General features: G+C 38.9%; 1 protein-coding gene across 1 annotated transcript; it reads right to left on the reverse strand.

Annotated features, from left to right (window-relative positions):
* Positions 1 to 8,794: 8,794 nt before the first annotated feature.
* Positions 8,795 to 93,905, reverse strand: LOC110158052 (metabotropic glutamate receptor 7-like). The gene is made up of 9 exons (XM_055165953.1): positions 93,659 to 93,905; positions 72,099 to 72,234; positions 70,278 to 70,432; positions 61,967 to 62,104; positions 58,427 to 58,627; positions 47,634 to 47,773; positions 40,518 to 41,453; positions 24,893 to 25,145; positions 8,795 to 9,142 (listed from the first exon to the last, which is right to left on the reverse strand). Exons 1-9 carry the CDS (start codon positions 93,879 to 93,881, stop codon positions 9,093 to 9,095), a joined length of 2,232 nt encoding a protein of 743 aa, XP_055021928.1. The 5' UTR covers positions 93,882 to 93,905; the 3' UTR covers positions 8,795 to 9,092.
* Positions 93,906 to 144,179: the final 50,274 nt, after the last annotated feature.

The following is a 144,179-nucleotide window of genomic DNA, read 5'->3' on the forward strand; positions in this document are numbered from 1 at the left end:
TTTAACACACAAACCTTGCATATTTAGGTTAGAGTTCTTATTTCAAATGAAAAAAAGATACTTATAATACATTACACTTTTATAGAGCTTTTTTGGACACTCAAAGATGCTTTACAAATAGGAAGCAACACTGTAGAAAACGAGGGGGAATCATGGGGGGAATGCCAGCTTGAACAGGTGAGTTTTTAGTCGTGATCTGAAGTGCTGTAGTGAGTCCGAGTTCCTGATGGATGTGGGAGTGAGTTCCAGAGGGAGGGGGCGGTGGAAGCAAATGCTCGGTCCCACAAGGTCCAGTGCTTTGTTCTGATGAAGGGAGTGTGGAGGTTGGTGTCGGCTGATCTGAGGCGGCGGGTGGGACGGCGCTGACAGAGGAGAGGATGTTAGTGAGATAGGGAGGGGCCAGGTTGTAGGTGATGATGAGGACCTTGTATTGAATGCAGTGTTGTACAGGGAGCCATTGGAGCGGGTGTGGGTGAAGAGGCGGGCAGCGGATTTCTGGATGTATTGCAGATTTTGGAGGTGGGTGGAGGGGAGACTGTACCGAAGGCTATTGCAGTAGTCGAGTCTGGAAGAGATAAAGGCATGAATGAGGATTTCTGCAGTGGGTTGAGAGAGGGAGGGACGGAGACAAGCGGTGTTGCGGAGATAGAAAAAATGTTTTGGTAATGTGGCTGATGTGGGCTCTGAATGAAAGAGTAGGGTCCATGATGATACCAAGGTTGCGCACAGAGAGAGAGGGGGTAACGGTGTGGCCATCGATGAATATGTTTGGAGCAGAGGGGAGGAGAGCTTTGTGTCTGGTGATGAGCAGCTCTGTTTTGTTGCTGTTAAGTTTGAGGAAGTTTGGTGGAGATGTAAATCTGAGTGTCATTGACGTAACAGTAGAAATAGAGTCCATGGTGTGGCCAAGCGGAAGCATGTAGATGATGAAGAGGAGGGGATCAAGCACCGAACCTTGGGGAACACCAGTGGTGATGGGAGGAGTGAGATTTGGAGTTAACCAGGATCACTTAAACATGTGTGAATGAAACAAAACACAACTCCATGTACCATACTTTTTGGACTATAAGTCACCAAAACATGTGTAATGAAAAAGAATAAAACATATATAATTCACAACAAACTATAAGCCACACTTTTGGAGTATATAGTAATAACAAGAGAATAGAGAACAACAGGTTGTTCAAGTAACATATGAACAGTTCTTCAGATATCTATAGCATAAACACCAGAACATAACAAGTTTACCAAACTCTCCATCTCACTCCAAATCAGGAAATCCACTGAATTCTTCACTCTCGATGTCACTTCTGAGCAACTCTGTGACCTCTGGAGGTAAAGGGAGCGCTGCTTCCTCTTCTGTATGGCTGTCATTAGACTCAGCATCAGTTCCAGTTAGGATTATTCTGGCCTTTCTGAACACTGACAGGATGGTTTCGGTTTTCTCTGAAGTCCAGGCTTTGTCGATCCAGCCAATGACTTCCTGGAAAGTTGCATGGTGCACCCTCCCGGTTGTCACAAGTTTCTCCCTCACTCCAAACTTTCTTTCTGCTACTCGGCTGCAGATTTCTCTACTTTCATCTTGTAATCTGCAAAATGTGATTTTCTTTTTGGTTGCATTTGCGTTCAGTCTTCTGTTTGTTTAGATTAATATATTTATTTTTAAATTTTAAAAGTAATGGTGCGATCGACTAACATGATACAAATAGGACAGTGGCTCTTTCTGAAGGAGACATGTGCAATAGAGAGAAGTGACAGGGGTACAGGAGTAATAGGAGAAGCAGATACTGGCACACAAGCCTAGAGCGCCCTCTCGTGGATGTCAATGTGAAAAATTTTATATATTAGACACACTGGAGTAAAAGGCACAGAACAACCCAAACCATGAAAAAAGTGCAACTTATACTCTTATGCTTGTGATGAGATAACTCATCTAACATGACTAAAAGGTCACAATGATCCACTTTGTGTAATATAGGACCTCCACCTAGGCCATCTGTTTGTCTTAAAGCTTTACCTGGAAAGTTCCACTGCATGTTAATAAACCTGGCTTAGTGATGTAGATAGATAAGTTAGAATCCATATTGTGGAACATTCCAGGCAAAACAATCTCCATGGAGACACACACTCCATCGGAACAGTTAGCACACTTACAAATTGCCATAGTAGTGAGCAGGAGTTTGTGAGGCAGTACTCTTTATACTACATTAAAAGTCTAGTCGCACTCTGTCTCCTTTTTGATTCTTCTGTCAAGTTTTTGAAATGTCACTTAAAGCGTTCAGATTGATATTCCTGGCGTCTCCTTTAATGTAGTGAGACTTTAGTTTGAAATATTGAGTGGTCCTGCAGGAGGAGTGGGGTACTGCGGTCTTGTGTGATTAGTTGGCTCCCTTTGAAGTGCGTATCTGCTCCTCTGAGGACAGGAGCTGAACAGGTGCAGGCCGAGCAGGTGGCCCTTACGCAGAAGCACCGACGGCGGCAGCATACTTTCATATTTTTAGGAGAGAGACACTGCCTGCAAACTTATTACTGAGGCTTGTTTGATAGATAGGGCTTGTTTGTGCCGTACACCAGACGGACATTTGGGGATTATAAATTTCGTTTTGCAGTGATGGAAAAGTCTAACTCAGGAAAAAGTACACTTGAATAAGTTATAAAAAATATTCCAGTTTTTGAAAGGGTATAGCTGATTTGTAATTTGTAGTACTACTTGCAATACTACAACTACATTACTAATTATGCCACTTGTACTACTACCCCTATTCACCATAACTACAAATATAACTAGTAATAAATATAATACTTTCATACATTTCCCTATATGTAGAATAATTATTTTAAAGATTCACTGTGTAATTTTTGTAATTGCACCACCAGCTTGTCTCCATGAAGGTGTTATTGCTTTTCCTTAGGATGTTCCACGGTATGGCTTTAAACTTCTCAGTTGCGACAAGTCAAGTCATGATGCAAGTCATGTCACCAGGCCAAGATACAGGTTGGATCTGTGGAGAGGCAACATTGCTCAGGGTAAAAATGCATTTACTTTTACAAATACAAACATCTGTAATTAGAGGTGTACAAAAATATCAAAATATTGATATATTGTATCGTTTAATGTGATGATATAGTATTGATATCGTTGGCTGTTGTATCGATATATCGCCAAGAGTATTTTTTTGGTATATTTTACTAAATTATTTTGTTACAGCGCTACAGTTTTGTTGTTTGTCCAAAGGAAGGAAACTCATTTATGTGACACATTTGACATATTTACTGTTTTGACAATTAAAATTTTTGTGTTTCATAAGAACTTTGCACATGAAGTGGTTAAACAAACACTTTTAGTATCACAGCCATGATTTAGCCTTGATTTTTAATTTAACAGTATCAAACTGATTTGAAATATATCGTACTGAATCGAAAGTGCACTGTATTGAGATATGTATGGTATCGTGGCCTATGTATCGAGGTATCGTATCAGCAACTTCTTAATGATACTCAGCCCTATCTGTAATTGAAAAAATTGAAAGGTAGAAAAGTTTAATGCCATACTGTGGAACATAAAATCATTATGGCGATAAGCAGGCGGTGTATCCTCAACCACAAAAGTTACATAGTGCATCTTTAACTATTACTGCCAATACAAATATCACCTATCAGAATTTTACGTAATCTACCTGAATTGTAAAAATCCCAGTAAAATCACAACAAGGAGTGATTTTACTGTGATTACTTAAAATGCCTTTCTTGTATCGCCTTAGCAACCAGTTTCAGATTCAAATCAGAAAATGTCTTATCACAGTGTTCCCATAGATTCATATCTTTAATGAAGCTGCATATTTTTTAGAGATGAATTCTTATACAAGACATTATTATGTGATTACACTGGCATCTTGCAACCCAAGACAAATAACTCTTTTGGTTCCAGTTTTGCTGAAATTTGTATTGCAGTGCACAGAAAGGCTCAGAAATGTCTCTTTACATCCATCCAAAATGGTATTACTGAGGCATTTGTTCACTTTTTGCTGAGCTGCAGTTCTCCCCTCTCTGATTACTTGCACACAATCACTGACATAGACCATTAATTAAGTTGAGGAAGAGGAGTTGGTTTTAATTGGGAATAAGTTGGATTTTCTTGGCTGTGAAGCAACAGAAGATGACAGACTGTGTGTACGAGAGTAAAGCCCAGCTGGTCCCTGAGGAGCTGAGCCAGAGCCAGACGAATGGATAGAGAAGCGACCGAAAACCTGGTCAAATGGAGGATTTCACGCACAGCACAAACACACGAGTCAGTGTCTTCAGGTCAGATAGAATAATAAGCGACTGAATGGACTCAAACCCTACACACAACACACAAAACACAACAGTCACTATAAGGCCAGTACAAGTTAGCTTTATGAAGGAATGCACTGGGGATGCTAACTGTAGGCACCTCTCTATTTGAGGTTTGTTAAACCTGAGCTTTATTTTTTCTGACTTAGTTGGAATTACATCAGGTGAGATGAGTTGTACTATTAAACAAGTCCATATCAAATAATATTATAGTTACAAGGTAAGGTAGCTGTAGTCTTAGACAGTTTTTCAGTTTATTACTCTCACATTTTTGTTGAAAATCAAATCAAGCCATCAGTTTGTCTCGACTACTTCCTGTATCCTTCTTCAGGAGCTTCATATGATGGTTTTGTGGGGATCGGGCCCAAGTTCCCTCAGCCCCATGTTCCCTTATTTGTACTTTTGGGTTTTTTTTCTCTCTAAAATTAGGCCCTGCATGCCCACATTTCCTTTATCAAAACAATTGGCATCAGAATTTATCCCCATTTCTCCCAGTCTGGTTGTCACACCCAACCTGTTACCAAGCAGCAACTGATGAAAGATGTAATGTAGAGGTCATGGTGCAAAGGATCCTAGGTTGAAATGATTCTGAATCATCCCTTTAAATGTTATATATAAGCTCCGTCATCTCAATGGATGCTCCTTGAACGTTGCCCATGGATATAGATGGCCTCTCTGATATAAGATAAAATAACCTTTATCTGTGCCACAATGAGAAAAATCGAGTGTTGAAACAGTTCAGGAAGAGAGTAGAAATATGAACTCCAGCACAGATGACCCTGGCATTGACATGTTAACACTGTCAAACTGAAGACAGGATGAACAGTGCAAAAAGCAGTATGTAGGTTCAGTATCTAAGTCAAAATGACTTGAATTAAGAACATTTAACTTTATTTGAGTAGATTCAAATTGAAAAGTAAAATGATTGACCAATAGAATAAGTGTGTTTTTCTTAATTCAAGCAATATTAGATTTTGTTTTTTATTTTAAGTGCAAAGAGTTGTTGTTTTCCTTCTCTTAAGTGTAGCAAAAAGTCTTATTCCATTCGTAGATGACTGTTCTTACTACTCAAATCATGAAAAACCTTTCTTAATTTATCTTGACTTGGCTAGATTTGAACTTGATTGTTATTATGCAGACTTACACTCAAGACAAAAGACCACTCATTTATCTAGAACAGTGTGTCCCATGTGTTTTTTTTTTTCTTACAATACAAATACTACTTTTGTTTACAATGACACTTGAGTAAAAAAATGTGTACGCCTCTGAATTTAATCGAGTCCTGTACATGTCACACAGGAGGACGGCCTCTGCTCCCTCAAGCATGCTGTCATTATTTCTCATTGTTTCTTACGCAATAATCAATGGCAGAAATAGCTACATTACGCTCACAGGCACGCACACGCATCAGGACTTGTTCTTTCACAAATTGAAAATCAGAGTTTTTCAGAAAGCTTACGTCCGTCATTTTCTGTAAGAAGCTGTGAGGAGCTGTGCTGTTTTAGCTGTGCTGTACATTACACCGGAAATTGTTGTGGAAGTTTTTATTATTCAATATATAGTTTTTATTGCCACTAATACCTTGTTTTATACCATGGTATTATCGTCTACAACTACATAATGGATAGCATGGGCTTTTTTCTTGCTTACCTTAATGCTTATTCTATGGTGGTCATTAAAGCTCTGTACTTTATGAATTGGCAAAGAAGTTAGCACCATTAGAGGTATCCCTATGTCACTGTAAAATAAAATAGAAGAAAAAATAATATAATTTTCGGCTTTAAAAAAGTCATTTACAGATGTATGGCAGTAATTATGTTGTAACAAGTATATTAAACTCAGCTCAAGAGAAAAGTCCAGTGGAGCAGAGAGGGTGAAGGCAGCAGTGGGTAGTGAGCATGTGGTGGTCTCAGGGGGTCCGGACTCGTATGCATGAGAGCTCCACGCACTGAGCCTCATAATGTGGCCTGTCACGAGCAGGAGACATAGTTCACCCCTCCCCCATAGACCCATGGACAATAAATCTTTTCATTATAGGGCTAATCCAGGTTTGTGATGGGACTACAGTGGAACCTAGATGGGAAAAGCAAAGAATAAAAAAAAAATATATAAATTATAATAAAAAATAAAATAAAACTATATATATATATATATATATATATATATATATATATATATATATATATATATATATATATATATATATATATATATATATAATATATAATAAAAATAAATAACAATAACATTTTTTTATAAAAATAAAACATAAAAATAAAAACAATAATAAAATTAAATAAATGAGGTACACCTTGTAACTTTTCTGGCGAAGAGTCTGTCATCTGCATGGAGATGTTAGTGTTCACCTGGAAGGGATACTGGATGAAAGGGTAAAAGGGAAAACCTTTCTATCTCCGTGATGATGAGCAGGTGACACTACCAGGCCAAGTGAAAGGCCAGGTCTGTGGAAAGGAGAGTTCACAGTAAGAATGCATGATTTTACGGTATTTTGGAGAAATAAAAACACCTCTAACCGAATAATTGCAAAGAGGGTTAAGTTTATTGCCATACTAAGGAACATTCATGGCAAAGCAATAACATCTCCGTGGAGACAAACCAATGGCTAACCCTTCATCAGAAAAGTTACATGTACACCTTTAACATGACCAGTGACAAGCCAGAACTAAAACTGTCAGTAACTTTGACTGCACAAATACAAAGCCTGAACTAAACTTGTTATGAACTAAAACTAAATTTGCCTGAGCCCTGGCTTAAAGGTCCAATATTGCACAAAATTGACTCCTGTGATCTTTAGGTCATGTTAGAATGTTCTTATCTCATCAAAAACATACGTGAAGTTATATTTTTTTTCATAAGTGTTTGAGTAATCCTCCCTTACGAAGCTGGTTACAGCTCCAAAGCCCAAAATGCTCTGTTCCACCTTGCGATGTCATTAAGTGTGAGGCTGGGTATCATTAAGAACTTGCTGATACGATACATACCTTGATACGATACGTTTTTCGATACAGTGCACTTTTGATTCAATATGATTAGATATGATATATTTCAAATCGATTCCATACGGTTCATTGAAAAAAGGCTGAATCATGGCTGTGATACTAAAAGTCTGCTAAAGCCACTAAGTTTGTGCAAAGTTAATATGAAAATCACCCATTTTACTTATCGAAACAGTGAAAATGTCAACACAATTATAGCTCTTACACAAAATTATTTAGTAAAAGCCCACGATATCAATACTGTATCATGAAACAATACAGTATATAGTTATTTCAATATTTTTGCTCACCCCTTATCAAGCAGTAGTGTTCATGCTGCCTTTTACCTTTTGCTCAGTAGAGATCGGAGATTGTAGGGCTGAAATCATCCAAATGTTTATAGTGATGGGGTATAGAGCTGAAAAACCACAGCGGAGCACTTCTTGTATTACCCCATGACATCACAAGGTGGAGCAGGGTGTTTTCTGTTTGAGAACTCAGGTATGTTTGTGATGAGGAAACAACATAGCAACGTAGATCAGAAAATAGCATAATACAGGCTCTTTAATGACTGTGCAGGACCTCCATTTTTATTATTATACCAGAACTGTACCCACCCCACAGTTTGAGAACCACTATCGTTGATCACAGAGATAAAACCTGATGAAACACAGATAGGGACAGCCCACTCACTCATTGACACACACACACACACACACACACACACACCCCTTCGCACATAGACACACTTTCGCACATAGACACACAGTAATAATGATGTGCTGCCTGCGCTGGTTGTATAAAAGATAACAAAATGATTTTATTACATGTTCATCATTTGACAGACATCACAACAAACTTGCATGATTGCTCTGATATGAACTCGTCCAACACCATAATTAGGAGGCATATTATTATACCCAGTACCAAACTATAAAAACAAACATGCTGCAGATACAAGGACTCAGTTGGAACACATGGTTTAAAGCCGTATTCAGTCATTTTCTACAACCACAATTCAGGAAACTTTAAGAAGAACATGATCTTCAAGTTTTATAAAAATCATTATCTTTTTACCAATTTCTTTGAAGTATGGTGCAATTTTTCACAATGTTCCCATATTTTCTCTGAATTAGGGTTGTGATTCTTGTAAAGGAACTGCGGAGGGATACTGAAGCTCAAGATCATCTCAGATTTTATTTCTCCATTTTTTGTAACATCGAGTAGAACAGACATACATTGGCACATGCAAAGTGAACACTTTGTGGTGCTGTCATTGACCATCCAAATCCAGCCTAACAATAGCTGGATATTTTTGTACTCCAAACATGAAAATACTCTCAAATATTTACAAAAAATATATAATACTTGTCCTTTAAAAGTAATCGACAATTTGGAGATTGATTTGTAAAAGAAAAAAATAAACTGTCATTATGTGGCAGAAGATGCTGTTAAATGAGGCACAGAATAAAGCACACATTTACAAACAAAAGAGGAGGATGGGGGCCCCAAGATAATATGGCTTCAATAATGATGTTTTAAATAAAGAAAATCATAATTTGGAGTTGATTTGCTGTCTCTTTTTTGCAGCCATGAGAGTGCCCCTGGGGAAGGTCAGAGGGTCTGCGTCTGGTCCACAAGTTGAAACTGTTAGATCCAAAACCACATGAGTCTGTAGTCCAGCCCAGTGTGGAGCAGTGTGGAGCAGAGGTGCCTAAAATGAGACATCACCAACACTCCTCCTCCCATTGTCATTGGAGCAGGTCAGATCCTGAGGTTATTGTAGCTCACATATGTCTTTTTGGTTGCTTGACCTGTAAAGACAGAAAGGAGATTGGTGAGATTGTAAGGTCTAAGTTCTACAAAAGTTCTATATTAAGTAAATTAGAAAATTAGTGAGCTTAAAGCCATGTAGCCTCTTCAAAAACAAACCTGGAGTTGTGCTTTATTTCATTCACACATGTATGAGTAACTCTTTATTATTAGTCTACATCTCCAAAGCTCAAAATGCTCTGTTCCACACAGTGATGTCATGCAGTTGTAGTTTCCAAGTTAACAGCTACCTGTTATCTTTAGTTCAGAAGAAATGGACAATTCTAGGGCTGAAAATGATTACAAATGATTCTAGTGAAGTTGTATGGAGTATAAAAACACAGTGGAGCACTTCCTGTATTACCACATGACATCACAAGGTGGAAAAGAGTGTTTTTCGTTTGAGAGAACAGCACAGCTTAAATATGCAGGGCCTCTGTGTTAAACATTAATAAATTAAACAAAACACATCTGCAGGTATGTTTTGATACGGAAACAGCATAGATAAGAAAATTGTGTAATATGTAAATAAAAAAAATCACTGTCCCCTATATTTCTTCCTTTTTCTCTTATCTTCTGTGCTGTATTTGTTTCTGTTTATTATGTGGAGCATTACCTGGTGATACATAGTTACTGGTGATGGGATAATTCAACTGTATTTATAAACTCAACTTTATTTATATAGTGCATTTAAAGCAGTTTCAGCTGACCAGGGTGCTTCACATAGTCGACAAAAAAGAAATTGCAATGGGTTACAAAACAAGGATTTGTGCAGTTTGAAATGTGTTGAAAATAGGTCGATTTTGGGGAAGTGTTTTTTGTTTTTTCAAAAAGCCTAATGAAATGATAAAATATGTATTAGGAATATCGTTTTTTTTTTTTTTTTTTTTAACTAGTTTTACTCTGTTTTAACAAAATGCAAAGGGAGATGAGGAAAAACTCTATTATTTTTATAGTGTTATGGAAACTGTCTCATTGACTCTTGAAAGCACATAAGTCTTTCTACAACCTGTCACTTTTCCAACTAACTTTGCAAATAAACAATATGAATCTTTCAGAGTCCTCCAATCAAATAAACATGAAGCGTTTTGGCGAACCTTCCCGCTGTGCCATGCTTTCTTAACACCAGCTGTGTGCAATCAGAAGCAATAACTCAGACCTGTGGATCATCTCAGGCACAACGCACTGGTGAAAGGCGCTTCTATTTTCAGATGTTAACTAGTGATAAAACATAAACAGCTCACAAGTGGGCACTGAGCGAACGCCCGGCATGATTCTCATCCAGTCTACATTACCATGGAAACCTATCACAGAGGGACTGGAGTCTGTTCCTGCACTGGTATCGTTGTATATGAGACACTAGTATGGGGAGGACTGTAAGAATGCAATGCTAGTCAACCAAAAGTGTGGAAAGGTTTATTAAAGCTGCATTGTGTAACCTTTCTGGTGGAGCGTCTGTCCAAGGAGATGCTATTACTTTATTTGGAGTGTTTCAGAGTATGGCATTAAATCTTTTCTATCTATTTATGAAGGAAGCCCCTTGAGATATAACATCTCATTTGCGAGGGGGTCTTAAATTCATTAACAAAAATAGCATTTACAGAAAAGAAAGAACAAATCAAAACAAAACAAAAGACAAACACAACACAAAGACAACATTCACACAACACAGACAATATTCACACTATACATACAGGATCCTAAGATAGACATCTCTGATTTTATCATCCTCACACCTTAATTTGTAAATTATTGAAGAAAAAAGCAACTCTGTGTACAACAGAAAGTACATAGAACAAAAAAGTATTTTTATGGAAAACAGGAGCAGGATGTTTGTAAGAATCTGAAGACTGATGCCTTAAACAGGTGGACTCAGGGGTCATCAAACTAAGACCTGCGGGCTGACTCTGGCCCCCCACCACTTGAACTGGCCCTATTAAGCAATCCTCAAAAGTTGTCATGGCCTATTTTTTTTTATTATTTTTTCGCAAATAATAACACATCTGCATCTTGTATTTTGTTGAGTTTTTCAATTAAAAGAATATACTTATATGAAGTATTTATATTTAAATAACAGTGACAGTCAAGGCACACGCAAAGTTCTGTAGTGCAGTAAAGGACAGCAAAATGGCGAGTGTTAAAGTAGGAAAACTTGACAGAGAGTGCAGTTTTCAAAGAACAGTGGACTACAAATTATTTTTTTGTTCAGTGTAAGGACCGTGCAGTTTGTCTGTTATGTAAAGAATGTGTAGCGGTTTTCAAAGAATATATTGTGTTGTCAGGGTCATACAATTCTTTTATATGGCCTCCCCGCCCCCAGCCCCCCATCACAGTCAGGAGCGATAATGTGGCCCCCAGAGAAAAAAGTTGGGTGATCCCCGATATAACTGATCGGAAAGAGGAGGGCAAGTTGTTCCATTCATTTGGGGCATTGAAGTTAAATGCTCTACGGCCAATTTCTTGACACTGAAAAACATAAAAAAATTGTTGTCCAGTGTGACATCTATTCTAATCTAAATGGAATCAGAAACTCTTTTAAGAACTTTGAGTAATAATATTTAAACACACATTGTAAAAAGTGTAGCTGTCTTCTGGGGACCAAACCAGACCAAGCTACAGGTGAGAGCTGTGGTCGGGCAATCCCACTCACAGTTCGAATGCCTGTTTTTCTAGGTATTTTTAGACAATTAAACCACCTGTATTTGAATAAATGTAAGATAGACCTGTTTAATGTCATACTGTGGAACATTCCAGGCAGAGCTATGGCGTATTCATAGAAACAAGGACGTGAAGGACCCCAAACCAAAAGGTTACATAGTACACCTACAAATAGGTCAATGTTTGTGCAAATGTCAGCGATGCAGTTAGAGTTGATAGCTTTGTTAGTAATTAGACAGTGAGGCAGTAAGAGGAGCAGATGGAGGGGCTGGTAAGGCTAGTGATGCTGATGCTGTGGCTGGAGGCACAAAGCTTAAATTGGATGAGTTTGTGAAGACTTTAATTGACTGACAGGTGAATGGTAGTGGGGGTTTTGCTGGTGTTTCCTTTAAATTTTGATTATGATGTCAATCTGAGGAACTTTATTGTCAATAGCACAAATCAGGGCCTGAATATATACAGTGTATACAGTGTGCATGCACAACTGTGACCATGAACGATAACTCCTTGTTCTCTATAAGTTTCCAATTACAGAAATGGATAATATAGTCATAATTTATCTATTTTCTAGTACTGGTAAATATTATAATTACTCTTATAGCATGTGCATGTATGATTTTTCTTTCACTAATTAGCAGGAATGAAACAAAAACAATAACCAAAATATTGTGATATTGTATCATCAAAAGTCTCACAATAGTATCATGGACTGTCACAATATATCAAATTACAAATTCCTTTGCTAAATGTATTGTTTTAGAGTAGCAACAGCTTATAAACAAAGGGAACTACATATCCCATGATTCATTTCAGCGCAGACATGAAAAGATATGGTTTTACTAGAATTTTTGGGATTATGAGGAAAATAATTCACACCAAAATCTTGTCAAGGTATTTTAAAAGCAAAAAAATGTCTGCAATCATCTGCAATAAATCATATCTACAATTATATTAACCTCTCCAAAATATCGCAATAAATATCGTACTGTGAGATGCATATCGTGATAATATCGTACCGAGAGATTTGGATATCGTTACATCCCTACTAATTAGTCATAAAAAATATGACAATAACAAACAGTAAACATGAAGCTGTTTTTTGGGTTGCATCTTTACTCTATAATTTAAAAGCAACTCAAAAAAGTATTTTAATTATTCAAAATACAGTACTCTGATTGGACCATGAATCAAAATATGTTACCAAAAACATTTTAATATGGGTATTCACTATTCTGTAACTACAAAGATTTTCAAAGTAATCTTCCCATCACTGACTTAAGGAGCCAAAAGTGTAGGTGAGGTTGAAAAACAGAGACTTGTTCAAGAGCTCATTGTTGTATAAGAATGCTTCAGGTTTATTTCTATCCAGTATCTTCCGCATAAGGTCATTGTACATCTCCTCTATCATGGACACTGCAAACAAATTCCTCTCCTCCTTCTGCTTCGCGGTTGCTGTGGAAACCGGCTCCCAGGGGCCATGCAATTAAAGTGGCACCATTTCTTTACAGCTGTATTCTGTAGTCATGCCCAGCCACTGTGATGAATAAATTATTAGTAAATGTTCGACTGATTCCCGCTGTAAAGCACAAACAAGTCCTCTGAAGACTGTAAGGATATGCTTTTAAAGGGAATGTGTTTACTTTTGTGGAATACACCAACACTTTCCAATGATTTTTAAACTGTGCTGCATGGCTTCCTCAGTTATTTAATTATAGATGAGGGGTTTCCTTAGATATTGGTATAGATCTGATATTGGGACCGAGATGTTTTTCCTGCCCTAGTTTATAATTGCCCATCTGTCAGTTTGTCCTCAGATTTGTCTTTTTGAACAGACTAATGAGCCAAAATGGAAACAGAAGCACATTTAGACTATAAATATGGCTGTATGTTTACACAAGAATGCAACAGATGATTTTACCCCAGATTAATACATTTTTAAGACATTATTTTTACAAAAGTGAAAAATTTATTTGTGAATGTAATACATACATGGTGAGAGACCTGTCCCCGACCCGAAGGCGCAGGGACGCGACCCTCTCGTTCACCGGGGTGAACTCCAACACACAGCGGCTGAGCTGTGGGGCAATGAGCAGGCCCACACCAGCCCGCCGCCGCTCCCCGCGGCCAACGCCAGAGAAATGGAGAGTCCAGCCCCTCTCAAGGAGTTGGGTTCCAGAGCCCAAACTGTGCGTGGAGGTGAGGCCGACTATATCTAGTCGGTAACGCTCAACCTCCCGCACAAGCTCAGGCTCCTTCCCCCCAGCGAGGTGACATGACATTCCATGTCCCCAGAGCTAGTCTCCATGTCCGGAGATCCGGTCGCCGAGGCCCCCGCCGTCGACTGCTGCCCAGATCTCTCTGCACCGGCCCCATATGGATCCTCCTGCGGGTGGTGGGCCCACGTGAGGACGGCCCCACGTCGCTCCTTCGGGCTGAGCCCGGCCGAGCCCCGTGGGGGGAGGCTCGGCCACCAGGCGCTCGCTGTGTGGTGTCGGCCTACGGGCCGAACAGCAGTGCTGAGTACCCGGCCTTCTTGGAGTCCTTGGGAGGGGTACTAGACAGTGCACCGACCGGGGACTCCGTTGTTCTCCCTGGGGGACTTCAACGCCCACGTGGGCAACGACAGTGACACTTGGAGAGGGGTGATTGGGAGGAACGGCCTCCCCGATCTGAACCCGAGTGGTGTTTTGTTATTGGACTTCTGTGCTAGTCACAGTTTGTCCATAACAAACACCATGTTCGAGCACAAGGGTGTCCATAAGTGCACGTGGCACCAGGACACCCTAGGCCGGAGGTCGATGATGATCGACTTTGTCGTCGTGTCATCTGATCTCCGGCCGCGTGTCTTGGACACTCGGGTGAAGAGAGGGGCTGAGCTGTCAACTGATCACCACCTGGTTGTGAGTTGGGTTCGCTGGCGGAGGAGGAAGCCGGAAAGACCTGGCAGGCCCAAGCGTGTAGTGAGGGTCTGTTGGGAACGTCTGGCGGAGCCCTCTGTCAGAGGGACCTTCAACTCGCACCTCCGGGAGGACTTCTCCCGGATTCCGGGGGAGGCTGGAGATATGGAGTCCGAGTGGGCTTCATTCTCGGCCTCTATTGTCAATGCAGCTGCTCGGAGCTGTGGGCGTAAGGTCTGTGGTGCCTGTCGCGGCGGCAACCCCAGAACCCGGTGGTGGACACCGGAAGTAAGGGATGCTGTCAAGCTGAAGAAGGAGTCCTATCGGGCCTTGCTGGCTCGGGGGACTCCTGAGGCAGCTGACAGGTACCGGCGGGCCAAGCGTGCTGCAGCCCGTGTGGTCGCGGAGGCAAAAACTCGGAGCTGGGAGGAGTTCGGGGAGGCCATGGAGAAGGACTATCGGACGGCCTCAAAGAGATTCTGGCAAACCGTCCGGCGCCTCAGGAGGGGAAAGCAGTTCTTCACCAACACTGTGCGGGGGGAGAGCTGTTGACCTCGACTGGGGACGTTGTCCGGCGGTGGAAGGAATACTTTGAGGATCTCCTCAATCCCACCGTCACGTCCTCCGAGGAGGAGGCCGAGGCTGGGGACTCGGAGGCGGACTCATCCATCACCCTGGCCGAAGTCACTGAGGTGGTTGGAAAGCTCCTTGGTGGCAAGGTTCCGGGGTTGGATGAGATCCGTCCTGAGTACCTGAAGTCTCTGGATGTTGTGGGGCTGTCTTGGCTGACACGCCTCTTCAACATCGCGTGGCGGTCGGGGACAGTACCTCTGGACTGGCAAACCGGGGTGGTGGTCCCTCTGTATATGAAGGGGGACCGGAGGGTGTGTTCCAACTATAGGGGGATCACACTTCTCAGCCTTCCCGGTAAGGTCTATGCCAGGGTACTGGAGAGGAGAATCCGGCCGATAGTCGAACCTCGAATTCAGGAGGAGCAGTGTGGTTTTCGTCCTGGCCGTGGAACACTGGACCAGCTCTACACTCTCCATAGGGTGCTCGAGGGTTCATGGGAGTTTGCCCAACCAGTCCACATGTGTTTTGTGGATCTGGAGAAGGCATTCGACCGTGTCCCTCGTGGTGTCCTGTGGGGGGTGCTCTGGGAGTATGGGGTCCGGGGCCCTTTGCTAAGGACTGTCCGGTCCCTGTATGACCGGAGCAGGAGCTGTGTTCGCATTGCCGGCAGTAAGTCAGACCTGTTCCCGGTGCATGTTGGACTCCGCCAGGGCTGCCCTTTGTCACCGGTTCTGTTCATTGTATTTATGGACAGAATTTCTAGGCGCAGTCAGGGGCCGGAGGGGGTCCGGTTTGGGGACCACAGGATTTCATCTCTGCTGTTTGCGGACGATGTTGTCCTGTTGGCTTCATCGAACCAGGACCTGCAATGTGCACTGGGGCGGTTTGCAGCCGAGTGTGAAGCGGCTGGGATGAAGATCAGCTCTTCCAAGTCCGAGGCCATGGTTCTCGACCGGAAAAAGGTGGCTTGCCCTCTCCGGGTGGGTGGGGAGTCTTTGCCTCAAGTGGAGGAGTTCAAGTATCTCGGGGTCTTGTTCACGAGTGAGGGAAGGACGGAACGTGAGATTGACAGGCGGATCGGTGCAGCTTCGGCAGTGATGCGGTCGCTGTATCGGACCGTTGTGGTGAAGAGGGAGCTGAGTCGAAAGGCGAAGCTCTCGATTTACCGGTCAGTCTTCGTTCCTACTCTCACCTATGGTCATGAGCTCTGGGTAGTGACCGAAAGGACGAGATCGCGGATACAAGCGCTCGAAATGAGTTTCCTCCGCAGGGTGGCTGGGCGCTCCCTTAGAGATAGGGTGAGGAGCTCAGTCACACGGGAGGAGCTCGGAGTAGAGCCGCTGCTCCTCCACGTCGAGAGGAGCCAGTTGAGGTGGCTCGGGCATCTGTTCCGGATGCCTCCTGGGCGCCTCCCTTGGGGAGGTTCCGGGCATGTCCCGCCGGGAGGAGGCCCCGGGGAAGACCCAGGACACGCTGGAGGGACTATGTCTCTCGGCTGGCCTGGGAACGCCTCGGGGTCCCCCCGGAGGAGCTGGAGGACGTGTCTGGGGTGAAGGAAGTCTGGGAGTCCCTGCTTAGGCTGCTCCCCCCGCGACCCGGCCCCGGATAAGCGGACGAAAATGGATGGATGGATACATACATGGTGTTGGCAAATATAGATTATCAGTCACAATAGCAAGACAAACATTGGACATTGATATCAGCTCAATCCATACTGGATCATCCCTAAATTTAAGAAACATTTTTGTGCTGCTTTAGGTTTGTCCTTGTCTAGAAGTAGAGTATAACAATTATGTCATGTTAGTGTAGCATAATTGTAGTTTAATTCTTTTCAGACCTGGTTTAGATAAGAACGTCAGATGTACTTGGGTGTACTTGATGTGAAACGTTGTAGAACCACTTCTGTACTGTATGCTTAGAAAAAAACATTTCAATGTGATTGTAAACAGAACTGAACTTGAATATGTAAGAGCTCTCATCTCTGTGACATTGTCAGCCTTGTGAATATAAATTGATTTGGCTGGTTATATTACAAAGAAATACAGTTTTACTTAAAGGAACAAGGCCACACTTTGTAATAAGTATTTATAAGGTCTTAAAATGCACTTTTCATTTGTTTAGAAACTCTCATGTGTAAATGCTTAATGTTTGTAAAATATAAACAACAAAACAGGTGTGAGCATTAATAGGCTGCTTATTATACAATTACCAACAAAATACCAGCACTACCAACCACTATTTATGGCATGACTACTGCTTGTGCAAGGTTTTAGTTTGATTTTTCATATTGTGCCTTGGTGTTTTAGCTAATTTACAGTACATTAGTCTCCAGATGAAATGGAGAATTTTAAAATGAATGCATATCATTGTGTCCAGCTCACAAATCTGCACACATGCTTTTCTGGGTTCATTCCAATCAAAAGTTTAAACATGCTTAAAAACAATGAATAGTGCTTATTAATGGCTTTACTAAGGAATCTTAATTTAAAGGATTATCACGAGCTATGTGTAGCATGCACGCTTTCGGTTTAAATACGGTTTAAATAAATGCTCCACAACACTACAATCACAAGTGAATCTGAGTTGCCAAAGCCTTCGCCTGCATAGAGAGAACAAATAGAAGCCTTATCACTCTCAATACACAGGTTATGCACCAACATCATTTTATTTTAACTGTTAACTGGTGTTCTGCTACTGTTTGCGTGATTTTCTTGTTTTAAATGTCAGGTACAAACTAAGTTGTAGACTTCTACACACTTTCTCACTTTAGATGTGTTTTGAGCTTTTACTGAAGAAAATGTCATTACCTACCACTGACAGTCACATAATGTTGCCATGTTATGATGTCACCTACATAACCTTTATATGTACCAAAGACTGTTTGGACCAGGGGTGCTCACACTTTTTCAGCATGCGAGCTACTTACAAAATGACCAAGTCATAAAGATCTACCTAATACAAAGTCAAGCAAACTGCACCGAAACACTCTGTGCCCCTTTTTTGGACCCTCACCCACAGTTTGGCACTTTACACAAAACTATGGAAAAAGTGAAGGAAGATTTTGAAACCTGTTTTTTAAAGTCCCAAATTGGAGTTGCATTCTTTTCTAGTTTTGCAGTGATATTTACCAGCCTCTGCACATTTACCAAACCAAACGCACATCGTGACAAACACAGATGCATTTGTGCACTTTTGTTAGGCGAATTTCAGCCAAATGTGGCAGTAGGTCTGTTCTGTAGATCTGCTCTATGCTGTAGACCTGCTTTGTGCCAACACTGGAACACAAATTTAGAGTCGTTTTTGCTTCACGTTTGGTCTTGCTCTTCTAATCAGCGCGCACTGTGGAAGGGGCTTGTTTTCGCTGTACACAGGAAGGAGCGAGAGCGTGAAAAGGCGAGGGGCGGCGTGCTGACGTGAGGCAGATGGACAGGTAGGATGTTTAGGAAGTTTAACCTGCCCTGTGATGCTCGCTGGTACATGAGGGCACACGCTGTTGCAGACGAGCCGTGCGTAGGGAGCGTGTGTGTTTGTGATGTGGCGTAGAGTCTCCGCGGGCTGCACTGAGCGCACAGGCTGCACTGAGACGCCCCACACGCTCCTGCACCCCGCTACAAGTTTATTGCTAACAGCAGCGGCCGTAATGAAATAGGATCGCACTTGTTGAGTGAATGAGAGACAAGACCGAGTCCAAACGCAAGTCCGAGACGAGACACGGCGATCGACTGGTAGATCGCGGTCGACGTATGGAGCACCCCTGGTTTGGACATAGTAGCTAACGCGCTAGCCACCAAAGAGGAGGTTTGCATACGGCCGCTTCCAGTTCCTTCTGTCCCTGGCTCCCATTGACTTACATTAGTATATTGTTGCCCCTCTCTCTGTAACTGCTGCTGTGGTCGGTCTTAAAATGTTCATTTTAACCTGTTCTACATGATCCTGGTGTTTTGTTTTTTTTTGTTTTTGTTTTTTTTGCTATTTTGTCCGTTAAAAAAATCCTATTCATAATACAGTGCCTGGTTCCAAATTTTCCCCTGTAACCACTAAAGCATCGCTGAACGCTATGGGTGACATCACTCACTTAGTCCACTTCTTTGTACAGTCTATGATATGGACTCATGTGAAAGCTCAGAACCTCCAGAAGTCACTCACTCAAATGCAGAGGCTGAGACAGAGTCCTTTTGGATTTAAAACTGCTGTATTTCAGAACTGAAATCAAACCCAACCCAAAAGAGACTCATTGTGTGAGGCTCATTCTTCTTTCTGATTGGATAATCGTGTTGTGAAGTAAAACACCAAATTATAACATAACTAACATGGCCATCATGTCTGATGTTTTTATAATTAACAATAAATCATCACACCTTGTTTATGAAATTTAAAATAAAACTCTTAAACATACTTACATATGGTTCCTTTAAAATAAATGTTAACACATCAGTGTTTGTCATCTACATGCCATGGCCTAAAAAACAAAAAAAAAACAACTGTTTGCAATATGCACATGAAGATGGCCTGAAAATGTAATTTGTCATAAAAATACTACTCATTGCAAAAAACAATTGACTCTACTCCACATTATTGACCAACACAGTGTGTAAAATGTAACGCCATCCTTCTTGTGTCTCCTTAACATGTATTTTATTCATTTTCATTATAATTTTAATGACTATGTTCTCAGTTGTTGAGCGCATTAGGTTGTTTCATTACTTGTGTTTGGCTTGTTTATTTTACATTACAAGACAGCTACATCTCGTCCGTAAGAGCTGCCATCATGCAGATATTACAGTCTGATCATAGATGCAAATTTAAACATGTTGCACTGGTAATGGCCTTTATCCCATAAATCACTCTTGGTCCGTCTCCCCGCCTGACGCCTCTAAAAGGGAGGTATTTGGCGCTCTGATGGTTACAGGAATTGACGGACACTCTCCTGGGATGGGAAGCCACAGTTCAGGTTTGGGGGCGGTCATGCACATAAATTCGCCATTAATAAATGTCACATCGGCTGCTGCTAAAGAAGGGCAGGAGGATCGGAGAAGAGAGGAGGATAGAAAAAGAGAGAGATGAGAGAGAGAAGAGAGAGAGGAGAGAGAGAAGAAAGAGAGGAGGAGAGAAGAAGACAGAGAGGAGAAGCAAGAGAGGAGGGGAGAGAGAAGAAAGAGGAGGATAGAAGAAGAGAGAGATGAGAGAGCGAAGAAAGAGAGGAGGAGAGAAGAAGACAGAGAGGAGAGAGAGGAGAAGCAAGAGAGGAGGGGAGAGAGAAGAAAGAGGAGGATAGAAGAAGAGAGAGAGGAGTGAGAGAGGAAGAGGTGGATAAGAGAAGACAGAGAGAAGAGAGGGGAGAGAAAGGATGAGGAGAGAAAGGACATAGGAGAAGACAGAGAGGAGAGAGAAGAGAGCAAGGAGAAGCAAGAGAGGAGGAGAGAGAGAAGAAAGAGGAGGATAGAAGAGAGAGAGAGGAGGGAGAGAGAGAGAGAGAGGAGGAGGGTGACAGAGAGACAGTGGAGAATAAGAGAAGATGGAGAGGAGAGAGGGGAGAGAAAGGATGAGGAGACAGAGAGAAGATAAAGGAGGACTGAGAGGAAAGAGAGGAGAGCAAAAAGAGAGATGAGGAGGAGAGAGAGGAGGAGGAGAGAGAGGAAAGACAGAAGGCTTGGGACACACACAGCAGCTGACATTGTGCTCTTTTGGATGGTGCGTTTTGAGACTGCAGTCCTGTCCTGGGACTGGTGTGTGCGGCAGAGGCAGATGTTAAGGTTTGCCCTCTACGCTGACTATATTTGTTGGATGAGCCACATGTGTGATGGGAAGAGATGGACTTGATCTCCCCCGATACACTCCAGCCTTCACTGCATAGTTCACACAGTGGTGAGCATGCATTAATTATTAGAGTGTCATAAAACTATTGCTGGGGCATACCATCATTAAGGTGAAGTTATATTTTATTGATCCCCGTGGGAAATTTCATCCTCTGCATTTGACCCATTCTTTTAATACCACTGGGCAGTGTTTCCCACAGTACTTTATAGTTAGAGCGGCCGCCTTGACAATGAGTGGCCCCTGCCTTGACTACGTCCCTCTGAACGATGTGAATCCTCTCATCACAAAACTACGGTCACTTTTGCCTAACCAATTTTCTACGGGAAACACTGCTGGGTATTTTGTCAGGAGCTGTGCAAAGCCCCAGGACCCATCTCCGGGCAAGGCTTGGTCAGAACCACCTTAGCTGGAGGATTTGCAGATTCCACAATGTAACCATGTCATACTCTGAGATAGGGGGCATGAATTAGTTTTTCCTACGGTAAATTTGCAAATGTTAAACCAGATGTTGTTGTTGTAACCCATGCTGTCTTTTGTCATCACCTTCTAAGTTATTCCCTGGAATCCTGCTACCCTTATGTTAAACCAGATCATTTCCATGAGACCCTATAAATCCCATCTGTATTAAATATTATTGACATACAGAATACTGATGTCTTCCGAAAACCACCAAATGTGCATGTTTTGGGTTGATAAGGCAGGGAAATCCACGTGGGACCTTGGTACTCTGAGCCGAGCTAATCAGCAACCTTGTCCTTGGTAGTTTACATAACTTTCAATCTCTTTGCAGTATGTGGCCAAATAAGTTAAAATTCTAAAATATTATTGGTTTCTATAGCAATATTTTTAGGTGCTGGATGAACCTAGCAGGATTATTTTCAATTTAGCCAGAACACATCTAAGCAGGAGCTGAACCCCAGTCCTTCCTCTTCACGCATGCTCCAGTGTGGCCCTATTGTTATAATCTTCCACTATTGGTTGTTTTGCCGAGATGACGCAGCCTAATGCACAGATGATGACTGTTATGGGCACACCGGCTCGTTCAGCTCTCAACAGATGAGTGTGACAACTGTTGGCGAGTGGAGACGTTCCCCTGAAGATGTGTCAGCTGTGAGGGAGAATTCAGTGGCAGGTTTATGTGCGCCTGCACCTGGGACGCCATGATCACTGCGTGTGATTAGAAGTGTTGCTAAGGCCTTCGGAGGCTGGGAGCTTTCATTTGCATAAACTGTCAATCATTCCTCACTGCACCATGACAACAGCCGTCTGATGGATTTTTGCTTCAGCTAAAGAACTTTCTTCATGTTTCGCCTCTTTAAACATTAAAACATCTTAAACTTGAAAATGTATAATCCCAATGATTTTCAGACTTTTCATATAAATATTAAAACTAATAAATGCAGCTGACTACACAAGAATAACTCAAAAAGTCTGCACTCAAAGAAAGACATGTTGATAAAACCTACCTGCAAGACAGAGCTTTAGTCCCATACTACGGAGTATTCTAGACAGAGCAATAACATCTCCATATGGACAGACCTTTGATTATAAAAGGTACGTAGAATAGCTTTAAGGTTGTTTCAGATTTTGAATGTGCCTTAACAATAACAGCAGACCCAAGATTAAATGAGATCTAAACCAGGGCCAAAAATAAAACTATACCACCACTACATAACTGAATGAGTCTTTGCCCGACCAGCCAGTCCCTTCTGCATTCTGCTTGAATTCAGAAGGGACTGGGACCGAAAAATAGAGCGACAAAATCTGCCATCCAATTTTGGGATGGTCCAACCACAGCCGCTAATTTGTGTCTCTCAAATGCAGAAGACATCTCCTCTCCAAAAGTCTTGTATCATTCAGAACAAAATATATAATTACATAAGTAATAGTTTAGTGCTTTGACAGTTATTTCTCAAAAAATCTAAGTTGGTTCTTAGTCCTTTATGTCAGTGTTTTTCAAACTTTTTTTCTAGGGACCCATATTTAAAAGTCACAAACCTTCGCGACCCAAGTCAATAGACACAAAATAAAGGTAGATTTGACCATTATTGAACATTAATGAGGATATTTTATTGTTGACTGAGTGATTGTGTCTCTCTGAACAATTAGTATTACTTACTTAGTATTATCAGCAATAAAAGGTATCCATAAGTATCCTGAAGTGCACTGACCTTTCCTGATTTATCACCCTTCTTTTTGGACAACGAAGCAGCATTTCTCAACTTTAGCTGCAGGAACATTCATTCAGGGCAAGCAGATAGGATTCGCTGACTCACTCACTTTTTCTTGTGTCAGAACTGTATATTGCAGACCTACATGCAGACTGTGACAAGGCGACCCAAAAAAATCTCTTGCGACCCACCTGAGGGTCAGCCTTTGGGAAACAATGCTTTATGTTGTTTTATCCCCTTTTTACATCATGTTTGTTTTTGACACTTTGATGCAAACCAACCATGCGTCTGTCTGAGTATCCGTCTGACAATCACACCCTCTAAAATCAGGGAGACAGGATACGGCTCCAGATCCACTCGTCTCTGTAGAGTTTTGTCAAAGCGTGTGGTTCTGGCTGGTCAGGTAAGATGAGTCTGCTTGTCCACGTCTCTAGACAGGGGCAATGGTGCCAGAGCAGGTGATCAAACAGAGGCTTGTCATAATGTCCTCGAACCTCACACCCAACCAGTGGATCTGACTGAATGATTAACATGAAGCATGAGATGAGTAACACATGGCTACAGAGGAAAAAGAGGTCTGACCTGCTTACAAAGACTTCTTTCACACTCCATTCCCCCATCTTCTCAGGGCTACCACTCTGATCGCTCAAAGAAGTATCAGGTAAAAGATAAGTGAATCTAATATGTATAGGCCATTGAACATGTAAAAACGACAGAACTTACATCTTAAGAAAGGGTCAGTAATTCAAGACTAGATAGGTAAGTGAATATATATGTGCTGCTCTCAAAGAAATGGACAGTTTTAAAGCACATTCTAGACAGAAAAGTGCCTATATTAAACTATTTTCTGACTCATCACAAACATACCTGGAGGTGTGTTTTGTTTCATTCACACATGTTTAATACAAAAACCCTGCATATTTAGTTCTTGAGTTCTTCTCTCAAACAGAAAACACTCTGTCCCACCTTGTGATGTCATGTAGTAATATAGGAAGTGCTCCACTGCACTATTGCCTTCACTAGAATATTCTGGATAATTTAAGCCCTGAAATTTCCTATCTCTGCTGAACTAAAGGTAAACGGAAGCTGTTAACTTGAAAACTACCACTACATGGCATCGCAATGTGGAACAGAGCATTATGAGCTCTGGAGATGTAGACAGACTAGTAATAAAGGATTACTCAAAAATGCCTGAATGAAACAAAGCACTCCAGGTATGTTTTTGAGGAGGTAGCAGAATTATAACATGGTTTAAAGCTCACAAAAGTCATTTTTTTCATTCTTATTTGGCAAATTCTTATCATAGATTTGAATTATATTTTCATTTCAATATGTTTTTTTGTGCTATCCAAAAAAGTCTGTGGAACAAAGAATAATAATAATTTGTTTGAGAGGATTACAAATCGAACAATGATTTGGCATACTGTGAAGTACGTAGGCTAGTCACAAATCTGTGGTTAGTGTGGGGAACTACTTAGGTCTTATTTTCAACTTTGTATTTTTTCTAAATTAGCTTTTTTAGAGTGTACTTTGTATAATTGCGCCTCTGTGCCAAAGCAGTCTCCCTATTGTGACTATAATAATAGAGCTGATCCCTGTTCAGTTCTGCTTTGTGTTGTGTTTGTGTTGTACTCACTCATGGGGTCGATGGGTGGATTCTCACACAGCTCGGTCTTGGCCTCTCCGTTGGGCCTCTCGCTGGGTTTCTGGGAGAGTCGTGAGGACATGGTTGCTGCGGTGACCACGGCTTTGAAGCTGCGTTTCCTCTTCTGCACGTTGAGCTCTGGGTGGAAGATGATGATGTACACTTTGGGCATATAGAGCATGCCCAGTGCGACTGAGGCACTCAGGTTCATGGAGATGGTCAGGGTGGTCGTCTGGATGTAGAGCTGTAGACACAAATCACATGTCAACAAGGACTGCAGAATAAACAGCACATTTTATCTTTCATTTATTCCAGGAACATTCTAGTCTAATTTGACAGAAGAGAAAATGGTGGACACTTGCCGAAAAACCATTCACTGGTAATAATGCATATTTTAACTGAAATTGTCTTGCCATGTTAGAAGGAATAGGACAAGATCAAGACTAAATTGCCAAAAGATTATGCACATATGTGCAAAATGATCTCGTGAGATTTTTTCCATGTGTTTACATTTGATTTGGACAAAAAAGGGTTAATGCTGGTGAGTAAAATCTCTTATGAAACAGTAGCTCAAAAACATAGTTATACAATGACAGCAAAAAATATAAGATATTTAGAACTGAAAGCCACAAATACAAAATCTTGCCATTTCTTGTTCTTATGATCTCAATCTCTCCTCTTGTGTAAACTGCCACATTCCTATCTTAGTATATTTTAGATAGTATTTGATTATGATAATATCGGCAGGGAGAAATGTAAAGACTGCTGGTATACTAATGTATGCAAATACATATGAGGCCATGTCCCTTGAACACCACTCAAAGTAACTAATAAAATACTGCTTTTTCCAGCTGCGTAACATCTCTAAACTCAGACCCATGGTCTCAAAAGAACTAAAGATGATACTTCATGCTTTTGCTTCCTCGCGGTTAGCCAAATGCAACTGTCTCTTCACCTCAACAAGAGAGGGCTGTCCCGATGCAGTGTGTCCAAAACTCAGCCGCAAGGCTCTTGACCCACACAAATAGGAGGACCCACATCACACATACTGTGAAAAGGCTTTGCTGGCTCCATGTTTTGTATCGCGTCCACTTTAAAATTCTTGTTTTGACTTCTCGGGCCCTATGCTCCTGTGTATATAACAGACCTGATCAAACTTTACAGCTCGGCTCAGAGCATCAGGTCCTCAGGACAGAACCTGCTGATGGTCCCTTGAACATGTTTTAAAACTCGAGAAGACCGCCCCTTTGAAGCTGTTGCCCCTCGTCTCTTGATTCTTTGGACTCTGTGGATTCCTTTAAAAAGCACCTAAACTTACCTCTCTAAACAAGCATTTTAACCTTATTTATTTTTGACTGGATCTCTGCTGCACACTTCGATGACTTCTTACTGTGAAGCATTTTGTGACTATATATCAGTGAAAAGCTCTATATAAACAAAGTTTACTTTCTCCAGTACTTAACCTTATGACCACATGCAACACATTCAAACAGATCCAATTAAATTTTGAGTGAATCACTAACTGGCTAGCAACAATGGAAAAGCCATCATAGCTAGTGAGCAAAAAGAAAAGAAAACATCATCTCACGATGCATTTATAGCTTATAGCTTGGGTAAATTTAATCGTATCCATGTTGTGGGTTTTACATATTATTAGCACAAAATAAAGCATGTTTTTGTTCCTGTTGCATAACATCATTTAAACATATTCCACTGCATATTTCATTTGGCACAAAGAGATTGACTGAATGGACAAGGCTATGTTCAGGCTGTCGTCCCTTTCATTATTGCTTTTTTTATTTAACCACTCGACATCTATCAATAGAAGCAGCGTGCTCCCACTCTCTCCTATTATGACTTCTCTAACAGGGCTCATTTTAATGTAAATTGTACCTTGTGCTCAATAAATAACATGGAAAATAGGGAAGAAACAGCACATACAACATGAAGGTCTGCCTCTCATTCCTGCCTGTGTGTGTGCAGTGGAGTGTGTCAGGAGAGTTGGTCTGTTAAGAGCTGGGATCATTCAGGAGAGGGACATTCGCATTATGCATAAACATGTATGTAGGAAAGAAGGCATGGTACCACTGCATAAAGTACTGTGGAAATTATATGGTTTAAAGGTTCAAGAAAGAAGGTGTCAGTGTTCACAGATACAAACCACAACTAGAGCAACTTTGAGACTGTGGACCTCTGCAACTCACACTTGAAGTTCAGGGGTAAATGCTTGTTCAGGACCAAAATCCAGCAAAGCACCCATGGACATACTGAAAACTAGAATTTGCAGCACTGTTAATGGACCATTTCTTCTTGTTGTGTACTGTACTGAAACTTAGGTGAAAGGTGAAGGAGATGGTAACAGCAGGAGAAAAGCTCAAACATTCAAGAGTGCTTAAGAATAATTTCAAAGAGCACATTTTCTTCAAGAGCAGGTCAGTGTATCCTCCTCCTTAATCTAGTGCACTCAATGCATCAAATGCCATCTGCAATCTGTCTTTCCCTCAGCTCCAGACGACATAACAGAGAGCTCTTAGTATTGCAAATAGATTTTTTGCCATAACATTTGCAGAACAATAAAACGCTTCACTGAGAAGAACAAATGTCACTATTTGCATAGAACTTCGCTTAGTAAACAGCAAGACTCATGCTAATTTCCTATATACAGAACTGGAGTTGTGTTTTTAGCTTTATGATCTCCAGTTATTTTGATGTTACTGACACTTTGAACGTGCCAGCATCTGCTATTCCTCCATGTCTCTGTGTAGAAGCTTCGCAGTGATCTGTCTGCAGGCCCATGCATTAAAAAGAGCATGAATTTCACAAAACTGAGCAGGCTGCTGTGTTCTGTCTACAGCACTAGGTCGCTCTGGTCCAGGGAGGACAAGGAAACTAGGCTAAATGGCTGAGGCATGACTTTTCTTGGATTGTGATACTGTAAGATAATGGAGAGACTGCTCTGAACAGAGAACTAGAACAATCAATTTGTGTCATTTCAATTTGTGCCGCAAAGCTATTTCAATCTTGGATTTAACGTGCCTATTGGACAGGCTGGGCTACACATTTTATACACATTTTACTAAAACACAATTAAGATAATTTTACACAAAAAATTACACATGTTCTCCCAGTTTGGGCAATTTATAGATTTAAAATTTTACTTCCTTCCTGGCTGGAAATCATGACATCATGTTAGGGAATCCCATAACCAGAGGTGGGACCAAATCATTGTTTTACAAGTCTCAAGTAAGTCTCAAGTCTTTGACCTCAAGTCCAAGTCAAGTCCCAAGTCAAAGACAGGCAAGTCCAAGTCGAGTCTCTGGCCCATAAGTCCAAGTAAAGTCCAAGTCATCTGCTTTGAGCTTCAAGTCATTTCAAGTCTTTAAACCAAAGTACCAATTACAGCTTAGATTTTTGCACTTTATCTGAATTTGAAGATAGACTGTACTTAAAATCTAAGTATATTTATATATATATGAGTATTTATAGAGTATATAAGAGATGTAGAAAAGTATTTTTTTCCTTTTTAAATGTCTTGACAAGATCTTAATGTGAATCATTACAGTCAAAATAGAAGGAATTTAGATTAAAAAGTGCTTCTCAAGTCTTCTGTCTCTGTCACTTCTGTCAAGTCACTGATATTCAAGTCCAAGTCGAGTCCCCGGTCTTAGTCGATTTTATCAAGTCAAGTCTCAAGTCCTAAAAATAGTGACTCAAGTCATGCCTTGAACTCAAGTCACAACTTGCAGGTCCCACCTCTGCCCATAACTAACAACCATGTAGTAGGGCAAAAAGGAATGTCCCATACTGTCATGTTAAACTTATCCATATTTGATTTTCTTATATTTTCTTATATTCTTATTTGATTACAGATATTTTGTTGCTAAGAGACATGCATTCTTACTGTGAGCAGGCTCTCCCCAGATCTGACCTACCCTATACCATAAAAGTACCAGAGTGTACCTTTAATGGTCCTATATTACACAAAATTTACTCTTGTGAGCTTTAAGCCAAGTCATAATGCTGTTACCTCATCGATTAGTCTGTCCACATCTTCAAATTTACCTTTATTTTATTATATACGTTTTTTTTTAATTATTTTTATTTTATAAAATTTTTTCATTTACCTTTTTTCACCTAAGATTGGACTGAAATCATCAAAAATGATTCTAGTGAAGGTACGTGGAGTTTGAAAATATAGTGGAGCACTTCCTGTATCACCACATGACTAGGGCTGGATATCATTAAGAAGTTGCCGATACGATGCATAACTCGATACATGAGCCACGATACGATACATATCTTGATACAGTGCACTTTCGATTAAATACGATATATTTCAAAACAATTCGATATGGTTCAATAAAAAATAAAGGCTAAATCATGGCTGTGATACTAAAAGTCTTTGTTAAACCACTTCTTGTGCAAAGTTCATATGAAACACAAACATTTGAATAATTATCAAAACAGTGAAAATGTCAAACGTGTCGCATAAACGAGTTTCCTTCCTCTGAACAAGCAACAAAACTGTAGCGCTGTAACCAAATAATTCAGTAAAATTTAGTAAAATATACCAAACAATACTCTTGGCGATATAGCGATACAGCAACCTACGATATCGATACTGTATCATCACATTAAACGATGCGATATGTCGATATTTCGATATTTTTGCACACCCCTACACATGACCTCACAAGATGGAACAGTGTTTGAGAGAAAAACACAGTCTAAATATTCAGTTTTGCATTAAACATGCGTGAATGAAACAAAGCAAAACTGGGTTTGTTTATGATGAAGAAACAACATTATCACATACAGAAAATAGGGAATTTTGAGCCCATTAAAAATCTGCTTTAACTATTAATTAAGATGCTCCTTTTAGTGAGCAATTTTAGGTTTTCTTCAACTTCAAATGATAAGCAATCCCAAAAAATAAAACTGAAGTTAACTGTTGATGTGTTTTGGCATTAATCACAACATGAAACACAGCGAATCATAAGAGACTGAAGATGCCATTCAAAGGGCCTCACTCTATTCATCTTTTTTTCTAATTTTGTATAATTAACGGAAAATACCCACGCTGCAGCCCACTATCTCTTTCTTGTTGGATGCTCGCTAACCTGTCTGGTAACCATAGAAACACAAGAGACTCCTGGTGGAAGCTAAAAAGGTCGGTATCTAATGAGAGCTTTGTATTGTCTGTAAACAATATGGCCGGGTTCAAAGAAATTGTCACAAGTTAGAGAGGACCATGGTGCACTTTCTATTGAAGAATTTGCCATCAACTATAGTAAATTATATATAATAAGATGGTTTTGGTAATTGAGCGCGAGCCATATCAGAGCCTGTTAAAGCTTAAAACATTAGCGGTCTATTAATGTTAACTTAATCTAATGCAATCATTTATTTGAGAATACATCCTACAGTAATTAGCATACAAGCTATAGGCTAATAGAGTAATTATGAAAATGGGACACTGGCTGCACATACCATAATTACACTCATGCATACATTAAGAGAGTACAACTGTTGCTTAAAAATAAAAATGCTAAAACAGAGGTAAACGCACTACACCAAATAAAAACACAGATGTCACTGCTCAATATGAGGCAGTTACTGTAGGCACTAAATATTGCAATACATACTTTTATTTCGAGTTTGTGCCAAGAGAGAAACAATAATCATACACATACTACATATACATCGTAAAAAACAGAAAAGCACATTTCTAGAAAAGGAGGGGGAATAAGAAATTTTATATTCACCCACCACTGTTCAATACATAGTTTCAAAAATGATGTGGTTACTTGTAGGCTGATCACGAAAGTTTACTTTAATATTTACATAGAGCAAAATAAATTAATTTGTGCATACTAAACATGATTTTAAATCATTTTCTTTCTTTTTTTTAAATTTTGTATTGTACTGTATTTATCTGTATACTTTTAACATTTTCATTTAATTATGTATTATTATTATTATTATTATTATTATTATTATTAGTAGTAGTAGTAGTAGTAGTAGTAGTAGTAGTATACAATATATATAAATAATTTTTTTCAGATCTGCCAGTGCTGTCACTCACCCTTATACCATGAAACCAAAAATTTCTTTTGAAGCTGTGAATATTTGGGCACTGCTTCAGGTTTTCCCCCAACCCATTCTGCAGATTCACCCCACACACAGATAGACACACACACACAGACTGGTCACACACACACAGATACACATGCTCTTTCTAGTGGTTCTCACCATTTTCGCTGTAAATTTACCTCTTCCCCTTAATTAATAGTGTGTTTCTTGTGTACTGAAGTACTACAGTTTTTGGATATTGAATGGCCGTACATTTTTGTTTTGCTTTATACAAAAGCAAAGCAGTATAGAATTTCACTAAATAAAATAATAATAATAATAATAATAATAATAATAATAATTTGGTTTTGAAAAACAAGTCATTTGTGTGATCTTATGCACTATTCTCACAGCATATTTTTGCAATTTGAACAGGGGAAGAAGTAAAGTTTGGTAATTGTTGCCCCAAATTTCTATAGAATATGTAAAGAATGAAAGTATGAGTGAGCAATGCAATATGTAAAGAGCCTTTTGATTGAGAATGTATTTCACACCCACTCAATTTTTTAACACCATCAATATTGATTGAAACTTCAGAATTCATTTTATAATTATCAAAAAATATAGCATTTGTCTTGTTTAAATTTAGGGATAACTTAAAAGAATCCATCCATAATTTGATTTTACTTAACTCAATATTCACAGTTGTAATTAACTGATTATACTTGTCATTGGAATAAAATACATTTTCTTGCTAATGCAACTACAATATAGTGGCTCTGGATGCAACCAATAGGCCCCAAAGCTCAGCTCTTCTCACACCCAGGGCTTTGCAAAAAATTGATTTTTATTTTCTCCACTTTCTTGAATTGGAAATTGCATTGAAAATGCTAGAAAGACGGTTCACTGCAGTGTCAGGGACCAAAGTTTAGCACAGGGTCATGCAGAGCTGACTGCTTTAAGCTGACGTCAAATTAAATGATTCATAAAAGATTTCCCCAAAGGCCAATGGGTTAAATATGATCAATGAATACACTATCTTTAGTGGAGTAGGGGAAATAAAAATAAAAAAAAATAATCGAAAATCAAACTTTTGGTGAAAAAGTCGACATTTTATTTTTTACCGAAATTGGATATGCCTAGCTTATTTTAATTGCTAAAATATATAAATATACTTACTACCAACTCTTGGTAGATGTTTTTCTTTTGAAACACCTACTCACAAAAAAGCTACGTTGCAGTCATCTCCACATTACTGACACACACACAAATATATTCATATGAGCTTGTATATGTACTGTATATATTTCAGTACAGAACGCCCCCAGACCCTTATACAGACATGCTAAATTAAATCTGCTTCCAATCACGAGCACAATGTTCCTTATTGTGCTTCACTATGAGCTTGACCCAAATTTCAGCCCACTCCCCACCCACCTCTCAAATGTTTAGCTTGTCACTGAACATCTATAATTCATTTGTGCTGCTTTAACATAAATAAATACATGAAGTCATTTTACACTGCTTGGCAACTCTTGTATTTATAGCTACGATGATGATTTATTAACATCTTCATCAGCAATCAAACGGCTGCTTCTGAGTCTTACATCTCATTGACATCCCAAATGCCAGGATGGAGCAGAAACACATGACGACTTGGCTGTTTTGACACACCACTAATTTGGGTAAGTAGACCCTTTAGGGATAAACACTTACTGCATATAATGAAGGACCATTGATCTACTCAGTCATAAGGTTTGGATGTGCAAAGTCATATTAGCATATCTCAGTTATCTGACAGATGCCTCGTGAGTCCAGAATGAAATCTCTGTATTATATATAAAGGGATAGCAGTCTAACCTCAGTCTAACCCAGTCTCCCTCTGCCACGTCTGCAGTCAGGTTTCTGTGACGCATGTGAAACAAAACAGCTCATTGGTCACCCATCACTTTGAACAATTCATTTTTCTCTCACATCCAGTCGTCCAGGTTGGATCCATAGCAAAAGAAATTCTCTGAAATGGGTAAATTTTTAGAGTGAAGATGTTTCTCCACACATCCAAGCTACTTTTTCAGGTCCTGTCAGGTTACTGGTGGGACACTGTCATATATCTGCTTGAAGAGAGGAGCGAACTACACTGAATGCAAAATATGACCCAGGGACCATTCGCTTTTTCATAGTCATTCTGAAGGAAAAAAAAAAAAAAAAGTAGACCTACTTAACAAACAGAAACAGTAAAAAAAATAGCTGTGTTCGTTTTAGTGTAGGTCCTCCCCTCAGAAAGATATGAGGCTTTGCTCTAAAACTTTTGCCCACCTGACAGAATTTTATTTGTCTTATGACTTTTCTCTCACCTCATACGATTGTTTTTTTGGCAAAAATCTGTAATGTTTTTCAGTTGACTGTGATATTTTTTCAGTTCTTTTTTCCTCATAAGCATATTTGTTTTGCTATGGACGGAACATGCATGCTTCTGATTGGCTAATAAATCACACCCAAAAGAACTCGGGCAGAAAAAAAGCTGATCTTTGTATCGGAGAAGTGTGTATTGTGCATCCCAGGGAAAGTAGCTGTGATGTTAACACAGGATGGCCCGTGATACCTGTGAGAGGTGTTGTTTTGGAGGTGGCCTACTTTCTATCCAGGCTTGTGTCATGAATAACTCTCTTCAAAATTATACAGCGAATCCTTGGTCCTATTTGCAGACATCATCTCTCTCACCCCCATGACACAATTTTACATAGACTTAGATTCATTGGAAAAATAAAAAACATTTAGGGTACCAAAATAGCTTATGGAAAACGGGTCTCCTGGCAGATAAAATATGGGTGATAGAGGAAATATCTCTTACTATAAAATGAAATCATAAAACAAAAATATACTTTGTAAGACATTGTTTGACTGAAGCTACTGCCACCAAGATAAAAATGTATATATATATTCAATAATCAATAAAACTTAATAAGTAAAAGTCTTTTATCTTCTCTAATGGTGTAGATGTGGGGCACATGCAATAAAGCAACCAGTAATAATGTCCCTAAAATGAACTTAAAACTTTATAGACCCTTTTGGCAGAAGTTAGCATTCTGCTCCCATTGGCACATAATAATTGAGATGTTCCACATTCACCAAAAATACTAATTTATTCCTCGAGCCATTACTGACATTTAGTAAAAACTGAACAAATCTGCTGTTTAATTCTGCCAAGTCCAGAAAGTTTATTTCTAACAAACCCAACTGTAATTATCCCACAATAATTACAGGGACAGTAGGTAAGATTATCAGTTTTCATTTCATAAACATGACCTGTGACCCCAGATCTGAGGCACACTTGTTCAAATATTACTTGATGGCCAGGTTGTAAGTTGCTTAAGTTATAATTTAGTGTTTCCTGCAGGTGAGCTCTAGCAACGGTGAAGGTAACCAAGTAAATCTAGTCAAGTGCTGTACTTAAATATAAGTCTCAGTTGTCTGTAATTTATTTAAGCACATTCTAAAGTGGGTCCTTGTTACTTTTACTTCACTACATCTACCCCATTTCATTTCTGGACAGGACTGAAAAGTAAAAGCATTTTTTATGTAATGTGATCAAACAATTATATACAAATAAAAAAAAGCTAGGAAAAAAAAAAAAACTGATTCAGTTGTTTCTATTGAATATTATTCAGCATAAATATTTATGACAATCTGTACATTTGAAGCCTCATAAGACCTCAAAATCTGCATGAAATACTTTTATATACTATCTACTCCTAAAGTACATTTTAACCAAGAACACAATTAAGTATTTCTTATACAACGGTCTTCTATGCAGCTTAAGACACAGTTGTCATTGTAGTGCCTTTTTTTTTTTTAAATAGTAAGAGTACAGGCAGCTATCTATGGCTTTAATAATGAAAAACTGCTAAAGATACCGTAGTATTTGCATTAACCATCTTAACCATGTATGTTCCCTTAGCCAGTGTGGCCAACGTCAGGTCATTTTAGTTCTATCAGTATCAGAAAGACAGATGATGGGAGCTATACCTTTTACTTCCTGAAAGCTCCACTGAGGAAGTCCTGCCTGCGTCTCTAGTCAATCCTAATCCAAACTGGCAGCTCATACTGTCTCCACTGGCTGGTGAGGGTACAGAGCCAATCCTATAACAACATAAGTGGTTTCCAGACCTGTGTTGAGGTATGAGTAGCGGGTTTATGACATGACTTTCTCTTTCATGCGCAACTGATTCTTGTGAGACGATGTTGAATCCTGGAAAGTTTTTCTGAGCCTGAGGAAAAACGTTTCATTATATCATTGCCTCACTCTGTTTTTGGTGGAAAATGTCACTGAGTAAGAGTGTATTTGACTGGTGTTGTCATAGAATGATAAAACTTTAATTGTAAAAAGAAAAGAAACTAAACTAAATAGAGCATAATGCTGAACTGACGTATTTCACTCAACCAAGATAAAAAAGGGTTTGTCTTATTATTTCCGGAGGTGGGTATATCACTTCTTTGTATTCATGGAGATGCAATTGCGTTGCCAAGAATGCGTAAAACTGCATTTACTCAATTACAGGTGTTCTTGCTCAAAAATACATTGAAGGACATGTATTCTTACAGTGAACAGGTTCACGTCTCCACAAAGCTGTAACTTGACTTAGTGGCATCAGCTGCTTAGATCAATGAATATAGGTGCCATAGTGGGTGATTTCTGACAAAGTAAGAACATCTCCATGGAGACAAGCAGGTGGCAAACCATCCTACAGAAAAGTTACATAGTGAACCATTAATGTTACATTGCTTATTTGGTTGATTAAGTTGAGTTTAAATAGTCTGATCTGTGACGTAAGCAGCAGGTGAATTCTGGTGCTTCTCACAGTCGTTAACTCAGGCGCTGACTGAGCAGGTGCAGAGGAGAGGGATGCTCTGCCATCTTTGTTGCTGTTTTTGCATGGCTTCCCTCGTTTCCCTCAACTGGAGTTTGTACAAAAAAGAGTCACAGGTGTGGAAAATCAGGCCATCAAAATGTGCGCAGTTAAGCTGTGAAATCCCACTGGTTCAAGTTATAATGTTTTCAACTTTAATAACACAAAATTGCATCATATCAAGTCCAACTTCTGGGAATAGGGCTTGGAGTTGCCATCATATCATCAGATTTTTACCTATAAGGTCAACTGAGTGGGTGAGAAGTAAAACATCTTTGTTTGCTTGGCCACATCAGCATACAGCCCAGGGCTGTTTGGGTTGGGTTTGGAAGAGAGTCTATAACACTATAAAAAGTGCTTACCATTCTAAGGTGTATTGTCAGCACTATAGATCAGACTGGTCACACTCAACAAATTTTGTGCTAGAATTACAAATTCACAGTTGTAAATTAGGATTAAACAATGAAAAATACTTAAGAAGAAAGGGCATCTGGTGCAAAACCTGTAAAAAAATATATCAATTGGAGCCTTGCTGTGACAACAACTAGATGTGAATGAAGCTTCTACTTACGACATGGACACTGTATTGAAAACTGTTGATTTGACAAATTGATCTCATCCAATCGCAGAAACAGCTCTTGTTGTTTCTTTAGGTAAAGCACTTCACCCACATATGAATGTAATATGTGTGGGTGAGTGCTGGTTGTTGAAGGGTCAGTAGTGCAGCTTGGCAGCCTCGCTTCTGTCAGTCTGCCCCAGGGCAGCTGTAACTATAATAGCATCTTACCACCACCAAGAACCGATTGAATGAGTAATGCACAAAATTCTAAAGCAATTGTGATCATTTGGTAAAGAGCTATATAAGACTAATGCATTATTATTACAAAATTTGAACACTGAATTTATTGTCTATAATAAACTACACAATACACACATAAAAAAGAACAGATTAAAATAAAGACAATTATAATTTTATAAACATGGTTAAAAAGTGATATTGCTGTACTGTTGAGATACATTTTTCAGTGCCCTCTGCCGAGCATTCGTACACACCATCCCCATATACTCACAGTGATCTGCCAACTGTCAACAGACAGTCACCTCCGAAACTGTCACAGTGAATGGTATTTAAGTGTCCATTTTGGAGCCATCTCCCTGGTGGTAGAACATCTACAGTCTCATTTGTCATCAGTGACAGAGAAGTCCCTGTATTTTACTATGTTGCATCTTCTTTTGTAGCTCTGCTATGCTCTTGTACTGGTCTTATTTTTTCTTTCATTTTGTAAATGACCCTTTCAAGCATTTATAAATTTGGCAAGCTTTTGTTTCAAGTTCACCATGTCTGTTGTAGTTATGTAGTACTGACATCAGACCTCCTCATATGCTTCAATCTGTTTATTTAACTTCACTCTTTTGGAGCTCCATCTGGGTATTTAACCTCAGTGTAGAGACTTGCTGATCTTGGTGTCTGAGTTGAGTTTTCACTCTCTCCAGCTGCTTGTGGAACAGCTTGTGTGGGGAAAACTGACAATGGGGAATACCTAATTGACAGTTCCAGTTAATTGGTAGTAGTTTATTTTTTTTGTCTGTCTTTCATGTGTTTAAATGTGCCTGTTGAGGTGGAAGATTTAAGCACATTAATGACAGATTGCAAAATAATAAAATAATAATACTAATAATCTAAAATCTGCTTCATATTTTCCTGTATACTATGTAGTTTCAAGATGAAAGAAATGTATATATGAAATATGCTCATAGTTTATCAAGCGTGACTTTGGAATCCCTGGAGTTATAAAAGAGAGCATCACAGTCTGAAACATGTCTTCTGCAGAGGTCATGTGACTCCAGAACTGGAATTTTAATTTATATTTTTTGTCTATTGGAACAGTTAGCAAGTTTAATAGTTTATTAGTTAGTCTCACTTGTTATCCAATAGTGTACACTAAATTACTTTTTATAGAACACAAATCAGTTTTCAATTTGTCAAAGTACAACATCTCATCCTTATCAAATAGATAACCCCATATCATGTCAATCACTATTTCATCTTTGCACTTTCTCTTTACCCACCTCTTACTATTTTTGCTACTTATTTTTAATGTATTATTATTTTATACTCTTTGGTCTTTTCTCTTATAATATATAAATTAGCTACTGTGCCCAAATAATTTCCCATAATCAATAAAGTTTGTCTAGTTAAGTATAAGCCTAAGAACATAGAAAATGAAATGATGACAAATCTACCATGGATAACAGCTCATTTGCCAACATTCTATAGACGTAAAAGTTTAAAGAAGAGTGAGGTTGTATCCGCTGTTAATACATTAGAGTTAAGTATCATGTGGACTGAGGGTGAGCCGGTGGGAGGGGCCGGTGTGAAGAAGGAGTTAACTGTATAAAGGGGAAAGATAAACACATTACTGCCTCTCTAGTCGCCGCAAGTAACATAATGAACTCCTAATCGCAGCTGAGGGCGTCGTTCATCTATGAAATCAGCAGCAAATTGAGATGAGCCAAATCACTCTCTGATCCATCCTGTGTAGTCGCTTAGCAGGAAGGATATTGAGCGGCTTCCCTCTGAAAAGGTTAGAGTAACGCAGCATCGATGTTCTGCCAGTGCGTGGAACCTATGCGTGCTCCATGTTTGGTACACACTGCATCTATAAGTGCACACAGGGCCCGCCCATCTACGCATCTGTATTCAGCTCATCAGTGCCCTGATAAGCAGCAAACATAGTCCAAAGGTTCCAAATGTCACGCACTCAATCACTTCCAATGCAACTGTCAAGTGTAGCGTTGATTGCAGCTGTTGATCAATCAGCCTTTGTCGTAATAGTCTTGTTTACACAGGTTTTAGACATCTTCAATAGCCTAGTTATTTTACATAAGCTATTACTTAAAAGTGTGCTAACATTTCTGGAGGAGGATACGCCACCTGCATGTTATTGCATTGCTAAGAATGCTTCACAGTATGGAATTAAAAAGATCTATCACACCTTTTTTTCATTACCGGTGAGTGGGCTTGTCTTTCCACAGACAATTGGTCACTGGTAAAGCTGCTGGTTTTCAGATGGGCGTGACTGACAGGTGCATTAGCCAATCAGGTACATGCATGGAGGGAGGAAGAAAATAAAAATATCATAGGAGGCTGAAAAACATCACAGATTTCTGCAGAATCAATGAGTAAAGCACTAAACTCTGTTAATCTGAGATGAGAGAAATCTGATTTTATTTGAAAATTGATATGTGACCAATAACCTCCTTCATTTCACACGCGTCACTGAAAAAAACTGAATCTGGGTGGACAATCACATTTGACCAGGCTTGGAGACACAATGGAGGATGTGGGGTCAGACTGTATAAAAATACAAAGAGATATTCTAGACTTACCAGGCAATCATACTGTGGAACATTCTAAGAAAATCTATAACATCTCCATGCATGTGACAGACCCATCAGAACTGTTACATAGCACACATTTAAGTATAACCTTAAAAAGAGCATTTATTTGATGGGTTTTACTTGAATTTTTATAACCATTCAAGGTATATCAAATATAGAGATTATTGTGAAATCATTTGAAACTGTTTGTGTGATGAAAGTTCTTTCTCCTTTAAGTTTTGAGTAACGGTAAATATAGAGGTGGAACTAACTTTCTATATTTTATGAAGTTGTACTATGGGTTTCACACTGTATCCCCCTTGCTAAAAAAAACAAGCCACTTGTGTCTGTAGTAACCCTTAGGCTAAGAGTTGAGATAATGGAATTTGGAGCTGCTTTCACCCCCAACCATGACAGTTCCCCGGCACTGCAGGATCCTGGTACTTAGCATCAAGCTCCTCTGGCTTTCAACGACTATTTCTGACTGTGTATGTGGTGTCTCTGCACATCTCATTGAACAGGCAAAAAACAAACAAAGGAAAATGATCCCATGACTTATACAGGGACTGAAAGTGCTCACCTTCTGTTTTCATTTTGGCTGCACAAATACCATTCAGACTGTGTTTGGACTAGATTAAAAAGGAGCAAAACTAATGAAAAGTGGTTCAGTACTGTGAAAAGGTCTCATTTTGAATAGGTTAAGAATATTAAATGATTTTGTGTAAGCTCAGTGAGAAATATATAACTTCTTTTAGCTGAGATAAGGTAAGGAAGTAAGATAAGGAAGTAATATTTTGATGCTTCATTTGTTGATTCTGCCACAATCTGCACTTTTTCTCAGTCTTTATCTTGATTTTTCCCTCTTTTTTTTTTTTTTTTACATGTAAACTGCTGTTTGTTTTTGACATGAACAGATCATGCTTCTCTCTGATTGGTTAATCAGCCTGTCATTCAAGTCCTCTGAAATCAGGGAGACATGATACAGCTTCAAATCCACTCATCTTCAAAGTTCTGTCAAAGCATGTGGTTCTGGCTGGCCAGGTAAATAAGTTGTATATCACACAATCGTACAGATTTTTTTTTCTTCAGTTAGTGAGTGTAGTTAGTTGCGTCTGTATCTCAAATTGGGATGATCCCTTAATTCACTACTGAATATTCCAAATTTAGCCCAAAGGATTCTTTACATTTTCATGAAAAAAAAAAAAGATCACAAAATTAATTATTGTCACTTTTTGTCCTATATTCAAAAGACTTACCTTCTCTGCAGACTGAGCTGTGCCGAAGAAGATGGGGATGAAAGCCAGCCAGACGATGCAGGTTGTGTACATGGTGAATCCAATAGGTTTTGCCTCATTGAAGTCCTCCGGTACGTCCCTCGTCTTGATGGCGTATATGGTGCATGTGACCATAAGCAGAATGCTATAGCCTAAAGAGCAGATGATCTGGAGGTCTGTGATGTCACATTTGAGTACACCGCGAGCCAGCATCGGGTTTATAGTTTTCTGTTCATCATAGTCTATTATAGTGTTGGGAGGGTCCACAGCAAACCACACCAGGACGCCTAAAAGTTGCACACATATGAGGCTAGAAGTGATGGCAATTTGTGACGTAGGGCTAATAAATCTTGGAGCTGTAACTGTCTGCTTTCCTTGTTCAAAAATTCTATAGATACGATTAGTTTTGGTGAGCAGAGCAGCATAACTTATGCACATCCCCAACCCTAAAAAGATCCTTCTAAACGCACACACGCCAACGTCTGGTTTTGCAATCATGAGGAAAGTGATGATGTAGCACAAAAAGATACCCGTTAGCAGCACGTAGCTTAGCTCTCGCCCGGATGCTCTCACTATAGGCGTGTCATTGTACCGTACAAATGTAGCCATGACAAAAATAGTAGCGATTATCCCCAGCATGGCGAGGAAGACGGGTATGATGGCCCAGGGAGAGTGCCATTCCAGTTTGATGATGGGAATAGCCTGACAGGCAGTCCGATTGGCATTGGGTCTCATGTTGTACACACAGAGGCGGCAGGAGGTCTCGTCAAACTGGTATTGGTAGCCGTCACACAGCTCACAGTGCCAACAGCAGGGTTTGCCCTTCACCTTCTTTTTCCTCTCTCCGGTCTTACAGGGCAGGCTGCACACAGAGAGGGGCACATCCAGGTCCCCATCGGGCCACTGCAGCTCCTCCACCTGAGAGAAAACAAGATACAGGATGAGATTTAGACAGAATGACACAGGTACTGATGCCATTCCTCAGTATTGAATATCTCTTACATTTACTGATTTTACAACATTTTGCCTGATGAAAGCCAAGGGCTGAAATGTTGTCACTTTCAGTGAATAAATCCCAGGCGCTACAAGAGAGACAGTGCAAGAGTTTTCTCTTTCCTAACATTTACTGATTAAAAAACACACGTTTTTAATAGCTTGTACTGTACTGTTAATAGTAGACAATGTTTCAAACAATATGCTTACAGTGAAGAAATATGTTGAATTTGTGAAAAGTTTAGCACAATGTATCACGGTGCAGTATTAAATGGTAAATTACAATAGTGAACTACTTAATTCAGCTGAAATTATGTGCTATTGTTGCAGATTAAAATCTGATAAATGTAAATTAAGGTATTATGCCACACTGGGGACATTTGTCTTGAGCAAAAATACATATATTGTTTTCTGTATTTTCTACTGTGGTAAAAGCAAGTACACAAATATTAAAAGACACAATATAGCTCCCTATCTATACATACCCCATAATCTATTATGTATCATATTGTCTGCCTCAATATTGTTTTGACCCAAAAAACAGCATTCCCCATATGCTTTGTGTAGTAATAACCACTTAAGTCTGAGAGCTACACTAATGTATCACCTGAACCACAGATACTCAAGTGTCTAAAAGTGGCACCATCCAATAAAAGCAGCTCCACAATCTCCCACACACACACACACACACACACACACACACACACACACACACATGCACACACACGCACACACACACACACAAGAGCACGCATACAGACACACGCACACACAAACACATACGCGTATCCCTGGTGTCTATCGTTAGCTTCGTGTGCACCTGTATGACAAATATGTTGTTTCTGTGCTGTCTGGCTCGATTATCATCTGCCATTTATCTGAGGGCATGAAGGTGCCATTTGTTATTTGGACAATGAACGGTGCTCACTGGAAGAGCTCCCGATTACACACAGAGAGGAAACAGTAATGAGACCATCGGCGGCGTCACCATGGAGACCGCAGCCACGATTTGACACCTCGGACTCAAACCAGCGCTGTACTTTTCATTTGTATTGAGATATAGTTCAGTCTGCTGTTAATCTCTATGCCTTTTAACATCATTACATAAACTTTGTTTTAGTCTGACCTTATATTTGTGTTTATTATGGTTTAAAAAAAAAAAAAAAAAAGAATTACTATGTAGCAATTCATAAATAGATAAGAATGGGATACTTCTAAACAATACATAACTTGTAGTAACTTGGTGACTATTTCATCAAAAAAGGTTGGGACAGTAATCTTTATACAATTTTAAAGTAATAAACTGTATTTTTACATTTTACCTAGGAAAATGACCTAGTCCCGAATGAAATCTTACTTTTTTGAGCTTTATAAAAACCCAGAATACATTTGAAAAAAAATAATAAAAAATGACAATTATAATAGAAAGAAAAGTGGATATAAAGAACTTATGGCTTTTGACAGGACTGGACTTGACTGACTGTTAATAGTTTGTTTGCCCAGTGTTGCGTGTGTGTGGCTTTGTGTGTGAGTGTATGGAGAGGGGTGAGTTGTGGGACCTTATTTTTTTTTGTATAATTTCAAAATAAAATAAAAAAACTAAAAAACTTATGGTTGTCAACCATCTGATGGAGCCATATTCATTTCTGTCATCTTTCATGTGAATGTAAATTACTTAAAATAATTACTTTAGTAAATGTTTCTAATTACTTTCCAAATCTATCTATTATGTAGCAGCATAATGTCATTCCCACCAGGACAGTGTTTGTAATCTGACTGCGCTCAGAACAGCAGCGGCAAACGATGCTCCACCTGGACCATCAAATCCATTTGTTTGACTTTAATTCTTAGGATCCAGAGAGCCATTATGCAAATGTTACCTCATCTCTATGTAAATGTCATGTTTTCTGTTATCCGACTTACATTTGTGCTGAATTTTTAGCTCTGCTCTCATCTTATTACAAGCACAGTTTCAATCCATGACCGGGACCCAAAATAAAATAAAACCCTCATCGCTTTCTTTATTGTCCGTATGAATCACCCACACCAATTCGTGTGTTGTGACAGCCAGATGTATTACAGCAGGTAGCAGCCACACCTCGAGCTTTAAGAGGAGCATCGCACAATGTCTGCAGCTCTTGGGTCCAAACACCAATATTACACTGTGTTTGTGCAATAAAATTATACTTTTATGATAGCTCCTAGAGATTGAACTATTCCTATACCTGATATTATCACTGAAGCATTTTGATATAGATGGCAAATAAGGGTTTTTGTGGTACATAATAATGCGTGTACATGTCCTATGGTGTTCTTCAGTGGAGGGATCACTTTCGGATTCAGAACAAAATAAAAACTCAAAAAGGTAGTATAGTAAGTAAGGTTAGGTACGTGTTTTGCCCCTTTGCCCATCTACAGCTGCTTTCACAGATCTATTTGAGCATAGAGGCGTTTCTGGCTCCATGGACTCTGGCTCCAGCTGATTTACATTGAAACATTGTCACCCCTCTCTCTGTAACTGCTGCAGTGAGCCTCACCATTTTGGCCGTAAAATTTTCATATTAACCAGCGGCACTGTCCTGCACCGGGTCGGGTACCAAATAGTTGCTGAAATGGGCGGGTTATAACATTCTGGAATTTTACAGGCAGGTATGCAGGTGGGTAGTGATTACACACGGACGGGTCTGGTGAATCAAGTGAATGACGAACGGGAGAAAAAATTCTTGATGTGCGTTCAGAGCGTTCATTACCCTAGAAATAAGGGCCATTTCCTGGTCTTTTCCTAGAACGATGGCAGACCAGGTTGAGAGAGTGACGTTAGTGTATTTATTACGTAAAACACATCAGTGAAGGTGACTGGGTCGGCAGCTGCACTCCTGGTTTAGTCCTGGTTTAGATCTGGTACAGTCCTCGTTTAGACCAGGTATAGTCCTGATTCAGTCCTGGTTCAGTCCTGGCGTAGTGCTGGTGATCGGCTCTGCGGTTTGTGTCGTGTATATCATGACATGGCGCAGGATTAGTCCTAGTTCAGTCCTGGTTTAGTCCTGCACTATTGGGCTGTTGGACTAATGGGCTGACCCTGATTTATCACGGGCATGTGCGGGTAACGAGTGAAATGTTAATGGGTACGGGCGGGTGCGTATTTAACTATGATATAATCTTGGGTTAACAGGTGGGTGTGGTGCTGTACTGTTCGGGTCTCCAAAAATGGACCCGTGCAGGACTCTGACCAGCGGTATATTATCTTGGTGTTTATTTCGCTATTTTGTCTGTCAAAATTCCCATTCCTGATATGGAACTTCTGCTTCAGATTCGCTCTATAACTACTAGCCTTGTGAGCTTCATTTGAATGGAGCCAAACGTCACACTCCCTCAGTTCACTTCTTTATGCAGTCTATGGGAGAAATCCACACATTCTGAACCTCAACTAAAAATCCAAGTACAAAATTGTCAATATTGTACCATGCATGTGTTTATAATCACTGTCCTATAGTGCTCAGCCAGTTTAAACGTCTTCACTTATTCAAGCTTCTGCAACTTGTCTGTTTTATTCACTCAAATAAACAGCTCCCTCCTGCACATGCGTCACCTGAACTTTTATGATAGATTTTGACTGGTCCACCCCTCAAAAATATGTACGCCATTATCCCTGCCTGTAACTCATCAACACTGAGGACAAACTGGTCACTTGATGTCCATTCATTCCACCCACTAACAGGTGTTATGATGAAGAGATAATCTGTCATTCAAACCACTCATAAAGCAATGTCTGTGTTTGGAAAATGGAATCTCTGTACTGTACAACCTGTAAGGGCTATTATCAGTATAACAAAACATTCCACAAAAAACACTAAGAACTGACAGACATTTAGTTTGGAATAATAGAATGAAATGTAAAATGCAATGGTCATAATTAACGGCCCATATTACGCTATTCTCTGATCTATATTATTATGTTATTTCCTCATCACAAACACACCTGGAGTTGTTCACACATTTTTAACACGTAAACCCTGCATATTTAGACTGAGTTCTCAAACAGAAAACACTGTTCCACTTTGTGATGTCATGTGGTAATACAGGAGGTGCTTCACTGTGTTTTAAACTCCATATATCTTCACTAAAATCATTTGGATAATTTCATTTCTACTGAACAAAAGGTAAAAGGAGCTGTTAACTTAAACTGCTGCTTCATGACATCACAAGGTGGAACAGAGCATTTTGAGCTTTTGTGATGTAGACAGACTAATAATGCAAAATTATTCGAACGTGTGAATAAAACAAAACACAACTCCGGCTATAATTTTGATGAAGTAACAACATTCTTGGCTTAAAGCTCACATGAGTTAATTTTGAATAATATAGGAAAGCTGTATAATATGATTTTGATTCATGCCATGTTTCAGCCACTATCAAGCAAAAGAAATTTCAGACTTGCTAAAATATCATTGCTAAATATTGAGAGGCCGGGCTATTGGTAGATTTCTGTCTGATTTGAAATGTGTTTGCGCTGATGGGAGATTGTATTTGCACACTGGAATTAAACTTATAACAGACCCACAAGATGAAACAATCCGTACCCCTACCATAATCCTAGCCACAGTTTCATATAGTAGACATCAAACACAGAGTGACACAATTTCATATTTGTTTCAAGACAATATTTGCTGAAACCTGGAAAGCAGTGCCGTGCGAAATCTATGAGAGCCAAGCTTTTAGGTGTCAGGTTTTGACAACATCTCACCACTGCCAAAGAGTGAACAGCCCATCCAGAGCCTGACACTTTGGTAAAAAAAAAAGTTCTTAATTTCACCTTTATCTTTGTGGATGGGAGGTCTGACGCAAGATGTAAGCGATCCTTGACAAGACTAGAACATAACTGTCTGTCTCCCACTCTCACTGAATTACTGCTTTTTACTGTACAATTCTTTGAGACATCACTTTTAAGCTATTCCTGAAGCCTTAAGTCATATCTGTTCTTATATTAAGCTTTACAAAGAACAAGTCACTTCAAATACATCTCTAGTATTCACTATAGTCTATCTACCAATTTACCCTATACAATATGTTGTTTTGTAAGGTGTTCAAAAGTATTTGACTGTTTACTGCACCTAGAGATTTGTTGGAAATGCACTAGTTTTCCCTGTCAAGAATAAAAATGTTTTTATTTTAAATAAAAGCTGCAAATTATGATTAACCTAAAATGGTTATGACTCAAGACATGAATAAATTTGTCTCTGACTGCTTACGACCAGAGGCAGCCCACCTGTGGTAGGCTACATGGAGCACAATTTGCGAAAAAATGTCTAAAAGTCCTATATTAAGTAAAATTGACTCTTTAAGCAATGCTAAAAATGTCAAAAACAGACCTGGAGTTGTGTTTTGTTTCATTCACACATGTTTAAGTAACCCTATATTATTAGTCGTTCTACATCTCCAAAGCTCAAAATGCTCATTTCCACCTTGTGATGTCATGAAACTGTAGTTTTCAAGTTAACAGCTCCTTTTACCTTTTGTTCAATAGAGATTTACAATTCCAGGGCTGAAATTATCCAAATGTTTCTAGTGAAGGTGTATGGAGTTTAAAAACACAGTGGAGTGTTTTCAGTTTAAGAGAAGAACTCAGCCTAATTATGCAGAGTTTGTGTGTTAAACAAGTGTAGATGAAACCAAACAAAACTATTGGCATGTTTTTTAATGAGGAAATAACATTATAACATAGGTCAGAAAATAGCGTAATATGGGCTCTTTAAAGAATCGTTAAAAATGTAGAATTTTAGACACGTGAGTTGTAAGAGTTTGGATAATTATTTATCCTTCAGCTAGTAAAAACCCTGGTGTAGGCATTACATCTTTACAAAATAAACGGAACAAAAACAAAATACCTATCCTGAAATCTACAGTGTTGCAATAATATTTTATGGATTTTTATGTCAAGCTAGTCTGTTTATCCAGGGGGTTTCAGAATAATGAAACATTAAGCTGGTGCTGTAGCAATTTACAATTTAAGAGTCTTAAAAACATTGCCTGCAACAGGGAGCTGAAACCCATGAATGATCTGACACAAGAGAGAGAGTTATTTGCATACTGTACATGAACACCTACCTTTAGCTGTAGCGTCTCCACCCACTGTCCCACCACCTTGTACTCTGGCCCGGACGAGTTGGTCATCTGGAACTGGAAAAGGTCATAGCGTCCTGGGGCGTCTCCGTTCTTGTTAAACACGACAGAGGTGTTTGCACTTCCTGTTACAGAAAGAGAGCGGGAGCAGACAGAGGCACATGTGTTAGATGGAGGTCCCTGCTCCTGGTTGCTAATATGAGGAAAACATAACCTTTGACCCCTGGCTGTGTGGAGCAGCCCACATGAACACAGGGGAGAGGTGCGTGTGTTCGCTCCTGTTAGCGCCTTCAAACAGCCTGACCTATAGCATGTACCTTTAGGACAGTTAGATACAAAACGAGAACTCCCCACTGGCCAATCTAACAGTGCCTCACCTGTTCTATATGGATAAGTATAGTAGCAACCAGACACATTTGCATTTTTTTTTTTTTTCCACTGAACTGCTTTATTAGGCAGGCTCTTCAATCTCCAAGATAATCACGCTCACATTTACATCTCACAAATCCAGTGAATTTAGTCACCTATATACAGTGTTAGACGTGTGTAAGGAGAGATCGTGACAGGCTTAGAGAATTAATAAGAGAAACATGAATAATGGCCCATTTAAATTCTTAGCAAAACCATATCTACACTTTACATAGAAAAGCTGCAAGAAAAAAAAAAGTGTGTTAATAACTTATGTCAGCTACATGTTTAAAATCATTGCCATAACATCCACTACTGGGAATAATACAATATTGTTTTATTTAATTATTTAAGATGGAAAGTCCTGCTGAGATTTGGAATCTCATTATAACCGTTACCACTGCTTAGTGCTACTTACAATGCAAAACTATTTCTAATACTACAAAATGACTCATATTGCTGTTAGTAGAATGCTATGCCTCAAAACTTAAACGTAAAAGCTAGAAATTTGTCCTTGGCTTGTCACAATCAATATCCATGGAATATAAAGATCGATGCATAAATGAATACGAAAGCAGACAAGTCCAAGAAAAGTGATTTCACTGATGTCTTATTAGATGCAGGGGAGCACCTTTTAAACAGTGAGTGAGTGTATGCCTCAGTGTTTCCCATTAATAGCAGAGACTATGGTGACTCCCCATAGTCTAATATTCACCCCCACAGTCTAAAAACCAGATGAGCAAACAAATGGTAAAATAAATTATACTTTAGGCTGGCAGTGTTATCATAAACATATAAATAAATAAATAAATATATATACACTCATACATACATGTATATATATATATATATATATATATATATATATATATATATATATATATATATATATATATATATATATATATATATATATATATATATTTATCTACAGCCATGCTTTTTTCTTCAGTAGAGGCAATAGCTGTCATTTATATGCCAAAATATTGTATTCAATAAAATTATTTAAATATGGATCGCTTACGCCACCATAGTTTTAGTATAAATAATACAAAAATTTACACCCCCGCACATGCTTTGAGGTTCAAGGGCCAGCTGATGTATTTACTCTAGTGTAAACATTTTATTTAACTTAACTGATCTCCATGGAAACAAGCAGGGCACATCACAAGGACAAGTTACATGTTAGATCTGTGAAGAAGTGGGCCCGTTCACAGTAATAACAAGTGTTTTTACTGTAGTTGTAAGAAATTAGAACATGTGTAATGAAATAGACACAAGATATATTCATTCAATTCTGTACTGTGGAAAATCCCAGGTTATGCAACAACATCTTCATGAGACAAGCTGATGGCAGACCCTCCTTCAGAAAAGTTGCACATTGCACCTTTAATGAGGACTCATGAAGTTAAATAGGGCTTTATCTTATCTTCCCTTTGTATTTTTAAAATCTGTATTGTGCAGATAGGAAACAGGTTTTTGTTCATGAAATATGCTACATAAAAAGTGAAAAGTATTGGACTGGATGAACCTATGGGAAACACTGTGCCTTCTGCATCATTAGGCATACACATCTCTTTATAATAAATGTATTCGTGGACAACAACAGGAGACATAAGGAGTATAAACAGGTCAGCCAAAGCGTCATACAGGCCCCATCTGTTCACCGCATGGAGCAACCTGTCTCAAGCCGAGCACCGAGGACGCCACTAATTAGAAGAAAGACACCTGAAATAATCGTTTTTCTTTTCTAACACGTAAAGGTCTGGTGCAAGTCTCTTAATAATACAACAAAGGCTGAATGTAGGAAGTGCAAATCCAAATGTCACTCAACACGAGGCGTGTTTCAGAGCAGAGTATGAATGAATGCGCTAATGGGAAAAGTGGTTGTGCTTTAGTTTATAAATGAACTCTGCGTCTCTGAGGAGGTCATGTCTGTCATGCACAATGCAAGAACACAATGGAAAAAACCTGTTTAGTTATGGCATGCCTAATAGATCTACACATGTGAAGCCAAGGTTTTTGAAATAACTGTTTCTGCAAAGGACAGTTATAGAAAGACACTAGCTAGTGTTACCTTGCTCCCAGGCAAATAATAACCCAAAAACTACCTAGGCCTAATTACTGCAATTCATCAATTCATCAGTCTTCAGTAATCAGTAACAACAGGTAAAAAATGCATGGTGTAACGGTGCAATGGTGCATTTATTTATTTATTGTTTATATGAATAGGGGCAGATACAACAAACATAGATTAACAATTCAGTAATCTGATGCAGGTATCACAGTGTAAATAGCCTTGGCTATTTCGCAACACCAGTCCCCAGAAGGGCTCTGAAAGTGTTCACTAAAAGAAGTAGGATTATTGGTAGAAAAAGCAATAAATACAGTGAAATTGAAGAAGAATCAAATATCAAAATATCACACACACACTATGTAACCTTTCTGGTGCAAGGTCTGCCACTTTCTATTTTCAAGAGAAAGTTCCACAGGATGGCATTATGCATTAGTTGTTTTCATACCATAAATTCAATTCTTAGTGTGAGTGAATTTCACCTCTCTACCGCTCCAATTTGTAACTTGGTCTGGTGGTGGCGTCCCCTGTTCATGGAGATATGTAATTCTATTATGTTGAGCATTTCAGACAAAGCAATAACATCTCCATGAAGACAAGCATACTGCGTACCTTCCACCAAGATCCATAGTACAACTTTAACTGTGTGGTCAAACCAACAAAACTAAATAAACGGTGCATACTCCTCCAACTTAAAAGGACAGATGATTGACCCCTACTAGAATATTTCATTAAACATACATCAACAGAAATATGTACATTATTAAGTGTAAGAGATGGAAGTAGCACTCCTGAAATAGGACAGGGGTGTGTATTGGGGAGCGTGGGGGGTAGATGGCACGAGCAGGGGAATTAAACGCACTATTAGCTTGGGCTATAAAAAGTGCAGCTCAGAGACCAGGAGTAGAGGCATGTGTTCTTTTCTCACTTTTGGGAACACGTTGTGTTTTTGCATTTGGAACAAAACCTGTGGCTTTTGGCTTCAAGGCCGCGGGACCTTTTCCATTTAAAGGCAGAGGGGAATTTGATCTCTCTCCAGTTTCTGTCCAAGGACATTTGTCATCCAACAGTGTTCAAAAAAGTTTTAGGCCAAGGACTCAGGTAAACAATGAGAGAGGAAAAAAGTAAAATTAGCTTCAAACAATACTTGCACTAGTCACTATGTCATAAGGATTAATACACTGTTTTTATGTTTAGTATTGATCCCTGCTTCCACCAGTTTATTCTGTTGTTGTGCGCTTTAGCAAGACATCCAATTCACATTAAGGCCAGAGTTTGTGTACACTGGTGAATGTTTCCCTGATAAAAAGCACTTTGATGGGGAACTTGGGGTAAAGCTCTATATATCTGTGACCATTTATTGAACGTTAATTACAAATCTACTTTTTACACTTCAACAGAAAATCATCAGTATTTGCAAATGGATTTATAATATAGAAGGTTTATTCTGACCCTCACAATTTACTCACAATATACTTTAAATGTGCAGTTAACACATACATTGAAAGTCATTACAAATAAAAATGTGGTATGGTAGTATATTTTAGAGAGAACTCTATCTGACAAACTGAAATGAAACATCAGTTTGGTTATAGATATATCTTTTTTGACTTTGTGACACCATTGTACTGTATAGATATCTGCTCATGAGATTTTAAATGGCCATTTGTACTGTTCCGCTGTCACCTGCTGCTACAACTAGGGATGGGCATTCAATTAAATTTTCTTGATCGTCAGGAGAATTAACAAACGACTTCCAATTAATCATTTACATTTTTATTAAAATGTATTCTATTAAAATTATCATCATTATCAGTATAAATAAACTAAACTTTACAGCATATAAACCATAATCACTACAGAGCTACATCAGCCTGTTTGAGATTATAATGTGTTTAATGCAGCTTTGCGCACATTTATTTACGTCTTACAGAAACAGAAATCACATGGCTAATTTGCATAAACTATAAACACTGGAAAAAACAGCTCGCTCCTTGTGCCCTGATGCGGTCAGCTTCTGTCGAACTAAAGGACATGACTCAGTGGATTATGAGTGTTCTTTCTGTGACAGAGGGATGTTGATGAGTCTGTTCTGTGTGTATATCACGTTGGAGATGGTTCATGTTTTCAGAGATCATAAGTGTGCAGGTTTAGCACAGTTCTTTATTTAACAGTCATTTCACTCACTTTATTTATGTTGGTGACGAAACCAGGATATTCAAAAAATCCGATCATACCCGGGATACTGATGTGCATGTACCCGCACTCACTGAGTGGTATAGTGATTTCCAAGGAGGTGTGTCAGAGCCGAAACGTGGGACTGTGAGGCTGCAACTCCAGTGTTTGTGCTTTCAGACGCAGCCTTGTCTCCTTACGTGACACAGCTACATTCGGTTTGTCGATTAAAAATTAACGTAATCGACAAAATTCTTAATGATCAATTATCGATAAGTCAACCAGTAATAGGTCGAGGTCCCAGAATGCCACATCCATAGACTGAAAAGACGCGAACTAAGGGAGTCAAATGAAGCTCACGAGGCTAGCAGTGATGGGGCGAATTTGGGGCTTCATATTAAAACGATGAGGCTCACTACAGCAGTTACAGAGAGAGGGGTAACAATTTTTCAATGTATAATCAATTGGAGCCAGGGTCTATGGAGCCAGGAGCGCCCCCCATGTTCACTTCCTGTTTGTTATATCCATTTATATACACAGTCAACAGCCACATCACATACTCTACGAAAGTAATCTCTCACAGCAGTTTTAATTTCTGCACAACATGGAGCAGATGAGTCAGCCAAGTCAAAAGGAAAGAAGACTTCATGCACTGGAATTGATTTTTAGCTGCTCTTGAGGTAACTTTATTTTTCACATCCAACCTAAAGTCAGACACTGTGGGTGTTTATTGCCACCTGTCACTCCTGCCTTTACAGAACATTTGACTTGTTGACATGACATATAAAGATGCTGACAAGGTATTGACTCCCGCTTTGACAGGGTTATCAGCACATAATAAATCATAACAAAGGGTGTTTCAAAAAGCTATCACCAAGAGTATAAGAAGAAGACGGCAGAAGAAGTAATTGGTATACAGAGGTGGCTGAACTTGAACTTGGTCTTGTAGCATCTATGTGTAAGCGTGGTAGGCATTTAAAGGGCCTATATTATTCTATTTTCTTCTCTGTGTTATGCTGTTGTTTCCTTATTACAATGATGACTTGGTGTTTTGTTTCATTCACACACGTTTAAAACACAATTCCTGCATATTTAGTTCTTCTCTCAAACTGAAAACACTCTGTTCCACCTTGTGGTGTCACGTGGTACTACAGAAAGTGTTGCACTGTGTTTTTACACATCTTCACTAATAATAAAGGGCTACTCACACATGGGTGAATGAAACAAAACACAACTCCAGATCTTTTTTTATATAGGTAATTGTAATCGAATGGCCTGTTCAGATTGGAGCGTCAAGGTATCCAGTTTACATGCAAAGTCTATGTGGTCGTGCGTCTAGGGCGTCCTGCATTTTTTCTTCTCTTTCGGCGTTGGGCATACATCACCAAGACTACACCAGGGCTAAACTAGGTCTAAACCAGGACTAAACCAGAACTGGACCAGGACTAAACCAGGATTTAACCAGGTATACATGTATACACACCGCCACTGTTGCCGATCGCCTCCGCTGATGTGTTTTATGTGGACTCGCAGACTGGACCAGAAGCCGTTTCTCTCCCGTTGGTCCATGGCATGAACTCAAATGCAAAGGTGTCCAACTAGAGGCGTCCAGGGTGTTTTTTGACGCTGTGGTGTGAACGCAGCATAATGCAGCTCATAAGAGTCAAATTGCGTAATATAGGACAGTTAAAATAATTGATTATCAGGGTAAAAAGACGAAGCCTGAAAAAAGTAAAATTTCTTTTTACACTAATGACATTAATTCTAAAATTCAGTTTTGTCCTACTATTGGTAAAATGACTCTATTCAGGGAATGCAAATGGCCTGAAAATTCCAAAATGCAAACGAAGTGACACATATGACAGGGCATGCTCCTCTTTGTGTTTTGAGGGAAAAAATAAAGTAGCATTTCATATTAGTAGTTAAAAAGATATTATGAATCACACTATATTTTTTCTGTTGCGGTTATTTTCAAGGGAACAAAACGGTGTGCGTTGGCTCCATGGTGAAGGCTCTGTCTCAGATGAAAGATTTATGCATTTGCATGTGGCTGTGAACTCACACATGACAGGATAGTAGGGCTGCTGCGCGGTGTGGGTGGACCGGGGAGCCACTGCTGCGCTTCTATCACATCATTATTCTTTCCTTTTTTAAAGCGCCTCTCTCTCCTCAGACACACAGGGGCACAGCAGGGAGAGCAACACAAGCCGCTGCAAAATCAGCTCACAAACACACATTAGTTTAAGATAATGTGGTTTGGTTTACCGGATTTAGCCAAGGAAATAAGAAGTAAAAACAACAAATATAAACAAAAAGTATCCCAACACTATACATGGCCTAAGCCACATCAAATTCAGACCAATGAAAATACAACAAAAATATAAAAGTAGATAAAGTATTTAAAAATATGGACAATACCGGACTAAACCAGGTCAAGTTAAGGACTAAACATAACTGTAAGTAGCTGTAACTGGCTTCAAACATTGTGGACTATACCAGGCAGAACCCCATTTAAATCAGATCCAGGTTGAATAATGACTATAGCAGGACCAACAGGAATAACACTAGCATAATTGCTAATTAAAATTCTCAAGCTGCTAAGACTCCTGAGTGCCTTCCAGGAGAGTGTGATGTACCACCAGTGCTCGCTGTACCTGTGTGAACCCCTGCAGTAAGGTACAGCGAGATTCTCCTGACTAAAGTTGGACTTGGCAGTAAAATGGTGTGGGAGCGCATGGGTAAAGGCACAGGAGATAGTGAGGCTCTTATTTTGGCCCTGGTGAAATGATGCTCTATCTTTGTCAGCTCAGGGAGGAAAATACAGCACCTGAATGTGCCGAAAGTAAATAGGAGAAAAATCCCTTTGTGCCGCTCATGCAATTACAACTATTGGCTTTTATTCACCTGAGAGAATGCTGCCATAGAGACTGCTGGAGTTAGCGATTTAGTTGTTACCTCAGTAACTGAGGAGAGACACAATTAGTTGTTTCAATAATGGACAACTCTGCATTTTGTGGTTCAGAATCCTTATTAAATCCCGTTTTCTGGTGCTAATCTAAAATACATTTCAATAATGAACATAAATGTATCTGTCCCAGGAAGACTTCCTTCCTACCACATGGCCCCGTCTCACCCCCTCACACTCCCAATGGGCGCTTAGTGCCCAAGTTAGGATTCATAAGTCTAATTTGTCTGCATCTGTTTGTGTGTGTCTGTCATCTCCTTGTTTAAACTGTATGTTTAAGTGTTTGCATTAGGATATATAGCACACATTATAGCAATTCCACCGTGTACAGTTTTATAATGAATACAACCCCAAGTAAAAATAATGTATAGATGTAATAAATCTGGTAATTTTGTAGTGATAGCAATAGTAACCCCTGTAGGATAAGAACGTTAGATACAATTTGTTAAACTCTTTGTATGACACATTTTGTAATTTTGATGAATAGACTATTTATTTAAGAAATGCATCCCAGTGTGGTGGTTAATTAGTAAGGTACATAGTGAGTTATGGAGTGTTTAATCTAGCCACAAAGGGCAATATATTTTCATTGTGCTCCATACAGTATAGCAGCTCTTTAAATATAAACAATGTAAACAGAAGAATCAACGAACCCATGTTATCTTTGGTGTAACACAAATGTTTATTTTGCTAATGCTGAGATGAAAAGCTTTTTTTTGCAACTATAGTAGTTTTTACATCATTTCAGTATATAGAAGAATCTTTGAAGGCATTTCCTAGTTTCCTCACATCTAATCCCATCTGTACATCCCAGCTGCTTCCAGACATGTACAAAAAAGAACATGCTATGCTTTGAAACTAGGGCATTTTTTCTCCAAACTTTTTTATGCTGATTTCTGTGTAAAACAAACCCAATCGTATGTGGAACATTTTGTGAAGACACTGTGTACTGTAGAAGATCCTGTAATCGTGGTCTTTGATCCAAATAGGCATACCTGTCATTGGTTTGTCTAGATTTATAAACTGTTCTCATTTTGAAGCTGTAAATGAATCCACCAAATCTGCATCCTTCTCCTCCTTCCTATGGTCTACCAGCGTATATAAGCACTCAAATAAAGTAGCTAAGGATTTTCAAAGAGAAAGTTTATTGAACAAGCACAAACATGTGTTTCTTTATAAACAATATAAATAATAATACAGATGTCCTCATGTAATATAATCTAATATACATAATGACTAGGCCTGTCATGATAATCACTATATTGATTTATCGTTCCATATATGAAAGCTGGAACTATATATTTTTAATGCGCTTACATTTTCTTTTCTACATTAATAGTGAGGAGATGTTTGTTATTTTTATTGTAATTACATAAGATTAGAGCTGTGGAGTATTGATTAAAAAAATTCTATGACTAATTATTTCAGATATTTTATTCTTTCAGATATTTATTTGTTGCAGCTCATGCCTTTTAATGATACTCTAGTTTTAGTAATGGTTCACTGGGATTATATTGTTTTATTTTTATTGTGTCAGAGGCAAAAAGTAGTTTCAGTATTATCATTTATCATTATATTTTTAGTAGTAATACAGCGTGCTTCATAATTTCTTGTTGTGATAGGTCTAATAATGGCATCAGGTCTGGAAGAGATCAAAGCAGTAATAACAGTTTGACTTTAAGGGCAGATTATATCAGTTGTTTCTAACCCAGGCTAGATATGTGGCCTTTATCTGCAAAAAGTTCAGTGGATTAGACTGCGGATATTTTGGGGACCCACTGAAGACAGGAAGTTTATACTTTCTATTAAATCCCTTTATAAAGTGCAGCAGCTCCAAGGATAAGAAGCTAATGAAATCTTTGCAGGTTTATTACAGTTTGTGTGAAGTATATAATACCTTTTAAAATGCCAACACATTCTTTATACCTTAGTGAATACAAACTCCAGTTATCACTATCACTGCAAAAGATGGATATGTAATGAATTAAATCACTGGAATCTATCTTGATTTGAATAAATGTGACTAGTTTTAATTTATAGTATTTCGAAACTTTAAATGGATGCATAAATGTTATTTTCTAGTTACAAGCAAAATGATCTGTCAGTAGAGCCGTGTTTGTTCATTTATAATACTTAGAAAACAATTACAATTTATTGAAATGAAAATGTTTTAATCAAACCAACATTTTTTTCTTCTTGAAATTAAAATAATACATTAAAAACAGTCAGATACAAGTTTAGACCAACTCATTAAATCAAATCTACAATTAAAGGAGACATATTATGCTAAATACAATTTTAAGAGTTTTTAACCACATTATTATTGTTTTCCTTCCCACACTGCAAAAAACAAAAATCTAGCCAAGTTAAGATGACTTGAATTAAGAAAGTTTTATCATGATTTGAGTACATTTTATTTAAGAAGTAAAATAATCTGCCAGTGGAATAAGACTTTTTTGTACTTAAAATATGAAAAACACATCTTGCTACACTTAAAATAAGAAAAACAACAACGTTTTGCACTTAAAAATAAGAAACATAATCGAATATTGCTTGAATTAAGAAAAGCACACTTATTCCATTGGTAGATTCTTTTACTTGTCAAGTTGAATCTACTCAAATAAAGTAGAATGTTCTTAATTTAAATCATTTTAATTTAACTACAGTAGATATTGTTTTTTTCCTGTGCATTTACACAGTCAAAGTTGTGTTTAGATCGTATCATGCATGTTCCAGAAATCTTGATTTTCCTGCCTTCAAGATACCATTGATCCCAGAATTCCTGTTTTCCCTACACCAATTTCTATTTACTCACTTCACTTTGCCTGCTAACATGAAGTGTATATTAGTTAAGGTGGTCCATCTGCACGGCACTTTGTTGTGATGGCATTTACTTGGACGTACCATAAAAGATTTTTCAACTTTTTTCAGTATTGCAATTTGAATATAAATAAAGATCCACAAATACCATAGATTATAACTATCTGACCCTCAGGAACAGCTTATCCCTTAATCCTAAATTTAAAAAAAAAAAAATTGCTGCCAGAAGCATAATGTCTTCTTCACTGTGCCTGTTACATCACATGCATAATCCTTCACCCTGTCTTTCTTCTATCTTTCGGTCTCTGTGTTGTGATTATGTGCCGTGTCACTCACCATTGAAGCTGGCGCTGCGGATGTACTTGAGCAACGTCTTGCCCTCTGCTGCCTCCATCTGTGGGCAGACGGAGGGGTGGTCCGGGCACAGGTCTCGGTGCATGTCGTGAAGCGCATGGGCCATGGCATACACTGCGTCAATCACAAACTGCACCTTCCCCTCCTGCTCGTACTTAGAGTCGATCCCTATGCGCTCCTGACCTGATTGACATATAAGAAATGATATTAGTATAGAAAAAAAGTTTTATATCGGATGCCCTACCTCAGATGCTAGCAAATTAATTTTTCAACATTTTTGGTTTATAAACATTGGACCAGAATTAGGAGTTCTCACACAAACTTTTGAAATTATATGGTTTGATATATTGAGCTACATACGGATTCAATTAATCTAATAGCCTTTTACTGCATATTCATATCTTTGATAGAAACCCACAAATCACACTCATTCATATTGTGATTTTTTTCCACCCCCATAATTATGTCTTCTAAAGTAAGATTTTTTTATGACATAATGGAACTGGGTTTCAGAAACTATCCATGGGTTTCCGAATGAATGAAATGTTAAGACTGTTGTCAACAAACATATGAACACTGTGAAACTCATTCCAAGATAGTCAACACTTTGTACCTGGCCACGCTATAAATCAAAATGCCAAAGATGTGATTAATGTCAAAGAAATACCTTTATAAATTTGATTATTTTGTTATAATTGCAAAGAGACCATGTGTGTTCTTATTGACCAGGAAAAAGAAGAAAATGTGCAGTTGAGCAGACCCCCCCCCCGTGATGGCAGTAAGTGTGTGCTCCTGCCCATTTGTCCTGTGTGTAAGGTGAACAAGATTACTCTGAACTTTAGAAACTCTCCCATTGACTTTGTATTGTGCTTCCTGGTACACTGCCCTTTCACTATTGGTGTCCGGTCTGATACGCCACTTGAATACAAAATGTACATCTGCTGCAATTCCTCTGTTCTTCTTTGAAATTGAAGTCATTTTTTTGGAGCTATTTTCATTCATCAAATCAAAGCTGCACCAATCTATTCAACCTAAACGAGTGGAAATTATGGCTATTACTTGTAATATTCATCATTGTGGGTGTAATTATAATATTTTCAGTCCAAGACACTGAGAGAAGTAAATTATCATAACAAAACTCTGACAGACTCTTGTTCACAAAGTTGCTGAATATGTAAAAGTAAAACTTGCATAAACTGAAGGAGGTCAGAGGCACCTGTGTTGACATTTCAGCTCATTTCTCAGACCAAAGATAACCTTTAGGTGTATGAGCAGCATTTAGACACCGCCCTGTGTATATTGTACAAGGATTTTTGTATGAGTAGATAACTTAATCAACTGAGGTAACTCTATGTGATGATTCACCTCTAGGAGCTGTACATTATAGCCAGTCAATATAATATACCAATAATATCATTATTTTCAATGCCTTTTTGTATCTTAACTCTATAATATGTATATTCTAATATTCTAGTTAAATGATTACAATTCAGTCTCAAATAGTTCTTACGTTCGATTGCATATTTTGTGTTCTCTTGTTGTTCTTGGTCCGCTGTGTTGCAACACTGAAATTTCCCCATTGTGGGACATATAGTTTCATAAGAGTAGGACAAATATAATGAGAGCAGGGGTGATCAAAGAGGGGCCCATGGGTCAAACTTAGCACTCCAGAGGGTTTAATTTGGCCCAGGAAGACCATCTGAGATTTAAAGAATAAACTAGTTTGATACAAGTTTGCATTGAAAAGACTGTCAGGAGATGGGATCGAGGCTAATCCTGTCTATTTCCAAATATTTAAAGTCAATTTAATGATAAATTTCTTTGCAGAAGAAAATTTTTATGTGCAAACTTTAATTAGGTTTGGCCCTCAACCCACTAATGCACATTCATTTTAGCCCGCTGAGGAAAAACCTTTGGATGCCCCTACATTAGAGGTATACAGTACAGTATATATGCTTTGGGTTAAATAAGTATAATGTATTACACAGGTAAGACTCGTCCTCACCGCTAATGATTCAGAACCAAACTGCAGCTAAAATAAGGCGGGCAGACCACGGGAGATGGGGAGAAGGTGACTGAGCTTGACAATGTAAAACACAGGTATTGCAGCAGCAGTAGACATTGTGTGTATGTAATGTTGCCTGGTCTAATAATAACCGTCCCGCCTGCACCCGCTGGGCAAAACACCTGGTGCTACACTTTCACTGTGGAGACGAGAGCAGAAAAATACACCAGTCTATGTGGAGCATGTAATGTGGACAAAAGGTCAAGAACGCATCCATCTGACTTACACACAGGTCTTTCTCTGAATATTTTCAAAATACACTGAGATGGGCACAGCTCGTAGTACTTTGCACTTGTACAATCATAGTTTTTTTTACATTTTGTTTTGTGTCTCTGTTCTTGCTTTGTCTTATTCACCTGTGCGTTAGTCACAGTTAGATTTAGTATACACCTTGCTTTGCTCTGTTTTGGTCCATGTTATGATTTGGTTTGAAACTGGTCACACTTTACTTGCACTTGAAAAATCTGGTCATTATCTGATTTCTGGATTCAGATTATTATTGATTACTGAAAAGGAGCTAGCGTAATTTCAGATCTAACTTCTACCTCACGGCTTCTCTAGAGTTTACCTGCTCCTCAACCTTCATCACCTCACCCCAAATACTCCTCCCCGCTGCTCGCCACCTCTCCTCCCATCCAATCAGCACCCAGTCTGCCCAACGTAAACTCCCATTACAGATGCACGGCTGCTTCTGTTTGTGCAGCAGCCCCTCATATTCTCATCATCCCCATCATCTCATTGTTCATCCTTCATCGTCCCCTTCAGTCTCCTCAGCCTCCCCTCTACCATCTCCAGTGTCCAGGCCCCGGGGGCAGACCTCTCCTAAACACCTTCTAATCATCCACGCCCTTCATTGCAATGTCTTCTGCCCAGTCTCATTCAATAAAACCATTAATACTTTCTCTTTGTAAACTGTTTCAGCTGATGCAAGAAGTGTGATTTCTTTCTGACTGTTCACACCTTTGCAGGTTTTGACAAGGACAATTGAGCAAAAAAGGACAAACTAGTGTAGCAAAGACAACAATGAAAGGGAAAATGATGATTGAAAGATGCATTTTCAAATAAATTGTACATCTCTTCTCTCCTCTCCTTTATGTTAATTTTGTGATGATTATTTCTGTTTTGATTTGTTTGCATTGTGATTTAAATGTCTTTCTTATTCTGTATAGAACTTGGAATTACTTAGTAAAAAATTGTGCTATACAAATAAACTTGCCTTGCCATTGTCCAAAACTCTGATCCAATTATTGGGTTAACTGATTATTCTAGTTATCTGATTTTCACCATGTAAATGTGCTCACTATATTTGTATTCACTCCTGTTTTAGTACAACTCTATAGCCTATTCTGTCTCTTCTGTGGTTACATTTGGTCTCTATACATAAAACTCACAAATAAGAGACTGAGAAAGCTGCTACATGTGTTAGAGATTGCTGCTAGAGATGTTTAAATAATTACCAGTGCATTTCCGACTCGTATCCTCTTTCTTTGAAGCACTTAGGAGTCGACAGTTGAAGTTTTCCTCCCAAAACTCTGCGAACCAAACGTTTCTTCTGTTGTTCTCAAGGGTCAGGCCAGTGAAGTATTCGTCAAAACCTGGAGAAAAGATAATATTATCAAAAATAAGGTAATAAAAATATAGAGCAGTTTTTGGACTATAAGGCGTACTTAAAATCCTTTAAATTCTCAAAAATGGACAGTGTGCCTTATAATCTAGTGCACATTATGTATTAATTCTGGTTGTGCTTACTGATCTGAACTGATTGTATGTGGTACACAGAGCTCAAAAATCTGTTAAAATGTTTTAGTGAAACTCTGGTAAGCTACAAAGCCACACCGCTTGATGGATTGTCGGAGCATTACGGCTAAAGTAGGCAAGAGGCTTGCGGAGTAAGTGAGTCATTTCCTTTAGTCTGACAGAAGCTGACTGTATCAGGATACAAGGAGTGAGCCATTTTTTCAGAGTTTATAGTTTATGCAAATGAGCCATGTGGTTTTAAGTTTTGTTTCTGTAAAACGTAAAGAAATATGCACAAAGCTGCATTAAACACATTATTACTCAATGTATATTTGAGTCCTCCTTGTAGGAAATAAAAAAAACAAACTTAAATGATCCACCCACATCCCCAAGACAGGGAGGCAACGCTGGGCGAATTACGCCATGATCTGCCAGTGGATCGTTGATGCCTGGCCTAAGTCTCAAGTATAATCCATTTGTTTTGCTTAATGCGCCTTATGTATGAAAATAGACGAGAGAATTCAAAATTATTTATATTGCATCTTGTAGTCCGAAAAATATGGTAATAGACTATGGCACAATATAAAATGTGTGTGTAACAATTATTTTGAGAATAAACGTCATGACTTTGGAATTGTTCAATAATACGCATACTGTGTTTTTAAACTCCACACACCTCCAGTAGAATCATTTGGATAATTTCAGTCTTGGAATTGCCCATCTCTATTGAACAAATGGTAAAAGCTTAGCTTAAAAACTACCGCTTCATGGCATGGAACAGATTTCATTTCGTTTCTGAAGAGGTAACAACATCATAACATGGCTTAAAGCTGACAAGAATCCATTTTGGGTAATATACGTAGGACCTTTAATCTCATTTCACTACCGTAGTTACCGTTACCGTACATTATCATTCTTCTAGACTAGTTTGTGGCCAGCTCTATGAACATATGATAAATGATTATGTAAAAATAAAGTAAGAAAGATAAAAAAGTTCTTTACTTTTAGGGTTACTTAATTATGAATTAATTAAATTTACTTAGTCCCACAGTTAGTTCTTACTCAATAATTATTATGAATATATGACAGCTGTAACAATATGGGAAAGTGATGATTATTTTTTGGCAGTAAGATAAGATATAAACAGTAAAAGTTTGAATTAATAACTTCTATGACTCATTACAGACACAAACTAAATACTAATGTGTTTCATTCTGCTATTTATTTATTTATTGCAGCTCATGATTTAACAATATTATACATTTAGAATATTTTTTGTGGTTTAAATCTGCCCTTGGATTTTAGTGCCAGTAGCATGAATTAGTTTTAATATTATTGTGATAGTCCTACACATGATCATTATTTTAAAAAATTCTTACTTAATTATAGATACAATTATGGATTAACCACATAAAGTTAACATGACTGCAAAGAACGATTCGAACCGACAGGAAAGAGACAAAACATGTAGCGTGTGCAAGGTTAGCAAATCCTTTTAGGCCTGCTTCATCAAAATTTCATTGTGGTAGTGGTTCCTCTTCCTCCCCAGCCCCATAGAGCCATAATCACTTCTTTCATCTAGGAAATGGCATTAATTAAAAAGTAGAAAGCCTGATAAATAAGGCAGGGAGTGTAAGTGGCGCCACACAGACTGCAGCCCGGGGCGGTCAGATCCTGCAGGTGTACATGTTCATAAAACCTATTACTGCAGATATCGATGGAGTGAGCTGCATGCGATCCTTACATGATTTAGGTATGATGAATTAGCTGGAGGAGAGATGAACTGCGGAAACAATGGAGGCTGGAAAAATGCCTGTATGCACAATTTCTGCTTTGTTTAGTCTGTAATGTGGGTCAGGAAAAGCAACAGGAACATAGTGAGATTTATAGTCAAAGAGTCAGTTTAAGTTTTATATGGAAACTGGGAGAAAATATGGTTCCTTTGCTTCCTTATAGTTTATAGTTTATAGCTCTGTGTTGTTGACACTTGGGGGTTACGCTTTACACACCTCTGTTGCCTTGAGCAGTGCTGAGAAGTAACCGAATACATGTACCAAAAATACATATACTGAATACTAATTCTGAGTACCTGTATTCTGTTGTATTGTTGAGTTACTGTTTCATTGTGTGGTTTTCAGAATACAGTTACTTTCCTAAAATCAAAGGAATTTATTAGCAGTACTTAATCATGCAATTTTGGTTGTGCATTTTTATTAAGAAAAATTCAAAACACAGCTCTTTCCTCTTTCTTTCTCTAATTCTCTATAAATTAAATTAATGACAACAAACAATACAACAAAAATAAAGTGAATTGTAATTGCATTTCACTATAATATAATCTAACTAGGCATATTCAAAATATTCAAAATACAGTACTCTGAGTGGACCATGTATTGGAATACATTGCACAAAACATTTTAATTTGGGTATTCAGTATTCTGTGACTAAATACATTTACAAATACATGAATACATTCAAAGTATTCTTCCCATCAATGGCCTTGAGGTAGTCTATCAAAGAAATGGCAGCAATTTGGTGTCTACATCCTTTCCAACTACACGCAACCACATTAATATTTAAATTTTATTCATACATTTATATAGACAATGTAGTTAAAATGTCTTGCCTAAGGACACACCGGTATGCATCAAGAAAGATCAGTCCCCCAACCCTTTATTCAGATGAATGACTTCACCGTTTGAGAGTTTTCACAGTGGAGCTATAAGGTGTTCACTAATCCAAACTCAATGACTCAGCAGATTTCCCTTTAAAAAGTCCATCGGTGATTTATGGAGGATTATACTCTGTGCCTCCATTTATCTGCATTGTCCTGGACAGACCTCCCCTAATTAATGAGCTTTATAAAACTCCAAAGTTTCTGCTATTATAATATTGTAATGATAAGTGCTTATTAAGCTGCAGTGAACGGAATCTAAAATGGACTATGCTCACTGGGAATTAGAACATGCTGTGTCCAATGTGGCAGTACGTTTGACTAATTTGAGGCGCCGCTTTTGTTTGACCCACCAAATCGGAGGCTATTTAACTCCTGAGCACAAATTTAAAGCAGCCGTTCATGCAGGAATGTGTGACAAGGAAAATCAATGCTTATTCTACAAGTCTTAAAGGCATACAGTAGCTCAGGGTTTTGTAAAAAAGGAGATTCTTTTCAATACAGCAGGAAGGTGGTGTGGAATTAGGGATGCCCCAGTATCCATTATTCACTATTATTGACCAAGCAACAATAAAATCCTTAAAGGTCCTGTACCTCAATTCTACTTCCCCAAAAAATAATGTGAAAACAGAACTTGAAGCAGTCCACAACACAACACAAACTCGAAAACTGAAGAAAGGAATTGGTTTTATTTTGAAAAATGAATGAATGAATGAATGAATGATATACGCATTCACTTCGTTAAAAAGCGTTAAAAACGCTTTGTAATTTGATAGCCTTTTGACCCTAAGAGCTTTTCTCATATGTCATTATTGGAGTAACAGAAATTAAAATTTATTACATGAAAAGATTTTATGAACACAAAATTCATTCTATTAGTATGTGAGCTTCATAGGATTAAATTTATAAATGAAAAGTAATGGTGATATATATATATATATATATATATATATATATATATATATATATATATATATATATATATATATATATATATATATATATATATATATATATATATATATATATATATCTAGATCTAAATGTACTATCTGCTCTTGACACCTGGTGTAATAGTGGCCCAAAGGAAAAGCACATCAAATCAAACTACAAGTTGTATTAGATAAATTCACAATAATAACAAACATGAATCCAACATATCCAGTGAAAGCTTTCCCTTGAGCTTGTCCTTTGCAGTTTCCACATTTTCAATAAAAGGGATTTGAGATAGCCCTTACAGATGTCCTATGTGCTACTATAATTATAAGAAATCTGACTTGAACTAACCCCAAAAGTGCCATTGTCAAGAATCAGAAACACATATTTAAAGTCTATATCAGCAGCTTGTTTCAGTTTGAACCAGAGCACTTTTCCTGTAAGAATCACATGTAGCCAATTTGTCCAGAGTCACTTAAGTCGGGTACAATTCACGGCCAAAAGCAGAGACAAGGTCAGGCTTGTTCTCTCAGGATCGATGAAAAGTCGTTTTGAGAAATGCAGGAAATTGCTAACTCGAGTAGAAATAGATGAGGTGCAAGCGACCAGGCTCACAGGGCAAAGGGTGAAGGAAGAGCAGTCTTTGGCATAAATTCACCGGTTGTCAGCTTCTCTTGCAAACTAGGCATCCAGGATTTCAAATGTAGCAACTAAATTTGACCAGTGGTGGAAGGTAATGAAGTAAACATAGTAAGCCCTCCTTGAACCGTCACCTTATCGTGGTGGAGGGGTTTGAGTGCCCAAATGATCCTGGGAGCAATTTTGTCGGGGGCTTCATGCTCCTGGTAGGGTCACCCAAGGCAAACAGGTCCGGGGGGACGAGTCAGACGAAGAACGGTTCAGAAGCCCCACATGATGAGTTCTAATCAGAGGCCAGTTACGTCGCCCGGAATGGCGTCACCGGGGCCCCACCCTGGAGCCAGGCATGGGGTGGGTGCTCGAAGGGGAGCGTCTGGTGGCCGGGCCTTCCCCCACGGGCCCCGGCCGGGCACTGCCCGAACGAGCGACGTGGGGCCGCCCTTCCGTGGGCCCACCACCCGCGAGAGGAGCCATATGGGGCCTGTGCAAAGAGATCTGGGCAGTCGAAGGCGGGGCCTCGGCGACCGGATCTCTGGACATGGAGACTAGCTCTGGGGACATGGAATGTCACCTCCCTGGGGGGGAAGGAGCCTGAGCTTGTGCGGGAGGTTGAGCATTACCGACTAGATATAGTCGGCCTCACCTCCACGCACATTTTGGGCTCTGGAACCCAACTCCTTGAAAGGGGCTGGACTCTCCATTTCTCTGGCGTTGGCCGCAGGGAGCGGCGGCGGGCTGGTGTGGGCCTGCTCATTGCCCCACAGCTCAGCTGCTGTGTGTTGGAGTTTACCCCGGTGAACGAGAGGGTCGCGTCCCTGCACCTTCGGGTCGGGGACAGGTCTCTCACTGTGGTGTCGGCCTACGGGCCGAACAGCAGTGCTGAGTACCCGGCCTTCTTGGAGTCCCTGGGAGGGGTACTAGACAGTGCACCGACCGGGGACTCCGTTGTTCTACTGGGGAACTTCAACGCCCACGTGGGCAACAATGGTGACACTTGGAGAGGGGTGATTGGGAGGAACAGCCTCCCTGATCTGAACCCGAGCGGTGTTTTGTTATTGGACTTCTGTGCTAGTCACAGTTTGTCCATAACGAACACCATGTTCGAGCACAAGGGGGTCCATAAGTGTATGTGGCACCAGGACACCCTAGGCCGGAGGTTGATGATCAACTTTGTAGTCGTGTCATCTGACCTCCGGCCGCGTGTCTTGGACACTCGGGTGAAGAGAGGGGCTGAGCTATCAACTGATCACCACCTGGTTGTGAGTTGGGTTTGCTGGCGGAGGAGGAAGCCGGAAAGACCTGGCAGGCCCAAGCGTGTAGTGAGGGTCTGTTGGGAACGTCTGGCGGAGCCCTCTGTCAGAGGGACTTTCAACTCGCACCTCCGGGAGGACTTCTCCTGGATTCTGGGGGAGGCTGGAGATATGGAGTCCGAGTGGGCTTCATTCTTGGCCCCTATTGTCAATGCGGCCGCTCGTAGCTGTGGGCGTAAGGTCTGTGGTGCCTGTCGCGGCGGCAATCCACGAACCCGGTGGTGGACACCGGAAGTAAGGGTTGCCGTCAAGCTGAAGGAGTCCTATCGGGTCTTGTTGGCTCGTGGGACTCCTGAGGCAGCTGATGGGTACCGGCGGGCCAAGCGTGCTGCAGCTCGTGTGGTTGCGGAGGCAAAAACTCAGAGCTGGGAGGAGTTCGGGGAGGCCATGGAGGAGAACTATCGGACGGCCTCAAAGAGATTCTGGCAAACTGTCCGGCGCCTCAGGAGGGGGAAGAAGTCCTTCACCATCACTGTTTACAGTGCAGGAGGAGAGCTGTTGACCAAAGGAATACTTTGAGGATCTCCTCAATCCCACCGTCACGTCTTCCGAGGAGGAAGTCGAGGCTGGGGACTCGGAGGCGGACTTGTCGATCACCCTGGCTGAAGTCACTGAGGTGGTTGGCAAGCTCCTTGGTGGCAAGGCTCCGGGGTTGGATGAGATCCGTCCTGAGTACCTGAAGTCTCTGAATGTTGAAGGGCTGTCTTGGCTGACACGCCTCTTCAACATCGCGTGGAGGTCGGGGACAGTACCCTTGGACTGGCAAACCGGGGTGGTGGTCCCTCTGTATAAGAAGGGGGACCGGAGGGTGTGTTCCAACTACAGGGGAATCACACTCCTCAGCCTTTCTGGTAAGGTCTATGCCAGGGTACTGGAGAGGAGAATCTGGCCGATAGTTGAACCTCGGATTCAGGAGGAGCAATGTGGTTTTCATCCTGGCCGTGGAATACTGGACCATCTCTACACTCTCCATAGGGTGCTCGAGGGTTCATGGGAGTTTGCCCAACCAGTCCACATGTGCTTTGTGGACTTGGAGAAGGCATTCGACCATGTCCCTCGTGGTGTCCTGTGGGGGGTGCTCTGGGAGTATGGGGTTCGGGGTCCTTTGCTAAGAGCTGTCCGGTTCCTGTATGACCAGAGCAGGAGCTGTGTTCGCATTGCCGGCAGTAAGTCAGACCTGTTCCCGGTGCATGTTGGACTCCGCCAGGGCTGCCCTTTCTCACTGGTTCTGTTCATTGTATTTATGGACAGAATTTCTAGGCGCAGTCAGGGGCCGGAGGGGGTCCGGTTTGGGGACCACAGGATCTCATCTCTGTTGTTCGCAGATGATGTTGTCTTGTTGGCTCCATCGAACCAGGACCTACAATGTGCACTGGGGCGGTTTGCAGCCGAGTGTGAAGCTGCTGGGATGAAGATCAGCTCTTCCAAGTCCGAGGCCATGGTTCTCGACCGGAAAAAGGTGGCTTGCCCTCTCCGGGTGAGTGGGGAGTCTTTGCCTCAAGTGGGCGCTCCCTTAGAGATAGGGTGAGGAGCTCAGTCACACGGAAGGAGCTCGGAGTAGAGCCGCTGCTCCTCCATGTCGAGAGGAGCCAGCTGAGGTTTCTCGGGCATCTGTTCCGGATGCCTCCTGGGCGCCTCCCTCGGGAGGGGTTCCAGGCATGTCCCACCGGGAGGAGACCCCGGGGAAGACCACGGGACACGCTGGAGGGACTATGTCTCTCGGCTGGCCTGGGAACGCCTCGGGGTTCCCCTGGAGGAGCTGGAGGATGTGTCTGGGGTGAAGGAAGTCTGGGAGTCCCTGCTTAGACTGCTGCCCCTGCGACCCGCCCCGGATAAGCGGAAGAAAATGGATGGATGGATAGTAAGCCGATATTTAAGTGGATACTTTTACTTTACGACATCTGAGAGCAGTTGTCCGTACTTCTACTCCACTACATTTTCGAACAGGAATATATATATATATATATATATATATATATATATATATATATATATATATATATATATATATATATATATATATATATATATATATATATATATATACACATGTTATACTTCATATACTGTATATTTACCGTGACAATGCTGTTTAAAATATCAAGTAGAGATGAAGCGCTAATTGCTTCTAGTTTAGATATTCCAGTATTCCAGTTGTGTAGTTGTGTTTTTCTTGTTTGTTTATAGTCTTTTAAAAACCTGTCCTCTGCACTGAACCCACTCATTAGTGAATACAATACAATACAAGCCTTTGTAGTTTGTATGTAATCAAGCGTGGAAAACATTTGTAAGTAAGACGTTTTTCTCTACACCTCAGTGACTTTTTAAGGAGTTTGTCATTCATTAAAAGAAACAAACAGGTTGGCAATGCACTGACAAGAACAGATTTCAGTAAATTGTGTTTTGGGGGCTATTACAAGATTCTCCTGGAGTCTTCTCTGTGTAAAAAGCTCTGCGGTGCTGTGAATATACCTCTAATGGAAGAGCGTTTGGGTAAGATAGTGATGGCTCCCGTAGCGACCTCTTCGAGTTGGTGGATAGGGCTGCTCTTAGCTCCCCAGCTGTCAGAGCCAATCCACAGGAAGTGTCCCACCTGATTGGCCCGCTTGGTCGCGTTGAGAATCCCTCTAGAACATAGAGATCAGGTTTAGGTTAGGAGACAAGATGGGGGACTAAAAGATTAACCGTGGAGGTAATATGTGAGACGCCAGTTGGAAAATGAGATCTTAGACTAGATTTTCTATTAGCATATCTAACCAGAGTTTAGGATTGTTGTAAAGGTATGGACACTGAACAAATTTCTTCAAAATAACCACTTAGTTACATAAATTGAATTGGGGTGTAGCTAATTCAATATCAGCAATTTGTGATTTTATAACTCTTGGGGACTTGTGTGTGCATTTCCCATAATATAATTTTGATTAACATTTACTGTAGAACTAAGTTTGCGGAGCAAGTCATACTGTGAGACTCAGAACCACAGACTGTATAAAGAAGTGGCCTAAGGGAATGTGAACTCATCTATAGAGTGCAACTCCAGTCAAATGAAGCTCACAATGGTAGCAATTACCATTTTAACCAATGTCATGTAGGTCAAATATCTAACCTTTATGATCATCTTTTTTTGTTTTTAACATAATATTTTTGTGCCTCCATTTACAGTTTACAAACTTGTGAACATTTTTGGAATTACGTGTGTTTGTTAAACTTTGAGTAGAATTTGAATTAGAAATTGCAAATTGATCAGGTCATATTCCACCTGGAACAAAACAAAAATATTTATTCTCATCGCACCTAAAATAACCAAGTCCAAATGTTAATTTAAACTAAACATGCAGAGTAGGCCATACTGTGAGATGCAGTACCATATACTGTATAAAGAAGTGGACTAAGGGAGTGTAACATCACCCATAGCGGTCAGCTCCAGTCAAATGTAGCTCATGATGCTAGCTGTTATAGAAGCGAATTTGGAGCCAGGACCACATTAGGAATATGAATTTTTTTACAGAGAAAATAGCGAATAAAAAAACAAAACAGGATCATGTAGAGCATGTTAATACAAATATTTTAAGACCAAAATGACAAGGATCACGGCATCAGTTACAGAGTGAGAGGCCAATTGGAAACAGAGTCGAGTCGGACGCTCCCCCACTTCCTATTTGGAACGTGATGACTGGCAGGTTAGTTATGTCCATACACACTGGAAAACAACAATCTTCAATAAATTAAAATAGTTTGAATTAACATTTGGACTTGGTTTGAGTGGAGCTTTCTTATTTTAGGTGAAATGAGAATAAATATTTAGTTCTGTTCCAAGTGGAATATGACCTGGTCAATTTCCAAATTCTAACTCAAATTCTATTCAGAGTTTGACAAACACAAAATTCACAACAACACTTAATTTGAGAATTTTTAACAGTTTAGTAAACTGTAAATGGAGGCACAAAGATATTATATTTAAAAAAAATTAAATAGATTATCATCCCTACCTCACATTGGCATCATTAATTGTGAAATAACAAATATTAAAACAATTAATTATGGATTGTATCACTGTAAAAAAAATGTAATTTGAATTAATTACTAACACAACTTGGTAGATTACCAATTTTGTTACGGTTTTGTTCTAAAAAAAAAAAAAAAAAACGTAACAAAATTGGTAATCTACCATTTACAGTTGGGATGACACAGGCACAGAACATTTTCATCTTTCCTCCAGCTTATCTCCAGGAGCTTAGTAGGTGAAATGCACGGACACATCCTATAGTTCTCACATCAGGCTCTTATATTTACCGTATGTCCTCCTCACTGGCAAAGATGATGACGGCTCTTGCGTGCTGAGACTCCAGTAACTGTTGGACGCCTTTGTCGTAATCCTCCAGCTTTGGGTTGTGGGGGATTTTCAGTGACTGGGCGATGCAGATCCCACCTGAAGAATGGGACAGAAGGAAAAAGAGATAAGGTAATGATGAAATGCACCAATATTCAATGAGATATTCGTCAAGGTGGAAAAAATTAGGAAAGGAAAAATCTATGATGAATATTTGTTTTGATGCAGATCTTGTTTTTGTGTGTGATGACAAATTCTGTACATTTATGGATGAAATTTATACTTTGGTCTAATCTACAGAAGCAAAATATTAGCTTTTGCAGATTAGACAGTGCGCAATGTGAAAAAGGTTACCCCTGAGCTAGAGCTACTTTGTCTACAATTTTTTTCTCCAATTTAATTTTAGTATTTGTAATTGTTGATATTAAAATATGTTAATCTTTCTGTCAATGTCCTTTTCTTAAAGATACACTATGGAACTTTTTGGTTAGGGGTCTGGCATTTGCATGCCTCTATGGAGATGCCATTGCTCTGCCTGAAATGTTCCACTGTATAACATTAAACAGCTCTACTTTACATTTATCCAGTTCCAGGTGGTTGTAACAAGCTCTACATTATGTAACTTCTCTAGTGGTGGTTTAGTTACTGCTTTGCCGATAATTTTCTCATAATAAGGCATTAAACTTATCTATCTTCATGAAGATAGGAAGGTGATGCCATAAGTTATGGATTCAGCTGGGGTCTCATTTGCAAGGCGTGCGTATGTAAAAATATATTACATGACTTTCCATATTAAGTCGGAGATCTATAAAAAGACAACTTTACATAGAAATGTTCCAGACTCTGAACACTGCCTGTGGGGACTTTGAGAGACGAGACAGAAGACAAGATTCTCACTTAAAAGAGCAAGAAGACTGTGTTTTGTTTGAACATGCAATTTTAGTCACACTTTTGCACTGCACAATACAACGTTAGGGGCAAATTCCAAAAATGCTAGTCATATTTTTCCCTACAGTATGCATTGTCACACTCAAACTGTGCTCTCCCACTGAGGCTCTTCCTCATAGAGAGCGTTATAGGCAAATCTGCTGGAGCAAATCCAATAATCCACACCAGCCGGGATGACATAAAGCTACACATTTTGCATTATGGATCTGAGTGAATCCAGCAGACGCCATTGACTTTCCATTTTAAGTCATTATCATACATCTCTATTGGAAGTCGTACCAATCAGATAGCGGGCTGGAATAAAACAACAATGAGGATATTAATGCTGGCAATAAATCACTGTGCAGCAGGTCATCGCTAATGAATCTGAATGGGATGAAGATGTCTGATTGCGTTTCTGTCTTACTAAGCATCTGCTTGGGGTTTGGGTACAATATTCAACAAATTAGCTTGTAGCAATGTATTGTTTTTTGTAGCAACTCAACAGTGTAGTGATATCTTCCAGGGTGCACTACAGCTCATAGTGTTGTGCGTTGTGATGATAATCCAGTTTCAATTTTTATTTTGATTTAAAGAAAAATGCTCAATACTTTTCTTACTTTTCTTTAGTATTCTACTGTAACCCTAATATATTATTCTCAGCAGTCTCTTGGCATATTAGATTTAATATAATGTATTTTCTGCTTCCTTGCTTAAATAGACCAATATGGCAGAACAGTGTACAACTCAGTGTACAGTATTTATTTAGCAACTTGTCCTCACATATGCACAGTGCGTGTTGACAGTTTTTCTATAGGTGCACTGGCCTAATGCACTGGACTGAAAGAATAACAGGAACCAATGTTAATAGGTGTTCTGTTTAAATTTGTGTGTGGTTTGGTCTTTGGTTTAGTTCTTAAATGTATGAATTTGCATCAGGGTTCTTAGTTGCACAGATGAAAGTCATTTAAATTGTTTCAGTAGATGCACAATTTCTTTGGCTTGTGACTGAAAAATGCATGTCCGTCCTGCGCATCTAGCACAAAAAGAGGCAGGGCTTAAAATAGTGTATTTGATGTCTTAAACGCGAAGCCATCAGCCCCGGTAATATCAGTTTGAGCCATCTTCTTGTGCATTCATAATCAAGAGCAGCTAGTTGTACAGTTGTACAGCAGTTGTATAGTGTTAGCTTGGCTGTCTGTTTATGCTTTGTTCATGTGGTCACGACGCACGCAGTGTTTCCTGCGTCACGAGAAAGAGGAAAGAAATTGTCGCTTCCTCAATGTGTATTTATGCATTACGTTTCATAATCAAACCTCCAACCTTATTTGCTGTCACTATTTCACACATTTACTTATGATTTGGAGTTTCAAATGGTAAAAAAGAAAAAAAGTCAAGTTGTCAATGGGCAGGAGCAGACAGGTGCATGAGAGCGGAGAGGAGAGACGTGAGGCAAAATACATAATTAACGCAATTAATTAATTATTAATTAATAATTTTGCATTCAAATCAGTTAAATTCACACTGTTTCTTTAAAAATGTGTGTTATTTGATCTATTTTACACACCGTATATGTGCTATTTAAGGAAAAAATAAAATTAAGACAGATATGTCTTAATTAGATGGACAGGTGATAACACCATCTACCGCGGTATAGTTAGGGAGCGGTATGATGATATCAAAAAACAGATATCGCGTAACTCTAAAACAAATAAAATAATATGTGACAAATAAAGCAAATGTTATCAATCAAATGTTATTTTAATCCTTCCAGACCAGGGGTCGGCAACCTGCGGCTCTTTCATCCTTCTGTTGTGGGTTGCTGTGACTTTGGAAAATAAATAATGAATATTTAATTACAATGTATTTTTATTTTGTTTGTTTTTAAATGTAATTCTAAATTTGTAGATAATGGTAATCCTGTAACACTAAAATAAAATGTTCAAAATATTTTTGTTGCTCAAAATATGCGTCAAAGCCGCCGATGTGCGACACCAGGCACAGATCTGGCAGACCAGATTTACCAGGTCCTAGATCAGCAGCATGATTTATTGAGCTTTTTGACCCCGGTAGGTAAAAGAAAAAAGAAGAAAAGAAAAGTTTCTGAAGAAAACAGAATGTTTAATGCTATGTGGACAGATTCATTTTCTATCACGGCTGGTGAGGCTGGTACACGTGGAACTACATGCAATAAAGTGACGATGGAACACAGAAGCAAACGGCAGGTTTGGTTTGCTGTGAGTGGAAAATTTAAGTTTGGATTTTTATTTCCTACGAGGAGGACTCAAATAGACACTGAGTGTGTTTAAAGCAGCTTTACACACATTTGTTTATGTTTTACAGAAACAAAACTTAAAACCACATGGTTAATTTGCTGTTAGTGCTCTGTGTCTCCCTGATGTGGTCAGCTTCTGTCAGACTAGAGGACAGGAATCAGTAGAGTATGTGTGTTCTTTCTGTGAGAGAGGAAGATTATACGTCTGCAGATCATACACATAGACCATATACATGAATGGATTTATATTCTCTGTAGAATTTTATTGATTTCTTAAATGCAACACACTTTAGTCCTTTATACAGAGCATACAGGTAAAAAAATGATATGCAGTGTTCTCCTCATTTTAGATGTCAAAGGGGTTTTGTGGCTCCAGGTGTTTTCTGTGAGAGATGCTCCAAATGGCTCTTTGAGCATTTAAGGTTGCCAACCCCTCTTCCAGACAATAGAATATATATGTTTAAACAAGAACTAAAGTATGTCAAAATGTGTATTCCATGTAGACAATCTTAAGGCCGCCACACAACACAGAAGAATTTGCTTGTGATTTGCTTCTCCCCGAGTTCGGGGACTTTATGGCTTCGTGTGTGATTTTGAAGCTGCTGCGCTCCTCGTGTGTGGTGTCACTGTGACTCTGAGCTGCTCTGTCAGATTGTAACCACCAAATATCAGCTATGCTACAGCAACAGCCAATAAAACAGAGCACTGGGGCAGAGGAGTGACGGACACAGAGGAGCAAGATACAAACTCAGGAAATAGCAAAAATAATGAGGCGACTTTATCACTCACCTCTCTGAAAGTTTTAAAGTTAAACTGCAGCATCTCATCCATATTGTCCAGAGAATTTGTCCTCTGCAAATAATGACACCTAGTCCACAGAACCACGCTACTAATCCAGTTTGAAGCGTTCTTTGAAAGTAAAAAGTCAAGAGAAGTTTCTCACGTGTGTCTGTTTACATCCACACAGTGCACGGTGCTCGAGATAAATCTTCTGATTAGCAATAGTCACTCTACTTCCTGTGCACTTCATCGGGAGCCTTCTGTGCATTAAATATCATGTATATTAAGTATTGCACCACATTTCACAAATAATAATAACACAGTTTTGACTTGTATCTAAACCAGAAGTGTAGAGCTCTGATCTTTGAACTCTTAAGTCTCAAATTGAGTCGTTTTAATCTAGACAGGAAAGAGGAGACGTGAGGTGCACTCACAGCTTTATATCCTGTAGTCCGCAGACATATCCTGCTGCAGTCTTTGCAATTGGAGATTTTAAATCTCATAAGATTCTCCTTGTGTTTGTGGTGTGCACGTTTTGTTGCATGTTTAAAAATCGTTTAAGACTGAAAAATCCTGCAGTGTGTGGCAGCCTTTAGTCTGAAACGTATGTGTTAAGTCTTAAATCGTTAATCGTTAATGGTGTTTGCGGCATTATGTTACACTAAATAATTAGCTTTTTGCAGCTCATTAAGGAGTTGAGAGTCAAATAAATTCTCCCATAAAATGCATTGTTTCCCTTCAGTGCAGCTATTACAAGTATAAGAGCCTTTCAAGCAGTCTGGATGAGGCCTATGTACAGACATAGGCCTACTGTACAAAGTTGAGGTGCTTATACTGCACTACACTGTCCCATAGACCTGCATTAATGCTGTAGCTAAGATCTGCTCAAACCAATTAAAATTCTCCCACTCCTGCTCTTACCCAATAACCTTCAGTCTGAGTCTGGCTGAATGCAGAAATGGAAGAATCTCCTAATTGCCCGTCTCCTCAGTCTCATTACTTTGATATAAACAGCTTTTAGTTGGCACATCGCACATCACAAGTCGGTTTACTGCAACATTTCTTAAGGCGAAAGACGGTGAAATGACAACAGCCCGACCCCCTCTTCACTACTCATGTCGTTAGCATTAGCAGACACTGGGCTGTACCCTAACTCATGTCTGACATGTTTTGCATTCAAAAAGAGTTAATTGTATTCCTGCACAACAGAGGGACATAAAGTGACTCCTATCTGTTGATTAGATGTGACATAGAAAAAATATACATGCTTTTGCACAACTATGTGTTAATATGGAATGCGTGTGAATGGTGATGACCAGGTTGAATGAGTATATTGGCAGCAGTGCTTGTATCAATCTGCCCCAGGGGTGCTGTAGTGTAAAGTGAATAGATAATGAACCAAATAGAGTGTGCTAAAATATCAATATATTGTGACTAAGTCTGTATCGTTATCATGGGTTACGGTATCGATATTGCCATGAGTATTTTTTTGGTATCTTTAACCAAACTCTTTTGTGACAGTGCTCCTGTAATGCATTATCATTTGTTTTTATTTCTTATATATTTTGCAAGCTAGAGAGCCCCTAAAGAAGAAGAACTGAAAAACACCCAGACATTCATATATTATTATAACAAAATTATACAAATCCCGTTTCATGTAATTATAGTGTGTAAAGTACTTATGAATACATTGCAATTATGCAAATGATATACACACAGCAATTTTTTAAATTTTACTATTAAAGACTGGTATATAATTTAAATTTTCATATCTAAATCCTAGTCTAAATCAGGCCACAGTAAAGTGGATGCTGTGCTAGTCAGTGCATTTTGCTGCTCTGAGTCTGTCTCATAAAAGGAAAGTCCATTTGGTCTTTGGTCGGCTGCTGCAGCTGTGGGCTGTATTGTATCCTATTAGAGCATTACATGGCTGCAGAGGTTTGTGTTGGTGGTCTCTCTGAGTAGAGAGCTCTGTCTCAGTACAATGAGAAAAGAAACTAGTGACTGAGCACTTTGGAGAATATCATTTATTTTAACCATATGCTTATTAGAGTGTACATTTATTCATCAAATAAGTCACAGTGATAGAGTGATAAGTAAAGACATGGTTTGGCTGATATATTGGGCCTATACTTGGACTTTTTAGTACATCAACTAACGATCGACTAAAGATAGCTGCACAAACTGTGACTACACAGCTCTCTTAAAGGTTTGTGGTAAAAATGGCCTTGGGGGGAGATTGTAGTACATTTAAATGAGATGATTTGAGGAATATAATCAAAATCGGCCTTACATATTGGCCAAAAAACATCATAACAAACTTTTTGGGCATCAGTTACTTTGTACTCTAAACAATAGGTATCGCATCGGCCATGACAAAAACTATATTGGTTGATCTCTAGTAATAAGTAAAATTTTGATGGGTTATTAAAGCAAAAGATCATATCCAGGTTGCTTGGATATTACTTTCCTTCCGAGGCTGACCCAATATTACCCAGTGCAAATCTACATTCTACACACTCTTCATTTCTATAGCACCCATACGCATTCAGAGACACAGACAGGTAGGCGGGGGCAGGTGGACGTAGAACTGATTAATTTTGACCTGGCTGACCTCAAAGGTAGCTTGAAAAGAAATAAAGTTTAAATATGCAAGAACACTCAAAACACTAGATAAAAGATATATGTATGTGTTTTTTCCACCCATAGCTTCATTAGACGGTAAACAGTGTGAAATGGGGGTGAAAGGTGAAGGGGAGGGACAGACATTCAGGGAGAGACATTCAGAAAATTATTGAAGCCGGAACTTGATCTCATAGTGCTATGGCTGCTAAAGACAGTTGTGTGTTGTGACCAGACCCTTGGCCATAATGCAACATATTTATCATATATTTTTATGAAACCCAATAGCTTCTGTCCACAGCAGCATGCTACCTAGTCCACTGTGCCTCAAAGCTAACAGTCACTTTTATTAAAATCGTAAAGCATAAAATAAACAACCTATTAAAATTCAAATTAATTAAAATAAAGGCTACCCACTACTACTACTACTACTACTTTGTGGCAGTGTTTTAATATTTATTATGCTTAAAAATTAGCATTAGAGAGCAGTGAGTCACAAACATCTTGCTGAAGTATGGAGTAAGAAAGCTTTCAGAAATATTTGTGTGCATGGGATAGAAATCCGTGCATACTTGGGAAATCCATGCATATTTGTCTGTAGTTGAGCATAAATAAATATTCGTAAACTCTCAAATGCGTCCAGTCATACATAAAATGTATTGTGTGTATTTTATCCATCAGAATATGAACTGAAAGTTACAACATCAAGAATTACAATCAGGAAATTTAAATTTCCAATCACGCTTTCTTCAGTATGAATACGAATTCACAGACACGACTCAACTCTCAATAATACATCATCACAGGCATTATTAATTGAGCAGAAGAAACATCGATTGAGACGCCGCACTTTTGCACCACTTACGGACTGAACCAGGACTGAACCAGGACTGAACCAGGACTGAACCAGGACTAAACCAGGACTAAACCAGGAGTAAACCAGGACTAAACCAGGACTAAACCAGGACTGATCCCAGGACTAAACTAGGATTGAACCAGGACTGAAACAGGACTAAAACAGGACTAAACCAGGACTGTTCCCAGGACTGAACCAGGCAGACAAATCAGGACTGAACTAGGACTAAAACAGGACTCAACTAGGACTAAACCAAGACCAAACCAAGACTAAACCAAGACTAAACCAGAAATGCACCAGGACTGAGTGTCGGGACGGGCACGGAGGTGCACACGTGTAGACCATCGGGAAAGGACGAGGCCATCGCCTGATCGCGCTTTGCGGACACCCCGCTCCACGGGCTCAGGGTTCTCCCTCTCTCTCTCACTCAAGTCCAAGATTAGTCCTGGTTTAGTCCTGGTTTAGACCTGGTTTATTCCTGGTTTATGCCTGGTTTAGTCCTGATTTAGTCCTGGTTCAATCTGTATGCAGCGCAAAAGTGAGGGGTCACAATCAATGTTTCTTCTGCTCAATAAATAATGCCTGTGAAGTGATGATGTATTTTTGACAGTCAAGTTGCATCTGTGAATTCATATTTGTACTGATGAAAATGTAATCATAAAGTTTCATTTTGTGATTATAATTCTTGATTGATGTAACTTTTCAGTTTGTACTGTGATGAATAAAATATATACAATACATTTTATGTATGACAGGGCTCATTCAAGAGTTTACGAATATTTATTTTATAATCAACTATAGCCAAATATGTAAGTATTTCCCAAATATGCATGGATTGCTATCCCATGCACACAAATATTTCTGAAAGCTTTCTTACTCCATAGTGAAGTATTCATTTTATTTGTGTACTTTTTAACATGTTTCTCCCTGTTCACAGCCTTATCTTTAAAGGTGCATTGTGTAACTTTTCTGGTGGAGGGTCCATCAAATGCTTTTCACTATGGAGATGTTATTGCTTTGTCTGGAATGTTTCACAGTGTGGCATTAAACCTTGTTATCTTCATGGAGACCAAAACAGGGCAAGTTACAGGTCAGATCTGTGGAAAGGCGACAGTCAGAATGCCTGTTTTTGAAGCTACAAAAGCACCTGTAATTTAATAAATGTAAGATAGAGCTGTTTAATATCATACTGTGGAACATTCCAAGCAATGACATAACCATAGAAACAAGCAGGTGATGAACCCTCAACCAGCAAACTTACATAATGCACTTTTAAAACTATTTACTTATTTTAGCACAACTTGACAAAAACCGTACACAGATGAAACTAGACAGGTGGTGGCTGTGTGCTATTGTAAACAGAGCGTATTGAAATTACCTATGTTGTTCTTATGGAAGTAGAAGTGCGTGTATGTTGTCTGTATATTACTTGTGACTAAACTGCATAATGCTCAGAGCACGTACAGCCCACAACATTTCCACATTTTCAGCCGGCATTAAGTCAGGCATCCCTGTCTAATTATGAAATGATAAATCAAAAACTGACAGGCAATAAATTATCTTAGTTTTGCGTCATATCCGAATTACAAGCACCTTCTTGTTGAACACAGGTAGGTCTGCCACACATTAATCCCACGGGAAAAGGGGCTAAAGGGATAATGCAGTGAACGACGATCTCATGAAAATGCATTAAAAGTCTATTATGATACAGGGCTGCAGGCTCGTCCCAAGACTTATGGCGTTTTAACAGTCTTGAGTGGAGATATATTATAGGTCACAGCAGTCGATAATACCAGCGCACACCACAAGAGCCGCTGATGAAGATGAGGGGCTCTTTAAGTCTTTATGGGCTGAGATCGCTCCGGGCTGTGGCCTCCCCTGAAGCTGGGAGACCGGAGCTTCTGCAGCAGAGAGGGTGAATTATTGAATGAGTGTAGAAAGAATAGCCCACACGCTGTTGTCAGTCAGGGAGAGGGGCGGTCAATTTGTCAGAGGGCAGGCAGTACTCAGACCCCCGAAGGAAGACGCAGCAGCCTCCACGTGTGAGGCCAGACTCCTAAATGCCAGGAAATTTTTTAAGTTTGAAGTTTAAGTGGTTTTATTATGGACTTGCTGGGAATGAATGTAACAGCAGATGAAATATGAGATGAATATGTCATGACTGCAGATAAGATGGATATTTATTAAGGTGTTTTGTTTTTTGTTTTTTTTAACAACTTCAAAAGTGTATCAATCTTATGTGCTCACCTTTGAGGAAATTACAAGACTACTAATAAATTGCCTCAACAGTCAGTCCCGTCTACATTCTGTTCGAATCCAGTGGGTCTCGAACTGGACAACAGAGCATGAAAATCCTCCGTCCAAACTTGGGATGGTCCAACCAGAGCTGCTAATTTGTAGCATGTGTGTCTCAAATGTGGAGGACATCTCCTCTCAAAAATTCATCATTCAACATTCAAAACAAAATATATAACTTCTTTTACCTGAGATAAGTAATAGTTTGGTGATATGATTGTTGATTCTCCAAATATCTGCACTTTTTCTCAGTCGTGTTTTTTTTTTTCCCCCCACTTTTTTTTTTACATGTAAACCATCTTTGATGCAAACTGACCATGCGTCTCTTTAATTTGTTAATCCACCTGTCAATTACACCCTCTGGAATCGAGGAAACAGGATACAGCTCCAGATCTACTCATCTTCGTAAAGTTTTGTCAAAGCGTGTGGTTCTGGCTGGCCAGGTAAAGTAATCGGGAGTAGTACAGGAGTACATTTTGCTGTGGTATTGATTTTGTTCTTTAGACTCTATGCTAAATAATTAATTTGTTTAAAGAAGTCTTTTCTTGTACAGGAGTGGTTTTCTTTTAATCACGTATCAGGTATCAAGTAATCAAGCATTTTGGTGTCTTATACATCTACCTGAGTACATGCTTGAACTGTATAACTTTATAATATGGGAAAAGTGACTTTACAGTTGGTTGTAAGATTAACAAAGCCTTAGACAGACATTTAAATTGGGGTATCGTAGAACATTTTGTTTACAATAATCTAATATTTTGTGCATCTTAAAATGACTTCCATTTTCCAAGGACAGTTTTGACGGATTTGATTTCTACTAAATCAAATCTGGCGGATACGAGAATCTGAATTATTCAATTGTATAGAAAGAATAGCCCATGTGCGAGCGTCAGTCATATTGATGGACAGTTTGTCAGAGGGCAGGCAGCAGTGAGAGCAGTTGAGGGGAAAATACAGGGCTCTGAGTGAACCCCTGAGACAGGCAGTGGGCAGGGCCTCACCTGTCACTGGGAGCATGAGACTGCGGCTCAGGCCGTAAAGCTTTGTCTCACACTGCGGATGAGAGATGAGAGACTGGAAATGGCAGGCAATTTTTACAGTAGGTTGTAATTTAGGAGTGGTTTTATGGACTTCCTTGAAATCTAGAGTTACATTCAGATGATTTATGTGTATAATATGCCAAGACGATTTTCATTCATTTACCTTGGTTTTTCCGGTTATTGCCCACAGGGGGCAAGATCATTTCCAAGCAACTTATCCCCCCTAGGTCCAGGCCGGCACTAAAAATACAACTATTCACTCTCTCATTAACAACTGAACCCAAACATAAAAGTGAAAGTAATAACAATTCAATAGGTACATTTATATAGGCTATAACAAATACCTGCAATTTTAGATGTCCTGTTTTATGGTCACAGTATTAGTAGTAAGGCATTAGTCTTCTTAGTCTAGTAATTAGCATTAGTCTTCTAAGTGAAGTGTCTTGCCCATGGACACAATAGCTGCATGCACTAGTTGTAGCTCTTTAGTTGAAAGCTATAACCATACGCTAAAACTGCTGACTGGAAAGAGAAGTGATATTCAAGTGACTGATACAGCCTCCATACTTAAATGTTTTTCAAGGAAAGTCAATTTATGAACCCTAATGATGCCAAAGAAACGGTAAATACCCCTTGACCTTTAACCTTTAGCCTGACATTGTATTTGGGTATCAGAGGCTGCAGGGTGACTCTGGTGGTTAAATTCATTAGCCTTTGGGCAGGTCTTGCCTTATCTGTCTCTGTGCAATAGGTCATGCTCCGTATTAACTGCTTCAATTATTCATCCCTGGCTCCGTCACCTTTAAAAACACACTGCCAGCTGAGAAATCTACTTTCACCCTCATTTTTCTCACTGAAGTCCAAATCCTTTTAAAATGGAGCTCTGGGTGGATTAGACACACACCTACACACTCGAGGCACCAGGGAAACTGTAATGCAGCAATTATATTTATCACCTGTACTTTTCAATGGCAGTGATGTGAGGGTGCACTTCAAAACGCCAGACATAGAGTGACATTCATGCTATATATATACAACTATCAGACAAAACACAGCAGGAAAATTGGCTTTCCAACAAATTGTGAGGTTAGACAATGGGTCAGACTCAAAGCACCTCCAAAATGCTGTTGAGGGACGTTACAGGTCTGTAACAGTACAGATAAGGTGACGTGGCCCTTACACGAAAAAGCTCCTTGGTTTGATTTTACAGGCCTTTCTTTTGTCTGTGGATTTTGTATTTTTTACTCATTTGATTTGATTTGGTTTGACCTAGGCACTCTTTTCACTGTTTTCCAAATCAACCCAAAAGACCCAGTATATTACAGTAACTCACGAGCTAGGGACTCTTTTGTTGTGTACCCCACCTTCCCATCACAAACCCCACACTGAAGAGCCTGTCATCACACATAATCCATAGTCCACTGTGGCATAATCCAGGATTCTTATCATAAATATATGTTTAAAAAGTCCAAGCAAATCTGATTCTCTAGTCCACCGCCAAACGGTAATCCAAAACACCAAATGCCAATCATCTACACTATGTGAACAAAGAAATAATAAAACTAACAAAACTAACAAAAAGTAAGACCCATAACTAGCTATAGGTACTCCTGCTGAAGATAATGGGTCATGATGTGCTTCTTAGATGACAGGAGAGCAACTGGTTGATGGATCAAAAATAAAACATTTCCCTACAGGCCCAATAAAGTCTATAAACTCAAATGACTTGCCCCATTTGTTGTTTATAAAGCTGTGCATAAAGCTCTGGTCATAATGTTATGACTTATCCATTTGTGTGACTGCACTGTTGATCTTTCCATTTTCCCTCAAGCAACAATTTCGCTGTTAGATGCGTGCTGTGAAAATGTTTAGGTTCCTTCGCGCTATGCAAGTGGATTAGACACACACCTACACACTTGAAACTCTAGCCACAGGGGAAGCTATAATACTGCAATTATATTTATCACCTCTACTTCCCAACAGCAGTCATATAAGGGTACACTTCAGAGTGCCTGACATAAGGTGACACTGTATGCATTGTTCTACCACTGGGAGACTGGGTTGGAAAGGCCTCGTATAACTATCCCGTCCACTTTAGTGTTTGCTGCAAAGTCAAAGTCCCCATAGTCCCAAAGCCTTTCTCCACAGCCCGCTCACATCCAAGTACTCATCATGTTGGCAACTCGGTGCAATCAATTCCTCGGAGGAACACAATGTGGGAGGTTTTCTTCAAATGCTAGTCTTTTGTATCAAATAGGGAAAAACTGAACTCCATCACTCCTGGCAGTGGTCCAAGACAGGCACCCAAAGTACAAACAAGATTAATCTCTGCCAGCTTCACCTGCAGCAAAGACGGAGGACGGTGCACGCGGTGGAACAATGCCTAAACATAGCAGACAAGTCAGAGAAAAGAGGAGCACAGATCAATACGGCCTGACCATCACTCGCATTTCAGCTCGGGGTAATGGCTGGCCATATTGCATTAGTTTTGCTGGATGGTTTCTCCTTGAAGTGGTGAAGCGAGAATCCTACTAATGCATCTGACATTTCACTGCAAGCACATACAGAGCACAGGCCAAACGCACAAGGGCTGGAACTCTCAAGGTCTGAGAGATCAGGAAGCAAGCTACTAGCAACCCAATAACATTCATGTTTGTTCTACATAAGAGCTAATTTACACTGCTACACATGACACTGTGCCCCCTACAGGTTGGACATGATGTTATGATGGACATGAAGCCATGACCTTGTGTTAAAACAACAAACGGTGATCCACTTTGTATGCTGACACCTTTCCGTCAGAACAGGATCCACTTATTCACTTATTCAGAGTCTGGGCTATGGTGCCAGGCTAGTTACATCCTCCATTCACTGTGTGCATCACCTGTTTCCATTGCCAATTCACCACACCAGAGTTCTAAAAAATACCTGCACAAATCAATACTAGAGGTGTACAAAAATATCAAAATATCATTATATATCATGATACTAAATTTGCTGATACAGTATCATTATTTTGGCTGCTGTTTTGATATATATCGGTAAGATAATTTTTTAAATACGTTTTAGGATTTTTTTGTGACTGCACTGGAAGGCAAGTTGTTTATGCAGTACACTTGATATACCAGTATTCATATGAACTTTGCACAGGTAGTGGTTAAGGCTGCTCGATTATGGAAAAAATCATTATCATGATTATTGAAATCTTCGAATCGAATAAATCGAATATTCAAATGATTATTTTTTAGTTACATGATGTAAAGTATTTATTAAGCATCCCCCCCAACATAAAGCAATATATCACTGACGATCATGTGCCATATCAACTATATATTGTGATAATATCGTATCATGAGCCATGTATCGTGTATTGTACCAAATTGTGAGGGACCCTGTGATTCCCAGCCATAATCAATACTAAAGCTAATACCTAAACTAGATAATCATTTGTGAACGTAGTGATACTATGAACAAGTAGTATGAACACATGGTAAAAAGTAAATCATGATGCTTATGCTTAAAATGTTGTTTGTTTGGCGGCCTAAATACTATCAACTTATAGTTCAATATATGTTAGATGGAAGAATCACTTTTGGGGCTCAATATTTATCATGGGTATTTCTTAGTCAGGAACTTTTTGTTATTATTCCTGTTCTACAATTAGAGGGTTTGTTAAATTACTTCCAGTGTTTCATTACACTATTTATTTATTGCCGTTGGTGTTCTTAACCATTTTTACATTTAGAATAGTTTTGGGAATGATTTTACTTTACTTCAAATTGTACTTCATTTGTAATTGTGAGAGGCCTATTGTTTGGTTGTAATATTTCACAGTATGGCATAAAACTCCATGGAGATGTTTAGAAGTATGATTTTAACTTTCTATTTCCATCCATGCCACCTCCAGAAAGTTATGTGGACTTGCTTTAATAATCATACTACTGCTGACTAGAGCTGCTGTTTTATATGCTCATGCCTTTTCTACTCAGAATACGAAGTTTATCTGTAAGTGGTTACAATGTTATGCCTGATTGGCGTACATGAGAATCTTCAGTTCTCCAGATGTCGTGTGCTGCTTTTGAATAAGTGCTGTGAGTTGCTCTATGCCATTTCATAATTAATGTGTTTATTAAAGATACCGAGCCTTGGGTAATGGAGGCTGCTTCTGCTCGGTGCAAATAACACACATTTGTACATAAAGCCGAGAGATACTGCAGATCGACTTTGACTCAAAAGAAAAAAGGGATGAGTCAACAGCTACAGTCACTTTAGATTTTTCGACTGTGGAGACTGGATCATAATATTATCTGCATGTTTACAGCTCTTTGCAACCAAACAGATGCCTTAGATTTTATCATTGTGTAAGATAAAGCAGGGTGTGTTTAGTTGTGGTGTTCGCAGTTCAGTCTGTTTGGAATGCATATTTCACTTTAGTCTGATAGAGATAAAGGATTAAAACCGCCATATACATATACATAAACATATACATTTACATATGCACGTACATTAGCCTATAAGTTTTACTCTTGTTTACTCTGATTTGTTTCTAGTTTAATTTCAATGTGAACATGTTTTGGTCCCATTCTATTCCCAGTTTTGATGTACCGTGAACTCCATTTTCTTAGACGAGTCCTGCCTCAGTCGTGGTTTAGTTCTTTTAGAGATAGACCGATATATAAGTATATATACTAGACTATAAGGTGCACTTAAAATCCTTGATTTTTCAAAAAAAATTGACAGTGTGTCTTATAATCCGGTGCACCTTATATATTAATTCTGGTTGTGCTTACATACCTCGAACCGATTTTATGTGGTACACGGCGCTCAAAAATCTGTCAAAATGTTTTAGTACAACTTTGGTAAGCTACGAAGCTGCACCACTTGATGGATTGTCAGAGTATTACCGCTACCATAGTCAGGAGTGTCGTCGAGTAAAGTATAGATTTGTGTTGACACAGACACTTTCTCCAGCTCCTCTGGGGGGACCCCGAGACATTCCCAGGCCAGCCAAGAGGCATAGTCCCTCCAGCGTGTCCTGGGTCTTCTCCGGGGCCTCCTTCCACTGGGACATGCCCAGGAGGCATCCAGAACAGATGCCTGAGCCACCTCAACTGACTCCTCTCGACGTGGAGGAGCAGCAGCTCTACTCTGAGCTTCTCCCATGTGACTGAGCTCCTCACCCTATCTCTAAGGGTGCGCCCAGCCACCCTGCGAAGGAAACTCATTTTGAGCGCTTGTATCTGGGATCTTGTCCTTTTGGTAATTATCCAGAGCTCATGACCATAGGTGAGAGTAGGAAAGAAGACTGACCGGTAAATCGAGAGCTTCGTCTTTCGACTCAGCTCCCTCTTCACCACAACGGTCCGATACAGCGACCGCATCACTGCAGATGCTGCACTGGTCCACTTGTCAATCTCACGCTCCATCCTCCCCTCACTCGTGAACAAGTCCCTAAGATACTTTAACTCCTCCACTTGAGGTTCTTTCAGTGCTTATAGTTTATGCAAATGAGCCATGTGGTTTTAAGTTTTGTTTCTGTAAAAACTAAACAAATGTGTGCAAAGGTACATTAAACACATTATTACTCAATGTATATTTGAGTCCTCCTCGTAGGAAATAAAAATCAAACTTAAATTATCCACCCACATTCACATTCATAATACACATTCACCAAGACAGGGAGGCAATGCCGCTGGCAGATTGTGGCGTAACTGCCAATTGTGGATGCCTGGGCCAAGGGATCAGTCTCAAGAGTCGTCTGTTTATGCACCTTACAATCCGGTGCGCCGTATAGTCCGAAAAATACGGTAAGTCAAAAGGACTGTGACTGAGTTTGTAATAAATTGAAATTACATAATTTGAGAAAAATAATCAAAATCAGCTTTACATATTGGCCCAAAATATCGTCAGAGCTTGGTTTTTCTGGAGTCTAAATAGTCATATCAACACCAGTCATAAAAAAAATAAAAATAAACAAAACAAAACAAAAAACATATTGATCAGTCTCTAAGTTCTATATTAGTCCAGGTTTAGACTTCACCCATGGTCCTGGCTTATATGCTAGTCCTATTTTAGCACCTCCATTTTCCTTTTGATATCATCTTCATTTCAGAATACACCACTTGAAAATCCCAATATTTTCTGCTGGTACTCTGTGGGGATCATACGCCTGAGGACTCCTGGAGTATACAATAAGGTGAAAAGCATTGAACCTGGTTGTTTATCCCGCTGCAGTATTATCCATCTCCGTGGCGATGTAAATGCAGGCACAAACAGGTGCTGAAGTTTTAATGAGAGATCACAGTGGACATGAACGCAGCAGTAAAATATTAATGCGGACTGGACTGGAGCAGAGCCGTGGGGATGTCGTTAGCTTTCTCATTTTAGAGGTTTCTGTGCATTAGCGTGTGTCCAGACACATCACTCAGCGGTCAGAGGAAATGGTCAAGAGGCTATAGATCTGATCTCATAATTTATATAGACATTTATATAGTACAAAAACAACAGAGAGATTGAGTTTGCTGTTTAGTTTTAAAAGAACCATAGTATGCCATTTATTGATCGATGTTATAATGTTGTTTCCTCATCATTCCTCAACAAATCTGGAGTCGTGTTTTGTTTCATTCACACATGTTTAACACACAAACCCTGCATATTTAGGATGAATTCTTCACTTAAGGAAAAACACTGTTCTACCTTGTGATGTCATGTGGCAATACAGGAAATGCTCTACACAGTTTTGAAGTCCATATAAATGATCCTCATGGAAGGAGGATCATTTGGGCCATTTCAGCCCTGGAATTGCCAATTTCGACATAAATGTAAAAAAAATAAAGGTAAAAAGTAATTGTTAACTTGAAAACTACTGCTTCATGACATCACAAGGTGGACAAGAGCATTGAGAGCTTTACAGATGCAGACAGACTATTAATAATGGATTACTAAATTGTGCAGATGAAAAAAAAAAAAAACACAACTCCAGCTATGTTTTGATGAGGTAACAATATTCTAACATGGCGTAAAGTGCACAGCAGTCAATTTTGCATAATATAGGACCTTTAATATATTTGGTATCATACAATTCTAGTTAAAAAATCACATTGCAATAAAAGTATCTAAGTAAGCAAAAGCTGTTGAAAGGTTCGTTCACAATTGTACAACAGTGAAACTACTATTATTATTGCAAGAATTTTTCTTTTCAACTTTTACTTGCACTGTTTGATTTACTACTATTACAGTTGTACCATCACCTCAATTGCACAAAATTACTGTTGCTATTGTGAATTCCTATGACTATTGCGCTGCCCTTTAAAACAGCTCCAGAACCTTTTCCAAAGTAAGTAAATTGCTCCATTAATGTGTCTAATTAATTTCTGCCACTAGTGACAGCAAGCAAGAAGTCAAACGTAGAAGATAAACTGCTCCCACATAAAAAAACACATAAAAACTGAAATGCAAATTAGCTTTTATTATTTTTCCTCACCCTCATGCTAACCTCTCCAAATCCACATTCAAATGTAACAGTTTCGCTTCATTCGGATAATTAGCTCTGCAACAATTATCATTAATGTAGCACGACCCGAACATGAGGCTGATTAGGATTCTGCAGCTTCTGTCTGAGCCAGTTCACTCTAATCCTGATGCGCAGTCTGTCCCCAAAAGCACAGATTTGATCCCTTTAAAAATACAAAATATGTTAAGTCTAACTGCTTTGAGCACACAAATACAGGGGCTCACTGCATGGTTAGCCAAATCTTTGAATAATTATAAAAGAGAATACCATTTAATTAAGAGGGGAAAAATATGCAACTGCAGCGTTCAAAATGACCTGATTCAATGTTCTGTTGCCATATCAAACATATTATTTCATAATTTTTAGTGTAAGTCCAATTATTTTTGTGAAAATACTGTAATTCGTACGACTTCTACTACTACAATAACAGCTAATATTACGTCATGGTTGATTTCCCCTTTTTTATTTATTTGATTCATTTAACCTTTCTTTCTGAGAGTCAATTCTGATTTACAATGGTGACCTGGCCAAGAGGCTGCAAAACAACAAGAAAAAGCAACAGGATCAATAACAAGCACATCAAATATGAACAAAATATATTACATTTTCAAAATAGTGGTTGAAAGCTTGTTCTTCAAAGCGGACATTTTAATGAAGGAACTGAATTGAGTTTGTTGCAACTGATTGCAATCGTTTGAGGTGTCCAAAGTAAAAAGGAAGAACAGTTAGTAATTTTCAGAAAAGTGACAGCAAAATATGAACATGCTAGAATGATTTATCCCAGAGGCCTCTCCGGAAGCGGCACACTTTATTTATCCCTGTTTCATTTCAGTAAAAAATAATGTGTTTCTTTTAAAACTTTCTGAAGGAAAAAGTAAAAAAATATACTCAGTTTTAGACAGCTTGACAAAACCAAAGCTGTTCTTTAAGTTTTCATTCAATGCATTCAGAATTATTTAGCTTTCCAAGTATCATTTTCAATTGCTTTAACAAGGATCTAAGTGCCCCAGGGTTATTCTATCAGCATCAATAGTACATGAACCACAGTTTGAACTGTATGCAATTAGGGCATCAACAAGAAAATAAAACAGACAAATTAGCCAAATGAATTACAGTCATATGTTTGATGTTCTGTATTAGAAATGTCCACTGGAGAAAAAAAAATCCTTATGGAGGCACAAAGTGTAAACCTGTGAATATTATTATCAGTATTGCCTCTCCTCTGTAGGCCATATTCACAGCCTCCACTCTCACAACTCACTGGAGGACTGGAGTTAGCAAACAGATCAATAATTCATCCAGCTAAAACAACAGAGTTTGAACCTGAATTGGAAATGCAATTGTGATCAGTCTTTTACTGGGAAAATGTACATAGAATCATACAGTGCGAAGTCGCCACTGCATATTTGAGTCAATTTTCTCAGGTGGAATTTTCAATCAAACAAGATGATACAAGACATGATATTGGATATTGAAAACAAGACAATACAGAATTTATATGTCACGTAATACATTAAAGGTGCACAATGCAATAAGGCTGGGTATCATTAAGAAGTTGCAGATACAATATACACCTTAATACAGTGCGCTATTGATTCGATACGATTCGATATGTTATATTTCAAACTGATTTGATATGGTGCAATAAAAAATAAAGGTTAAATCGTGGCTGTGATACTAAAAGTCTTTCTTGAGCAAAGTTAATATGAAACACAAACATTTTAATCCTCAAATGCGTCGCATAAACGATTTTCCTTTCTCTGAACAAGCAACAAAACTGTAGCTGTAACAAAATGATTTAGTAAAATATACCAAAAAATACTCTTGGTGGATAACATGGAATTAAACTGATAAATCTTGCATTTATTCAATTGCACTGTTTAATGCCCAAAAAAACATCCTCACTGCATCCTCACTGTGAGCAGTGTCACCTCTCCACAGATCTGACCTGTAATTTGGCCTGGTGACATGCCGTGCTTGTACAGTACAGTATTGTACAGTACAATAGGCAAAGCAATAACGTTTCCATAGAGATAAACAGAAAACTGACCGTCCACATTGTGTTCATAATATTTTTGTTTCATTTGTTGCACAATTTATATAATATCATATATTTATTATGTATACATTTCCAGTAAAAAAACAAACAAAAGAGCTCCATGGAAAATTACTAGCACTATTGACCTTTGTAACAGTATAATGTAACTTAAATTATTTTGGTTGCAGATTGGTGGAAATAACAAGTAACAAGTTGTGTGTGTAGTAGAGGTAAGCCCACTCACAGTACGGCTGCAAGTGTTTAGAAATATGATATGAGCAAATATGTATTATGAAAAGTTATATGGTGGGCCTTTAAAGGTGCACTGCCCAACTTTTCTGGTGGAGGGTCTGCTACTTATTTGTCGCCAAGGAGATATCATTGCTTTGCCTGGAATGTTCCATGGTATAATATTAAAAATATCCACATAGCATTTATTCATTAGGGGTGTTTCTATTACTGAAAAATATAGTAATTCCTTCTGTGTATAGGGAAGACTCTCCACAGATCTGAATTGTAATGTAGCGTAGTGCTGTAACCTGTTTGTCTCCCTTATGATAGATATGATTCAGTTAATACTGTGGAACATTCTAGACAAAGCGATAGGATTTCAGTGGAGATTAGCAGGTGGGGGAGAATCTACTAGAAATGTTACGCAATGCACTTTTAAGCAGTGGTGTAGTGGGGATTTTTAAGTGGGGTACACTCACTTTCTGTAAAACTTTCATTACAAACATAAAGGCAACAGCCTGGTAAAAATCTGTAATATTTGATCTTTTTTTACTCAAAATGATGCGGAATCATGTTATTAACATTAACGCCGTTCATAATCACCTACAGAACATAAATCATAGGCTACAACAGCTGGACCAGGTCTTAACCGGGACTAAACCAAGACTAATCTTGGACTTGAGAGAGAGAGAACCCCGAGCCCACAGAACAGGGTGTCGAAAAAGGCAACGGGTGCACTTAGCCCTGTGGCGCGCGGAGCTCTGCGCTGGTCCTTTCGCCTGTGGTCATCCGATGGTCAATGCAGGTGCACCGCCGGGCCCATTATTATATACTCTTGTTGGGGAAGTGGGTGGATGGTGTACCTCCACGTACCACGTCCACTACCCTCCTGCCTTTAAGTAAAATATGCAAGATCTGTCTAACCCAGCCCCCACTTTCACAATACCTGCTTCCTTGGACAGCTGTGTGAAGGCCTCCACTCCTCTCTCTCCGTAGCTCCCCTCAGAGGCGATTGTTGAGACATAGGTCCAGCCCATGGATCTGATGATGTCCACCATGGCCTGGGCCTGGAACGAGTCCGGAGGAACCACTCGAGAGAAGAAGTCATAGCGCCGATCATCGCTCAACTCTGGAGCTGTGGAGGCGTAGCTTATCTGAGGGATCTGCATGGGAAGTGACAAAACAACTGTCAGCAAGGAAAATGTTGTCCTCAAGGATCATTTTTTAGGAGCAGAGAAATATAAAAGGTAATGGCTTTGTGTGAGTTTAACAATTCACCCAAGACAAGAGCTACAATAGTGTTCTACAACAGGCAAGTGTAATTCTAAGTGAATAGAGGGTAATACTGAAGAATTAAAGTGAATCCATATTTTCCTTTGAATCTGTTAAAGAATGACATAATATGGTGATTAATAGTCCACCATAATTAAATAAGAAAGAAAAAAAACAACACACGATAAAAAGCATCTTGATCCCAAAGAATAGGCAAGAATAATATTAAGTGAATACACTAAAAACAAACTTTGAACCAATATTTTTACATTTAATAGATTAAAGAATTAAATTATATTGTGATTAATAGTCCATCATAATTAAATAAGAAAGAAGAAAACACAACACAATAAAAATAATCCCAAATAATAGGCAAGACATGGCATTGATTTGTTGAGTGTAAACTTTTATTCCACATTTTAAAACATTTTAAAAAACAAAATAAATAAAAAAGAAGAAAACACCAGAAGCCACTATGGGTGACAGTCTGCAGAGACTCTACAGCAGGTATTATATAACACAGTGTTATTATATAAATTGTACACTTAAATACTCTTTGGGGAATTACTGTGTTTTTTTGTTGTTGTTGTTACATAAGAACTGGGCTTTTTTTTGCATTGGGACGCCAAAGTCTGGTTTGTCTTAACACAATCTGTTCTTATTATATCTGTTGTATTCAAGAGCATAATGTTTTGCAGATAACAATGTCCTAAAAGTAATAAACTTCCACACTACAAAACACAGTAAAAAAAAAACACAATTTGCATAATTAAAAAGCAATTTAAATGTAAGTTGACCTTTGGTGCGTTGTAAGCGGTGTTGTGTCTAATTTAGTGTGGCAGTGTTGGTAAATAGTGCTGAGTAGTGCACACAGGAGTGAGCCACAGGGGCAACTTGACACAAATACGCAGAAGATAATGGCAGCGAGATTTTGAAGCTGTGGTGGAGGACACTTACAGATAATATCAAGAGTCATTTTTACACAGTTGCAGTGGCAGGAAAGTCTGTCACTGTGAATATCTTGTTTTAAGTTGTGTTTCTTATCACAAGCTTGGGTATTTTAGAGCTTAGAGGTCTTTACTTATAGATACTATTTCCACGACAGGTTATTGCCTATAAGAATTTAAGCATAACTCTACAACTTTTACTAAAGCAGATGTTTTATGCCCAAATGGACTTTTGAGGGCTTTTAACCATGCCATAATTGTTTCCCCTCACCATTAACTCACCAGAAGTGATTCGTACATGTTTGACCAATCTTGAATTGCTAATTTTCATTGATGGCATTTTGCTGATCAACTCCCATTTTCACTGCCAATGGTATACACCCACTGCTCTGTATTTACTTTGTTCTCCAATTTTATTTTCTTAATCAGTGATATGCATATTGGTACAAATGGAAAAAAAAAAAATCTGCTATTGTGATGCGTAGCTATTGTGATGAAATTTTTAGATGAATATTGACATTTAATGTTCAAATTATAACATCATGGGTGCCATGGATTCTAACTATATAGCAAACAAAGACACAATATGTTTTCTTAGTTTTAAATGCAGAGCAGGTCATCTTGGGGTTTGATCCTGTCACTCACCATTTCATCCTGCCAGTGTGTTCTAATGATACAGTGGATACATTTAGATGGCTATTAAAAATCAGCTATGGTAACCTATACTCTAATAATAATAAGATCTCAAAAGAGTGTAGCCCTTACTTGAAAATGTAAAAACGGACAAGGTAAAAACCCGAGGCAAAGTGACTAAAAATATTAAAAGTCCTTTATTAGATGGAGAGGGATGCCAATGCATTTCGACCAGCAAGATGGTATTCATCAGACCTACACAGATGTGATCAATCAGAAAGAAATCAGATTACTTACATCAAATGTAACTGTTTACATTAAACTGAACTCCAGAAATCAACAATCTCTTTTTGTGTGTAAACATAGCCAGTGTCCCTCTCCATTTGTGTTTGCTGACAGATTATATAGACATTTATTTCAATTAAACACAGAATTTGAGTAACATTTTTCCCAAATAAATATTTACAACTTATGCTAGTGAATTCAGAAACAATAAAGTCCAAACCATCTCATCAGCCTCTTCTGACCCTGATACTTCACAACACCACAGGGACCCAGTCTATCACAGTGCCCTTCTTCTCCAAGTCAAGTGGGTATGCACACATTCACATATATTATTCTGCCTTACCCACAATGCACCGGGCCTATCACATGCTAATCTGAACAGCATATCCATTTGAGTTAGGGCGATCAGACACAGCGGAGGCAGAGCAGAGATGTGATCCAGGACACCACAGCTCGCCGATGGGACCTCTTCAAACTCACGCAGGCTGAGAGATAGCTTTGACCCGGCACTCAAACGGGGTCAACCGCTCACAGCTGACAAATTGAGGAGCAGCAGGAGAGAGCAAGACCAAGATGTTTTGAGTTGTCAGGAAATATAAGTTATTCTAACGCAGCCAAAAGACGTGGCAGTTCTAGTATGACTCAAGTACCACACCTTTGATCCAGACCAAATGCACGTGTATAACTCATAGTATTAGCAGGAATAGTTTAATATTAGTAGAAATTATAGTATAGTATTTCAAGTGGTACAACTTACAGGAGCAGTGGTAGTACTTTTACTAGTACTGGTGAAAACTGCTTTAAGATTAACTATACATAGCTATCAACATTAATACTCCACAAATCTGAATGAGATTAAATTATTCAAATAAAAAATTATTGTGCCACGATAATCTTAACCAAATCTATGAGAAACATTGAAATGGATATGCAATGCTCTTTTTAAGCCTTGAGTCAGTCCATTATTCTGAGTGGTAAAATATTTCTCAAGACATAGCTGCTCTGTGACAATTTGTGAGAGATGTGGCAGCTAATTGCCTCCCTCCAACCACCAACAAACAGAAATCACACCATCACACACTGAAGTATCACAGACATAAGTCTGTGAAGTGCCTCACAGTATTCAGAGCAAATACTGGGAGTTAAAACATCAAACTCCTCATTAGAGGGCAATTGTCTCTATTTACTGATCAACTACCACCATAAGAGTAATAATGAGAAAATCTCTTTTGCACCTAAACTAATCCACAATTGAGCGTGACTCATTCTAACAAGTTAAATCGAACTTCTAACACCGAGAGAAAAGCATAAAAAATGAAGCAGAGCACGGTAATGGGAAAGCAGATGTAACATTGATTTGCATTTAAAAAGTCTGCTCTCTCCCAAAAGTACGTGGGACATTACACAGTAGATCTATCAAATGTAGAATTCAGCAGAGACACTCAAAGTCAAAAGGTGTTCGAGTTTTATCCAATCACGTAGTGAGTTCTTCAACACTGTCCCCACAGAGCGTTTTGCTGCAGGGAGCAGTTAAAATCGCAATGTCGCTTCACTTTGTCCCAGGTTTGTACCCGGCATTTTAATATAATTTCTCTTTCTCTCAATCTACATCTCTACTACAAACAGTCACACATAAAAGTTATATTTTTTAATTACCATAATGACCTCCAGGTTTAAAACTGCTTTGGAAGGAAAGAGCAGCCAAAATTAAGCCTGACGAAATTATGATACAAAGAAATGCTGAGCAACAGTGATCTGAATCTAACAGTTTTTATGTTTTAATAGCTTACATGAAATGGGAAAAGAAGTTAATATTTTAAGCATAATTTAATTAAATGTGACAAATCTTTCTTGGGTCACAGATGACTAAATCTAATAAGCGTACAGAGAAGGAAGAGGCGTTCTGAAATCTGTACTCAATTAAAAGTACAGTTTATGCAGTTAAAGCTGCAATATGTGACTAGTGAAGCATACATGTAATCTGCTTATCTACATGGAGATGTTCTTGTTTTGTCTGGAATGCTCCACAATACAGCATTAAACTTGCTTACATTTATCCAAGTAAGATAGCCCAGTTTTTGAATTTATGTTTCATTGGTCATAAATACCAAAATGCATTCTTACTATGAGCAGGATCACCTTTTCCTCTTTGAAAATAATAATAATGCATTAGTCTTCCATAGAGCTTTTGCAGACACTCAAACGCTTTACAGTTTTGCACATTATTAATTCACTCCACACTCAGTGATGGTACGCTACTTCTGTAGACACAGTTGTCCTGGGGCAGACTAACAACGGTGATGTGGGTGAAGTGTCTTGCCCAAGGACACAACTAATGCTTTTTGTCAATGGCGCCCCACTGTGGCAGCTAGAATTCCCACCGGTCCAGCTTGTTTCCATGGAGATAGATAGTTTGATGCCATATTGTGGAATATTACAAGTAAAACAATAAGATCTCCAGGGCGACAAGCAGCTGGTGAGCCCTCCACTAACAAATTGTATCTAATATACTTGAATACATTGAATAACAACAGTGTATATTTTCACCTCTACATTATGGAGTTTTAGGATCTATCTAAATTGCTACTGATAAAAATCAATAAAAAATTCCTTTTCAATTCACATTCACAGCAGTAAATCAACGCAACGCACTACCCCAGTTTTTGTCATGTGCCACTAAAATGGATGTGGTTGGCCGGTGATAACTTAGGGCGACACAGCACCTGGGACCAAAGATGCAATGATTAACAACCAATGCCTCTTTCAATCTCACAATTATCCTGCACTGATGCCTGTCACCTGCCATGAGAGCACGGGGTCAAAGTTCACCGTCTGAGGCTAATCGTCTGCCGCTCTTCCATGTATCTGGAGCGACAGGATCGATGGAGAGAAAACACTAAGGTCTCTTATAGGGGACGCTGTTTTATCGACCCACCACCACAAACTGCAACGGCTGCCCTGAATAAAAATCCGTCGCCAAGAGTCCATAGAGAAACTAAACACGGATTTTTTAACCTGAGTGTTTAAGAGCAGACAAGGCTAACGCAGGTTGAATAAAGGTTAGAGGCACTGGCAGTAAGCGAGAATGCCACGTGAAGTTAATTAGTGTGTCTTTTGGCCTTTTCTGCTGATCCTACACGTTTGCAGGCCAGAAACATGGGGAGTGCTGCAGAGAGGTGAGAGATACAATGAGTCTTAACTAAGGTTCCACCCAACTAGAATACAAAATAATTAGGTTGACTTTTCAAATAATACAGGGTTATTTAGGTACCCCTAATACTGCATTTACATATTCTACAACTACCTCTTAATAATAATCATACTCATAATAAGGGAATGAATTTATATAAGACACCCATGATGCTTTACATTGCATTATTCATTTGACCCATACACCATAGTGTAGCTCTATTGTAGCCACAGTTGCTCTCATATTAAGTTGGTAAAATGTCTTGCCTAAGAATACAATGATGTCTTCATTTTAACAACTGTCGCTCACTGTACTAACCAGGTCTGGCCTCGCTTAGACCAGACGAGCTCGGACATTGACAGGCAGGTGCGGCCACATCATCGTGGAGTGTGCTGTTGGATAGGACAGGCCAGCTTTCATTCTCACAGTGCCACATCTGTCAATAGTTCACCACTTTGAAGCATTTTTGATATTGAATACTGCAGAGTGGACCATTTTTCCTGTTCTTGTCAAAAGCCTCACTTTGGTAAAAAATCTAACCTACAGAAGAAGAAGCCATAACCATTCCTTTTTGCCATAACCTTATACCTGAAAGGATTATTTGACTGTAGGTTTTCAGATGTGATATTGTGATTACTTAATTCCTAAAATGCCATGTAATTTCTACTCTACAGCAGTAGTAGTAGTAGTTTTGCTCCTACAAAGGTGACGGTCAAAATGCAGAGAGGGTAACATTTGCCTCTCTGCTGTGATTCATGCAGGGAAAATGTTATTTGAAGAAAAATAGGCAGCATATGGCCCAACATGAGCCTCTCTCAGTTGGAGTAATGGCAACCATCTATCCCAGCCATCTGAGGTGGGGGAAGCATGACTGTAAGAAAAATAACCTTTACATGTAGAGCCAACACTCTCCGGGGGTTATTCTAGTTCAAGAGCAAAATGCAGTATTTTTTAAACTCCTTTGGGACATCTAAGTCTTACTATTTCCTGTAGTATAAATTACAATAATTTGTATAGTTTGTCTGAGTAGATGGCATAGAGACTGTTTCTGCTGGTGTCTTGAAAAATGTTGTATGAAGCTAAATAAATACTTGCTGGCCTTTTGAACAGTTTTGTGTGGTCATTAGGTCAGCTCTTAAAAACATTTACAGTGTAAAATAAATGGTAAAAAAACACACATGATTGAATGCTTGGTACAAGAACTGAAACCACAGTGTTATAGTACGCTTGTACTCCAGATAATGATTAACATTTATTAAAATGTATGACTATTTCAGCTGTCAATATAGTCACAATTATTCTGTCTAATCATTGCAGCCCTAATAGAAATAAAGACAGGCAGATTTGAAAAATATAACCTATAATTGATGAGGGGCAAGTGCTTTTAAATCATCAAGAAATCACAGCCTGCAATATAAAGTGGGCATAAAGCATAAAAATGTGCGCTACACTGCACATACACTGCACAGTGATTCCCAACCTTTTGTGTACTATCGAAGGTAAATGGTCACATTTTCATCACTGAAAGCGTTTTACTCACCAGTGTACACAGACATTGGGGGCGAGGTGGGTTAAGTGTCTTGCCCAAGGACACAAAGACAACATTCATCTGTTTGAGCTGGAATCACACCACCTGTGGCTCAGTGGATCTGATGTTCTACCAACGATGTTTATGTCGAAAGGGATTTGAACCACCAACATTCAGATCAGTGGACAAACACTGTATCAACTGAGCTATTGTTGTTACCTTTTATAACACGTCCCAGTGTGAAATATGAACCAGTTTACTAGTATCTTGCCAATTATAAATTATTATATTTTTTTCACAGTAACCCTGGTTGGAAAATAATGTAATAGGAGACAGATGTTCTTTCTGCTTGGCACTCTGAAAGGAATAAAAAAGTTTAGTCATTCTGCAGATAAAATACTGCATTGACATAACTCCTTTTAAAAAGCACTGTAAAGCCCTTCATGATTTTTATCTGTGAAAGATGCTCAGTAAATGAAGTCTTATGTACTTACTTTTGACAAATATGGAACAGTAAAAAGGACATACTAGTTTGAAGTCTATTTCTGACAAAGTAACAGTGCAGCATGTGGCATGCTGTGGCTAAGCTCACTATGAGTGGCACGGCTAACATGTTTCCACTAGATGCTCTAACAGGATTGAGGGCAGCCACTTCCTGTTGCACCCTTCCCAGCACCTCTATTTGCTGCATGATTAGCTTCTAAGTATATCTTGACATCAGTCAGCTCCACTCAGCTTTTCGTGACAATCTTCACACGGCCGACGGAAATGACAGTGACTTCCAATAGACCCTTCTCTAACCCCCGAGAACCCCCAGTTTTTCCGCAACATCAACACATAAATACAGAATAGCCCACTGAAGATGTCACCCCAGACTGCGTTTTAAAGCCCTGACAATGATGGGGTAAATATTTTCTCACAGACACATACCTGCAATGATTTATTTCCACTTCTCTGGAAAAAGTGAGACAGTCAATAGCCATAAACTAAATCATAAAGTACAATAAACAGGCCTGTAAAGATACTGAGCCCAAACATCTTTTATGGTTAAATCACATAGCACCAAGGGGCAGACAAGATCACAAGATATTTGCAGAGGTAGAGGAAGTTGTTGGGGCAATAAATGACTTGTTTTTACCTGTGCATTAGTTTTTGTTACTTCTGCTGTCAGCTGTATTCACACTGTGCACATATCAAGCTTGGCATTAGTGGGTATTTTGGTTGCACATTAAAGTGACACAGAATAGGTGATTTCATGCACTTCAGCTGTGTGTGTAGGGAAGCCTATGTGCTGATATTAGGACTGTCAAAAAAAAAAAAAAAAAAAAAACATACTCAGATGCTTTTAATAACTGATTATTGTCAAAACTAGATGCTCATAACCTTACAAAACCGTGATTTACTGAATAATTTATTTAATCATTGTGTTGTGGAAAAAATTATGATGTATCTCTTGATGATAAATAATTAATCCATTTGCGAAGCCCGATGAGTTTTTGGAATACAGACAAAGGTTTCTTCTTGTTACAGCAGATATGGACAGGGCCTCGGCCTGCCCTGGCCAGAAACCAACAGCCTCTCTTCATCAGCAGTATGTCCCTACCGCATTTGCCCCCGAATGTTACAAAGCACCAAGTTTATATAGACTGAGATGACCAGAGGATATACACTACCGATCAAAAGTTTTAGAACACCACTCTTTTTCCAGTTTTTTACTGTTTACTGTGTACTGTAGACCAAAACGTATTCTAAAGTGTTGATTCATGAAAGTGTCCAGTTGGCAGATATAAAAGCTGAACACTGTGGGACTCGTGGCATTCTTTTTACAATAGAAATCAAATATTCTTCAGAAAGTTCTTCCCAAGTCTGTTGCAGAAGTTCTCATAAATGTGTGACACTTGTAGGTTGCTTGGCTTTCTCTTTTCTCTCCAGTTCATCCCAAAATCAGCTCGATGCAGTTTATGTCTGGAGACTGTGCTGGTCACTCCATGTTTTCAAGTTTACCATCTTGTTCTTTTTTCCTGAGTAGTTTTGGCAGAGCTTGGATTAGTGTTTTGTTATCTTTTATCTTTTTAAAAAAAAATCTCTGGATGTTTAGTATTTACCTTTGTACGATTTCAAGCTCTTCATTGGAAAAATAAATAACTGGAAAAATAAGGGTGTTGTAAAACTTTTGACCGGTAGTGTACAAAGTGAGAAGGTGACGACTCCTACTGAGGTGGCCACATGTGCTTGATAGGATTGGCATCCATATTCACATGTATTTAACACTTCCTGACAAGATCAGCAATCAAAACGGAGCAGAAGTGTTTATTTTGAAGGGTCTTTCTCACACTGTCTTTAACTACCAAACCAAATAAGTTTTAGTTACAAGACCAAATGTGTTTCTAAAAGATAAAATAATCACTATTTTAATTTAATCAGTCATAATCAATATTCCCTTGAGGCGTGGGGACAGTTGTTGCTGCTGAGCCTTTACACATGTTAATAACTGGTCTGGTCTCAGGTAGAAATCATGTTCATTTACACAAAAACAGATTGAGAGAAATCTTTCCACAATAGAATTTTCCATCACAGTTGTATTCTATTTTATTCTGTTTTTTTTTTTTTTTTTTTAAATCATCATTATGGCATGTGGCATCTGGCAATGTCCTATATTATATAAAATTGACTTGTAAGTTTTTAGCCATGTTATAATGTTGTTACCTCCTCAAAAACATCCCTGGAGCTGTGTTTTGTGTCATTTACACATTTGAGTAATTCTTTATTATTAGTCTAGCTACATCTCCAAAGCTCAAAATGCTCTGTTCCACTTTGTGATGTCATGAAGTGGTAGTTTTCAAGTTAACAGCTATCTTTTACCTTTAATTCAGAAAAGACTGGATATTCCAAAATGATTCTAGTAAAGGTGCATGGAGTTCAAAAATAGTAGAGCACACCCTGTATTACCACATGACATCATAAGGTGGAAGAGAGCGTTTTCTGTTTGAAAAAAGTACTCAAACTAAATATGCAGGATTTCTGCTTTAACCATGAGTGAATGAAACAAAACACAACTCTTTTCGCTCAATGAAAAAAGAGAAAATGTTGACATTTTGAAAGTCAGACAAACGAGTATAACTTGCTGGTTCTGATAAGTAGACGAAAACAGGTTTTTGCTTATTGCACTGCACACTACAGTGACCACAACATTTAGCATGACAGCACCACGGCATATGGCCACAATGTTAAGCTGTGTAAGTGTAACAAGCCATTCGCCATAGGGAGAGATAATGGCTGAATCCATACATGGCTCCTCAGGCAGCGCTTTGGTAATCTTGCTTCTCCAGCCCGAGCCACTACCACAACAACACCCGTGAAAGACAGACAGGAGAGGGGGCGGCGCAACTGACAACTACCCCTCCTTCTTCCTGTCACTGTCTAACCCCATGTCCCCATCCTCAACATCTGTGCCTCTCACTCAGTGTCTCAGCACAGGAGAAATGGGCTCTCCTCTGTGCCCTCTGTCCCCTCGGCTTCACACATCTTCCTTCAAATCATTGTCAGTCTATGAGCAGACACGCCCACACGGATGGCCACCGCACACTTCCTGGTTGTAGGAGCCATGCCAGTTTCCCCTCAAGCTGAGACAATCTGCCCCGAGTCACTACTATCTTTATGCCAAGTCACGTGGGGCTAGGCTGCAAGTCTGCTTTCCTGATAAACATTATGCATGGTCAATTTGCTGTGTATATTCTATTTATTTCACAGAATCATTTTGTTCATTTGGTTGGTTGTTAATTTGTCAATAAAAGACACTTAACTTGACAGTATTGAACCAAGTTTTCATTACAGAAAGATTTATATATATTCAAAATACGGAATGCAACTTATGTAAATCTTTCTCAATTTGTTTTAGTAAACATATTTTGTAGCCCCAACAGATGCATAATATTTTCGATCAACCAAATGAGAATATGTTTTGTTACCCACTTATAGCTTGGTGTTTATCTTGAATGTTGTTTTGCCTCTAAATTAGCATATGTTTCCCCTGTGAAAATAGTTTGGATACAAAGTCTGAATGCGCTGAACCCGCTCTTGGCTAGATACAAAATAAACTCATACAATGTTGTACAACTGTTTCCAAACGCACTATTGATAAGACATTCACATAACTCAAGTGGCCTCATGTACAACAATAGACTATAGCCTACAGAAACACAAAACTGTTTAGTCACTGGGATCAAAAAGTCAGATCCGCAGATATTAGATAGAGACCAGATTGATGCAAGTACAAGATTTTATTTAATTTTTTTTGTTTTTTTAATCAGTGGTAAATGTATAAATTCAACCTCTGATCCATTGAATCGCAAGCCATCTGAAGCTATCTTGTAATGTTACCTCATCAAAAACATACCTGGAGTTGTGTTTTGTTTCATTCACACATTTGAGTAATCTTTAATGTTAGTCTATCCACATCTCCAAAGCTCAAAATGCTCTGTCTGTTCCATATTTTGATATCATGCAGAGGTAGTTTTCAAGTTAACAGCTACATTTTACCTTCACTTCAGTAGAGATAGGCAATTCCAGGGCTGAAATCATCCAAATGATTCTAGTGAAGGTTTATGGAGTTTAAAAACACAGTGGAGCACTTCCTGTATTACTACAAGACATCACAAGATGGAACATCTCCAGGTCTGTTTGTGATGAGGAAAAACATTATAATATATAATATAATATATTAGATCAGAAAATTGTGTAATATTTAAGGTATTTTGTATTTATCTATGAAGCATTATAGACTAGTGTTGCTCCTTCAATGCAATCTTACAGGTCCACCTCTGAGTCACCTGAGAGCCCTTTTCCTCTGCTTATCATGGTTGAATTATTGGACAATTACAAGTTAATATTAATATTTTTCTCAGTTTTTTTAATTTGATGCCTCAACACCTTTGAAACTGCAGCTATAACCAGCATGTTTTTGCTACACCTACACGAGTATCACTACCACGTAACCAGGCGGATATTCCTATAATATATCTAAAATAACCTTCTCTCTTTCTCCACCCACTTGCTTTCTGTGCCCGGGGTATGTCTTTAGTGCATAGTCCCCTCGAGTCGCTCCACTGCTCTGTACCAGCCCCGGACCCTGGCTCCTCTGCATGGCTGCCCTACCCTGGTGTATTTTAAGAGCAGCCAGCATGTGCTTCTCTGTGGGTTTACAGAGGGTTAGGCGTGACTCACAAATCAGATATCTGACCAGAATGTAGTATACAGACTGAAGCGTGTAGGAGGGAGAAGTGTGGAGAACTAACTAAGGCAAACTGAATGACCTGCATCGCTCCAGCTGGTAAACAGACTTCAAATGAATTGGCGAATTCAAAGAAACAGTATTACAAATCTTAAAATACTAATCTCAGAGATGGAGTTCAGACATGTACTGGGATATTAAATGATTATCTATGATTAAAGGATGGCTGTTAAGACAATGTGAAAGGACTGCTAAATTACCCACAGAACTGAGAAATATCCTTTAAACCATGTTTGCTTTTGGTTTACAGCATTTTTTTAATTTTTTTAATTTTTATGTTGTTAATAAATGACTCTAATTAGCTGTTAGCAAGATGGCAAACGGAAATGGCACCAGTTTTGCAGATCTCGTTGCTCTTTGTTTTTGTGCATTCATTAAAGCTCCCATATTGTGTTATTGTCTGATCTATGTTATAATGTTTTCTTCATCAAACACAAACCTGGAGTTAAGTTGCGTTTTGCTTCATTCATATATGTTTAACACATAAACTCTCCATATTTAGGCTGCACAGTTAACACACTGTTGCACAGTTAACACTCTCTTTCACCTTGTGATGTCATGTGGTGTTACAGGATGCCCTCCATTGTGTTTTTGCCTACACTTTCACTGGAATCATTTAAGACAATTTCAGCCATGGAATTGTAAATCTCTCCTGAACAAAATGTAAAAGGTAGCTGTTAACATGACGCAACATGTCATCACAAGGTGGAACAGAGCATTTTGAGCTTTGGAGATATAGACAGACTAATAAACTGTAATAATAAAGGATTATTCAAAACACAACTCCAGGTCTGTTTTGGTGAGGTAAAAACATTATATAAAATGGCTAAAAGCTTGCAATACTCAAATGTGCATAATATCGGACCTTTAAAAAAAATATATTGTTAATGCAATGCAGTTGGTGGTCAAGTAACTCATCTTCAAATACTTAATAGCTCCTAAACTTCAGCAAAAGCTCAAAAATCAAATTGTGAAAAGGTGCAATTGTTTCTGTCACGTATCCAGGTTTCAAATCAGACGCAGTGATTTAAGCATGCCTATGGTTTGGAACATGACAGCCACAGTTTTGTACTGCCACTCCACTCTCTTATTCTTGTTGTGAATTTCTCTTTAGCTTCACACAAAACAAATGGCCTCTGAGAAAGACAAGGTTAGGTTAGCCTTGATCACAGCAGCTGCATAGCTCCTTCTCCTCAGGTGCGACAATCTCTATTCTCACAAAAAAAAAACCAAAAAAACATGTGCTATCAAAAATATCCTTTGTAGCCACGGGTTTCACATTTCCAACGGATCAACTATATTGATTTTTACCCTTCAACGTGGACAGGACAAGGCTGTGTTTTTGTTTACTTTTCCTTTCATGCCTGGGTAAGTAATTAATATAAATTCCACATAGGTACTGTATGCAACAGTGTGAATAACTTTAAAATGCAGATTACTGGACAAAGAAATAAGCAGTGCAATGGGGATATATTCTATTCAGTATTCAGTTTAAATTTTTTATATGATTTTTAACACTGTAATAGAGCCATGGGCAACATGTTCCCTCATATTGATCAGTTTTAAATATGAATTTCACATCTATTTGTAAATAGTATAGATTTTATGAACATTAACAAGACTGGCGCTGTTCAACACAATATCACATACTTTTACTCACTGTGTTTTTCTCTTAATAGAAAAAAAACAACAAAAGACAACCATATACATCTTATAATAGATTATTTTTCAGACCGAGGTTTCCAAGGCAATCGAAATATGGAAATGTGCCTCCTGGACTATAAACCAGAAAAAGGAGGCTTTTCACTCTCACAACCCTGGGATACTGTCCTGAAGAAGTTGGGCTGCAGATGGCGCTGTCATCCTGCCTCCATTGATAAGAATTCAGCACCAAAACCTGTTTAAATCAGACACACCATAGCAACATCACATGACCACTCTGAAGAAGACCGCTAGTGAGCATTCAAAACTGTCAGATATGAAAACAAACTGAACCTTGGTCTGAAAAAAGACCCTATTAAAATAAATCATCGGAATACCAAATGAACCTCATTGGACATAACCATCTTGAGTTCAATTAAAATTTGATTAACTGCCCAGCCCTAACTATAAATGCAAAAATGTACTTGAGGAAGGGCATCTGGCTTGAATAAATTTGGTAGAAAATGTGCACAATCACAGTATGATTATAGTTAGATGACTTGCTGACCTCGGACAGGAAAAATCGAAAGAAAAGAATATTTTTACAGCCCGCATGGTAAAGGGAAAGGAAAATCTCAATAAAAACAGCTTTGGGATGTTCAGTTATCTACAGGCACATTTTCTCACACACTGAATACAAATAGCCACATTTTCTGGTGCGCGAAGCAGCATCTTCACATCTCCACAGTGGCTGATCGTACGGTCCGGTCTTTGACATATTACTCAGCACAGAGTGAGCATGTTTTTGTGCCTACACCTGGAGCACGCAGGCTTGACACCTCCATTGTGAGCACAGCACCCCCAGCTCTCCTCACGCATCGCAATGATCTTCTGAGTAAGGCCGACATTGTCATTCTCAGGACCATTTCTCCTCTAACAGAGCAGACAAAGCAACCGGGCGTCCTGGATCTTATCTCACTGTCTCACTCACAAAAGCACAATAATTATTCACTCACAGCACAGCGCTGGAAATTATCATGCAGGAATTGTTAGTGGCATTACCTTGCACAATTTAATAATAACGTTCGGTTTTAGTCGTTTTGGATTCATGGAAATTCAGGCAAACACACATCTGTCCATCTGATGTGAGTAATCTGATTTCTTTCTGAGTGTTCATACTAGGGCCTGACTGATATATTGGCTGGCCGATATTATCGGCCGATATGGGCACCTGGAAACATATCGGCGATTGGCCTAAATCTTCTCACCTCGTTATAAAGCTTAGACTCTCTATATTATGTTCACTTAATCCAATTTACAGACAGATAAATGTCCTAATATGTGGCTCTGCATCAGTATTCATCTGTGGTGTAATTTGTCTGTGTTGTGGCCATACTGTCCCTGAACACACCCCCAGAGTCACATCACTCACGTGCGCTTGTTTACACTTGCAGCCATAGATCCATGTGCAACACTGAGATTATATTCTTTTTATGGACAATCAGTCTGAGTCTGGATTAAAAGGACATTTATTAGAGCAGACTTGTGATCTGAGAGGATCCGGTGTGAGCGGTGAGTATTGGAAATGTGTCTGTTTTGAAGCTAGTTGTGGTTATTTCTCATTGGTTAGCGATTAGCTGCTGTAGCTGCCACACACAAAGAAACTGTTTTCTCTTCTATTGGCCTACTGTAAAGTACATATCTTTTTGCATTGATTATGTAAATGACCTGTGAATAGACTTGTGAATGATCAGCATTTACGCATATAATTAATTACCGCACATTTACTGCTAAAGGCTGATAGCGATAGTTTACTTTCTTTACTAGTTAGAATGTCATGCAAAAATGCCATTAGACTGACCTACTGTTTATAAATGACATAAAGGGGCAGAATAAAAATAAATGTTGCCTAAATAAACCCAATTTAAAATCCACTAGAGCCAAACCTAAGTTTGTTAAACTATTCAAGATTTATTTTTACATCACTAAATATATCGACAATTATATCGGCTATCGGCAGCTCCAACTCCCATTTTATTGGTATCATATCGGCCGCAAACAAAATCCATATTGGTCGGGCTCTAGTTCATACCTGTGCAGGTATCTTCAAGGTGTCTTCAAAACACAACACTCTGAAAATCCATAGATGAACAGACACATGTCACCATCTGTTTTAAGTTATGTGAATATTTTGTGCATCTATACATACACCAAAACTATTCTATATCTAATTATTGGGTGATTATTTTAGTTTACCAGATTCAAACATCTGCTGGTTGCCACAACTACTGTAAATCTCAGTTCGTGTTTTGATTGTATTCCAATGCCAGCTGCAGGGATTTTACCATTTAATTTATTTATAGACAAGCAGCAAAGCAACCTAAAACATAAAACCAAATATCCTATAACATAAAACCAAAATAAAAACATAAACTGTATAAAAGAAGTGGACTAAGCGAGTGTGACGCCACCCATAGTGTTCAGTGTCACTCAAATGAGGCTCATGGCTACAGGAGTGAATCTGGAGCCAGGCTCTATGTTATGAATAGGATTTTTTAAATGGATAAAATATCAAAAAAACAAAAACAGGATCATGTAGAGTGGGTTAATATGAACATTTTAAGACCAAAATGACGAGGCTCACTGCAGCAGTTACAGAAAGAGGGGTAACAAGATCCAAATGTAAGTCAATTGGAACCAGAGCGATTGTCCTATTTGGCATACGGTTGCTAGCGCATTATGTCCACTTACATATACGGCATATGGTTAAAAATAATACATTATAGATACTTAAAGCACATATGGACGTTTTGTATTATTTTGACTAGATTATACTGGAGTGACAACTGATTTTTGTGTTTCCAGTGTTTTTTGTTTTGTGTAGTGTGGAGAGAGGGGTGGGGTGTGGAAGGGTTTTGCTTAGTTTTTTTGTTTGTTTTTATTATGTAAAATTACATTATTACATCATTTTATTTGGTGATTATAATGATTGTAAAAATTAAGTGATAAGAGTAATTTTCTTACATAGTATAAAGTTAGCAATCCTTACCAGGTTTTTTCCAATGCATTTGCAGCGAGCAGAACAACATGTTTAAGGAGCCAGATATGTGCTGGCTTTGCAGTCTCTGCTGTGCTGCCTCACAGACTTGCTTAAGAACACTAAGTACAGCACCAACACCTGTTTGCAAATCTCTCCAAAACCCACATTCATCTTCGCCTATAGAGACTGTGCACATGACTAAATATCTCTCCTCTTAAGGCATTTCGATGGAGCAGCCTCATGTGCTTCCTGCTGTAGTGTTTGCAGGGCTGCGGGGAGAGGGAGCCACAGACCTCTATAGTGAAATTTATGCAGAGCTGATGTTCTTATGTTACCCCAAACCGCCACATTGAGCCGCTTAAACTGCCATTCACAATACAATCTTTTACAGGGGGAAAACGGCATAACAACAAAGAACATTATAATCTAGAAAATAGACAATAAAACCGAGAAAGAGGCAGTCTTATGGCGGCACGCTGAAATGAAATGGACGCATAATGAATAAACAGATGAACAATCAAATTTGAAAATGCGATGGCTTCAAATTATAAAGTAACAGATTGAAAACTCAAAGTTATAAAACATGACAAAATAACTACCTCCAAAGACCAAGAGGTAGCATAATATATTGTATTACACCAATGAATGAAATTACTCAGAGTGCTTTGGGAGTTTAAGAAACACCAATGCACGTTTTAATTGTACATAAACACTTTAGAAGGAAAGATTAGCTACACTTCTTTTAGTTGTATTGTAATCATGAATAAATTGTAAGCTGTTACAGGCTAAAATGGCAAACATTAGCTTCCTTTAGCTTGGATGAATAAATAACAGCTTTATACGCAAGGCAAATAGAGCTAGCACGATTCACTATAACTTTTTTATGTGGTAGTACAATGCATTTGCTGAATATCTTACTTTTACTATACATATGACATGCTACTGTTGAGTCATTTTATTTTATATAGAAGTCTTTCATCAGTGAAGAACACTGTTACACCTTTTATCAAGTAAATTTAACATTACAGTGCACAGTAAAGTCCACTATAAGCCAGTCTTTTCCTCTTGAGAATACTGGGGAAACTTGATAAAATTATTTTTCCTTTTAGCCCTGTGCTCAAGTGTATTTACATCGATGGTATGTTCAGCACGTTGTTAACTGCTTGATATAAAATGTGTGGATTTACACAATATAAGATGTAAAAATACTGTTCAGTTTATCCTTTAGACAGGCCATAGTCCCAGCATCATGTACTATAATAACATCAATGAAAGTAATATGAAGTTGTGTTTGAAGGCGCACTGTGCAACTTTTAAATTAGACTGGTCCTGTGGGGTCTCAGTGGAGCTGAGAACAAAAACACTTCAATAAATGCAAGATAGATGGGTTTAATGCTATAGTGTGGAACATTCCAGGCAAAGTAATAACATCACCAAGTTTCAGACACTCAAGACTTGCATCAGAGTTCCAATCAGACTGGTGTCTCTAAGTTCTTCTCCCTCAGTTCTTTCGGTCACAATGACAAACCTTAATTGAAGCGGTTGCGTCAGCCTCAGAAGCAGACTGATCGGTAAAGTTAGCTCATGGCTCTATGTGGATCTAACCTTGAGAGTTTAATTCAAGGCTGTGGCAACGCAGAGCTGGTGGCGAAAGCACGGTCCCCTTCATTCCTTTGTCTAGACAGCAGTGATCAGAGCAGCCTTCAGGATCCCACACCGCTCCGGAGGAAATAAAACTACTGCTGCAGCTATTCAGAAAGATTGGACTGCCAAAATGAGATTTACATTGGTCTTATGTCAAGCAGTTAACTGTGAAAAAATGAACTTTTCCTGCAAAGCGACTCTCTTAAAATATGCTTAAAATGCACTTTTGAACATTGGCATTCAGAGCATACAAGATGCTAAAAGTTAACAGAAGGAAAGATGAAATTGAAATAAATCTCTAACACAACTGTCATCACTGAAAGAAACCACTCAAAATATGTGCAACAAAACAAACAACTTCCATTAAGATAAAGTCTGTTCTCAAAAACAGAACAGAAAGAAATGCTAAAAGAAAAGTTTACTCAATGGTATTAATATAGTTCCATCACATTTTGACAAAACTTTTATTTATTTTCTCTAAATCAAAAAACAAATTACCCCAGAGATGAACTTACACTTATAGAATAAAAATGCATTGAGAAAAATATAATTGTATTAATGTAAAATATCATTCATTATTAGCCAGAGTTTTTGCTCATATCTACTAAAAACTTCTATCAGTAATAGTTATTTAGCTATGTATAAAGCATTTGAATTAAGTTGCTGTCCCTTGGCGTTCTTAATGAGTTCTTAATTAACTGAGTGCGGAGAAGTCTTTGAAGATGTGATGAAATCCCTCAGATCAACATTGCGCTCATTTTGCCACATTAGGATTTGTGTTGACGCAGTGTAGATGTTTCAGACATTAGTGTGAATTACAGTGTAAAACAGGTGAAGCTTAGTACAAGTAACAGAGGGAAAAGGTGTGGTGTTTACAGAACCTGGGACATAAAAGTGTTGACGTGAACTCACATCTGGTGTCCGGGTGACCTGAGACTCCTGTGTCTCTTCGTGCTCTGCTTTATAGTGCTTTACAGTGTATGAAAGGACAGTAGCTCCAGTAGACTCCACAATAAACAAAGGAAAGAAAAAGCACTAGAGCATTATTTCATGCCTTGGCTTGTACAATCCTTTCTGACTTAAACCCACAATTCCAAGTTAGATGTATTTCCTTGCTCTGTTCTGCTCTACTGCTGCAAATGTACAAAGGTTGTTTTGAAATCTTTTTGAACCTACAGTACCTCAGTAAATATATCCACTGTATATCATAGATACCATAAGCTCAGTGTTGTTTAAAGGTCCCGTATTACAGAAAATGGACTCTAAAAATGATAATAATAATAATACAGTATATTTTTCGGACTAAAAGGCACACTTAAAATCCTTTAACTTTCTCAGTAATCGACAGTGCTCCTTATAATCCAGTGCACTTTAAGTATTAATTATGGTTGTGCTTACTCACCTCCAAAAATTTGTCAAAATGTTTTAGTACGACTTTGTGAACTATGAAGCTGCACCGCTGATGGACTGTCGGAGCATTACGGCTATCGTAGTCAGGAACCTTGTGAAGTCCGTCAGAAGCTGACCACATCAGGGCACAAGGAGCGAGGTGTTTTTTTCAGCGCTTATAGTTTATGCAAACTAGCATTGTGGTTTTAAACTTACTTTCTGTAAAACGTAAACAAATGTGTGCAAAACTGCATTAAACACATTTTTACTCTATGTATATTTGAGTCCTCCTCGTAAGTAATAATAATTAAAAAAAACTTAAATTATCCACCCACATTCACATTCAAAATACACATTCACCAAGACAGGGAGGCAATGCCGGGCGAGTTACGCCATGATTTGTTAATGGATCGTGGATGCCTCGGCTAAGGGATCAGTCTCAAATGTCATCCGTTTGTTTCGCTTTATGTGCCTTACAAATCCAGTATGCCTTATGTATGAAAATAGACAAGAGAATTCAGCATTACTGATATTGTGCCTTAAAATCCGGTGCACTGTATAGTCTGAAAAATACGTTTCTTACCTGGAGTTGTGTTTTGTTTCATTCAGTAACCCTTTATTATTAGTCTGTCTGCATCTCCAAAGCTCAAAATGCTCTGTTCCACCTTGTGATGTCATGTATTATAGTTTTATTTTACCTTTTGTTCAGCAGATATTGTCCTTTCCAGGGCTGAAACTATCCAGATGATTCCAGTGAAGGTGTATGGAGTGTTTTCTACTTGGGAGAAGAGCTCAGCGGTGAATGAAATGTGAATGAAACAAAACACAACTCTGGGTATGTTTTTAGTGACGAGCCAACATTATAACAGAGAACATAAAATAGTATAATATGGACCTTTTAAATGTTGATATTTATATTGTGTTATTTCAGCCTATTTGAAAAAACACATAATTGAAGGTTTTATGGGACAGTGGTCAGACGATGACAGTGTGTGGGGAGAGAATGAATAATGGACCCATGTAAAGTGCTTGAGTGTCTATAAATGAGCTATAGAAAACCCATCCATTATTATGATTACTTTAGCAGAAGATGTTTCCACTCATTTTAGCCTGCTTTTATCTCCGTCCTGCAGTAAAGGCTTATATAGCTTGACATAAACAAAAAAAAACCAAAAAAACATAGTAGCTGTCCAGTAGTCAAACTTCAGAAGCTTTTCCTCTCTGTATTGACAAAGCTGCCAGATCTGAACAAGTGTGAACGGTGTGAGGCAGAGCGCGCAGTAAACAGGCTCGTTCTGACGGAGATCATGATCCATCAGGCCAAGTGTCCGGAGTAATGGAGCGAGGAGATTTATGTGCTTTGTGTATTTGGGAGAAGTTCGTCTCGCATAACTTCCTCTGGCAGAGACGGAGCAGCAGCGGACTGTGCTCAGACATAAGTTTTTAGATACAAAATCAGGAATGCAACGGCAGATGAATGGAGTCCACCAGCGGAGAGGAGGATGTTTCGGACAAGCACAAAACAAATGTCACCAACAAAAGTGAACAATAACTGCACAACATCCATCACTGAGCATATGGGATGGCAAGTGAATTAAAGAACACAATGGGCTAAACAGACATTTCTGAAATCAGTTCATTTAGAGATTTAGAATAGAATAAAAGTGATACCTTCTTCATCCATTCAAAATAGGGGTGTGCTAAAATATTCAAATATTGATGTGTCGTGATACTAAAATTGTAAATTGTAAATTGTAATGCCTACTGAGATGTGCCGTTTTGTTTTTGAGGGGATTAAAAAACACACAAAACATTAGTAACACACAATACAAAACTTAAAAAATGTATCCAAAATTTGGTGATACAGTATCGTTATCGTGGGCTGCTGTATTGATTCATCACATCAGTATTTTTTGATAATTACAAAATTATTTTGTATGTTTTTTATGATTCAGTGCTACAGTTTTGATGTTTGTTTTGAGGCAGTACATTTAACATATTGATAGTTTTAATGGGTAGGTAATAGGTTTATCCCATATTGGGCTTTGTGGTAGTGATTTAATAACTTAATACTGGTGTTATAATGTTATAATAATTTGGCTCTTAAAAGTATTGATATATTGCAGAATATCATGTGCAATACATCAATTATCACATGTATCACCATATTGTGATAATATCGTAATTGTGAGCCATGTATCGAATATTGTATTGGATCGTGAGGGAGGGACCCTGCGATTCCCAGCCCTAACTCAAAATAAAGTGACTAAGAGCAGGAATAGATCTTATCTCTGCATCTTTCCAATTTAGCTGGATGAAGAAATTGCAAAGATAAGGGTCTCTAAACCCCCCAAATCAATTTTTAATTATATAAAAAAATATATAATTTAAATCAGGGGTACTGTTGGGGAAAAAGTTTGAGAACCGTTGCTCTACAGTACAAAGAGCAGAAAATCTGACGAAAGAAGCTGTGGTCTACATTTGAAGCTCAACTTTGAAGAATATTAAAGTCTTGAAATATGTATTAAAGAATGTGAACCTCAAACAGAGATCATACTGTGCTACTGAGCTGTGAAATGGCCGCCCTGTCAATTCCATGCCACTTACTCTGCGTCAACAAAGGACACGAGTTTAAAAAGTTTGGTTAGATTTTGTATTTATTGTTCATTTGGAGCACTTTTAGACCCCTGACCTGGGTCTAAATGGCTTCTCTGAATAAAAAGGTGCGATGTGCCTCCCGCTGTGCCCGGAGGCTGGAAAATTGCCCGCACACTGTGAGCACAATTATGACTAACCACCAGAAACTAAGTTGTTTTAGCCCAGTATTGAGTGTGTATGGAGCCCTGGGGAGTTTTCTCAGCTCCCTCGTAACCTCATGGGCCTACACCTGCAAGATTTTAAGTGAGTTGTTTGAGGAGAAAAAAAACGGCTTTACAAAACGAACATTTACGTCTCCATAGTAACTTCACAACCCTTAAGTGGGAGTTATTATGTAGATAGATTTTTATGGGCTCCTAACAGTGTTCATTATTAACTCTGAGTCATTCACTGTACACATAAATGGACATAGCTAACCCGCTAGCCGCCATGTTCCTTCCACGTTCCTTCCATCAACTCTGCTCCCAATTCACTTTACACTGAAAAATTGTCAGCCATCTCTCTGTAACTGCTGTTGTAAGCCTCATCATTTTGGTCTTAAAGTGTTCGGATTAACCCGCTCTACATGATCCTGATGTTTTTTATTTTATTTATTTTATTTAATACGTAACTCGGCTCCAAATTTGCGCCTATAACTGCGTGAGACCCGAACACCCTTAATCCATTCCTTTATATGCTCTGAGTTGTATTTGGAATGATCCATGCAGCGTTGAGTAATCCTGCATTGTCTTGCAATTCAGACTTGATTGCTCCAAAAATTGCTATGCTACTTTCACCTACCCCCTACCACCCACTGCGCTATACTTTTTGTGATTATTCAAAAAGTTCAGACTCATATGTGTAGGGGTTCAAAATTGCCATGTAGCCATTTCACAGCAATAGAAACAAGTCTAAAATCTGCTGCTTGTTATGCTGAAATGGCTGAATCTGCTCCTATTATTTAGACGTTTTAAATCAAGAGAACAATTTAGTGATTAATTGATTAATTTATTTCGGTCACAGGTATATTCTGACAATGTTCCACAGACTTATTTAAAATACACTGACTGAAAAGATGTCGGCTCAAGCTTGAGCTTATTCTGCCTTTTAGCCTTTATTCCTTTGTCAGAGCTTCATCTTGACACGAGTTCATATTCATAAATACAGCAAGAGGAAACTAAACAAATCAGTGACAGTACAACAGAGTACTACAGCGCAAATTAAGTGTCATAATTCATGTATCTGCCCAGAGTTGAACATTTAGACTTCTTTATAAAATGGAAGAGAGTGGTGCACAATCTTCAGTCTTCTGTACAGTTTACCCCTTTAACAGATATACAATACGCGGCCATACCTCTGAGCTCATTATTTCACATTTTGAACATATTCTGTAATGATTTTGACAAGAGATTGTTGTTTACTTTGAACATGATTTTCAAAATGTAAAGGTCGACTAAATGGTAAAATTTCTGGGTTTGAAGGTTTATAAATAACGCACTGGTTGGCTCATTATAAGACGATAATGTGATTGCTCTTATCTTATTGCTCTTATTTGCAATGAACTACACGTACAACAGTGATCTACATATTTTGGTTTCATACTAAATACTTGATAAACCACGATGTTTTATGTATTGTTTCATTTATTGACCTGCATCTTTACATAATTTGACAAATTTATTCCACAGTTCTAAATCTGTGTTGCACTGAGCCAAATGGGAAGACAAAATGGTCTGTGTGTAATTGGCTGGTGCTGCATACAGCTGGGTGTCTTCCCAAATCAGTAACGGACCCCTTGCCAAATATTACATCTGATGGACCTTTGGCCTGGGTATTGACAGAATTAGACATCTGTATGCATAATCCAATGATAAATTACAGTGTATTGATTTGCCCTATAGTCACAATGAAGGCAACAGGCACAGGCTCACACATTAGTCCCACAGTTAAAACCGCACTATATCCTACCATTGACACCCCAGCCCACCAGTCAATTCCAGTTAAAGCAGGTCTAAAACAGAAGAGGCACCCTTATTTGCAAACTGTCACCGACTGATTGACGCCTTTTCCCAAATCAATGTAATTGCAAATACCTTTCAGAATGCATAGGCACAAGCACTCCAAATAATACTTCAAATACTACTCTTATAAAATGTATAGAGACAGTACAGTATTTTTCGGAATATAAGGCGCACCCGGTTATAAGGCTCAGTATCAATAATGTTGAATTCTTTCGTCTATTTTCATACACAAGGCGCTTTGGATTATAAGGTACATAAAGCGAAACAAACGGATGAGACTTGAGACTGATCCCTTAGCCCAGGCATCCACGAACCATTGGCAGATTGTGCCATAATTCGCCCGGCGTTGCCTTCCTGTCTTGGTAAATGTGTATTATGAATGTGAATGAGGGTGAATAATTTAAGTTTGTTGTGTTATTTCCTACGAGGAGGACTTAAATATACATTGAGTAATAATGTGTTTAATGCAGCTTTACACACATTTGTTTACGTTTCTGCATGGCTCATTTGCATAAACTATAAGCACTGAAAAAACAGCTCGCTTGTGCCCTGATGCGGTCAGCTTCTGTCGGACTAAAGGACACGACTGAGTGGAATATATGTGTTCTTTCCGTGACAAGGCGACGGCGGCAGTGTGCGTTGAAGTGAGGCAGAACTATACTTCACTCCGCGAGGCTCCTGACTACAGTAACCATAATGCTCCGACAATCCATCAAGCGGTGCAGCTTTGTAGCTTACCAAAGACGTAATAAAACATTTAGATTTTTTAGCGCAGTGTACCAAATACAAACTGTTCAAGGTCAGTAAGCACAACCAGAATTAATACATAAGGCACACCGGATTATAAAACACTGTACATTTTTGAAAAAAATTAAAGGATTTTAAGTGTGCCTAGTGTAGTCTGAAAAATACAGTATATTCTTGAAAAAGTCTGATATTTTGTAAGCTTTCGCCAGCTCACAGTTAGATTTGCATGTAAAAAACAGTAGCCAGTCCAGCCATTTTAAGTATTTCTATTGTATGCACTGACTACACACTTCAGGACCGCAGGAACAGACAGCACATTTACACACATTTATGGATAATTGGAATGCAACAAAATGACAACTGCAAAATTACATAGTTTAATTTCTTTGTGTAAAAATCAAACCACTTTTTAACACACCAGAGGCCATTCAAGCACATAACTGATTCCCGTTTAAAGGTTCATATACTACGCCGCCTGGTATTAAAGCTCCATATGACAGTCTGTTGTTACCTCCCATTTGGCGCTTCAGGGTCTTGGAGTAATAAGAAGTGAAGGACAAGAAATGAATCCTTGTGACAGTTCGTATGTGTGTGAGAAAGCTCTGTCTGTAAAGGGTCTCACAGTGTGTCATAGATGAATACAAAGGAACACGGCGTGCAATAAGACTTAGCCAAGCATAATGTGAAATGGATTCTACCGCGTCAGTCACCAGGGTGTATATTCTTCAGCTGTTTCCTTTCAGGGATATCCACAACCATCAAACCATATCCTTTCATACCTAACTTCCTGTCCTCGTTCACAATATCTGTAGATCTCCTCTTTGTTTTATTTTTTTCCTTCAAGCTTCGTATGACTGGCAGCTCAGATTGATGGTATGGTTGTTGTATTGTACTGATGAATGAGCATGTACATTTTAGAAGATGCTGATAACAATGAATTGGAGAATGTTTAGAAGATAATGATGAATTTGATATTTTGTATTTATGGGAATTAGAATGTATGGATTTTGAATTTTTGTTTAATGGAGATTATGGTTATTTTAAGGAGTCACTGTTATTGATGAAATGTTGCTGTCAGAGGTGATTTTCTGTAAATAGCTCTTTAATGTCTCTGTACCTGCCTAAGGACTACAAATGGAAAGTAGCTTGTAGCTTAATCTAGCACAGACCATCTTTTTTCTTTGAGATTAATGTTTTCTGTGCACTGTCCTTGTTTTAAATAAATAAATAAAAATAACTTAAGATCCGTATGAAGTAAAAGAAAAGCGGGGGCTAAATTGTTTGAGTGACTGACAACATTTTGACTACACATACAAACAGCAAAATAAGAGCTACTCATTATATTTAGCATACTAGGTAAAGCAGTGTTTCTCAAACTGTGGTACATGTATCTCTGGTGGAATGCTGGCTGCCTCTGATTGGTACATTCATCTCTGCAGTAATTGTTTGTTATAGAGACAGTCTATTCATGTTTATTGTCCTGCTTGGGGTTAATCTTTAATGCAAAAGTAGTTTATCTGTATGTATTTATTGTATTTTTTTATATGGTAGGGACAGTGCACATTAATGAACATCTGTATATGTAATCACAGTGTAAATATGCCAGATTATAGCAAAGATGCTAATTTCCATCTGCTGTCCCTAGGCCGGTAACACAGAAAACAATTACAAAATATAAAGCTGTTACAAAGAGACATAACATAAAAGCTCAGAAAGCTGCATAGTTCCCAGAGTATTTCTGCATAAATAGTTGTTTGAGATTGTTGTTAGAGATGTACAATAAATTTGAGAGCTTTTGACATGCCCCCTTTTAGTTGATTGATCGACTGGCAGGGACATCTTTAGTCAACCAAGAATTTCTTTTTGGCTATTGGCTATTAGTGTTAAGACATGTTAGAAAGCTTTTTTTTAAAGACAACACATAGTGAAAATAAATACCTAAGTAAATAATGACATAAAAAATACAGACACTAACAAGGAACATATCTATATGATAATATAATAATAATATAATAATAATGCTGAGGGATTGTTCACACAATAATGCATCAGTTTTATAAAGAGCTTTTCTGGACAATCAAAGACGCTTCACAGAGCATTATTCATTCACTCCACACTCAGTGGTCGTAAGATACTATTGCAGCCAAAGCTGCCCTGGGACAGACTGATGGAAGGATATATATACATTATCTATAGGGCTGACAGTAAATTGAAACCAACATGACCATCAACACCAAAATCAGTATCAAAAATGGATGTTACACCTTTTAGCAAAAACTATTAATTTATGTCATGTCTAAAATGGGAAAGGATAATACTGCTGTTATAAAACTCCAGCAATATGGGAGAAAAATTAGACCATGTAAATAGGTCTTTCTTTGCCTGCTTAAATGATAGCCCACCTGGTCATGGCACTGGTCTCTGGGGACTGTGTGATATGTGAGCATGCAGTGTGCTGATGCAGGGCTAACTTTGCATGCTACCTGAACACCCTGCTCTAAGACACGAACAAAGGAACAAAAGTATTTCTTTACTTCTGTTGGCCCACTTTATACCCATTCATGCAGTACAGGCTTTTATGTGCGGAGAGGAGAAGTAGATGTGGAGGATTAGCTTTAAGTGCAGTATCATTTTTAAGGAGTCACATAAGGAAAAGTGAGATAAAACCACAACAAACTCTACAAAGACTAACCTACACAAAACAATTCCCTTTGAAGAAATGCACACTTGAGAGCCACAATAAAGCACATATTTAATTAATTCATTAACTGATTCGCCAGGAGTAATGAACCCCCCTTTCTTAACAATGTGACATTGGACAAAAAGGACTATATTGAGTTTTCCACTTGAAAGTAGCTTTGATTTGAAGTGAGCTAAAAGTAGACAAGCAGCAGTTGAGAGATTGTGATTTTTAGTGTCTTAAAAACATGAAAGATCAAACTAGTTTGTTTTGAAGAGTTTGCAGCAGGACAACGTATGCTTCGCTTTCCACATTCCCATTCTAATTATTCACCCTAATGAGCATTAGTACTGCAGCATTACTTTCTATAGTTCATGGACCATAAACTGCTCGATTTGTGAGTTTCAAGCAAATAATTCCAATATATTTGTACTGGGGCAAAACAAATTATTATTATTATTATTTATTTTATTTTTTTTTTAGAAAGCCCATATTACATTATTTTCAATCTAACTATGTTATAATGTTGTTTCCACCTTGTTTCACAGGTTTCACACACCCTCAATATTCTTTTCTCTTGAGTTCTTTTCCCAATCAGAAAACACTCTGTTCCACCTTGTGATGTCATGTGGTGATGCAGGAAGTGCTCCACTGTGTTTTTACATTCCATACACCTTCACTAGAATCATCCGGATAATTTCAGATCTGGAATTGCCTATCTTTACTGAACAAAAGGTAAAAGGAGCTGTTAACTTGAAAAGTGCATGACATCACAAAGTGGAACACAGTGTTTTGAGCTTTGGAGACATAGGCAGACTAATAATAAAGGATTACTCAGACATGTGTGAATGAAACAAAACACAACTCCAGGTATGTTTTTGAAGAGGTAACAACATTATAACATGAGTTAAAGCTCATTAAAGTCTATTTTGTGTAATATAGGATTTTAAGGCTACATTTAAACATAGCCGGGTATGTTGTGAAACAAATATTTCCCTCCCTCTATTTTCCAAAATAAGATTGTGCACATACCATCATTTTCAAAAAAGTTTTTGTTTACATCAACCCACATAAATACGCCATCAAGCGCCATCATAACTACGCCAAGTCTCTGGGCGGCACCTGGATTAGATTCAAACCTGAATTCAAAACTGAAAACTGAGCGGGCTCGTCTCTCCACAGATGTTAAAGAAGTGGCAAAATTGCTAAGCCTCATTCATCTCTGGTCATGGATATGATACATCAGCTGTGTGTGCAAATGCAAACACAGGAAAAGTGTTTGCACAAGAACAAATGCCACTGCTGCTCTAAATGCCTCACGATCATCATCATAGCAAAAGGTAAACATTGGGCGCATTTTGGCGCGTCACTTGCCTAAAACTCTGCTTATCTCACTTAACACACAATCCCAGAATCTCCACTCTAGCCGGAGTTTCTAGAAAGATTTGTTTTCAGAGGCCGTTTGCGTGTAAAAGATGGGTACAAATGAAGGAAAATGTCTCTGTTTAAATACCCGTGTACGTGTAAACGGGGGCTAAATGAAAATCGGGTACAGCCCTAACACAATGCATATATTTTCATCTGATAATTCAGTTTTTGTTGATTACTGTGAAATATTTCAAGAATTTCATAACCCTCCCTACTCCTTGCTGTGCTGTGATTGTCATATTATTTACTCCAGATGCCCTTCCTGATGCAAACCCTTAGTGACTGTGCTCTCTTGGGGCCAACTCATACTGTATTAATTTAAATGTACAACCTTTCAAATTAAATTTTCTCTGTTAGTCTTATAGCTTGCAATATCTTATTACAACACCAATAGTTACTGGCGTAGGCTCCAGTGCCACATCCACTTACTAGACTCATTTGACCACTAAGATGCATTAACTTCTAATATATTCACCACACTTGTTTTTGCTGCCCCGTGCGTTGTTATGACGGGCCTCACCAGACACTTTCTGCACATACATCTGGGCGAGTTTTGGTGTGAGGGGATGAGTGAGATGCCCCCACCAGCATTCAAAAGCAGCGTCCTGGCTCTCCACTCATCCCTGTAAGAGGATCGGACATAATGGGGTTTCCAGCTCCTCAGCTCCTTCTGCTCAACAACACAAACTCCAGTCAAAAAACTTCCATCAAAGTCCGGATATACAGGCCTACGCTGACATGCCTGTGGCCCATTTTACACTTGTAGAGACAGCGTGTTGTGAAGAAACAGCACTCTGACCTGGTGTGAACAGGGCTAAGCTTTTAAGCACTTGGCCTCATCCCCCTTTTAGTGTGGGCTAAAATCTTGACTGGAGTAATCGCAAGTGTCAGAATATCTTTAAATACAAAGTGGCACTGAATTATAAGCTGAACGGTCACCTTTGTCTAGCCAGTAAATTGACCTTAGAGGGGTGTGCAAAAGTTTTAGTGAGGTGTGAAAAATGGTGTCAACGAGGAGGACATTTTAGTTATGGAATGTCCCTCTAAGGTCGATAATGGGACAAGGGCGTCATGATCCGTTTTTATGTGGATCCAGATAACTGTCTTAAAGGGCTCATATTACGCCATTTTCTGATCTATGTGATAATGTTGTTTCCTTTTCAGAATCATACCTGGAGTTGTGTTTTGTTTCATTCACACACGTTTATCACACAAACCCTGTATATTTAGGCAGAGTTTTTCTCTTAAACAGAAAGCACTCTGTTCCACCTTGTGATGTCATGTAAAACAGGAAGTGCTCCACTGTGTTTTTAAAATCCATACACCTTCACTTGAATCATTTGGATAATTTTAGCCCTCAAATTGCTAATCTGTTCTGAACAAAAGGTAAAATGTACCCGTAAACATGACATCGTAATGTGGAACAGAGTATTTGGAGCTTAAGAGATGTAAACTCACAAATGTATGAGTGAAACAATACACAGCCGTGGGTATGTTTCTGGTGAGGTAACATGGCTAAAAGCTCACAAGAGTCTTTGTGTAATATAGGACCTTTAAGCATTTTAAGCACTTATACTTTAGTTCTATACCATTCTCTGATATAGGATTTGTGCCTAAATGGAAAGTGCATTAATCCCTCAACTAAAAGCTTCAACATGGGTTTCAGAATGAGGCAAAATTAGGACTGTTGCCATAGTAATACATTTAGATAAAAAAAATTAATATCTGTAATTTAAGTAGTCAAATGTCCTCAAAATGATGTCCTTAAGAGAAAAAGAGTTCTGGACCTTCTTTTGTATATTGATAAACCTCCTGGTATTCTAAGACTTTCTCAGATGCTGTTTGATGCTGTCGGTGAGTCAGATAGGCCATACATTTTACAACAAAGCTCACAGAATTAGCCTGGAGCCACAATTTGGATGTCTGCTTTCACCATTCATTTAAACAGGCCTCTGTGATGATGATGCATATGCTCCTCCCTCTTCCATTATGAAAGGCCTTTGGGAATAGCAGCACCTCAGTATGAGGTGTGCATTCTTTGTTCTGCCCCCCTGTGGCAGGAGGCTGACCTTTCGACCTCACATCACCAACAATGACAACATGTCAGACAGATAGATATTTTATTCATTGGATTAATACTGCAATAGTGGTCTGCACTGTGCTGTGTATCTGTGTTGGGACTACCCTCATGAGCCTCTTCAAATCCAAATGGGAAGTGTAAAAACAGTGAAAGTGAATATTTTAACAAGACAGCAACATGTTGGTATCGGAAAATTTTGAATTTTGTGATTTTTTTCTATAAAGGCAATTTAATCCAAAACAAATTTCATGCACTGTTGGCACAGTTATCCCAGAATCCATTTTGCAAAACAGTTTAAATTAGTCATAAACATAATAGCATGAACTCTTTGCGCAATACTGGCATATGAGGAGCACATTTTCATTATTTGATTGTAACAGTTTATTAACTTTATTGTGGTGATAATACAAGTTTATTATTTTTTATACATATAGCCACAACAGGCCACAAGCCATTTTCAACTTTTATAGCCTATATATGACAAAGAGGCTGGTTAAAGGAAGTGCATCCAGGATTTAATTATGGTAAACTACAATCCTTACAATACAAAGACCAGATGTCTGTGTGAAAAGAACTGAATATATTGTTCCAATTAAGTGATACAAATTAGAATCTCCACCCAAAAGTATAAAAAATAAAATGTACTAAATGATGAATAGATTGAATTGTGTGTTATGGTCAATCAACTGGCTCCCTGACCTGGCCTGTGTTGTGCTGGACAGGTGGAGCAACCTGGGCTCCTGCTCCTATTGATTGAGAGTGGTTTGTTTGTGCAACGTGTGAGGCTGGAAGGATTCTCCTCGAGTGTTTGGCAATGAGAACAAGGACAGAGGCAAGACATAATTAGCTCTGAGATAAAAGGGATACATTTACAACGCATGGAGCAGGGCTGTTGACGCTTACCACCCTTGGATAGTATTGTGGATAAGACTGATATATTTTGTGAGAAATATATGACATTTTGAGTTAATATTAAAGGGACAAATAGATTTAAACCATCCACTATCACATTTTAGCCTCACTATCCCCATGTATTTGAGTAAAATCTGTCTCACCCCAGTACAGATAGAGCTTTTGAGGTAAAAATCAGTCTGCATTTAATTCTAAAGCATTTCATTGTCTGATAATCAAGACGTGCACTATTAGCATGCTGTTGTTAACTTTATCATGATGGTAAAATGTTGCTCTGGTCTCTGAAAGCTGTGAAAGGTGCTTATAACCAACCAAGGTGAATAAGTAGAATGCTGAGAATGCATACGGTAAGTGAGGAAGAACTCTGGAAAAGGCAAACCATTTAAAATGAGCTAGTTTCGTTTTTTGGGGTTTCTGGTACCGTAAAAATCAGGTACAGCTCATGTAATGCCACAAGTAACCTCAAATAAAATACTGACATTAGTTTAAAATTATACTCCAATAAGTGTCATTAAATTGCTAGACATTCACCCCATAATATCCCTTTGCTAACTATGGTCTGGCCTGTCCATAAGTATGTGGCTGATTAAATGTGTAGAATAAAACACAGCAGGCCTCTTGTCCAAGGCCCCTGGACGAGGATCACTGAACCTGATAATGTATTCAGTGGGTTCACAGGTGTAATAAAACTATAGTGTATGTGCACGTCCCTGTTTATGGTCTCATAAAATGCACCCCTCTTGACTTCAGCTCTCTGTAATGTCTACTCAAACAGAATCATTGTTGAGTTTTAGTGTATTCTTTTACTAATCCGTACTTGCAGTTTGAGAGCTATAGTGTGCTGTTTGTTATTCTTAAGATGAATCACATGTAATACAAATCATCAAAAACTATGATGATTCATTCAAGTCTGCAGAAATCGCAGGCTATTTTTCTCACTGCCATTAAAAATGCTGTGTGCTCTTCTCTGCTCACATCACACAAGACATGCATGATAAATTGGTGAATCTAAAATGGTGACATGGCTGTCTGTCTGCGTATGCCGATAAGATTAACTCAAAAGCTAGCTAACTGACTAGTGTGTTCAGTGATGGGAAGAATACTTTGAAAATGTATTTAGTTATAGAATACTGAATACCTGCATTAAAATGTATTGTGTAACGTATTTTGATACATGGCTCATTCAGAGTACTATGTTCTGAATCTGAGTTGCTGAATCTGAGTTGCATTTAAATTATAGAGTAAAGATGCCACAGGATTAAAAACAGCTTTATATTTCTTTCACTGTTTGTTGTGCATTTATTTATCAGTAATTGGAGAAGGAAAAATTGCACATGAACTCACCACCACAAGAACGGACTTTCATATTTTTGTGCAGCTGAAACCTATCCACACTAGTACGTATTCGAGTCTTTTTCGTTGCGGATGCAGTGTTCGTCCACACTAATCCGATGAAAAACAGTTCCAGAGACAGAACGATCTGATGCCGCCAGCTCCCACAAATTCATCTGAGTACGGATCGGATCCAGCACTGTGTGGATGTCTGAAAACATTGATATGCTGATGTAGGAGCTCTAGTTTCCATCCTTATTGGACCACGTCACTGTGATTTGCTGGATTTGTGACATCAGTCAGGTGACATTATTGCGGAAAATAGTTTAAACAAACGTAGACATAGACATAGACAAACGGGAAAGAGCATAGCTAGAACTACTTACTAGTCCACGAAAAGACTGTTCTCATGCTTGGTCTGTGCGTATGACCTGCAGACATATAATCTCCGAAAAGTTTAACATGAACCAACTCCAATACGATAGAAGCACAGAACAGACTCACCATTAGCAAAACACCCCTCTGTCACAGAAAGAACACATATATTCCACTGAGTCGTGTCCTGTAGCCCAACAGAAGCTGAACCACAAGGAGTGAGCTGTTTTTTGAGCTTAGTTTATGCAAATTAGCTATGTGGTTTTAAATTTCGCTTCTGTACAATCTAAACAAATATGCGCAAAGCTGTGTGGATAGGGAAGGCTTGCAGAGACAGAAACGACGTGTCTGGATGCAAATCATTTCTGATATGGTGATTCGTTTCAGTGTAAATGCAACCTAAATTGTGAGATCAAGTACGGCCATGAATTCCTTTGATTTCAGTAGATTTTAGGGAAGTAACTGCATTTGGTAAACCACCAAATGAAAGAGTAACTGTACCAAGATGCAGGTACATGTATTTAGTTAGTTCCCAGCACTGAGTATGTTTCCATCTAAGGTTTGTTGCTGGTTAGACTGCATTCAATTCTTTCTGATACATTTTTTTATTTAAGGTCAAGTAAAAACAAAAGAAAAATACATAACTAAATAAATAGTACAACAACTGCCAATAAAGACACTGTCCACATCAGAGATATCTTGCACATCTTGTCCCTGATTAATGAGTTATATTTTTCTCTGTTGAGGTCACAAATTGCGATGAGGCAGACTGATTGAGGTCAGCTTACATGTGTCCACTGAATGAGTCAGCTGCCATTGCCTGAACCACGTGTATATTTTCTTGGGATTGAATGAATAATTGGGTCCAAAGAGTAAAAGCCAATTAGTGAATGATGGAATGTAAAATATAAAAGGAAGCCAGTGGTGACGAGCCGGAGATGTGTAACACTGTCCAGAGCCTACTCTTGAAGTCTTAACAAAAGTGTTCATTATGTCTGTGGGCGTCTACTTAGAGGAGGTACACTTGACAAACTCTGCCATCCAATTATGAACATTAGCATATACAGTAGAACCAAGATACAAGCTTAAAATAGTAATCTAATGAGCTTTTTGCTCGTTTAAAGATAAATTTAATAGAAAAAGAAAAAGAGAGGTATAGATCAATTTAAAGGGTCCACATCAATTTATTTCCTGAGTTCTGTTATAATGTTGTTTCCTCATCACAAACAGACCTTGAATCGTGTTTTGCTCCAGTTACACTTTACACACAAACCTTGCATATTTAGTTCTTCTATCAAACAAAAAACAGTCTGTTCCACCTTGTGATGTCATGTGGGAATACAGGAAATGCTCCACTGTGTTTTTATACTCCATACAGCTTCACTCAAATTATTTGGATGATTTCAACCCCAAAATTGACAGTCTCTACTGAACAAAAGATAAAAAGTTGATTGAAAACTACCACTACATGACATCACAGAGTGGAACATCGCATTTTGAGCTTTGAAGATGTAGGCAGACTAATAATAATGGGTTACTCAAACATGTGTGAATGAAACAAAACAAGTCCAGTTATGTTTTTGAGGAGTTAACGTTATAACATGAGTTGAAGCTCACAAGAATCCATTTTGCGTAATACAGGACCTTTGATTCAAACTTGCACTTTTGGCATTTACACTGGGTGACACATCGGTGCAACCGCTCAATAATGCTGAACTAGGGCAGTGCTGGATTTAAAACATATGCAATAGTAAAATGTGCTCATAACTTAGAAAAAAAGTAAAACAGATACACTAGTAAAATATACATATCTAGTAGTCTTATTCTTGGACAATATAAAATATCACAGCAGTTTGTTTTCTTATTGGTTCTTCCATGTATCAATGGAGACTCGACGAACAACTCGCAGCCTTGGGCAGAACAGATCTTTGACAATGGCCAGCTGTGTATCTTATTAAGAGACACACACACAGACAAGACAAGTTCCCTAATTTGGCCCAATTAAGATTCACATAACGAACTGAACAACATGGATTACAGATCCCCTAGGCAGGTCAAGATAATAAATTTTGAAGTACGATATATTATTGAAGAAAATATAGACGCTAAACAGTAATAGTGGCTGGCCCTAAGCTTTGGAACACTCTGTCCCCCCACGTCCAAACAGCCCCCACAGTGGAGTGTTTTAAGTCTCATCTTAAAACCCACTTTTACTCTCTGGCTTTTAACTCAGCGTGACTTTGTGTGGTCCTATGTGTCTTTTATTTATTGTTTTTATTTGACTATTTACTGCTATTTTATTTTATGATTTTTATGCATTTTGCTTTTATTTGCTTTTATTAGTTTTATTGTTTTAGGACTGGTGTGACCAAATTTTAGCAATTTATGTTTTTGTGGTGTTCATTTTGATCTCTGCACAGCCCTTTGGAAACTGTTTTGTTTTTAAATGCGGATTTGGATTTTAAGTGGATTTAAATATTGAAACCCCCTACATTTAACCCTACAGCAGAGTTATTCCCAAAAACTGTTCTAAATGTATAATATAGTAAAACAAAAAATAATAATAATACAGCACACTGCAGTAAAAAATATCAGAATTAATCATTTGCAAACTAAACAGATGCAAACTAACCGTTAGTTTGCATCTGTAATGAGCCATAGATGGTCATAGTACTGAAATATACCAAAAAGTTCCTTGCTAGTACAAAGAAGAAGTCCACGCAATGAATATAAACCCCCAAAATGCACTGCTCCATCTAGCCTATACTGAATGATAAGTTGATATAGTAATTATGGTGACAGGCCTTTGCGGACCGATTGTACCTGAAAATCACTGTGAAAGTGAAGTATGTGAGAGCAGAGCACACACAGCAGGGGCCACATCCCATGACACAGCGACAAGATGGAGTTCACCTGCATTCAATTGTGACTTAACCCTCAGTCTTGTGCAAAAGGAGATGCAACCGAGAATGTCACACAGCACTCCCCGATGTAAATGTCAAATGGATAATCAATTTCATGATTCATTCAGAGGCCAGTACTTTCAGAACGCACAAACTTTACCATCCTTTTAAGATGCTATACGGCTCTCTGTGAATAATAATACACTTTTGGTAACAGAAGGCATAGATAAAAACCAAGTTCTGTTTCAATGATTTCTGTATAATGTCAAGCAATAATGGTAATATAAAAAAGTCTAACATTTTTTACAATTGCAGATGCAGTTTCACAAAAGTTTGAAACCAGAAAATAAGGATCATTATATGGAAGTATATTCATAGAAGTTATGGAACACTACAAAAACTTGCCAAGTTAAAATTACTTGAATTAAGAATTATTAAGAAAAATTCTATTAATTCTATGAATACATTTTACATGACATGTAAAATGCTCTCCTTCTCTTTCCCCTTTTCTGCGCTTTCTCTCTTCTTTCTCTTCTCTCACTCCTTCTCCACCTCTCTCTCTGTTCTCACCGTTTCCTCCTCTCTCTCTCTCTCTCTCTTCTTATCTCCTCCTCTCACTCACCTCTCCTCCTCCTCTTGCTCTATATATCTCCTCCTCCTCTCTTTATCTTTCACCTCTCCTCCACCCCTCTCCTCTCTCTCTCCTCCTCTCCCTATCTCTCTCTCTCATTTACTCTCCTCCTCCTCTCTTTCCTCTCTTCCTCCCCTATCCTATCTCTCTCTCTCCTCTACTCTCCTCTTCTCTGTCTCCTCCTCCCACTCTCTCTTTTTTCTACTCTCCTCCTCCTCTCTCTCCTCTACTCTCCCCTCTCTCTCTCTCTCCTCTACTCTCCTCCTCCTTTCTCTCTCCTCTACTCTCAACCTTCTCTCTCTCTACTCTCCTCCCTATCTCTCTCTCCTCTCCTCCTCCTCTCTCTCTCTGCTCTATTCTCCTCCTCTCCACCTCCTCTCTCTTCCCTTTCCTCCTCCACCTTTCTCTCTCTACTCTCCTCGTCCTCTCTCTCCTCTGCTCTTAACCTCCTCTCCTCCTCCCCCATCTCTCTCTCTCTACTCTTCTCCTACTCTCTCCTCTACTCTCCTCCTCTGTCTCTCTCACTCCACTCTCTTCCTCCTCTCCCTTCTCCTCTACTTTCCTCCTCCCCTCTCTCTCTCTACTCTCCTCTTCCTCTCTTTCTCTTCTCTCCTCTCCTCCTGTCTCTCTCCTCTCCTCCCCCCTTTACTCTCCTCCTCCTCTCTCTCTCTATTTTCCTCCTCCTCCATCTCTCTCTCTCTCTCTACTCTCCTCCTCTTCTCTCTCTCCTCCTCCCCCTATCTCTCTCTTTCTATCTCCTCTTCTCCTCTCTCTCCAATCTACCAGTGAGATGTGTCTTTTTGTACTTGAAATAGGAAAATACACCTGGTTACACTGAAGATAAGAAAAACAACATCTCTTTGTACATAAAATAAGAAACTAAATCATGTTGTTTGAATTAAGAAAGAATAAATACATTAGCAGATCATTTTACTTGTCAAGTACATCAAGTTAAATCTTCTTAAAAGTGCACTGTGTAACCTCCACCACTTGCATAATTTGAACATGTACTTAGATATTACTTTTTGCAGTGTAGTTAAAATGTACAACAAAACTTTTTTCTATGGCAAATTTAGTCAATAGTTCCCAGTACTAAACATCTACAGGAAACAACATTCACAAACTCTGGCCTGATTGATTACTTTTTTACTTTCGTCGCATTGTTGCTTCTCATTTTCAACACAGCATGAAAGGGAGAAAAATAAAAACATCTTAGTGGCAAATCGCTTCACCATGGAAACAGTATCGATCAACTCTTGTGGGTCGTCTGAAAAATCTATCCCTCATGTCAGGTTCCCAGCATAAACTGTTCACTAGCTACACTCTCATCCTCAACAGACATGCCATTCTTAGTCAACGGGGCAATGAAAATCCACAATCACTATTTAGCCTCCCTGATGAGTCAGTTATCATCACAGGGGGGAGGGTGAGATGAACTGATTGGAGAGAGAGAAAAAGAGCGAGAGAGAGACAGAGAGGGAGGGAGGGAGGAGAGGTCAGTGTCTGGAAGTCTGAAAGTCTAAGTCCATTGAAGTGCTGGGGAAGATAAGGCAGTGTAATTGAAATCGACATGAAGCTTAAAACTTTGAATGGGACTTAATGGATGAGGTGGCAGCAGCGCAAAAAGTTGAATATGACAAACAAAATATTATCTGAAAACAAATCAAATAAAAGAGTTTGGAAAATGTGAGAGAAAGTCTCAAGGCAATACACTTCATCACCAACATCCTATTTAACGGTCCACTGGGCCTGTCACGATAATTACTAGATCGACTTATCGTTCAGTAAATGATGAAACAATCATTTTTGGGGGTCAATATTTTTTCCTTTTCTAAGATTAGATTTGATCCATAGAGGATTGAATGAATAACATTTCTGACTATTCTGACTACTTAAGTTTTTCACTCGACTGTTCTACTGCAGTTTCAGTTTTTAACCATACTATACATATTTATTAAACATGTTTGTTCTGGGTACATTTGTTCATAGTAAGAATAATGGTTTTCAATGTATTTAGCAAGATAGATCATTTTAATATCATACATACACCATGGACACAAGTAGGTGACATTACTACTACTCCACAATAATGGTACAATGTTCTAACTCTTAGCAATTGTCTTATATCTAATCAATGATAATTTATAACAAGTCTAATGCCCTATCACAATGAATATTTTTTTTTAACACATAACTGAAAAAAAATATTATGGCAGGAGTAACCAAGCTCCCCTCACAGCAGGGCAGTATAACTTCTAGAAAGTCAAACCAGTACCTTTAGATTGAAGATGGCTTACAGATGGCAGCTGAAACATCTCAACTTAAAAAAAATTTCAATACCTTTGAAATATTTTCTACCATTGATCAATAATGACATTTTGTTTTTACACTATGTCCCAAAAGTTATTTTAGTCTGTAATTAAATGGTTTAAACAGACAAAACAAAGCGTGACAACTTGCCAAATAAAGCAGACAAACTGTTTGGTAGAATTCCCTGACAGCAGCTGATCGAGTCATCGAGGTGCACTTTCCAGTGTTTGACATTTGTGACTTCAGATGAGATTTGATGGATCAGTGGTGTTTTTGTTTGGCTGTTAACTCATAATCCTCAACATGTAGAAAATCAAACACTGAAAGACTAATGATTATACAACGGCTGGGCGCTCTCACTCGTGCTGTTTATTGATTATTCAGTGTCATGCAGCCCCACGTCTTATTTATCACATCATTATCAATACTTTCATCGCTGTTTGGAAAAATATGCTGGCTCAAGGGCAAATGGGTTTACAGCAGAGCACGATTTTATCTATCCTCCCGTGGATAGACTGCACTGATTAGATCCTGGTCTCCAGCGACGCGAAGATATGCACAGTGAGTGGCAGTGCTAATGCAGGACGCAGCTTCATGACAACTGCTGTCAATCTGCACACATCTCAGGGAGTGCTAACAGCATGCTAGCACACTACACCTACTCTCTGCTGGCTTAACACTTGAGATGCCAACCAAAAGGGAGAACACACAAAGCAGCTATATATCTTTGGACTAACAAAGCTTTGAGTGAGTGTAACTAGATTATAATTCTTCTAGTTTAGATGAAACAGCTTTTTTCTATTTAAGGATTCTGATTTTCAATCTTAAAAAATGTGATATATGCGACTAAGCATGCACTGATCCGATACCAGTGTGAGGTGTGATATATTGCTGGAATAAATACAGACGATAAACGATAATATTGAAACTAAATTATGCCACTGACACAATGACTCAAGAGCAGATTTAAACCACAAAAAATATCCTCAGTTTGCAATATTGTTAAAAGATCATGAGCTGCACTAAATAAACAGCAGAATGAATTGATATAGTAATTATCATGACAGGCTTAACTGGTATCAGAAATTGGTGCTGATACTGAAAAATTTGCTGCTAAATATCGGTTTAGATGATATCCTGGTTTGTCATGTCATACACATACATTTCCAGGTCATAGTCTGCCCAGAAAGTCTTCATAATGTTTGAATTTTCTTAACACAAATTTCTTCTTTAGTCACTTGATCTTCACATTTGGATCAGTTAGTCTTATTTATTTTTTGTTTTAAAGAAACAAATGCTGTTTCCAGTCAATCAGTTAAGCTTTGAGTCAGGCAGATACTTAAAATAGAATCAGAATCAGTATCGGAACTGAAAATGCTGAAGCAGTGCATCCCTCCACACACCTCCCGGGGTCCTAGTGCATTCCTAACATCCTAACTCTTCACCATGGTGAGTTTAGCACGTATCACTTTCAGTGGCCAGAGCAGAGTTTTGCAGCATCCGTAACCTTAACAACAAGCAGGCTGATATTTCCTGATTTACAAACAATTGAAACGTTTACAATTAGATGCAGACAGGACACAATTTCACAATATATCTGTATTAGGTAAAAGTCATTTTTCTTTACAACATGAAAATAATAAATTATACAGCACTTTCACATCAAAAACGCTTATCTGAAAATGATCTTACAGTACTTATAAAACAACAAATGAAGAACATTAAAGTAAGGATAACGGTAGTGTGGACCTCTATCAAAGCACTGGTCTTACAATGGAAACAACACCGTGTCTAGACCTTTACTCACTCAAACTGTTGTAAAGAGTCTTCAAAAACAAAAAAAATAACTTTTGTGTGTGATGTTAGTATCTTTCATCTATTCTGCACACATCTCAAGATTGCTAACAGCATGCTGTATCAGACAGGAAACTCACTCCCTCGCTAGACAATTGGAGACTTGGGAATATAGCCTATAGCAAGGAAAGCGGCCCCCCTAGGACCATCTAGCTTCACAAGTATAAACTGAAATCTAAATAAAAGACAATAAGCAAATATGTAGGTATAAATGCACCAAAAATAGCAAGGGTAAAAAAGGTCAGAAAATAGCATAATATGGGCCGTTGAAGTTAATGGACCTCTGTCGTGGGACCTGTTCATTATGGAAAAGATACATGGTGCCCAACTTAGAACATAACATCAAATATCTTAACATAAGCCCCCATAACACTTATAATTTTCACACCTTCCTCATTTTTTTCTTTTACCATGGGAAAGCACTTTGTTACTCTATACTCCTTACACATAATGCATAATGGAACCACCAAAGGAGATAAAACCATGAGAGAAAAGGAAAGAAAGCTGGGTCACTAAAAGCATGTTAAGCACTTTGCTCTTGCACTTGCCGTTAAACAGCTCCTCCAAGCCAAGCCGATGGTCACCTTAATTGAACAACAAACCAAACGACGCAACTGTGAGTTACGACGCCAACCACAAATCACTAAGACCATCATCGCCATCAGTTTACAGGGATCTCCGCACACCCAAGAGTACTCTGCTCATTTACTGGAGCAATATTGTTAATGTATTCTTAGGGTCATTTATGTAGAGACACCAATTAGAGAAATTAGTCATGGTTTAGCATCACTTCGTCTAGTTCTAATCTTGTTTTTTTTTTTATATATCAACCCCAATTTGCACCTCACTGCATTCCCAGTAATTAGTAATTTTGCTTTTTGAGATGTGTTTTCAATATTTAATGACGTGTACTGGTGCCCTGCTGTGCTCCTCATTCCAATGCAGCAACAGCAGCCATCAGCTGACTGTACGCCCAAGCGAGAGTGAGAAAGATGTGCTCCCATAAACCCCTGCTATACAGCCTCTTGAAATTACAGGGTGTAAATCCATTCTGTTTAATTGCAGCTATCGAGTTCAATTAGAGTGCTAAAGAGTTAGAAACAAGCTCATTTCCAAAATACAAAAAAATAAGTTTTGTTACATCTACTGGAAAGATCACTGTAGTTACTTCTTAAACCAGGCTTTCTCTGACAACCATTCCAGGACAGTTGCTTTTAAATGCCTTCACACTCCCTTACTTGTTTATGAGCTTACAGACCATGAGAAAAAAGCTGAGGGAGGGATAGTAAACTTACCCTAAAACAATGTGAAATATTGGTGGCGAGCAATTTCACAGCATCTGGCATACATCATAGTCATACATCATACATTATTGCACTGAATACTCATCTCAATTATTCAGTCAGGACTTAATTATTTAGTAAACATTAGTTCTGCTACCTGTATCAATCTTATTTGTAAAATTCAGTAGCCTAAAATCCCAAATGCCTTTACTAAGGTCCTTCATTTTTCCAGAGCCTCAGTCCAGGACATAGAGCCAGGGAAAACTTGCTCATATATTATCATGTGTTCTCACGAGGGGGCAGAGCAGTTTGGGGGTGTGATGGTGTGTCAGCCTGTCAATGCATCCAGAGTCCCCCCACCACCCACCGCCCCCTTTCCCCTTCCCCAAAGTGCGAGCGGAACAGACGGGAGCTGTTCTTTCAGCACCACCAGGGACACGCCACAGCGCAGTCAGCTGTCTCAATCCGAAGAGTCAATGGGGAGAGTTCGTGCACACATTACTCACAGTTATAACAGCAGCAGCGTAGGACATATTTGGATATGGATAAGCCTCTTAGAACGAGAACGATATGTTTGAACAAAATTTGTCAACCTGTAATGTGTAATTAGGCCCACAACGGATATTAAGGCTACTAACGTCTCAATGGCAATCTGTTACATTGTTAAACGAGTTTTTATAATCTCTATAACTTAAAACTATATATTTTTAAGTTATATACGCAACGCATATGGTTTGTAATTAAATATAGCCCTACATTTACACATATGTCCTGTGGCTATGGCAGGATTCACATGCAGGAATAATCTCTGTAGTCTGCTCCTTATTCCTATAGAGACCGTACTATTTTTAAAGACTTGCCTGAAAGAGGCGTAGGATGTTGGCGACCATAATCGATACAGAACTCGCTGATGCTCCAATGACTCCCACTACTTTTTCTGGTTTCACAAAAACCGGTGGCTCTCCGTTTGTGCACCGAACATCAGAAGTGTCTTTCGTGATCAGGGCTTGGACAAAAGTTAATGACTGCTCCAACGCGTATGTATCCCGGGAACAAGTGTCCAGAACCCGTGCGCCCAGGGTGATATTGGGTAATAGTTGATCGTCCTGGTTTATCTGATCTAAGGCATACATCATTGCCTCGAGACGCTGGATTCCATTCTCCTTCTTTAAGTCCCCACAAGAGATGCCATCAGCCCCCCTCGCGTGCACGGGGAAGAGCCCGCCGAGCGTCAGATGCCCATCTGTCCGTATTGAGTGGGGCGCGTAAGTCTCCTGTGCCAGAGCGTCCAAAAACAATTCCACAAGGCAAAATGCACCCCAAATGAGCCTTAAATATCGAGCCATTGTTGCTTTGAAAAAAGAAGACGGACTTAAGAAAAAGGCGCCTTAATATGGAGAAAACGAGCCCATTCTCGTCACCGAAGAGGAGAGTCGACAAGCACGGCTAAGAAAGATTGAGAGAGCTCATGGAGTAAGAGCCGCAGCTTGTTGAATAGTGAGGACGGGGATTCTCTTCCATCACATGCTACATCCATTAGCAAAAACTAACACAATCTCAGAAGCTGGAGCAGGAGAGCGCACAGGCAGCTTTACGCGAGAAGTACAAAAATAGACAAAGGGAAGAGAACAAATGATGTAGATGTGCCGTGGCAAAAGGAGGACTACATTCGCTGTATGTTAGATTTGGAGACCGGCAGAAGTCGGGGACATTCCTCTTGTTCAGCCCAACTACACCGGGGCATGATGTGGATCGTCCATCTCGCTCCTACGACGCAGAGCATCTCCAAAAATGAAATGAAAAAAGTAAAAGCACGAAATACATCCCAAAACGAGATTCCGCTAATTATTTCGGTTAGTGTCTGTGAGTGAGCCTCCTCACCAGTCGCGTAATACAAAATGAATGAGTCACAGCCAGGGATTCACTGTGCGCACAGAGTTTGCAGCCCCTTATCCCTTCTCCTCGAAGCGTCATTTATTTAACCCGGCGGAGAGAGAGAGAGAGAGAGAGAGAGAGAGAGAGAGAGAGAGAGAGAGAGAGAGAGAGAGAGAGAGAGAGAGAGAGAGAGATGAGAGAGAGAGAGAGAGAGAGAGAGAGAGAGAGAGAGAGAGAGAGAGAGAGAGAGAGAGAGAGAGAGAGAGAGAGAGAGAGAGAGAGAGAGAGAGAGAGAGAGAGAGAGAGAGAGAGAGCGCTAGGATATTTTAACGAAGTTAATGGCAAGTGACTACAAACATCAGAGAAGATCAACTAAACGGACAAATGTACTTCTTACAGACGTGAAGAGCAAAGGAATTGTTTGTGTGAAAAGCCTCTCACAGCGCCGCGTCTCAGCATTCATAATCTCTCCCTCACTACCTCCTCTCCCCTTCTATCCCCTCAAACGCAGGCACAGAACTCTGACTGTTTCTCGTTTGATGTGAGCATGAAACAAACCCATGTGGCTGGAGGAAAACACGGGGAGCTACGCAATTGAAGGGTTGCACGCGCAGTTTTCCAGAAATAGTTTGGGTTCATTATGGATGCACCTCCAAAGCGCAGAGGAGAGATGTAGAGAGGAAGGACAGAGGTTTGGAGGGTCCGGGCTGGTCTCCCAGGCAACCCTTCTTCAGAAGACGGTCCTGAATCATCCACGCTCATGAAGCGCATGCCGTGACACGCGGTGACGTGCTGGCCACACCTCATGTACGCTATAGGCTACTTCTTTGCATGATTGGTCATTTATCCTTTCATTTCACCTGTTTTACCCTTATAATTCAGTCACAAGCTCTCTCTCTTTGCTTAGAGATCTTTTTTTTTTTTTTTTAAAGAACATCATGGGACAACTATTCAGGAAGCTTTGTTATTGAATGACTATTTAAGTTGAACTTCATGACGCCCCGGAGAATTGGACATAACACCCTTTTGTCCTATTATCATATAGTTTCAGTTTCAATGTTAGACTCATAGACTGCATAAATATATATACACACATACAGTCTATGGTTAGAATGCCCATGGCTGCCTATTGACACAGACATTTTGACTTTGCAGTCATCTGCATGTAAGATTATGGCCCAGAAACCCAGTTTATAAACATATGCCATTCATTTCTGTCCAATTAAAAGATTAGAAAGAGCGATTCAGCTCTAATTGAAACATGTCCTATTGACTTACAAGCTCGCGTGGACAAATTTCCAATTAATTAAAATGGTTAAAGATTAATTCAATCTTAATCCTGTCATGTAAGGTATTTATTTCTATTAGCTATGCTGATCACATGCACCGGCTATAGTTCAATGGATAAGATGTTCAAGCAGTAATGTGGTACAATCCTAAACAATACAACATTGTGATACAGTTTTAGTAAAAATACCTGATTTGTAGTAGCTTTATATACATTTTAATTGCACATTATTGAGTCATAATGGCTCGGCTCACATCTTTGGCTCAGTTTCCTAAGCTCTGTTAATTTTTAACAAACCTGCTTTTATACCTACCAATTTTACTTCTCTGTGCAAACGATCAGTACTCCATCAAGATCCATGCTCCGACGCCTCCACCATCCTGTGCTTTCAGAAGCTGCTACTTTTTGGACATAACAGACTGTCTGAGATTCTGCCTTGGACTTTGCATTATCTGTCAGGTAAGGGTTGTTGGCTTGGTCATAAAAACAATTTTGTTACTGGAACACTTGAGTATTATTTATAATCTTTTACTTTTTCCTACTTGAGTATACTATTTTGAAGAGACCAAACTCGTCCATAAGTACATTTGTGTCCTCCCATCTCTGCCAAATCCATGCTTAATAATGTGGCTGTTGGAGCACATATGCCTGGGCCAATTGAAATGAAATGCACCAAAAATACCTTGAAGGAAAGTGTGTGGGATCTGCTGGGAAGCGACAGAGAGGCAGAGCTGAGGCAGGCAGATGGCGTGCACACTGACACAGACAGGCAGGCCCACAGAAACACACAAAGCCCTGTACAAATGACACCCTGAGAGACTGGTGTCGCAAATGCAGGACACTAATTCCAGCTCTTGGACGCACAGACCACGACTCCCACTTACACTGTCAACGGAAAGGTTACTTTTGAAAAATGGGGCCCGCGTGGTGATTTAATTCACTGACTAACCCCAAGAAGAGAGGGCTTTTCCCCTAGGGAGCACATGTGATTTAGTCTAAGATTACACCTCGACTTGGTTCTTTTACTCTCTTCCCTGTTGCACTTTCCTACTGGCACCCAATCATCTGCTCACACACATTCACACAAATTCCACTTCAATTTCAGGATGGGGAATGTCGAGAGAGAGCAACCAATGAAACTGGGAATCTTCAGGGATGGAGGCCTATGTTGAATAGAGACCAAACCAAAGAAATATAGATCTTGTGCTAGAAGTGGGAGAATCACAGTAGATAGCTTAAAAGGCACGCATCAATAAATAACAATGTAGTTAAATCAACTGAGAGTGTAAGATGCATTTATCAGGGATAAAATGCCAATGATGTATAATGAGCCATGCATATTTTACTTTATTTTAGTCTGTTTGTGCAAAGAATAAGCCAAGCACATGTATGTACTTGAGTATGGTTTAGAAGAGGCAAAATCAGTTTGCGTTATTTTTAAAACTGCAGTTCTTGCTAGTGTTCCTGGTGTACAGAAGACAATATACATCTATGTAGTGCAAAAAACAAACAGGCAGAAACAGTACAAGCTATGTGAATGTTTGTGCTATTGCCTGAGAGTAATTTTTTTAGCCATTATAAAACTCACTGGAATCTGAATGGTCCCTCATTTCTTTACTAGGTCAGAATGTTCAGTTGTTGCTGATTACATATACACAGGTTATTTGATCAAAAAACAGGTGCTAGATTACAAAATGGCGCATGTTATGTATGGTATGTAAATGAGGATTATGCACAGTGACAGCGTGAGCCACTTGCTGCAGCTCCTCTGATTGCATTCTCAGGGGCAATACAAAAGATAAGTGTGGATCCTACCATTACAAAAGGACTTTTCTGTCTTTAATATGTTCACTGGCCTTGTGTTGCTCCTGAGTGAGGCCAAAGGGGAGGGAGAGGAAGGAGAAACACACAATTTACAAAATACAGGAATGCACAATGTGAGGGTCATCTGCTGTGAAATGCTTTCAGTTGAGTAGAATACAAGAGACTGAACTGAACAGTGTCACTGCTAAAGAACACATTTTATCTCTAATGTGTTCAGGTTTATAACAGGTTAGACTACTCATTTCATTTTTTTTAAGTATTGCAAATGACTTCAATTACATGACATTATATTGTGATAAAGACCTAAATATGTGCCTCAAGCCTTTTTATTGGTCGGTAACCCTTTTTATAGGTCAGTAAGCCTCAAACTTAAGTAAAAAACAACTACCTGAAAGACCCTCTGTACTGACCACCAGTCTGACCCTCCACTACAAATATTTTTCCTTATGTTGTGAAAAAAGTTTGGACACCCCTGCAGTAAAGCATTGTCATCACGTTTATATTTAAGAGACGCATCTTGTCTTGTTGTTTTTAGTAAAAAATTCTGGCAAAGTTTATAATTTCCTAGTTTGATATAGCAGATATGACAGATATAGATGTAATTTCACAACTGCAACCATTATGTTAAGAAGGGCTAAACATGTCTAAATTCCAGTGATAGTGATGAATAGTGATGAGTAGTGATGAACACCTTTACTTTGTTAACTGAAGGCTGAAACTGCCAGACAAAATCCCTTCATTGCACTACTACTACCACTACTACTTGTCCTTGCATTTTACATGGGATTTTCAGAGTTGATGACATAGGTAGAGGTATTCCCTTTTAAAACTCACTGCTACTTCATGTATTTTTGTACTTTTCTTTTGAACATTTTCACAAAAACTGCTGCTTGACTTATCTAAAATTGTGATATATATTGACCACAGGTACTATCCAACCAAACCATGTAAAAATTAGAAGAACACAAAAACCAGTCATTTGCACTTTAAAGGTGCATTGTGTAACTTTTTTGGTGGAGGGCCAATCAAATGCTTTTCTCCATGAAGATGTAATTGTTTTATCTGGAATGTTTCACAGTGTGGTTTATATCTTCATGGTGACCAAACCAGACCAAGTTACAAGTCAGATCTGTGGAGAGGCAACCCAGCTCCCAGTCTGAATGCCTGTTTTTCTAGGTATTTTTGAGCTATAAAACTTCCTCTAATTGAATAAATTAAGATAGAGCTGTTTAATGTCATACTGTGGAACATTCCAGGCAGCACAATGACATCTCCATAAAAACAAGCAGGTGATGAACCCTCCTCTGCCCTCCAATGTACCTTTAACATTTACAATTTTATTCAATGTGTGTGCTAATGCTCTGTGAACAACCCTTATATCCAAAGCTTTTTCTTAAATTTGGTATTGAACTGTAATAATTGGGTCAAGTTAGATCTTTAATTGTATGCTGCAGTTCATCCACACCCTTAACAAGATGGCAGACTATCCCGCTAAAGCACATTAGATGGAGGAACAATAAAAAGTCACCCTCCAGGACAGCAAGCAATGAAGCTTCCCTTTTGGGCCGACACAGGGCACAATGGACTCTGTCTGTCAAATTAATTATCCTGGAAACCGCTTTAATTCCCACAGTCAAAAGAAAAGGGCCGCCGTCTCTACAAGGAAGGGAATACGTCGAGAGCTGGAGTTAATTGCGTGTCGAAGTGATTTGTTAGAAAGCTAGCGCACTATTGGACTGTTTGGTAGTGGTCATGCATATTCTGTAAGAGGTGAGATGTTAATGTTAGATCAATGTAGTGCCATGTGTAAGATTAGTAACACAAAGGTCACCGCTGTCTCATTCAAGGCCATCTGCTTTGGAATAATAAAAGAAGATCTATGTTTTTTTTCAGTCTGTTGAGATTTGAGAACGCGTCTTATAATTCTGAAGGCATGCACAGAGTGGAGAAATCTTACCTCATCTTCTGTTTAGAGCAAAGACAAAGCAGGTGCGGAGCAGGAAGGACGATAGACTCTCCACGCTCTCAATTATGATTGTAATCCGTCTGTCATAGAGGCTCCTTTCTAATTATGTCTGGGTAAAAGTGCAGCTCTCCTCTCACCAAACCAATGGCTCTATAAAAATGTGAAAGATAGACAGATAATGCAGGAGTGACCACTTGAATTCATAAGTGATGGCAAGAACAATTCCACATGACACATTAAGTATCCGGTATCAAGTGGATAAGAAGGCCTCACCCTTTACTCAAGAGTCAATTGAGAGTGATCTGCAGAGGGGAGGTCCTGTGCAATCTGAAAATAACAGGTAGAGATGTCAGGATTATTTGGCTGATTTATGATTTTAATTATTCAGGTCATAAAAAAATATACAGCTGTAATCATTTTATCAGCAATAATATGTCATTTTAATTTAATTTTAAGATTACA

This window comes from Boleophthalmus pectinirostris, unplaced genomic scaffold, assembly GCF_026225935.1.
Source record: "Boleophthalmus pectinirostris isolate CB_2022bp ecotype Guang Dong unplaced genomic scaffold, ASM2622593v1 HiC_scaffold_8, whole genome shotgun sequence".
NCBI lineage: Eukaryota > Metazoa > Chordata > Actinopteri > Gobiiformes > Gobiidae > Boleophthalmus > Boleophthalmus pectinirostris.

Excerpts from the sequence above, each read along its gene's own strand:
- LOC110158052 (XM_055165953.1), bottom strand. The coding sequence starts at position 93,881 with ATGCAGATCCCTCAGATAAGCTACGCCTCCACAGCTCCAGAGTTGAGC. Across the intron at positions 47,774-58,426 it reads CCGCAGCGCCAGCTTCAATG|GAAGTGCAAACACCTCTGTC; the intron begins GTGAGTGACACG and ends TTTCTGTAACAG. Across the intron at positions 9,143-24,892 it reads TCCACCCATCGACCCCATGA|GTCAAGCAACCAAAAAGACA; the intron begins GTGAGTACAACA and ends CTGTCTTTACAG.